The following is a 131,437-nucleotide window of genomic DNA, read 5'->3' as shown; positions in this document are numbered from 1 at the left end:
ATTCTGTCTCAAAAAACAAAACAAAAAACAACAGTTAAGAGAGGTCTTTCTGGCCCATTTAGATGTGCTAGCCCTACTTTTGAAGAGGAAACTTTAGAAGGAATGAACAAAAGAGGTAGGTAGGACTAAGCCTTTCTGCATTCCAGGACAGGTGATCAGTGACTCAAATATCTCTTTGAAAACACTGCTTCTTTGAATCCTTCGGTTCCAAGATAATTATTAATGGGAACTGGGGCCGGGGGCGGTGGCTCACACCTGTGATCCCAGCACTTTGGGAGGCTGAGGCTGGTGAATCGCTTGAGGTCAGGAGTTTGAGACCAGCCGGGCAATATAGTGAAACCCCATCTCTACCAAAAACTTAGCCGGGTGTGGTGGCACACGCCTGTAGTCCCAGCTCCTCAGGAGGTTGAGGCAAGAGAATCACTTGAGCCTGGGAGATGGAGGTTGCAGTGAGCCGAGATTGCACCACTGTACTCCAGCCTGAGCTGCAAAGCAGGACTCTGTCTCAAAACAAAAACAGAAACAAAAACTGGGAACTGGGTGTTATCTTGACTTCACCACATAGCCTCTCCTGAATGGGCAGACCTGGATTCCTGGCATGGCTCAGTCCCCACTAGCTGTATGGCCTTTAGCATCACCTAGATTCTACAAATAACATTTTTCTCTATTTGTTTTACACATGTCAATCTGCCTATCCATCCCTCTATCCATTCATTTATCCATTTTATTAATGTATTTCACAGTAAGCTGCAGATATCATTACATTTCACTTCTAAACACTTCAGCATACAGCTAAGTTTTATGCAAGAAACTTCAGCTCTCAGCTGGGTGCGGTGGCTCATACCAGTAATCCCAGTACTTTGGGAGGCTGAGGCAGGAGGATTGCATAAGCTTGGGAGTTTGAGACAAGCCTGGAAAACAGCAAGACCTCATTTCTACTAAAATTTTTAAAAATTAGCCAAGGCCGGGCGTGGTGGCTCAAGCCTGTAATCCCAGCACTTTGGGAGGCCAAGACGGGTGGATCACGAAGTCAGGAGATCGAGACCATCCTGGCTAACACTGTGAAACCCCGTCTCTACTAAAAAATACAAAAAACTAGCTGGGCGAGGTGGTGGGCGCCTGTAGTCCCAGCTACTAGGGAGGCTGAGGCAGGAGAATGGCGTAAACCTGGGAGGCGGAGCTTGCAGTGAGCTGAGATCCGGCCACTGCACTCCAGCCCGGGCGACAGAGCGAGACCCCGTCTCAAAAAAAAAAAATTAGCCAAGCATGGTGGGGAAGGCTGAAGAAGGAGGATAGCTTGAGCCCAGGAGTTTGAGGCTGCAGTGAGCTATGATGGTGCCACTTCAGTGTGAGTAACACAGCAAGACTCTATTCAAAAAAAAAAAAAAAAAAAAAAAAAAAAAAAGCCAGGCACGGTGGCTCACACCTGTAATCCCAGCACTTTGGGAGGCTGAGGATGGTGGATCATTTGAAGCCAGGAGTTTGAGACCAGCCTGGCCAACATGGCAAAACCCCATCTCTACTAAAAATACAAAAATTAGTAGGTTGTGGTGTTCCCAGCTACTTGGGAGACTGAGGCATGAGAATTGCTTGAACTCAGGAGGCAGAGATTGCAGTGAGCCAAGATTGTACCAGTGCACTCCAGCACTGGCCACAGAGTAAGACTGTCTAAAAACAAACAAACAAACAGGCCAGGCGTGGTGGCTCACGCCTATAATCCCAGCACTTTGGGAGACCGAGGCAGGTGGATCACGAGGTCAGGAGATCAAGAGCATCCTGGCCAACATGGTGAAACCCTGTCTCTGCTAAAAATACAAAAACTAGCTGGGTGTGGTGGCATGTTCCTGTAATCCCAGCTACTCAGGAGGCTGAGGCAAGAGAATTGCTTGAACCAGGGAAATGGAGGTTGCAGTGAGCCGAGATTGCGCTACTGCACTCCAGCCCGGAGACAGAGCGAGACTCAATCTCAAAAAAAAAAAAAAAGTTTCTTTCAATCTGTTTAGTTAACATTTTTATTGTTCAGCTTCATCTTCTGAAGTCTTCTGCATACGTAGTTCAAAGAGAAGCGATTTACAACATAGGATCTGAAGAAACAAAAGTATTTTTGGTTCAAGTTGCTGCTCTATTTAAAAGAAGAATCCAAATAGCCACTCACCTGTAGTCTTAGTTACTTAGGAGGTGGAGGTGGGAGTATAGATCACTTGAGCCCAAGAGTTCCAGGCTGCAGTGAGCTTTGATCGTGCCACTGCACCCCAACCTGGGTGACAGAGTGAGACTCTGTTTCAAAATAACAATAATAGGCTGGGCATGGTGGCCCACACCTGTAATCCTAGCACTTTGGGAGGCTGAGGTGGGAGGCTCACTTGAGCCCAGGAGTTCCAGACCAGCCTGGGCATCATGGAGAGACCCCATCTCTACAAAAACGAAAATTAGTCAGGCATGGTGTTGCACACTTCTAGTTCCAATGACTTGAAAGGCTGAGGTGGGAGGATCACCTAAACCCAGGGAGGTTGAGGCTGCAGTAAGCTGTGATCATACCACTGCACTCCAGCCTGTGTGACAGAGTGAGAACCTGTCTCAATAATAATGATAATTAATAATAATAATAATAATATAAGGAGACTCAAAAGAAAACATGCAAATGCTTAACAGGTACATGAAAAACTGCTCAACACCACTAATCATCAGGGAAATGCAAATCAGAACTACAAGGAAGCTGGCGTGGTGGCTCACGCCTGTAATCCCAGCAGTTTAGGAGGCTGAGGTGGGCAGATCACCTGAGGTCAGGAGTTTGAGACCAGCCTTCTCAACATGGCAAAACTCCATCTCTACTAAAAATACAAAAATTAGCTGGGCATGGTGGTGCACGCATGTAATCCCAGCTACTCGGGAAGCTGAGGCAGTAGAATCGCTTGAACCCAGGAGGGGGAGGTTGCAGTGAGCTGAGGTTGTGCCACTGTACTCTAGCCTAGGCTGCAGAGCAAGACTCTGACTCAAAAACAAAAAACCACACAATGAGATATTATCTTACCTTAGTTAGAATGGCTGTTATTAAGAAGACAAAACATGACAGTTATTGGCAAAGATGCTAAGAGAAGGCAACTCTTGGTGCAGTGGCTCACGCCTATAATCCCAGCACTTTGGAAGGCTGAGGTGGGTGGATCACCTGAGGTCAGGAGTTCGAGACCAGCCTGACCAACATGGAGAAACCCCATCTCTACTAAAAATACAAAATTAGCCGGGAGTGGTGGCGCATGACTGTAATCCCAGCTACTCGGGAGGCTAAGGCAGAAGAATCGCTTGAACCCTAGCAGCGGAGTCTGTGGTGAGTCAAGATTGTGCCATTGCAACCTGGGCAACAAGAGTGAAACTCCTTCTCAAAAAAAAAAAGAAAGAGAGAGAGAAGGGAACTCCTACACACTGTTGGTGGGAATGTAAGTTAGTACAGCCACTATTGAAAACAATATGGAGATGTCTCAAAAAACCAAAAATAGAACTACCATGTGGGCCAGGAGGTGGCTCACACCTGTAATCCCAGCACTTTGGGAGGCCGAGGCTGGTGGATCACCAGAGGTCAGAAGTTCACGATCAGCTTGGCCAACATGGTAAAACCCCGTCTCTACTAAAAATACAAAAGTTAGCCGGGCGCGGTGGCTCAAGCCTGTAAGCCCAGCACTTTGGGAGGCCGAGACAGGTGGATCACGAGGTCAGGAGATCAAGACCATCCTAGCTAAAACAGTGAAACCCCGTCTCTACTAAAAAATACAAAAAACTAGCCGGGCGAGCTACTCGGGAGGCTGAGGCAGGAGAATGGCGTGAACCTGGGAGGCAGAGCTTGCAGTGAGCTGAGATCTGGCCACTGCACTCCAGCCTGGGCCACAGAGCGAGACTCCATCTCAAAAAAAAAAAAAAAAAATAGAAAATTTAGCTGGCCCTGATGGAGGATGCCTGTAATCTCAGCTACTCAAGAGGCTGAGGCAGGAGAATCACTTGAACCTGGGAGGCAGAGGTTGCAGTGAGCTGAGACCGGGGCATTGCACTCCAACCTGGATAACATAAGCAAAACTCAGCCTCAAAAAAAAAAAAATGGCCGGGCGCAGTGGCTCAAGCCTGTAATCCCAGCACTTTGGGAGGCCGAGACGGGCGGATCACGAGGTCAGGAGATCGAGACCATCCTGGCTAACATGGTGAAACCCCGTCTCTACTAAAAAAATACAAAAAAAAAAACTAGCTGGGCGAGGTGGCGGGAGCCTGTAGTCCCAGCTACTTGGGAGGCTGAGGCAGGAGAATGGTGTAAAAAACCTGGGAGGCGGAGTTTGCAGTGAGCTGAGATCCGGCCACTGCACTCCAGCCTGGGCGACAGAGCGAGACTCCGTCTCAAAAAAAAAAAAACAAAAAAACAAAGAACTACGATGTGATCCAGCAATCCCACTACCTGGAGTGTATCCAAAGGAAAAGAAATCAGTATATAAAAAAGATAACCTGCATCTCCGTGTTTACTGTAGAGCCATGTTTGCAATAGCAAATATATGGAATCAACCTAAGTGTTGATCAGTAGACAAATGAATAAAGAAAACATGATACATATACACAGTGGAATTCAGCCATAAAAAAATGAAATCATGTTTACAGCATGGATGGAACTGGAGGTCATTATATTAAGTGAATAAGCCAGACACAGAAAGGCAGATATCACATATCGTCACTTACATGTGGGAGCTAGAAAAGCTGATCTCACGGATGTGGAGAGTAGAATGATATCAGAGATTGGAAGGGTGTATGTGGGTGGGAGAGGTGGATGAAGAGTAGTTGGGTAATGGGTACAAACATACACTTAGGAAGAAGGGATAACTTGTAATGTTCAATAGCAGAGTAGGGTGACTGTAGTTAACACAGCACTGTAAATTTCCATAGCTAGAAGAGAGGACTTGAAATTTTCCCAACACATAGAAATGTTAAATACTCAAGGTGATTGATACCTTAAATATCCTGACTTGATTACTGTACATTCTATATACGAAGCAAAGCAAAACATCACATGAACTCCATAAATATGTAAAAATTTTGTGTATCAATACATTAATTTTTTTTGTTTTCCTTTTCTTTTTTTTTTTTTTTTTTTTGAGACGGAGTCTTGCTCTGTTGCCCAGGCTGGAGTGCAATGGCGCCATCTCGGCTCACTGCAACCTCTGCCTCCCAGGTTCAAGCCATTCTTGTGCCTCAGCCTCCTGAGTAGCTGGGACTATAGGCTTCCGACTCCACACCCAGCTAATTTTTGTATTTTTAGTACAGACGGGGTTTTGCCACGTTGGCTAGGCTGGTCTCAAACTCCTGACCTCAAGTGATCCTCCCACCTTGACCTCCCAAAGTGTTGGGATTACAGGCGTGAGCCATTGTGCCTGGCCCAGTTTTTTTTTTTCTTTTTGGGACAGGGTCTCGCTCTGTCACCCAGGTTGGAGTGCAGTGGCATGATCTTGCTCACTGCAACCTTTGCTTCCTGGGTTCAAGAAATTATTATGCCTCAGTCTCCTGAGTAGCTGGGACTACAGGTGTGCACCACCAGACCTGGCCAATGTTTGTATTTTTAGTAGAGATTGGGTTTCACCATGTTGCCACACTGGTTTCTAACTTCTGGCCTCAAGCAATCTGCCCACCTCAGCCTCCAAAAATGCTGGATTACAGGTGTGAGCAACTGGGCCGGGCCTAAATTAAATATTTTCAAAATTTAAAAAATACTAATTTCTAAGGATATATTTTTCCTTATTCAATTTCTACACTATTCACCACGTGGAGTGCAGTGAGGCAGTTCCAGAATTCAAAGTAATAATATAAGTATATTAATATTTAATTATTAACAATAATTTATTTATATATGCATATGAGATCAGCAGGATCTCAAAAAAAGTATTTCAGGTGAAAAACAGCAAGGATAGGCCAGAAAATACAAAGAAATCTTGACTGAAAAGTCAGCAATAAAGAACACCGTTGAATAAAAAGGAAGGCTTAATATACTAGGGCCGGCAGGGGAGCCAAGCAAGAAGATCCAGGGCCAGAATGACAGCAGGCACCTGGTAGGCCTTGCTTGTTATCTCCAGCAAGCAGCCCCATGCTTAGCAAACAGTATTCTGCATGCTGTGTGATTGCAGGTATATTCCAAATGTGGGGATGAAGGCAACTAATACTTATAGTCCAACGCCACTAGCCATGACGATGACCCATCTTGGCTGAAAAATAAAGACCTTAAATCTAGGAAGTAGAGGATACAACCCAGGACAGCAGGAAGGGGAGACCTCGTATGAGAAGAACTGAGGCCCAATCCAGTTTAGAGAGGAGACTGAAGGCTAAAGAAGGAAGGTTTCCCAGGAAAAAAAAATTAGGATTCGAAAGTTGATGCTATCTTTGGTAATCTGGAACAACGTAAAGAAGTAGAAATGGCGGGGCCGGGCGCGGTGGGTCACGCCTGTAATCCCACCACTTTGGGAGGCTCAGGTGGGAGGATCACCTGAGGTCGGGAGTTCGAGACCAGCCTGACCAACATGGAGAAACCCCGTCTCTACTAAAAATACAAAATTAGACAGGCATGGTGGCTCATCCCTGTAATCCCAGCTACTTGGGAGGCTGAGGCGGGAGAATCGCTTGAACCTGGGAGGCAGAGGTTGCGGTGAGCCGAGATTGCGCCATTGCACTCCTGGGCAACAAGAGTAAAACTCCTTCTCAAAAAAAAAAAGAGAGAGAGAGAGAAAAGTAGAAATGGCCGAGAACGGTGGCTCATGCCGGTAATCACAGCACTTTGGGAGGCCGAGGCAGAAGTATTGCTTGAGGCCAGGAATTCCAGAGCAGCCTGGGCAACATAGCAAGACCCTGTCTCTGTTTTAAAAATTTAAAAATTAGCCAAGCATGGAGTGTGCGCCTGTGGTCCCAGCTACTCGGGAGGCTGAGGTGAGAAGATCGCTTCAGCCCGGGAGGTCGAGTCTGCAGTGAGCTAGGATCGCACTGCTGCATTCCACCCCGGGCCACAGAACAAGACCCTGTCTCAAAACAAACAAAAAATAAATTCATGTATGTTAGCAACAATTACAATGTAATTTAAAACTTCCCCATTCCAATTCCATCCTCACCAAGTACGTTCTTTCACCTGCAGCTTCGGTCTAGAGCCTGAGCGAGCCGAGCTGCGGATGCCAGGGGCTGGGTGGACTCCGCAGCTAAACTCCTATTGTAAAACACGCACCTGCTTCTACCGCGGGTGTACACATGGTTTGCCAGGGTGTGCGCGTCTTCCCAAGGGATCTGGGGACCAGATTCCAGCTCCTGCCATCGGGAGGCATGGTAAGAGCCCGTAGGGGACACAATCCTGAGCACCGCAGATACCGAGGTCCCCGATGCGCTCCAGTCTGTCAACAGAGGCTTCAGGACCGCGGGGTCCTTTCAAACGCCCGCCAGTCCCAGGCCAATCACCGCGCAGCTTCTTCCGGGATCGTCGCCAATCATCGGCCGTTCCGTCTTGCGGGTAAAGAGGGGTAAGTGAAGCTTTGTACCCGTCCATCTTTCTTGAAGGCAAGAAGCCTCTCTTCTACTTCCCAGACACCCCGCCTTGCCCACCAGAGAAAGCTTCCGAAGCGGCTTTATTTAAGGGCAAGTGGTACGATGAGGCCAGAGAAGTCAGAAAGGCTCCATATTTGATATGGTCAAAGAATGGCGCCCTTAAGAGCAGCCGGTGACAATTGAAGCTAGGTGGTCGCCATGTTTTCTGAAGGCACCTTCCGGGTCCCTTAACCCGGGTGTCTATGTCCAAGGGGCCATGAAGTGAATAAACACTGAGGAATTATATTTGTCCCTATCAGAATCCTCGAATCCCTAGCAGCCAGTCCCTGCTAATTCGGTTGCCTCGGCTGCGTTTGAACGCCACGGCTGGGCGGGGCCGCCCTTCCTGTGGACGACAACAGCTGAGGCCAGAAGCGGGGAGACGGCGGCCCCAGGGACCTGGCGGCCGCCGATCGGGGCTGCAAGGCCCCATGGCGCCGCCCCCAGCCCCGCTCCTGGCGCGGAAGGCCGGGGAGACCCGGCCTGGTTGCAGGAAGCCCGGGGCTGTGAGCTTCGCGGACGTAGCCGTGTACTTCTCCCCGGAGGAGTGGGGCTGTCTGCGGCCCGCGCAGAGGGCCCTGTACCGGGACGTGATGCGGGAGACCTACGGCCACCTGGGCGCGCTCGGTGAGAGCCCCGGGTCCGAGCCCCCTCCTCCTTTACCGGGTTCACAGGGGAGATGATGTGGAAGGGCCAGAGAACTGTAAGCCCTAACCCCGCACTCTTGCGCCAACACCAGCAGCCACCTCCCGTTCCCAGGGCTTCAGGTACCCCCTCGGGAGTGTTTTCACCCGCATCCACTTCATTCAGGCAGCAGCACTGCACCCCGGTCCAGGTTGAGTATAAGTTCCGAGTGGGTGCCCTCAGCCTGGAGGGGAATGCCAACTCCCCACGATGGCCTCTCAGGCCCGCGCTGTGATCCCTGTTCTCTCCCAGGATTCCCAGGCCCCAAACCAGCCCTCATCTCTTGGATGGAACAGGAGAGTGAGGCTTGGAGCCCCGCCGCCCAGGATCCTGAGAAGGGGGAAAGACTGGGAGGAGCTCGGAGAGGTGAGGGATAGTCCCGGGTCCCCCCTACTTGATTTTCCAAGGCTTCCTGTCTAGCAGAGTTTCCTTTCAGGCCCCCACTTCCAGCATCCCTAAAGAAATTTAACTGTGTTGGGTACTAGAGGAGTAAAGAAGGCAGACCTGGTACAAAGTTTTCAGAACATAGGACAGCGGTCCTGTGGGGACTGGGAGCCCAGTCCAACATGTTTGTGCTTCCAGATTTCTCTCATTCTCTCTCTCTCTCTTGTTTTTTTTTTTTTTTTTAAAGGGAGTCTCATTCTGTAGCCCAGGCTGAAGTGCAGTGGTGCGATCTCGGCTCATGGCAACCTCCGTCTCCTGGGTTCAAACGATTCTCCCACCTCAGCCTCCAGAGTAGCTGGAATTACAGGCACACGCCACCACGAGCGACTAATTTTTGTATTTTTAGTACAGACGGGGTTTCACCATGTTGGCCAGGCTGGTCTCGAACTCCTGATCTCATGTGACCTGCTCGCCTCAGCCTCCCAAAGTGCTGGGATTAAAGGCCTGAGCCACTGTGCCAGGCCAGCTCATTCTCCCTCTTTCAGGAATAACTAAAACTCCCCAAGATTGGAAGTGCCTTCAGGTCTACCATTCACATTCCTCAAGTGAGGCAAAGTGGCACGAGAAAAAATACCCAGTCATTGACAAGTTGACTTTTCTCCCTTCACCATCACCCAGTGGAGTGACCTTGAGCAAATGTTTCCTCATCTGTAAAAGAGTCTTACCTTACAAAAAATGGAGAAACCACACTAATAATAGCCTCTGCTTGGCCAGGTGCGGTGGGTCATGCCTGTAATCCCAGCACTTTGGGAGGCTGAGGTAGGTGAATCACCTGAGGTCAGGAGTTCAAGTGCAGCTTGGCTAACATGGTGAAACCCTGTCTTTACTAAAAATACAAAAATTAGCTGGGCGTGGTGGTGAGCTCCTGTAATCCCAGCTACTTGGGAGGCTGAGACAGGAGAATCACTTGAACTTGGAAGGTGGAGGTTGCAGTGAGCTGAGATCTTTCCACTTCACTCCAGCCTGGGTGACAGAGTGAGACTCTGTCTCAAAAATAAATAAATAAATAAATGCCCCTGCTTCCTGAGCACTTACTAAGTGCTTAACATGCATCTACTCAGCTAATCCAGCAATGCTGTGAAGTGAAAAGCCGTTATTATTCCAATTTGATGCATACGGAACCAAGGCTCAGATAAGTCACTTTCAGGAGATCTGAATCCTGTTTACCTTGTTCTAAAGCCTGTGTGTTAATCACTGGACAGAACTTCTCTGGCACTACCTTAAGTGAAAAGCATTCTATAACCTGAGATAGTCTGTGCAGAAGTGTTTGTAAGTGTAACTTAATTCCGGTTTCCCAGGAGATGCCCCAAACAGGAAGGAAGAGGAACCCGAGGAAGTTCCAAGAGCCAAAGGGCCTAGAAAGGCTCCTGTGAAAGAGAGTCCTGAAGTGCTGGTGGAATGCAACCCTGACCCAGCTATTAGCGTGGCCCCTGCACGGGCACAGCCACCCAAAAATGCTGCCTGGGACCCGACCACAGGAGCACAGCCCCCGGCACCCATGCCCAGCGTGGATGCTCAGGCCGGCCAGCGGCGCCATGTGTGCACGGACTGCGGCCGCCGCTTCACCTATCCCTCGCTGCTGGTCAGCCACAGGCGCATGCACTCCGGGGAGCGACCCTTCCCCTGCCCCGAGTGTGGCATGCGCTTCAAGAGGAAGTTCGCAGTGGAAGCGCACCAGTGGATCCACCGCTCCTGCTCTGGGGGGCGGCGGGGCCGGAGGCCTGGGATCCGGGCTGTGCCTCGGGCCCCAGTCCGAGGTGACCGGGACCCGCCTGTGCTCTTCCGGCACTACCCAGACATCTTCGAGGAGTGCAGCTGAGCAGCACCGACCTGACCTTGGCACGAAGGACTGACAGAGCCCTGAGGTGGGCCACTGAGTCGGGGACTCCGAAACTGAAATTCATGCCCTGGACTTTCCTCAAGGATCCCTCAAGTTTCCAACTTGTAAAAAGAAAAGTGCCTGTAAAGATTCGAATAGATTAGACTTGCCACCCCTATCCCCAGTCTTTTGTAAAAAAAAAAAAAAAAAAAAGAAGAGAGTGAGATCCTGGACTCATTTCAAAGTGTTATCTGAAGATCAGGTGCAACAGAGACCTTTCCCTCATCTCAGGAACTAGCCACTCCTTGTCTACTTCAAATGCAGATGCTGAGGGGGGACCAAGACCTGGGGAGGGGACCTACATGGAGGGCGTTGTCAAGCCCTGGCTAATTGTCATCAGCAGGGGACCCAGATACTGGAGTGGATGGGAATAGAATAAATGCAGGTGGCACAAGTCCAGCCTCTGTTGGGAGGCCAAGGTGTGAGGGTCGCTTAAGGCCAGGAGTTCAGACCAGCCTGAGCAACATAGTGAAATCCCATCTCTAGGAAAAAAAAAAAAAAATGAACCGGGCATAGTGGCACATCGTGCCTGTGGTCCTAGCCACTTGGGAGGCTGAGGCAGGAAGACTGCTTGAGTCCAGGAGTTCAAGGCTATAGTGAGCTATGATTGTGCCACTGTACTACAGCCTGGGCAACAGAGTAAGACTTCATTTCTTTTTTTTTTTTTTTGAGACAGGGTCTCACTTTGTCACCCAGAGTGGAGTACAGTGGTGCCATCTCGGCTCACTGCAACCTCTGCCTCCTGGGTTCAAGCAATTCTCCTGCCTCAGCCTTCTGAGTAGCTGGAATTACAGGTGGGTGCCACCATGCCCGACTAATTCTTGTATTTTCAGTAGAGACGGGGTTTCACATGTTAGCCAGGCTGGTCTCAAACTCCTGACCTCAGGGGATCCACCCGCCTTGGCCTTCCAAAGTGCTGGGATTACAGGCATATGCCACTGCGCCTGGCCAAGACTCCATTTCTTAAAAGAAAAAAAAAAAAGCTGGTGTGGTGGCTCACGCCTGTAATCCTAGCACTTTGGGAGGCCAAGGTGGGCAGATCACCTGAGGTCAGGAGTTCAAGACCAGCCTGGCCAACATGGTGAAACCCCATCTCTACTAAAATACAAAAATTAGCTGGGAATGATGGTGGGTGCCTGTAATCCTAGCTACTCAGGAGGCTGAGATGGGAGAATGGCTTGAACCTGGGAGTTGATGGTTGCAGTGAGCCAAGATTGCGCCACTGCACTCCAGCCTGGGCAGCTGAGTGAGACTCCGTCTCAAAAAAACAAAACAAAACAAAACAAAAAACTAGTCTCTGCAACTTCCCCCAGGCACAGCTGGTAAGACACGTGACCTCCCTGAGTCTCAGTGCCTCCTCTGTAAAATGAGGATGAATAATATCTACCTCAAAGGGTTACCGTGGAGTCTGACATTTTAACAAGACGTATGATATAGTAATTGTGCAATATACATTTGTTGAAAAAGTGAATTACTGTGGATGGTCTACACTTTAGAAAGTGTAAAGGGGCCTGCCAAGGAGCCAGGGCATGGATGTCAATAACCATATTTGCAGATAAGTAAACTGAGACTCCGAGAGATGACGTGGTACTCTCAAGGTTTCACGGCCATATGGCAGCATGGCTGGAAATGAAAACAGAGCCCAGATGTCTCTACCACTTTCTCTGAGAAGTCAGATCTCGAGAGAAAACGGGCTGGGAACTTAGAATGCGGGTCCCAGCCCAGCCTGGTCGGGGGAGTGTGAGCAGAAAACTGAGAGTCCCAGCAAGTGCCCCTTTTCTTGTCCTTTCCTTTTCTCTGTCCTTTTCTTTTCTTGAGATAGAGTATCACTCTGTCACCCAGGCTGGAGTGCAGTGGTGTTAACATGGCTCTCTATAGCCTTGACCTCCTGGGCTCAAGCGATCCTCCCACCTTGGCCTCCCAAAGTGCTGGGATTACAGGTGTGAGGCACCTCGCCTGGCCAGTTTTTACTTAGAAGGCACAGTCAGGCTGGGTGTGGTGGCTCACGCCTGTAATCCCAACATTTTGGGAGGCCGAGATGGGAGGATCTCGAGCTCAGGCATTTGAGACCAGTTTGGGCAACATAGTGAGGCCCCCATCTCTACAAAAACAAAAATCAGCCAGGTGTAGTGGCATGTGCCTGTAGTCTCAGCTACTTGAGAGGCTATGGCGGGAGGATCACTTGAACCAGGGAGACTGAGGCTGCAGTGACCCATGATTGCGCCACTGTACTCCAACGTGGGCGACAGAGTGAGACTCTGTCTCAAAACAAACAGAAAGGCCGGGCGCGGTGGCTCAAGCCTGTAATCCCAGCACTTTGGGAAGCCGAGACGGGCGGATCACAAGGTCAGGAGATCGAGACCATCCTGGCTAACACGGTGAAACCCCGTCTCTACTAAAAAATACAAAAAACTAGCCGGGCGAGGTGGCGGGCATCTGTAGTCCCAGCTACTCGGGAGGCTGAGGCAGGAGAATGGCGTAAACCCGGGAGGCGGAGCTTGCAGTGAGCTGAGATCTGGCCACTGCACTCCAGCCCGGGCGACAGAGCGAGACTCTGTCTCAAAAAAAAAAAAACAACAACAAACAGAAAAAAAAGAAGGACAATTGGCAGTTAGTGACTGTGTGTTGACTGCCTTCTGTTGAAGGGACTGTGCTAGGTAATAAGATAATTCCAAGATGAGGAAAGCTGACCCCATTCATTCATTTATTCAGTAAACACCCTCTTCAGGCTTCTGTGGGTTTTTGTGCTGGGCTCCAGTAATACAGCTGTGTCAGGGCCCACGTTCAACGTGGGAAGAGAGTAACTGGAGCTATGACAGAGGAAGCCCAGAGGCACCATCTCACCCAGGCTGGTTGATGCTATGCCAGGAAATACTCCTAGGAGGAGATGGCTGTGCTTTCCATAGCCTACGAATTGGTGTTAGGGGAGATTTTCAGGCAGAGGAAACAGCAAAGAAATCTTGCTTCATAGAATAAAAGACACTTTGGGAGGTTGAGGTGGGCGGATCACTTGAGGTCAGGAGTTCAAGACCAGCCCAGCCAACATGGTGAAGCCTTGTCTCTACTAAAAATACAAAAATTATCTGGGCATGGTGGTGGGCATCTGTAATCCCACCTACTCGGGAGGCTGAGGCAGGAGAACCGCTTGAAACCGGGAGGCGGAGGTTGCAGTGAGCTGAGATCGGGCCACTGCACTGCAGCCTGGGCAACAGAGTGAGACACAAAACAAAGCAAAACAAAAAAACAAAGAATGGGAGACAGATGCAGCCGAGAAGTGAGGCCAAATATGGGAGGGCCACAGATTCCAGCAGAGGAGCTTGAGATCCATTCTGTAGCACTGAGGAGCCAAAGAAAGTTCTTGAGCAAGTGCAGTGCTGTTTGCCAGGTGCCATCAGAAAATATCTTTGCAAAGCAGTGTGGGTGTGACCTGGTTGGGGGACAGAGCTAAACACTAGAGATCTGTTGGGCATTTTTTCCTAAGTGAGGGTCATCAGGAGCTGGGACCAAGGTGGTGACCTCGGAATTAGGAAGAAAGACACTCATGAGAACCTTCTGACATAGAATCTGCAGCTCAGTGACTGACAATATGAGCCAGTAAGACCCAGAGGTTCCAGTATGGAGAGCCGGAGCCAGGGGGCTCCGGTGCCCACCAAGGGGCTATCAGGAGTAGGAGGGTGTGAAGGCCAAGGGTGATCCGTTCTGGGGAGCAGTGAGGCCAAGGAGAAGGTACAGCTGGAGAGAGGAGGCCCTGCCAGTGAGGGGCGAGCAGAACCAGGCGAAGTGTGTCAAGCATAGAGATGCACCAGACAGCCCCAGTGCTGGTGCTGGGCACAGGGCAAGTGCTGTCTGCTATTTCTCTTTCTCATTGGCGCATTTAACAAATAGCTGCTAAGCATTTACCATGCACTAGCTGTTATTCTCCATGCCAGAACACAGCAGGGGACAGACACAGGAACCCTCTTGGAGCTTACTTTCTGGGAGGGAGAGACAGGTGATAAACCAGAACACGAAGGAAACAAGGGACTGCAAATGCAAATACTAAGGTGTATGAAGGAACTCGAACAGCGATGTGCAGAAAGAGCCTGCTATGGATGGATGCTGAGGCTGCGCCATGTTGAGAAAGAGCCACAGGGAACAGAGTTAGGGGACAGGGAGTGGGGAAAGGCAGGGTTCAGAGGCTTGGGGCTGGGGTTGGGGACAGTAGGGGGTAGAGACGTTTCCAAAGAGCGGAAACAGCAAGTGGGATGCTCCAAGCTAGGGATGAGTTCCCTCAAGGTGCAGAAAGGACATCTGTGGCTGTGCAGAGACACCAAGTGGAGAAGATTGACAGATGGGCTTAGGGAGAGGGAGGAGCTTCCACAAGGCTCAAGCTTCCCATGATGCTAAGTTTCTTTACTTTCTTCTCTTTCTAACCCCTGACCCCACACCACATCTTCTTTCTTTCTGACAGGGTCTCGCTCTGTTTTCTGGGCTGGAGTGCAATGGTGCAATCATGGCTCACTGCAGGCTTGATCTCCCAGGCTCAAGTCATCCTCCCACTTCAGCCTCCCAAGTAGCTGGGACCACAGGTGCACACCACCACACTCAGCTAATTTTTTTTTCCAGACAGGGTCTCACTGTGTTGCCCAGGCTGGTCTCAAACTCCTGGGCTCAAGAAGTCCTCCTGCCTTGGCCTCCCAAAGTGCTGGGATTACAGGTGTGAGCCACCGCACCCGGCTCCATGATTCTCAGTATGTTGGGTTGTGTTTGTTTTTGTTTTGTGGTCAAATATACATAATATAAAATTATTGGCCAGGCGCAGTGGCTTATACCTGTAATCCCAGCACTTTGGGAGGCCAAGGTGGGTGGATCACGAGGTCAGGAGATCGAGACTACCCTGGCAAACACACGGTGAAATCCCATCTCTACTAAAAATACAAAAAAAATAGCCGAGTGTGGTGGCCGGTGCCTGTAGTCTCAGCTACTTGGGAAGCTGAGGCAGGAGAATCGCTTGAACCCAGGAGGCGGAGCTTGCAGTGAGCTAAGATCGCGCCACTGCACTCCAGCCTGGGCGACAGAGTGAGACTCCATCTCAAAAAAAAAAAATTTATCTTTTAGACTATTTTTGAGTGTATACAGTACAGTTCAGTGGCAAAATGTGTAATAGTACTGTTGTAGAACCATCACAGCCCTTCATCTCCAATTTTTTTTTCTTTCTGAGACAGAGGAGTCTCACTCTGTCACCTAGGCTTGAATACAGTGTTGGCATCTGAGGTCACTGCAACCTCTGCCTCCTGGGTTCAAGCAATTCTCCTGCCTCAGCCTCCTGAGTAGCTGGGATTACAGGCGCTCGCCACCATGCCTGGCTAATTTTTTGCATTTTTAGTAGAGACAAGGTTTCACCATGTAGGCCAGGCTGGTCTCGATCTCCTGACTTTGTGATCCACCTGCCTCGGCCTCCCAAAGTGCTGGGATTATAGGCATGAGACACTGTCTGGCCCGGAAAGATTTTTTAAATGTGAAAAAATTTTTTTAGAGATGGGGTCTCAGTGTCGCCCACGCTGGAGTGCAATGGCATGATCGTAGCTCACTGCAGCCTCAAACACCTGGGCTCAGGCAATCCTCCTGCCTCAGTCTCCCAAAGCACTAGGACTACAGACATGTGGTACAGACATGTGCTACCACGCCAGACGGACTACATTTCTTTATTGAAGGCTGCCCTGAACCTTAAATTTGCCAAAGGGGACCGTCAAGGGGAATGGAGAATGCTGCTTTCTTTTTTTCCCCATAGAGCATTTCATGGGAATACTGTTCTGCAGAATACACTCTGAGAATGCTGAAGCCAGAGAGATGAGGGGACATAATTTTTTTTTTTTTCTAAGACAGTCTTGCTCTGTCACCCAGGCTGGAGTGCAGTGGCGTGATCTTGGCTCACTGCAACCTCTGCTTCCCAGATTTAATCAATTATCCTGCCTCAGCCTTCAGAGTAGCTGGGATTACAAACGCACACTACCACGCCCAGCTAATTTTTGTATTTTTAGTAGAGACGGGGTTTCTATTAAACCCCATCACTGCACTCATGGCTAACACACGGTGAAACACACAGCCAGAGTGCAGTGTTGGCCAGGCTGGTCTTGAACTCCTGACCTTGATCCACCCGCCTCAGCCTCCCAAAGTGCTGGGATTACAGGCATGAGCCACAGCACCTGACCCAAGGAGGGACATAATTAAGATCATGAAGCTGAGTCAGTGGCAGAAGTAGACCTGGAACCCAAATCTCCTATTTCCCAGGCACTGCCCTTCCTGTTTACACTACACCAGGCTGCAATGACAGATGGACAGCAAAGGCAAAAGGCTGGAGGCCCACAGGGCAGCTAGGAGGCCCCCGGCCTAACTCAGCAAGGGCCTGAGCAAGAGGGGACAGCGGTGAGAGATGCTACAGGGAACCATTTGTGAAATGCCTGTCACCCATCCTGGGCAATTTCACACACTTCCTAGATACCTGAACGACCTCCCATTACATGACCTCTAAACAACTTTCTTACTTATGTTTAGTACTTACCATCGTCTGTCATTTATATTTTTCTTCTTTACATTTATTTATTTATTTATTTAGAGACTGAGTTTCACTCTTGTTGCCCAGGCTGAAGTGCAATGGCACGATCTCGGCTCACGGCAACCTCCGCCTCCCAGGTTCAAGCAATTCTCCTGTCTCAGCCTCCTGAGTGGCTGGGATAACAGGTGCATGCCACAGTGTCCAAAAAACATTTTTCGTATTTTTCGTATAGACGGGGTTTCATCATATTCCTCAGGCTGGTCTCAAACTCCCAACCTCAGGTGATCCACTGGCCTCGGCCTCCCAAAGTGCTGGGATTACAGGCGTGACCCACCGTGCCTGGCCTTATTTATTATTATTGTTTTTTGAGATGGAGTCTCACTCTGTAGCCCAGGCTGGAGTGCAGTGTGCAATCTCTGCTCACTGCAACCTCTGCCTCCCAGGGTCAAGCGATTCTCTTGCCTCAGTGTCCTGAGTAGCTGGTACTACAGACACATGCCACCATGCCCATCTAATTTTTGTATTTTTAGTAGAGACAGGGTTTCATCATGTTGGTCAGGCTGGTCTCGAACTCCTGACCTCAAGTTATCTGCCTGCCTCAGCCTCTCAAAGTGTACATTTATCCTCTTTACATTTATATGGCAGTGTAGTAACCTAGCCTAAAATCCCACCTCTCTAGTTGATGAGGTTTTGCCTTCAATAATTTGAGGCATTCCAACCTGGCTTCTGGGGTCAGTGAGCTGAGATCGTGCCATTGCACTCTGGCCTGGGGGACAACAGCGAGACTCCCTCTCAAGAGTAGAGAGTAAAGGCCAGGTGCAGTGGCTTATGCCTGTAATCCCAGCACTCTGGGAGGCCCAAGCAGGTGGATCTCCTGAGGTCAAGAGCTCGAGACCAGCTTCGCCAACATGGTGAAACCCTGTCTCTACTAAACATAGAAAAAAATAGCCGGGCATGGCAGCAGGCGCCATATTCCCAGCTACTCAAGAGGCTGAGGCAGGAGAATCGCTTGAACCCAGGAGGCGGAGGTTGCAGTGAGTCAAGATCGCGCCATTGCACTCCAGCCTGGACAACAAGAGCTAAACTCTGTCTCAAAAAAAAGAAAAAAAGAGAGCGAGAGAGTGTAGAGTGGAATAGAATAGAATAGAAAAAATTAAAAATATAATAAAACACAATAATAAAATAAAGACTGGGTCACTGAGTGGGCCTCCTCGAAGGGCCTCCTCTAAGGGACTGGGAAGGGGACGTCAGGCCCTTGGTTGGGAATCTTGGACCGGTTTCCCCTCCCCTGCAGCCCTTGCTGACAACTGCCTGAGCCCAGGTCGAAGTGGTTGCACCCATGTTAACTAGGGCAAGAGGCGCTGCCAAGGCTTCCTGAGAGGAACAGCAAGAGACGTTTCCAGCAGGAACAAACCAGGTCAGCAACACCAGATCGATATTCAAGCTGTTCAATGCCTTTCTCTAAAATGAAGAGACGGCTGGACTATCGCCAGCCGTCTCTTCTAAGAGGGCCTTCATTTTTCTGGACTCTGGAACCACGGAGTTGCTCGCCGTCCTCTCTAGGCCCCACCCGAAGCTACTTCCGGTGGTCGAGGCGTCCGTGGAGCCCCCTGCACCCCACTCCCAGGGCAAATCCCCAGTGTCCCTCCAGGAGCCGCCGAGCCACTGGCCGCGCTCATGGCTCCCAGCCAATGAACCTGGGAAGGCGGAAGGGACGGAGACTGGGGAAGAGTCCACTGGTCGAGAGCTCTGCGGAAATGGCCGACTGCCTCTTCCCGGCGCAGTGGCGGTGTCTGCGGTATAGGGATGTTTGCGTCCTGATCCAGGACGCGATGTTGCGACCTGCGGCCACCTAGATGCGCTCAGCGGCGCCCGCCCCACCCGGATCCCCGAAAAGGGAAAGAAGTAGCTCTCCTCACTTATGCGGCAGGTTAATCCGTTTCTTGAGATCCCCGCCAGATCACCATCCCTCCAGGCTCCTCCACAGGGCCTACCCCGGACCTCCTGTAAAACGTTCACAGCCTGGTATACTGATATATTCTGAGTTAAAAACAGAGAAATTGTAGTTTCAGAAGGAGCAATCCGACCTGTTTCTTCTGCATGCAGCATGCCAGAAACCTTACTCTGGGGGAGTATCCTTCTGTACCAGGGCAAGAAAACAGCCCTCAGAGGCCACAAGGGACCAGAATAAACATACGTAACAAAGTAATCTGTACGTTGCACCAACTTGACACCCCCCCATACATATTCTAGCTACTCACTGCCCTAACCAAATATTCTTTGTCCTGTCATTTATTTTTTCCTTTTATTCCTTCTTTCTTTTGAGACGGAGTCTCGCTCTGTAGCCCAGGCCGGAGTGCAGTGGCAGGATCTCAGTTCACTACAACCTCTGCCTGCCGGGTTCAGGCTATTCTCCTACCTCAGCGTCCTAAGTAGGTGGGACTACAGGCACGTGCCACCACGCCTGGCTAATTTTTGTATTTTCAGTAGAGATGGGGTTTCACCATGTTGGCCAGGATGGTCTCGATCTCTTGACCACTCGTGATCTGGCCACCTCGGCCTCCCAAAGTGCTGGGATTACAGGTGTGAGCCACCGGGCTGGCCCTCTTTTCTTTTCTTTCAAACGAAGTCTCTCTCCCACCTAGGCTGGAGTGTAGTGGCGTGATCTCCGCTCACTGACACCTCTGCCTCCCAGGTTCAAGTGAGTCTCCTGCCTCAGCCTCCTGAGTAGCTGGGATTACAGGCACCCACCACCACCCCCACCACCCCCAGCTAACCTTTTTAAAATTATTATTAGTAAGCACGGGGTTTTCTGACCTCAAGTGATCCACCCACCTCAGCCTCCCAAAGTGATGGGATTACAGGCATGAGCCACCACATCTGCCCACTTAAATTTTATTGTTCTTTGTCTAAGAAATATAAAAGCACCTGGCTTTGGGCACTTTTTCTGACTTCCCTCTCTTGTGAAGATCCCCATGTACATGTAAAACTAATACAATTTGTATAATTTTCTCATTTGTCCACTGTCAATTCATTTTTTTCTTATTTTACTTTATTTATTTATTTATTTATTTATTTATTTTTGAAGATAGGGTTTCACTAACTTGCCCAGGCTGATCTCATACTCCTGGGCTCAAGGGATCCTCCTGCCTTTGCCTCCCAGTAGCTAGGATTACAAGGGATTCTCAATCTGGGCCTAGATTCAACTAAAGAGCCCACTAAGAGCTAAAAGGCGGGTGGAGGCGACTCTTACTGCCATACACAGTAAGGGAGGAGACCACCCCTCATACTGTCTTATGCCCAATTTCTGCCTCCAAAGAAAGAAGAAGTAAAAACTAAAAGGCAGAAATGAAATCCACAAGCAGACAGCCCAGCGCCACACCCTGGGCTTGGTAGTTAAAGATTGACCCCTGACCTAATCAGTTATGTTATCTATAGATTACAGACATTGTATAGAAAAGCACTGTGAAAATCCCTGTCCTGTTCTGTTCCATTCTAATTACCGGTGCATGCAGCCCCCAATCACGTACCCACTGCTTGCTCAATTGATCATGACCTTCTCACGGGGACCCCCTTAGAGTTGTTGGCCCTTAAAAGGGACAGGAATTGCTCACTCAGGGAGCTTGATTTTTGATACTTGAGTCTTGCTGATGCTCCCGTGTCCGGAGCTGTGAGGTTTGGAAATTGCTGCAGCCTCTGTTGCTTAAACTCCACATTGTAAAGACAAGATGGCGCACTTCCTGGTTCTTCATCATCAACCCTTCCCCCGCACGCGAACTTTTCCCGCCCGCGGGTAGATTACCTCCGGCGCCGGATATGACTAAGTCTACCGAGCATGCGTCCGGTGACGTCTCTCATTCCCCTCCCCTCCTGCTCTGAGCCCTTCCTCTTACCTGGCAGCTTATATAAGGCATTACACCGCCGCCATTAAATGAGACTTGATCAGAATACTGTCTTTTCTCCATTTCTTGTGTCTCTTGTCTCTCACAATTCCCACCCCCTCCTTCAAGGTCTGTGTTAATGATCCCGCTGGACGGGACACTCCCGGCCAAATAAAGCCCTTCCTTCTTTAACTTAGTGTCTGAGGGGTTTTGTCTGCAGCTCATCCTGCTACATTTCTTGGTTCCCTGATCCCCCTTTGAGTTGTGAGCCCTTAAAAGGGACAGGAATTGCTCACTCGGGGAACTTGGTTTTTGAGATGTGAGTCTTGCTGATGCTCCCGGCCGAATAAAGCCCTTGCTTCTTTAACTTAATGTCTGAGGGGTTTTGTCTGCAGCTACTCCTGCTACAACAGGACATGTATGAAGTCAAATGGAGCACAGAATAGGTCATCAGGAAGTGAGAGGGAGGTCTGGGGGAGAGTTGGCAACATTTACTGAGATTAAAGACCCCAGGGGAAGCAGTTTGGGGCAAGAAAGGGATGAGTTGGGTTCCAGCAGAGGAGCCTTGGGCCAACCGCCCAGGGGCAGGATGTGAGGGGAACTGCTGAGAGCCCTGCTGCAGCTAGAGGGAGACGGGCGATTGGGAGACGTCCTGCACAGTACATGGGAGAAGCTCCTAGAAGAGAGGACCCTCTGATTTTTCTCAACCTTACCCTACTCTCCCCACTGCCTCTGCCATCAGGAAGATTCCAGAATTTCAGGCTCCAAGAAGCCTACAAGAGAGGAGGTTCACCTGTATCCAGTCCTTTTTCTTTGTTTCTTTCTTTTTTATTTTTGAGTCGGAGTTTCGCTCTGTCGCCCAGGCTGGAGTGCCGTGGCGCAATCTTGGCCCACTGCAAACTCTGCCTTCCACGTTCAAGAGATTCTTCTGCCTCAGCTTCCCCAGTAACTTGGATTATTTAGTGGAGATGGGGTTTCACCATATTGGTGAGGCTGGTCTCGAACTCCTGACCTCAGTTCCTCTGGCCTCGGCCTCCCAAACTGCTGATTACAAACGTGAGCCACTGCGCCACGCCCACTCCATTGGTTTTTACACTCAGCATTAGGAAGAGACTGCTGTCGCCCTGTTTCTGAGATAACAAGGACAAAACGAGAGAGTGATGAGCTAGAGACCGATTATAAAACGGTCCAGAGACGAAAACTAATGCCTGAGTTCAGTAAGGCCGAGAGGCCAGCTCCCTCCCACGAGGCGCTTTCTTGTTCTTGCAGACCGGGGCGGAGCTCTCTGCTGCACCGCCTCGCTGGGCCAGGGACTAAACAAACGCGGCTAGTTTTCAAGGCCGGCCCCTGTAGTCACCGCGGCCATTTTGGATGAGGGTAGGGAGAGAACGCGGCCTGGAGATACCGGGGGCGTTGTCTTGGGCACGACTGCGTAGGGGCAAAGGTCGGGTACTTGCACCGCCGCCATTTTTTATGAGGGCATATTCCATTTCTGATTATACACCCGCTGCCATCGGCACCGTTAGTTTCCATGCTCTCTAGTGCGCCCTCGGGGGCCCTAGTGACCTTCCTCCTTCCCTTGGGCCTGGCCGGGTAGGCTTTCTCGGACGCAGGAGGTTCCGCAGGCCCAGGCCAGGCCAAGGGGAGGCAGCCGATCCGTAGTCGGGGTTGACAGTCACCATGGCGCTGCCTCTGGCCCCGCTCCCTCCCCCGGACCCAAACGGGGCCGGACCCGAGTGGAGGGAGCCCGGGATTGTGAGCTTCGCGGACGTGGCCGTGTACTTCTGCCGAGAGGAGTGGAGCTGCTTGCGACCCGCGCAGAGGACCCTGTACCGGGACGTGATGCGGGAGACCTACGGCCACCTGAGCGCGCTCGGTGAGAGCCCCACCTGCTCACCTGGGCCCTGCGCCCCCACAGGCCCTGCCGCGCCTCTGGGAGCTGCGCGTGGAGTTGGGGGCCCTGGGGCCGGGCAGGCGGCCTCCCCGCAGTGTGGGGTTTGCATTCTTCTTCCCTAGGAATCGGAGGCAACAAGCCAGCTCTCATCTCCTGGGTGGAGGAGGAGGCCGAACTGTGGGGCCCGGCTGCCCGGGATCCAGAGGTGATGAAGTGTCCGACAGAAACGGACCCAGGTGGAGTATCGGGTGCTAGGTCCCATGGGGACTTCTCTGTTCATGTCCCATCCCGGTATCCTCTGCCACCTCCAGCTACCTGCTTAGCAGTTTCCTCTGACTGCGTTCTCAACTGCGACCACGAGGCTGAGCCCCTGCCTGGCTCCCGGATGCAGCCTAGAAAGGAGCAGTGATGGGGTTCTGGCCCTGCCATAACCCGCCTCTGAGTCCTCACCTCTGCGTGGTGACTACCCTCTTGGGGCTTTTTTTGGTGTTTTTATTTTAGAGACAGGGTCTTGCTCTGTTGCCTAGGCTGAGTGTAATGGCAGCATCATAGCTCACTGTAGCCTGGAACTCCCAGGCTCAAGCAGTCCTCCCGCCTGGGCCTCCAGAGCAGCTAAGACTGTACAGGTGCTTGCCACGAACCTGGGTAACTTTTTTTTTTTTTTTTAAAGACAAAGTTTTGTTCCGTTGCCCAGGCTGGAGTGCAGTAGCGCCATCTGAGCTCACTGCAACCTCCCTCTCCCAGTTTCAAGTAATTCTTCTGCCTCAGCCTCCTAAGTAGCTGGGATTACAGGCGCCCACCACCATGCCTCGGTAATTTTTTATTTTTATTTTTATTTTATTTATTTATTTATTTTTATTTATTTTGAGACGGAGTCTTGCTCTGTCGCCCAGACTGGAGTGCTGTGGCGCGATGTAGGCTCACTGCAAGCTCCGCCTCCTGGGTTCACGCCATTCTCCAGCCTCAGCCTCCCCAGTAGCTGGGACTATAGGCACCCGCCACCACGCCCGGCTAATTTTGTTTTTGTATTTTTAGTAGAGACGGGGTTTCACCATGTTAGCCAGGCTGGTTTCGATCTCCTGACCTTGTGATCCATCTATCTCGGCCTCCTAAAGTGCTGGGATTACAGGCATGAGCCATGGCGCCCGACCAATTTTTTGTATTTTTAGTAGAGACAGGGTTTCACTATGTCACCTAGGCTGGTCTAGAACTACTGGGGTCAAGCGGTCCACCTGCCTCGGACTCCCAAAGTGACCCACTGTGCCTGGCCTAATTTTTTAAAATTGTTACCTAATATATTTTAGAGAGGGGGTCTTGGGTCTTGGTATGTTGCCCAGGCTGGTCCTGAAATCCTAGACTGATGCTCCTTCTCTGCCTCCGAAAGCGCTGGGATTACCGCCTTGAGCCCCCACGCCCAGTCTTTTAAGCTCTGTTGACTCTACCTCCACCTCAGGACCCATCCCTGCGGTTCACCTGCAGGCTGGTTCCTCTCTCCCCTCCCGCCCCCCTTTTTTTCCTTCATTTCTTGCCCTCAGCCTTTGCCGAGTGTCCAGCCCCACTGAAATTGGCCATGCCCGCCTGGTTCTGCCTTTCTTGGTGCTGTTCCTGATGCCTGGAACATCCTCAAGTGGCCGCTCCTCCTTCTGGATCAGGCCCAGATGTTCATGTCATCTCTGCCCTTCCCCCGCAGTGACATTTCCCCAGCCCCGAGACGGAGTGGACTGTTCCTTCCCTCCCTCCCGGCTCTGTCTGGCTCAGCAGCCGAGGAACAGGTGTCACTCCTCCATCTCCCAGGGGCAGCCGGGGGTCCAGCAGGCCTGTCCCTGCCCATGCGGGCTGTGGGATTCAAGGACCAGGATGAGCCGAGCCTGAACTGTCCCGTCTTTATCTCCCAGCAGATTCCAGAAACAAGGAAGAGGAAAGACAAAGGGAAGGGACGGGAGCCCTGGAGAAGCCTGTTCCTGTGGCCAGCAGGTCTCCTGGGCTGAAGGCTCCCCAAGCCCCCTCTGCCGGGGCCCCTTATGGTTGGGAGCAGCCGTCCAAGGCACCGCACCGAGGACGCCCCTCGCTCTGTGCCCACCCCCCTGTCCCCCGAGCGGACCAGCGTCACGGCTGCTACGTGTGCGGGAAGAGCTTCGCTTGGCGCTCCACACTGGTGGAGCACGTCTACAGCCACACTGGCGAGAAGCCCTTCCACTGCACTGACTGCGGCAAGGGTTTCGGCCACGCTTCCTCCCTGAGCAAACACCGGGCCATCCATCGCGGGGAGCGGCCCCACCGCTGTCCCGAGTGTGGCCGGGCCTTCACGCAGCGCTCGGCACTGACTTCGCATCTGCGCGTCCACACCGGTGAGAAGCCCTATGGCTGCGCCGACTGTGGTCGCTGCTTCAGCCAGAGCTCTGCCCTCTACCAGCACCGGCGTGTGCACAGCGGCGAGACCCCCTTCCCCTGCCCGGACTGCGGCCGCGCCTTTGCCTACCCCTCGGACCTACGGCGCCACGTGCGCACCCACACCGGCGAGAAGCCTTACCCGTGCCCGGACTGCGGGCGCTGCTTCCGCCAGAGCTCAGAGATGGCAGCCCACAGGCGCACCCACAGCGGCGAGAAGCCCTACCCCTGCCCGCAGTGTGGCCGCCGCTTCGGCCAGAAATCAGCCGTGGCCAAGCACCAGTGGGTTCATAGGCCCGGGGCCAGGGGCCACAGGGGCCGGGTCACCGGGGGTCTGTCTGTGACCCTGACCCCTGGCCGTGGAGATCTGGAACCGCCCGTGGGCTTCCAGCTGTACCCGGAGATATTCCAGGAATGTGGGTGACGGCCTTCAAAGTGTCTATCTAGACATTACAGAGGCCCGAGATGGGCTCGGGGGCCCGAACCTCTGCGGCTGCCTGCAGGGAGGTCCCAGAATCTACGACAAGACCTGGCCCTGGGGTGCGGACAGTCTGATCTTGGACCCTCAGCAGCCTCCTCTGCCAGCACCTTGCTCTCAACTGCCCAGGGGTCTCGAAGGCCCCCTTTACTGAGGCAGGGCTGAGGTGAGAACCCCCAGACCTACATAAGGGGAACCAAAAGGTGTTTCTCAGCCCAGAGGTGCTAAAAGCACTGAGGTGGAGGAGAATCTTGTTTTACCCATTGTTTTAAAAAAATTTTTTTAAATTATTTTTTATTCTTGTGACCCAGAACGCAATACTCATTGTCTATTTATTTATTTATTTATTTATTTATTTATTTATTTATTTTTGAGACAGTTTCCTGGCCTGTCACCCAGGCTGGAGTACAGTGGTGTGAACAGGGCTAACTGTAGCCTCAACCTGCTGTGCTCAAGGAATCCTCTCCCCTTAGCTTTCCAAATATCAGAGACTACAGGCGGGCAACACTACGCCCAGCTAAGTTTTAAATTTTAGGTAGAGATGAGGTTCTCACTGTTGTCCAGGCTGGTCTCAAACTCCTTGGCTGAAGCGATCCTGCCATCTCGGGCTCCCGAACTGCTGGGATTACAGGCGTGAGCCACCACCATGCCTGGCTTCCATTGTCTTTTTGTGTGTGTGTGTGTGATGGGGTTTCGTTCTTGTTGCCCAGGCTGGAGTGCAGTAGCGCGATCTCAGCTCACTGAAACCTCCACCTCCAGAGTTCAAGCAATTCTCCTGCCTCAGCCTCCCAAGTAGCTGGGACTATAGGCACTCACCACCTCCACTGTCTTTTTACTGCCCAAGTTAAAATCCTGTGACTCTACTGGATCTGGCCTACAGTTGTCATATTTATTGATCTGAGCCCAGGCAGTGTTTTTAAGTGATATGAGTTAGTGGTGAAGATTGAAAAGGATATTTTGCACCCAAATACAGGTTTTCTGGCGTCTTTTGAAAAATCCAAAGATTTGGCAACTCCACCTAGGCTCCCACAAAACCACAGTTGTTGGGAGCTGAGCCAGAACTCACCATTCACCGTGGCCTGGCCACCCATCCCCACCACTCCCATGGGCTCCTGACCAAGCACCACGTGCCATTCATCATGGCTTGCTTTTAGTGTTTTTGGTGTTTATCTTAAAGTACAACGAAGAAGAAAGGAAAGTATTTCTTAGACCCATGTCTCTGTCCAAACAGTCCTTTCCATCTGGCATTTCCCGCTCATTTATATGACTTGCTGAGCTCCTAAGGTCATTTGAGTTTGCAAACAGTGGTCTGTAGCACTCAGGTTTTCTGGAGTTGGAGAGAAAGGATGGCCGGAGAGAAATCAAAGTCGGCTTTATTTTAGATCTTTGCTTGTATTGCATTTTATGGTTTACAAAGTACTGTCTCCTCCATTGACTCATTGCACCTTCATAAGTGCTGAGAGAAGCCCCTTGGTTGAAGAGGACAGCCTGGTCAGGAAGAGGCAGTCAGGACTGCCTTTCATCCCAAACCAAGGGGTGTGACTGCCATCAGCCAAAAGGCAGTTCCTGTTTTTGAATGGGAAGGTTTTGAGAGCTCCCTCCAGTCTTCCTTGGGCCTCCCTGAGAAGGCCATATGCCTCAGGCCTTCTTAGCCCTCCTAGACCCTGCCAGGAGGGCCTCATCACAGTTTTGAACTGGAAGAGATCTTCACTTTCCCAGGCTTTTGCAGTTGGGGACACTGAGGCCAAGGAGGGCTAAGCAGCCTGTCCAGGATCACACAGAGACCCCAGGGTTCTTAGTTGACTGCTGACTTTTCCCATCACTGTTGAGACCTTCACTGGTGTCTCAGCCAGGGTTCTGCAGGCATCTGCCCCTCCCTGTGATAACACCCAGCCCTGACCTGAACGAGGTCAGACTAGCCCAGCATCAGTGAAGCCCACGTACCAGATGAGTTCTGACAAAGCGGCCATGTGACAGACCAGGTCAACTCAGAATCCAGGTAATGAGGAGAGTCCCAAGGCACACAGACCTTGCATTTTTCCTCTGTACCATCATGGGCAGGGGTGGGTAGACCAGGAACACCTGGTGTTAGGTTTGTAACCAGGGGCGACTACCCATTTGTATCCCCAAGCTCTGCAGAGAATCCATCTACCACTAATTCCTTTGTGGGCAGAGTCTAGCCATGGGCAGCCGCTGCCCTGCTCCTGGTCAGGACATCTCCCCGAGGAGAGCAAGAGCCTGTGATCTCTGCTGGCCTGTGTCCCCTTGCCTGTCACCCAGCTCAGCCCCGTGTCTGGCCTACCCAGGGAGGAAGAAACCAGATTTATCAACCTGGAAGGAGGTAGAAGTTTTGGAGAAAAGACATTGTTCAGGTGTCAAGTGAAATAATGAACTGACTTTATTCCAACCTCATCTCCAACCCGACCCCACCAAAATCTCTCTCTCCTTCAGCTTTTCTGGGGCGGGTTGACTCATGTGCCACCTTATCACAGGGGCATATTGGGGTCAGAAGAGGCACCTTGGCAGTAGGAGATACCTTTGTACCAGGTTTTTTTTTGTTGTTGTTTTTGAGATGGAGTCTCTCTCTGATGCCCAGGCTGGAGTGCAGTGGCACAATCTCGGCTCACTGCAACTTCTGCCTCCTGGGTTCAAGTGATTCTCCTGTCTTGGCCTCCCGAGTAGCTGGGATTACAGGCATGCGCCACCGCACCTGACTAATTTTTGTATTTTTAGTAGAGACAGGGTTTCACCATGTTGACCAGGCTGGTCTTGAACTACTGACCCCAAGTGATCTGCCTGCCTTGACCTCCCAAAGTGCTGGGATTACAGGCATGGGCCACTGCGCCCTGCTATTTTTTGTATTTTTGGTAGAGATGGGGTTTCACTATGTTGGTCAGGCTGGTCTCCATTTCCTGACCTCACGTGATCCACCCGCCTCAGCCTTCCAAAGTACTGGCATTACAGGTGTGAGCCACTGCGCCCGGCTTTTGTACCAGGTTTTAATTCCCCCGTGTGCAACCCAGTTCCCTCCCCTAACCCTCAGCACAGCCTCGGGGAGGCCCAGCTTGCAACACCAGTTCTCAGCCCAGACTGACAGCCAGATCTGGGCCCTCAGCTTGCCAATTAAAGGTGCCATGATTATTAGCTAGAGGTCTCTGAGTGCTTTGAAGTTTGTAAAGCTTATTTAGGGCCTAGAAACCAGACCTGACTCCTCTGCTTCCTGCCTTCATGACCAACTTTCCAGCATCTCATCAATTTTTTTTTTTTAGTGTCCTGAAACCCTTCAGCCTCAGCCCCACCCCATTCTCAGCTCCTCATTTCTTTCTCTTTTTTTCTTTTCTTTTTCTTTCTGTCTGTCTTTTTTTTTTTTTTGAGACAGAGTTTCACTCTTGTTGCCCAGGCTGGAGTACAATGGCATGATCTCGGCTCACTGCATCCTCTGCCTCCCGGGTTCAAGCAATTCTCCTGCCTCAGCTTCCCAAGTAACTGGGATGTGCCACCACGCCTGGCTAATTTTGTATTTTTTGTTGGGAACAAACCTCCCAAAATCTGGCCATAAACTGGCCCCAAGACTGGACATAAACAAAATCTCTGCAGCACTGTAACATGTTCATAACGGCCGGCCCTAACGCCTGTGCTGGAAGGTTGTGGGTTTATGGGAATGAGGGAAAGGAACACCCGGCCCACCCAGGTCAGAAAACCACTTAAAGTCATTCATAAGCCACAAACAATTACATGAGCGATCTGTGCCTTAAGGCCGTGTTCCTGCTGCAGTTAACTAGCCTAACCTATTCCTTTAATTTGGCCCATCCCTTCATTTCCCATAAGGGATACTTTCAGTTAATTTAATATTTATAGAAACAATGCTAATGACTGGTTTGCTGTTAATAAATACGTGGGTAAATCTCTGTTTGGGGCTCTCAGCTCTGAAGGTTGTGAGACCCCTGATTTCCCACTTCACACTTCTATATTTCTGTGTGTGTGTCTTTAATTCCTCTAGTGCTGCTGGGTTAGGGTCTCTCCAACCGAGCTGGTCTCGGCAAGTGGCGTCCATCGTGGGGGCTCGAATCCAGGTCGAAGGGTCGCCGGAGCAACGGTTGGAACAGAAAACCAGCTGGAGGACACCCGAGTACTGTTAAAGCAATCCCTCTGGTGAGTAAGGAGGGGATCTCAGAAGCATCAGGGTAACAATGGGACAGGTATGGGGTCTGGTTCATTTCACCTTGGAGCTTTTTCACACTGATAATGAGGAGAAACAAGTATAGCGAAGTAACACAAGAGGTTACAGAGCATGTTTATTTACCAGCTAAAGCTAAAGTGGCAAAGGAAGGAGAGGTTCATCCCTACCCTTCTGCACCCCTTCCTTATTATTTTGAAGAAAATGACCCTCCAGATCTGTCTTTTCTGGAGTACACTGGGCGAAAAGTAGTCCCCAGTGACTGTTCGAGCAGTGCCTCAAGAGACTGCTCTTAGTTCTATTCAGGCAGGAATTCAGCAAGCTAGACTAGAGGGTGATTTGGAGGCTTGGCAGTTCCCTGTTAGAATATACCCCCCAGGTCAACAGGGAAATATTATAGCTACATTTGAGCCTTTTCCTTTTAAATTCAGGAAAGCACATTTAGTTGATTATATCAAGGCCTGTGATGGTATTGGAGGTAATCTGCATAAAGCTACTTTGTTGGCACAAGTAATGGCAGGACTGAGAATGGATAAAGGAAATACTCCATTTCCAGGAGCTTGTTTTAACTGTGGGAAGCATGGTCATACTAAAAAAGAATGTAGAAAAAATCAGCGAGTCAGGCTGCCAGATAGGGGAGAAAAGAAAACTGTTGAGCCTGAAATATGTCCAAAATGTAAAAAAGGAAAACATTGGGCTAGTCAGCGTCACTCTAAGTTTAATAAAGAAGGGAACCCGATTTCGGGAAACGCTGTGAGGGGCCTGTCCCGGGCCCCATTCTAAACCGGGGCATTTCCAGCTCAGGCCATTCCCTTACCCCTGTACAATGTCTGTCCCCCACCACAGCCAGTAGTGCCGCAGTAGATTTATGCTGCACAAAAGCTGTGAACTTTCTTCCTGGGGAACCCCTGCAAAAGGTCCCAACAGAAGTCTGTGGACCCTTGCCAGCAGAGAAAATAGGATTACTTTTAGGAAGGTCTAGTGTAAATTTAAAAGGGGTACAAATACATACAGGAGTCATTGGTTCAGATTACAGTGGGGAAATTCAAATTGTTACATCTACTTCTGTTCCCTGGAAAGCAGAGCCAGGAGAGTGCACAGCACAGCTCCTGATTGTGCCGTATGTGGGAATCGGGAAAAGTGAAATTAAATGAACAGGAGGATTTGGAAGCACAAATAAACAAGGCAAAGCAGCTTATTGGGTGAATCAAATTATTGATAAACGTCTTACCTGTGAAATAACTATTCAAGGAAAGAAATTTAAAAGTTTGGTAGATACAGGAATAGACATTTCAGTCATTTCTCTATAGCACTGGCCGTCCACATGGCCAATTCAACCTGCTCAATTTAACATAGTTGGAGTTGGTAAAGCCACTGAAGTATATCGAAATAGTTATATTTTGCATTGTGAAGGGCCTGATAGACAACCTGGGACTATTCAACCAATTATAACTTCTGTACCTATAAATTTATGGGGAAGACATTTATTATAACAATCGGGAGCACAAGTTCTAATTCCAGGGCAATTATATAGCCCTCAAAGTCAACATACAATGCATGAAAAGGAGTATGTCCCTGGTATGGGACTAGAAAAAAATTTGCAAGGTTTGAAAGAACAAATTCAAGCAGAAAAACAAAGTTCCCGCCAAAGATTAGGAAATAGTTTTTGATGGCGGTCATTGTTAAGCCTCCAGAACCTATACCTTTAAAATGGTTAACAGATAAGCCAATTTGGATAGAACAATGGCCACTAAGTAAAGAAAAACTGGAGGCTTTAGATAAATTAGTTGCTGAACAATTAGAAAATGGGCACATAGCTCCAACATTTTGTCCTTGGAATTCTCCAGTTTTTGTAATTAAGAAAAAATCAGGTAAATGGAGAATGTTTATTTTTTTTTATTTTTTTATTTTTATTTATTTATTTATTTTGAGATGGAGTCTCGCTCTGTGGCCCGGGCTGGAGTGCAGTGGCCGGATCTCAGCTCACTGCAAGCTCCGCCTCCCGGGTTTACACCATTCTCCTGCCTCAGCCTCCCGAGTAGCTGGGACTACAGGCGCCCGCCACCTCCCCGGCTAGTTTTTTTGTATTTTTAGTAGAGACGGGGTTTCACCGTGTTAGCCAGGATGGTCTTGATCTCCTGACCTCGTGATCCGCCCGCTTCGGCCTCCCAAAGTGCTGGGATTACAGGCTTGAGCCACCGCGCCCGGCCGTAAATGGAGAATGTTAACTGACTTAAGAGCCATCAATTCAGTTACACAACCTATGGGAGCATTACAGCCAGGATTGCCTTCTCCTGCTGTAATTCCAAAAAATTGGCCTTTAATAGTCATATATTTAAAAGATTGTTTCTTTGCTCTCCTTTTAGCTGAGCAAGACTGTGAACGGTTTGCATTTACAATTCCTGCAGTAAACAACCTGCAGCCTGCTAAGCGTTTTCATTGTTTTACAGATGGGTCTAGTAATGGTAAAGCTTCTTATTTTGGCTCAAAAAGTTTTTCCAGATGTCCTATACTTCAGCTCAAAAAACGGAGCTTGTAACTGTAATTGAGGTATTGACTGCTTTTGATATACCTATTAATGTGATTTCTGATTCTTCATACATGATTCACTCCACACAGTTAATTGAAAATACTCAGTTATGATTTCATACAGGTGAACAACTGATGACCTTATTTACCCAATTGCAAACAGCAGTTAGGAGTAGAATGCACCCTTTTTACATCACTCACATTAGAGCTCATACACCTCTTCCAGGACCTTTGACTAAAGGGAATCAATAGGCTGATCACCTAGTTGTTAATGCAATATCTAATGCTAAACACTTTCACAATTTAACCCATGTTAATGCCTCTGGTCTCAAACGCAGATACAGCATTACCTGGAAAGAAGCTGAAGCTATTATCGAGCGATGCCCAACTTGCCAAATGGTACATTCCTCATCTTTTACAGGAGTTCATCCTCCAGGACTGGAACCTAACTGTATTTGGCAAATGGATGTCACACATGTTCCCTCGTTTGGGAGACTAGCTTATGTACATGTATGTGTGGCCACCTTTTCTCACTTTGTGTGGGCTACAAGCCAAACAGGAGAGTCTTCTGCCTGTGTTAAATGTCATCTTTTGCAGTGTTTTGCGGTGATGGGCATTCCAACTTCTATTAAAACAGACAATGCCCCAGGCTATACTAGCCAAGCTCTAGCTACATTTTTCTCTATGTGGAATATTTAATGGTAGCTATGATAGTGGTTATCACCACTGCCATGAGTATTCCTTCAATAAGGGCTGGTAATAATGCCTGGATGCAATCACTCTATGACACAGTTACACACGCTTTCTGATCTCAGTATTTACCATAATAAATCTGCTCCTATAATTGAGGAATACCGCCCTCAAAAACCTATTTGTAAACAGGATTGGACCCAGTTAGAAAAGATGAACGTACTTGTTTAGGAAGATTGCTTTGCAGAACAGGCAGAGGTGCTGCACAATGATTCCTATGGAATCATTATTAATTGGTCCCCTAAGGGGATGTTTAGCTTGAATTGCACTTTCAGCCTGTGTGCCACGGTCACACTATGTTCAGATGATCTGAACAAAACTGTCAGATGGTAGAAATGATAAGAAGTACGGCAACAGTTCCTATTATCTGGAACCATGGCGGTAGAGTGGCACCTCAACCTCAAATGATATGGCCTGCCCTACGAGCTAAACATAAGGATTTGTGGAAGCTATTAAATGCTCTTAATAAGATCAAGATTTGGAAAAGAATAAAAAAGCGTCTAGAAGGATACTCTACAAACTTGTTTTTGGATATAGCAAAATTAAAAGAACAAATATTTAAAGCATCCCAGGCACACCTGACATTAATGCCAGGAACTGGAGTGCTTAAAGGAGCTGCAGACAGATTAGCAGCTAGTAACCCATTAAAATGGATAAAAACACTTGAAAGCTCTGTGATTTCAATGATGACTGTGCTTTTAATCTATGTTGTTTGTCTTTGTATAGTCTGCAGATGTGGATCCCGACTCCTGCTAGAAGTAGCTCACCGTGACAAAGCTGCCCTTGCTTTTATCATTTGCAAATCAGAGAAGGGGGACATGTTGAGAACAAGCCCCCCAAAATCTGGCTGTGAACTGGCCCCAAGACTGGCCATAAACAGACTCTCTGCAGCACTGTAACATGTTCATAATGGCCCTAACCCCTGTGCTGGAAGGTTGTGGGTACCGGAATGAGGGCAAGGAACACCTGGCCTGCCCAGGGCAGAAACCACTTAAAGGCATTCTGAAACCACAAACAATAGCGTGAGCAATCTGTGCCTTAAGGCCATGTTCCTACTGCAGTTAACTAGCCCAACCTATTCCTTTAATTCAGCCCTTCCCTTCGTTTCCCATAGGGATATTTTTAGTTAATTTAATATCTATAGAAACAATGCTAATGACTGGTTTGCTGTTAATAAATATGTGGATACATCTCTGTTTGGGGCTCTCAGCTCTGAAGGCTGTGAGACCCCTGATTTCCCACTTCTCACCTCTATATTTCTGTGTATGCATCTTTAATTCCTCTAGCGCTGCTGGGCTAGGGTCTCCCCGACTGAGCTGGTCTGGGCAATTTTTTAGTAGAGGTGGGATTTCTCCATGTTGGTCAGGCTAGTCTCAAACTCCCGACCTCAGGTGATCCGCCCTGAGCCTCAGCCTCCCAAAGTGCTGGGATTACAGGTGTGAGCCACCATGCCCAGCCAGCTCCTTGTTTCTTGGCACAGATATTTCCTCCAGAGGTAGGACCTCCTTTTCTCTCTGCTACTGCAGGTGTTTGAGGGTCAGCCCTAGAGGCAATTGAAGCCAGGAAGGGGCTTTCCCAGACTTCACGGTGCATTGGGGATATGCTTGTCTGCATCAACAGAATAAGCCACATCCAAGTGGCCAGCCAGAGTGAGAAGTAAAGGCCATGGCCACATGCCCATCCCTCTTCTGTCCAGGCCATTTAAGGGTAGGAGACCGGGCACAGTTGCTCACGCCTGTAATCCCAGCACTTTGGGAGGTCAAGGCAGGTGGATCACCTGAGGTCAGGAGTTCAAGACCAGCCTGGCCAACATGGTGAAATCCTGTCTCTACTAAAAATACAAAAGTTAGCCGGCGTGGTGGTGGGTACCTGTAATCCCAGCTACTCAGGAGGCTGAGGCATGAGAATCGCTTGAACCAGGGAGGTAGAGGTTGCAGTGAGCCAAGATTGCACCACTGCACTCCAGCCTTGGTGACCAGAGTGAAACTCCATCTTGGACCAGGTGCAGTGGTTCACGCCTGTAATCCCAGCACTTTGGAAGGTCAAAGCAGGCAGATCATGAGGTCAGGAGATTGAGATCATCCTGGCTAACATGGTGAAACCCCGTCTCTATTAAAAATACAAAAAAATTAGCTGGGCAAGGTGGCAGGTACCTGTAGTCCCAGCTCCTTGGGAGGCTGAGGCAGGAGAATGGCATGAACCCGGAAGGCAGAGGTTGCAGTGAGCCGAGATTGCACCACTGCACTCCAGCCTGGACCATAGAGCAAGACTCTGTCTCAAAAAAAAAGAAAAAACTCCATCTCAAATAATAATAATAATAATAAAATAAGGGTAGGTGTTGATCTGAGCTCCAAGACCCCTAAAACTCTTTGGAATGTTTGTGTATGTGTGTGTCTCTAGGAATAGGACATGCAAAGATGTGTATGACCCAAAGAAGCGAATACTCGGCTAGTTTTTCAAACGAGGCCTCCCTGATGCAGAGTCACTAGGTTATCTTTTATTGTCATTATTATTACTTAGAGGCAGGGTCTCTGTGCCACCCAGGCTGGAATGCAGAGGTGTGATTTTAGCTCACTGTGACCTTGAATTCCTGGGCTTGAGCTATCCTCCCGCCTCGGTCCTGCATAGCTGGGACTACAAGTGTGCACCACTACACCTGGCTAATTAAAAAAATTTTTTTTAGAGAAAGGGTCTCACTATGTCACCCGGGCTAGTCTTTCTTTTGTTGTTGTGGGTTCTTATTTTTGGAAGCTGTCTCAGGAGCCCAGGCTGGTCTCAAACTCCTGACCTTGAGTGATCCTCCCATCTCAGCCTCCCAAAGTGCTGGGATTACAGGTGTGAACCACTGTGCCTGGCTGAGTGTCTTTTAAAAATGTAGGTTGTACGCCGGGCCTGGTGGCTCATGCCTGTAATCCCAGCACTTTGGGAGGCCAGTGGTGGTGCGTGCCTGTAGTCCCAGCTACTCGGAGACTGAGGCAGGAGAATGGTGTGAACCCGGGAGGCGGAGCTTGCAGTGAGCCAAGATCGCGCCACTGCACTCCAGCCTGGGTGACAGAGCGAGACTCCATCTCAAAAAAAAAAAAAAAAAAAAAATAGGTTGCCAGGCGCAGTGGCTCACACCTGTAATCCCAGCACTTTGGGAGCCCAACGGGAGATCAGTTGAGCCCCAGAAGTTTAAGAGCACTCTGGCCAACATGGTGAAAACCCATCTCTACAACCATTAGCTGGGCATGGTGGCTCACACTTGTAATCTCAGCCTTTGGGAGGCTGAGATGGGTGGATCATGAGGTCAAGAGATCGAGACCAGCCTGGCCAACATGGTGAAACCCCATTTCTACTAAAAACACAAAAATTAGCTGTGTGTGATTGTAGGCGCCTGTAGTCTCAGCTACTCGGGAGGCTGAGGCAGGAGAATCACTTGAACCCAGGAGGCAGAGGTTGCAGTGAGCCGAAATCATGCCACTGGACTCCAGCCTGGGTGACAGAGCGAGACTCCATCTCAAAAAAAAAAAAAAGGTAGAGGCATGTCAGGCCAGGCAGTGACTCATGCCTATAATCTCAGCACTTTCCTGACTGACAGAAGACTGACCCTGTCTCCAGAAAAAAACAGGCATCTGTTTGAGAACAGATTCCATCTGTTTAGCTGGAGCTAAGTGGGATCGTTTTCCTGTAGGAAAAGCTGGGGTGTTTGACTTTGAGAAGGTTGGTTTGTCACGGGCCTGGAAGGCCATGGGTGTACTAGCTATGCATGCTTTTTTGAGACAAGGTCTCGCTCTGTCCCCTGGAGTGCAGTGGCATGATCTGGGCTCACTGCAGCCTCAATCTCCTGGACTCAAGTGATCCTCCCACCTCAGCCTCCCAAGTAGCTGGGACCACAGGCACTTGCCACCATGCCCAGCTAATAGAGCCCATGCCTCGATCTTAATGAGTCTTTGTTCTAGCTATTCTGTTCTGTATAGGCTACACTTCCAAACTGAATTCATCTGTCAGTGCCCTTCAGCACTATCTCCAAGAAATTCCTCCAGGAGCCTGTCTGTCCCATGCTAGAAGCCTCAGAATGGTGCCTCTGTGTTTTTGTCCTGGACACAATCTGCCTTGAAGGTCTTCCCCAGACTTGTGTCAGCTGAATTCATACCCGGTATCTCTCTCCCCCAGCCTAGTGTAAACTTAGTGCAGGGACTTTATCTTGCCTCAACAATGTCTTCACCACCCAGAACATCTAGAATAATGCTTGGCACACAAGAGGGGGCCAATACATTTTCATGAAATGAATGTAGTCTTAGGATATGTGTCTTTTTTTTATATGTTTCCTGAGTGGTCAGTATTCTTCCCCAGGATTCCCTGACTCCAAACCAGCCCTTTGTTAGGGACAAACTGCCCAAGAAAGCTTCTTGGTGCTGCCCACCCTTCCCCCAAGCCTCTTTATATTTCTAAGCCCTTGTCTAGGTGCTACAGTGAAGCCAGCAGACTTCACTTGTCAGACCTTGCTGCAATAAGCAAACCCCAATTACAAACCACCCACACCTGACGGGGGAGGTAGTGGGAAACATAAACAAACTTTACCTTCACCCTCCTGTAATAGATGTCACAAGGTAATACGTAGCCAAATTAACCAGCAAACAACCCAGGATGTGGCCATACCAAAGAACTCCCTCAAACTCCCCTCCCCAATATAAACCCCTCACTCTGTAAGCTTGGGGCTGCTGCTTCTCTATTAGGGGAGCAGCTGGCAGGTTAATAAAAACTTGCCTGCTTAACTTTAGGTCTATTTTTCCTTTCTCTCAGCTGACCTTACATCCTCACCTCCTGAGAGTAGGAGGAGGCCCAGCTGTGAGGTCAAAATGCCCAGGATCCCCAGGAAGGAGGAAGCCTGAGAGAAAGGCAGAAAGGGGAGAAAAGCAGATGATGTCTCAGTCCCAGCTGGAAGAGGAATATTTTGTTCAGGAAGAAATGCTACTTATATGTTCCTTGCTCCTGGTGTGACTCATTTTTGCTGACCTGAATTTATTACATTTCCTGGAGCCTGGGATCTTGACCTTTTCTTTCTCACTTTAAGGGATGAGACCACCCCTCACATTGTCTTATGCCTAATATCTGCCTGCAAAGAAAGAAGAAGTAAAAACTAAAAGGCAGAAATGGAATCCACAGGCAGATAGCCCAGCACCGCACCCTGGGCCTGGTAGTTAAAAATCAACCCCTAGACCAGGCGCGGTGGCTCACGCCTGTAATCCCAGCACTTTGGGAGGCCGAGGCGGGTGGATCACAAGGTCAGGAGATCGAGACCATCCTGGCTAACACAGTGAAACCCCGTCTCCAACTAAAAATACAAAAAATTAGCCAGGCGTGGTAGCGGGCGCTTGTAGTCCCAGCTACTCAGGAGGCTGAGGCAGGAGAATTGCTTGAACCTGGGAGGCAGAGGTTGCAGTGAGCTGAGATCGCACCACTGCACTCCAGCCTGGGTGATAGAGCAAGACTCCAACTCAAAAAAAAAAATCAACCCCTGACCTGACTGCTTGTGTTATCTGTAGATTCCAGACATTGTATGGAAAAGCACTGTAAAAAAATCCCAGTCCTGTTCTGTTCCGTTCTGATTACTGGTGCATGCAGCCCCCAGTCACTACCCACTGTTTGCTCAGTCGATCACGACCCCCTCATGCAGACCCCCTTATAGTTGTGAACCCTTAAAAGGAACAGGAATTGCTTACTTGGGGAGCTCGGTGTTTGGAGACATGAGTCCGCTGATGCTCCCAGCTGAATAAAGCCCTTTCTTTCACAACTCGGTGTCTGAGGGGTTCTTGTCTGAGGCTCGTCCTGCTACAATTTTTTTTTTTTTTTTTTTTTGAGACAGAGTCTCGCTCTGCTGACCAGGCTGGAGGGCAGTGGAGCGATCTCTGCTCACTGCAGCCTCCGCCTCCCAGGTTCAAGTGATTCTCCTGCCTCAGCCTCCTGAGTAGCTGGGATTACAGGCACCTGCCACCACACCTGGCTAATTTTTATTTTTATTTTTAGTAGAGACGCGGTTTCACCATGTTGGCCAGGCTGGTCATGAACTCCTGACCTCAGGTGATCTGCCCCAGCTCAGCCTCACAAAGTGCTGGGATTACACGTGTGAGGCACCACACCTGGCCCAGACTGGGCTTCTTTTCCATTTCCTTCTTTCTTTCTTTCTTTTCTTTTTTTTGATGGTGTTTCACTCTTGTTGCCCAGGCTAGAGTGCAATGGCGCAATCTTAGCTCGCCACAACCTCCGCCTCCCAGGTTCAAGTGATTCTCCTGCCTCAGCCTCCTGAGTAGCTGGGATTACAGGCATGCACCATCATGACTGGCTAATTTTGTATTTTTAGTAGAGATGGGGTTTCTCCATATTGGTCAGACTGGTCTCAAACTCCCAACCTCAGTTGATTGGCCTGCCTCAGCCTCCCAAAGTGCTGAGATTACAGGTGTGAGTCACAGTGCTCGGCCTTTTTTTTTTTTTTTTTTAAGATAGGGTCTCACTCTGTCACCAAGGCTCGGGTGCAGTGGTGTGATCTCGGCTCACTGCAATCTCTGCCTCCCGGGTTCACGCCATTCTCCTGACTCAGCCTCTGGTGTAGTTGGGATTACAGGCATGTGTCACCACACCCAGCTAATTTTTGTACTTTTAGTAGAGATAGGGTTTCACCATGTTTGCCAGGCTGCTCTTGAACTCCTAATCTCAGGTGATCTGCCCTCCTTGGCCTCCCAAAGTGCTGGGATTACAGGCAGGAGGCACCACGCCCGGCACTTAATTTGACCGGTGACATCCCATGGGACTACAGTCAGGCTGTGCTATGAATCGGCCCATTCAGTGGCAGTGCGTGAATTCAAGTTTAGGATGAAGAAAGTTCATCTTTCTCTCTCCAGGTCCCTGGGCCCTGGAACAGCTGCCTGTGTGGTTGATGGCGGCTCCTCTTGTTGGCCTTGAGGCATGTGGGAATGTCACTGCCTGGTGAGCTCCTCAGTTGGCCAGCACTGTCTGGGAGTGGGGGGATGAGGGTGGCTCCCAGCGGTACCCATCTGAATGCTGCTGTTGTGAAAGTTGATTCTGTCACCTGAATATGAGTAGGCCTTGGGGAGTTGACAAGGCAAGAGTTAAGTTTTGAATCAGCAGTTTCCCAATGGCCACTCAGAAAAATAACACATTTGGAAGGGACCAGCAGGAGTCTATTTGGGAGCTGTCATAAGCCCTTGGCGTCAGAAACACTGACCTGGTCTCTGAGCTTTTGGCCAAGGCTCCCTGCAGCCAGACCTTCCCCAAACCTGCAGTCTCTGCCCTGCATCAACATCTGGCATTCACCCAGTACCTCATTCCTGTCCCCAGTGCAGCCACACTTTGCCAGTACCTTCAGCCAGGCCCCAGGTACTCCGGGGAGTGAACTTTTTCCCGCAGCTGGTACAGCACCCACTTCTCCCACAGCGAGGTCCACCCCTGCTTCCTGCTGCCCAGTGGGCCTGTGCTCCTTTGCCTGTCCCCACTGCTGGCAATGCTTGAGCCAGGGGCCCTTCAGTGGATCCACTGGCCTGGTGACATGGGCCTCAGAGGCTGACCTCCAGGATTGTGAACGCTGCCCCTGGTTCTTTCCCAGGAGGGTCCAGACCCCCACGGGAGCTTCCAGCACCTCCCAGAGCTCTTCCAGACAGTGGGTGATAGGCACCACGCTGAGGGGTCGGCACTGCAAGAAAAGAAATGTCATTGCTCTTAAGGGAAGTTTTCAGTTTTCTCTTGTGTCCTTCAGAGGCCTGAGAGCCTGGGAGACGTGGGGCTGGGACCACTCCCCCTGGGCAACACTGAATCCTTATGCCTCTCCCAAACTTTTTGCCTCTGCTCCCCAGGGTGAGAAAATAGCCCTTAGAGTCCACCGGGGACCAGAATAAACACACTTAACAAAGTAATCCATATCTTCCACCTGTTTGACACCCTCCCCCACACATAGATCTCCCCTTGAAAATTTTACTGCCCTAGCCAGATTTTCTTTGTCCTGTCATTTCTTTTAAAATTTATTGTTCTTGACCCAGCACAGTGGCTCACACCTGTAATCCCAGCACTCTGGGAGGCCAAGGTGGGTGGATTGGCTGAGGTCAGGAGTTCAAGACCAGCCTGACCAACATGGTGAAACTCCATCTCTACTAAAAATACAAAATTAGCTGGGTGTGGTGGTGCATGCCTGTAGTCCCAACTATCCAGGGTGCTGAGGCAGGAGAATTGCTTGAACCCAGGAGGCAGAGGTTGCAGTGAGCTGAGATCGCGCCAGTGCACTCCAGCCCGGGCAACAAGAGTGAAACTCCATCTCAAAAAAAAATAAATAAATAAAAATTATAGTTTGTTAAGAAATATAGGCCGGGCGCGGTGGCGTGGGTGACAAAGCGAGACTTCGTCAAAAAAAAAGAGAAGAAAGGAAGAAAGAAAGAAAGAGAGAAAGAAGAAAGAAAAGAAAAGAAAGAAAGTGATCAGTAGCTGCACCACTAGAAAGATGGTGGAGCAAGAGCAATGAAAAATCCTTTTGGTTCCAGAAAAATCTCCCGAAAAATAGGAGGGCTTATCAAGCCCTCAAAGCCACCTAGGCAAAGCAGGCACTTTTGGCAAAGAAGGAGCAGAGGAAAGGAAAAGTGCTCAGGTTTAAGCAACTGGAATCATTCCTACATGATTCCTGGCAGGAGAAACGTGACAAGGTGCATCTCAGACGACTAGAAGTGAAACCTCATGCCTTGGAATTGCCATATAAACATTCCTTGGTCTTTGTTGTATGCATCAAAAGGATTGATGGTGTGAGTTTACTGGTGCAGAGAACCGTTGCAAGACTTCGCCTAAAGAAAATTTTTAGTGGTGTCTTTGTAAAAAGTCACCCCCCAGAACCTAAAAACACTATGTATAGTGGAACCTTATGTGGCCTGAGGATTTCTAAATCTGAAGTCTGTCTGGGAACTCATTTTGAAACATGGACCAGCCAAGGTCAAGAATAAGACCATTGGCCAGGTGTGGTGGCACACATCTGTAATCCCAGCACTTTGGGAGGCCGAGGCGGGTGAATCACGAGGTCAGGAGATTGAGACCATCCTAGCTAACACGGTGAAACCTCATCTCTACTAAAAATATAAAAAATTAGCCAGGCATGTTGGCAGGCACCTGCAGTCCCAGCTACTTGGGAGGCTGAGGCAGGAGAATGGCGTGAACCCGGGAGGTGGAGCTTGCAGTGAGCCGAGATCACGCCACTGCACTCCAGCCTGGGCGACAGAGTGAAACTCTGTCTCAAAAAAAGAAAAAAAGAAGAGGAAGACCCTCCCTCTGACAGACAACACAGTGATTGAGGAGCACCTGGGGAAGTTTGGTGTCATTTGCCTGGAAGACCTCGTTCACTAAATTGCCTTCCCAGGGAAGCATTTCCAGGAGCTCTCATGGTTCTTGCGTCCTTTCCACCTCTCAGTGGCCCATCATGCTACCAAAAATGGAGTGGGCTTCCTCAAGGAGATTGGCACACCTCAACGAGATTGGTTATCAGGGTGAATGCATCAATCAGCTCATCTGCCAGCTGAACTAGACTCAGGTGCCAAACTGCGATAAATTTTTATCAATGAAGTGGAAGCATGTGTTTTTATTGTTTTGGGAATTTTTATCAAGTACTTCAGAGATTATTTCCTGCTTTATCTTCAAAAACTGAAAAGAAAAGACAGTAGCTGGCCAAGCGCGATGGCTCAAGCCTATAATACCAACACTTTGGGAGGCTGAGGCGGGCGTATCACCTGAGGTCAGGAGTTTGAGACCAGCCTGACCAACATGGAGAAACGCCATCTTTACTAAAAATATAAAAATTAGCTGGGCGTGGTGGCACATGCCTGTAATCCCAGCTACTCGGGAGGCTAAGGTAGGAGAATCGCTGGAACCTGGGAGGCGGAGGTTGTGGTGAGCAGAGATCACACCATCGCACTCCAGCCTGGGCAACGAGAGCGAAACTCCGTCTCAAAAAAAGAAAAGAAAAGACAGTAGCTTATGTTCATGGCAAGCACTTCTCATCACAGTCCAGTTCCAAGGAAAAATTCCAGCATTTTTTACATTGGGTGCCACGTCATCTGAAATCAGCACATTCCTTGGAGGAAGGAGTCTTGCTCTGTTGCATCTATCCTAGGGGATTTTTTTTTTTTTTTTTTTTTGAGACGGAGTCTCGCTCTGCCGCCCAGGCTGGAGTGCAGTGGCCGGATCTCGGCTCACTGCAAGCTCCGCCTCCCGGGTTCACGTCATTCTCCTGCCTCAGCCTCCCGAGTAGCTGGGACTACAGGCGCCCGCCACGTCGCCCGGCTAGTTTTTTGTATTTTTAGTAGAGACGGGGTTTCACCATGTTAGCCAGGATGGTCTCGATCTCCTGACCTCGTGATCCGCCCGTCTCGGCCTCCCAAAGTGCTGGGATTACAGGCTTGAGCCACCGCGCCCGGCCTATCCTAGGGTTTAATGTTGGTAAATGAGTAACTCTAGCATTTGTACAAGGCTCCTTAAGACTCCTGCAGCAGCCGACCAAGCCCAAGGACATTGATTTGTTTTTCTAAGGCCACCAGAACGGGCACAAAACAACCAGCGAGTAGGCAAGTGTAGGAGCAAAACTGCAAGTTTATTTTGGTCACCTAAGATGTGGGGAAGAGGTCTGTCGGCCTCCGGCAAAGAAGGCCGACAGAGTCCCCCGGTGGGGTTCTCGGACGGAGGTCCTGCAGTCCTGACATCCCGACAGGAGTGGAGGACTGAGGAAGGCCGCCCGTGGCGTCCCTCCGGAGCGGCTTTTCTAGGAGTGGGAGGGCAATAGGCGGGGCACAGGCGTGTCAGAGGGCGTTCCGCAGGTGCGACCAGGTAAATCTTGGTCTCTTCGGATTGACATCACCTGGCGCATGCCTAGTTGGTCTGCACCTTCCCGGGCGCCGGCTGCATTTTCGCACGCGCGGGAAAAGTTGGGGGGGGGATGAAGAACCCGGAAGTGCACCATCTTGCCTCCGTTCGTCCAAACAGTCCAGCCTTTTATTGATAATAGTGATAAAGGGGCGCCGTGGTCTGTCTGGCTACTTCCTGCTGTTAAGGGGCGCTGTTAAGGTCGAGGCCTATAGTTGGTATTTGGACGTACGGATGAGGAATAAAATAAGGCACAGTGTTAGCACAGGAACAAGGTATGGAAACATTTGTTGGAATATGGGCAAAACCCAGAAGGAAGGTCCCGGCAAGGTTGGGGTATTAAGGTTCTGTATCTCAGTTTTTTTATTTTATTGAGGGTTTGAATGTTAGTGTCTACTAGGCCTGACTTGCTAACATAATAGCAGCACTCTTCTCCCAGGAAGAGACAAGTGCCTCCTTTTTCAGCTGTAAGCAAGTCTAGGGCTCGCCTGTCTTGGGCAGCTACTTGGGCTATTGAGGTAGTTCGGTGCTGCAGGGAGGCCAGGCTTTCAGCTGATTCCAATAACTAGAGGGAGGAAAACAGCCCGTTTTTGATGGAAGTGGCGTAGTGGCATAGAAAGTTGCTGGAAAAGCTCTGCTACTTCTGCCTGGCTGTATAAAGTTAGACTGGGGACCAAGGACACGGGGACATAGAGGGATCAGTTAATGGCTGTATGTTTAAGAGTTTTAGAGAGAGACCAGTTGCACCAGAAATAGCCTCCAATGGGGGCTGTTTGGCCTCCATTGGGTGCCTGAGTATGATTACCTCAGGATGAATTTCGAGTTGAATAACGGAAAGGAAGGATTGGGCTATTTGGATTTTGGTATAGTGGCGCCTGGAGTGTGAGTGAATTGTGGGATGTTTGACCAGTTGTGTTGAAGGCCATGGGCGGGGGGCTGCCACTAGGCGGGGCCTTCTAAAGCCTCACAGAGGAAGCAGTGGGAGAGATTGGTTATATTCACAGTGTAGGTTAAGTTTAGCCTTTGGCAGATAAGTGTGAGCTATGAGAAGGGGGTCTCTATTGTGCGGAGAGAAGTTTGATAGCCTTAAGGAAGACAACTGGCAGAACTATGTACTACTGAGTGTGTTCGGCTGTCCTGTGGCCAAGTTTCAGTGATGAAAAGAAAAAAAATTGCCATACAGTAGGCGGACTAGGAAAGGTCTGAGTGTATGAGTGAAACAGCAATATAAGTATAAAATGAGGCTTCATTTTCAGTGTAGTCACAGAGTGTCCCTTGCCACTGGAGATGTTCGATAAGGTTAGGAGATGGGAGAACCACTGCTCTGGACTATTGTCTGGAGGTAGATATGGGTCTGGGGTTATGTATTGAAAGTCTGATAGGTTTATGTAGAGGATGGTGAGAAAGTGAGCTAAGCGCCAGGGGTCAGGGAGCATGAACTAGTTAAGAAAGTTTTGTAAGTTTGAGGCGAGTGGGGGAAAGTTGAACTGATGTCCACTGATTGTTCTCGGTGGGGGCCCTTTTTAGCTGGGAAATGTGAATCCAATGCGTGTGTCCCAGGAGTTTTGCTGCTGTATGTGTAGACAGAAGGACAATGTATGGGCCTTTCCACCTGGGCTGTAAGTCTTTGGCTTGGATATCTTTTATGTATACTTGGTCTCCGGGACTGAGGGAGAGATGTGGGTTGTAGGCGTCTGTTGGAGGAGGGTGTGCTAACTCAGCATGTTGTCTTAGGAGTTGTCTGAGAAGAGTGAGATATGGGAGGTAGTTCGCCAAAGGGGCTGGCAGGGAAGGTATTTGTTGGAGGGTTAGGGGCCGCCCGTAGACTAATTCGAACGGACTGAGGCCTGTTGGGCTTCGAGGTGCTGCCCACAGCCGGGTCAGGGCTAAGGGAAGGAGAGTTACCCACGACTGCCAGGTTTCGATTGAGAGTTGGGTGAGCTGCTGTTTGATGAGTCCGTTAGCCTTTTCTACCTTACCAGAAGACTGAGGCCTATAAGGGATGTGGAGTTTCCAGGTGATGTGTAGGAGGGCTGCCACCTGTTGGACTACCTTAGAGATGAATGCTGGACCATTGTCGGATTGAAGAGTGACCGGGAGGCCAAACCTAGGAATAATATGTTCAGTGAGTATGGAGGCAACAATGTTAGCGGTTTCTCCTGTGGTAGGATAGGCCTCGATCCACCCTGAAAAGGTGTCCACAAGGGTTAAGAGGTATTTGAATTTTTTATGTCTTGGCATATGTGTGAAATCAATTTGCCAATCTTCACCTGGTTGGTGTCCTCTGAGTTGATGGCTGGGATGGGGATTACGCAATGCGCCTTGAGGATTTGCCTTTAGGCAGGTAGAGCACTGCTGGTTGATTGTAAGTAAGTGTTTTTGTAGTGTTGGACAGTGGAGGAGGGGATTTAGGAAATCATATAAGGCTTTGGGTCCTATATGTAAAGAATTATGTATGTCTGTTAGAATGGTATGGAGTTGTGTTTCAGGAATAACTACTTTGTTATCAATATATATCCAGTCACCTATAGTTAGTTTGGCTGTTGTATTTTGTAATAGCTTAGCCTTTTCTTCCTGAGTGTAATTAGGGGCATACTGGGGGAAGAGAAAACAGGCAGAAGGAGGCTTAGGGGTGGAAAATCCGGTGGCTGACTTGGCAGTGACATCAGCAAAATTGTTGCCAGCTGCTACTGGGTTAGATGAAGTTTGGTGCCCTTTACAATGTATAATGGCTACCTTGGAAGGTGCTGACAGTGCATCTAGTAGTTTGAGTATTTGGTTTTTGTTAATAATAGGGGTACCGCCGGTGGTTAAAAACCCTCTCTCTTTCCAGATGACTGAATGGGTGTGTGCGATTAGAAAAGCATATTTAGAATCTGTGTATATGTTTACTGTTTTTCCTTTTGATAGTAGGAGTGCCTTGGTTAGTGCAGTGAGTTCTGCCTGCTGTGATGTGGTCCCTTGTGGTAGGGCTTTTGCCTCTAGAACTGTGGAAGAGGTAACTACTGCATATCCTGCCTGTCTGTTTCCTTGAGGGTTGATAAAGGAGCTGCCATCCACAAATAGGGTTAGTTGTGCATTATGAAGGGGCTGGTCATGCAAGTGTAGGTGGCTGGGGGGTTGAGCCTCCAGAACCTCAGGACAAGAATGTTTAGTATGGGGTGGTTTAAGAGAGTCTGGGCCGGGCACGGTGGCTCAAGCCTGTAATCCCAGCACTTTGGGAGGCCGAGACGGGCGGATCACGAGGTCAGGAGATCGAGACCATCCTGGCTAATACGGGGAAACCCTGTCTCTACTTAAAAATACAAAAAACTAGCCGGGCGACGAGGCGGGCGCCTGTAGTCCCAGCTACTCGGGAGGCTGAGGCAGGAGAATGGCATAAACCCGGGAGGCGGAGCTTGCAGTGAGCTGAGATCCGGCCACTGCACTCCAGCCTGGGTGGCAGAGCAAGACTCCGTCTCAAAAAAAAAAGAGAGTCTGGCAGTAAAGTGGCTGGATTTAGAGAGGAGCAAACTTCTAAAGTAACAGTGGGGTCTTCTATGAATAAGAGATGGAAAAGTTGGAGCCGGGATGGAGTTAAGTGGCTAATACTTTTATGAGAGATGAGATCCTGAAGACGGTGTGTGGAGAGGACTGTTAGATTACTGCCTCTAATGAGCTTTTTTGCTTCCTGGGTCAGGCAGGCTGCCGCTGCTAACGCACGCAGACAGGGTTGCCAGCCTTGTACAGTTGGGTCTAGCTGTTTGGATAGATAGGCCACAGGACGGTGGGTGTTACCGACAGGCTGGGCTAAGAGACCAACTGCCACTTTCTGCCTTTCATCTGTAAAGAGTTGGAAGGGACGCTGGAAATCAGGCAGTGAGAGAGTGGGTTGTGAGAGAAGGCAAGCTTTTAAGCGGGTGAAATGAGTCGAGATTAACTTGGGGTTGGACAAAGGCCCATGTGGGGTTTCTTTAACTGCAGCGTATAAAGGTTTGGCTAGGATTCCAAAATTGGGGATCCAATGTCTGAAGAAACCTATTAGACCTAGGAAGGATTGAATTTCTTTTGCATCTTGAGGGGGAAGAAGGTTACATATTAGGGCCATGTGGTCGGTAGTTAGTGACCGGGTTGTTGGGGTGATTTCAATTCCTAAGTATATGATGGTTTAGCAAGAAATTTGGGCCTTGTGTTTAGATACTCTATAACCTAATGAGCCTAAATGGTTGAGGAGAGTTGCAGTGTCTAGAAGAGAGTCTTGTTTGGTAGGGCTACAGATTAGGAGATCATCTACATACTGTAGAACTTTTCTATTAGTGAGAGGGCAGGAGGCAAGGTCTTTTGCTAAGGCCTGACCAAAGAAATGGGGGCTGTCCCGGAACCCTTGTGGGAGGCCTGTCCACGTCAGTTGAGTGGAGGTATGTGTGTCTGGGTCCTCCCATGTGAAAGCAAAAAGGAACTGGCAGTCTGTGTGTAGGGGTATGGTAAAGAAAGCATCCTTAAGGTCTAGCACAGTAAAATAAGTAGAATTGGTGGGGATATGGGACAGAAGGTGTAAGGGTTGGGAACTACAGGGTGCGTGGGACGGGTGGCTTCATTGACTAGCCGAAGATCCTGTACTAACCTATACGTTCCATCTGCCTTTTTAACTGGAAGTATTGGCGTGTTACAGGGGGAATGTGTGCGGACAAGAATATGTTGGCTAAGTAGTCGCGTGATAATTGGCTTTAAACCTTGTAGATGTGTCGGAGAGAGAGAGAGAATTGGGGGCGGTTTGGGAAACGAGTAGGATCTTTGAGCTTGACGAGAACTGGTGGGTGGTGGGCAGCTATGACCGGGGTGGAAGTGTCCCACACCTGAGGGTGTACAAAAATAGGGAAGATGGGGGGTGGGGGTGACATAGGAGGAGCGTGTGCGCTTGCACAAAGCATGAGCAACAGGTCATGAGGGGGTTGAAGGGGAGTGGATGGGTTGGTGGGAATGTATATGGAGGCCTTTAAGGTGCTCAGGATGTCTCAGCCTAGTAAGGGGGTAGGGCATGAGGGTATAATGAGGAACGAGTGCGCAAAGTAGTTGTTGGCCAGGCAGCAATTAAGGAGTGGAGTTTTTCGTGGGGTGGATGGCTTTCCGTCTACTCCTACTACAGAGATATTGGATGGAAGGCTAGGTCCAGAGAAGGACGGCAAAACAGAATAGGTAGCCCCGCTATCTATTAAAAAATTAATTGTCTTACCCGCTACCAGGAGAGTTACCCGCGGCTCAGCGAGGGTGATGGGGGTCCCCGAGTCTCGGCACCTTCAGTTGTACTTGTCGTCCAGATGTAGGAGCTCCCAGGATCCTGGGAAAGGGGGTCACATGGAGACGTGGCACCTGTTCTCAGGGTGGGGCAATCAGACTTCCAGTGTCCTCCCTGCTGGCAAGCAGGGCAGGGGGCTGCTGGTGGACGAGGGTTAGGACATTCACTGGCCCAATGTCCTGACGCCTTGCACTTATAGCAAGGCTGCATTGGGACTCGGGGACCCTGTGGACACCTGTTGGCATAGTGTCCTGCCTTGCCACACTTATAGCAGGCTCCTTTCGTGGCCTTGGAGTCTGTGGGGTGTGTGCTCTCTGGTCTGGGGTTACAACTGGGCTGTAAAGCCGCTGCTAGGAGCTGGGCCTTCTGTTTGAGGCGTGCCTGTCGCACTGCCTCAGCCGTCTCCTCTCTGGTATTATAGACCTTAAAGGCTAATTTAACCAGGTCTTGTATTGGTGCCTGAGGACCATCCTCTACCTTTTGAAGTTTCTTACGAATGTCAGGAGCTGATTGAGAAATGAAATAAGACGCCAAAATGGTGGCCCCTGTGGGGGAGGCCGGATCTAACTGGGTATATTGGGTTAGAACCTCAGTCAGTCTATTTAAGAATGCGGCTGGATTTTCTTCTAGATTTTGAATAATTTCTTTTAATTTGTTAAAATTTACAGTTTTGTTTGAGGCTGCTTGCATACCAGCCAACAAACACTGAACCATTATGCCTTGCCTACGGCGCCCAGGCTGGTTTGCTTGGTAGTTCCAGTCTGGGTCTGCCGAGGGGACTGCTTGCTCCCCTAGTGGGATGGCGGCATCAGTTAAATGTAGTTGGTTGGCGTGCTGCCTGGCGGCTGCTAGGATACGCTCTTGCTCCTCAGGGTTTAGGGTGGAGGTTAGGATAACCTGGAGGTCATGCCAAGTTAAGTCATAGGCCTGACAAAGGTATCTAAATCCCTTTATGTAGATGGTGGGATTAGCTGAGAAATCCCCTAAACGCTTCTCAATTTTGGAAAGATCGGCCAATGAAAAAGGGACATGTACTCTGACTACCCCCTCCGCCCCAGCCACCTCTCGCAAAGGCGCTAACACTGTAGGAGGGTGTGGGGCAGGAGTGGAGGCATCAGCAGGGCACTTAGAGCGGGTGTGTGCAGAGACAGGAGACTCAAGACAGCCAATTGGGGGCCCCGAAGGAGGCACGGGACTGAGTGAATTACTAGTAGGTAAGGAAGAGGAAGGAGGAGTCTGGACGGAGGGAGGAGAAGTATAGGGCGGAAGTGAGGGAAATCCTAGATCCTCAGGCTGAACAGAAAGGAATGAAGACTCCTCTTTTTCGGGTTCCTGTGAGCCGGCGTCCTTGGCTAGCATAACTTGGGTCGAAGAGTACCGGCTACACAGGTCGGGACGAGAGCGTAAGGCCCAAAAGCCTTGTACGTACGTAATTTCGGACCACTTGCCTAGCCGCTGGCAGAAATTGCTGAGGTCGATCACGCCACAGTGGAAAGGAAAATTAACCGCTTCCTCCTAAGGTCTTGTTCAAGCTGTAAGGTTTTTAAGTTGGCTAGGAGGCACCCTAAGGGGGTGCTCTTTGGAAATTTGGACTGGGGGGTTTCCAGTTTGTTTCCTCTTTACCGACACAATGGACACAATGGAAATGGAAGTGGATCTCTGCCTGGCTTCAAAGCGTCCTTTGGAACCAGCAGTGACAGACTGGAGGCTCATGGAGCCAAAGTGGAGATTACCTTCAGGCGGACGTCTCCATCCTGAACGGGTCTCCCGAGCCACTTGGTGGCTCAAAATGGACCTCGGACCTGCGCAGGATTTTGGCCGAGGGAGGTAAAGAGGAGACAAGGGCACTTACCCCAGAGAGGCCGTGAGAGTGAGGGAAGCAGGTCTCAGGTCCTGGTCTGTCTGCCGTGTGGGAGCAGGAGGAGGTTCCTCAACCCTTAGAGGCCTGAGGCGGGGTCTCCTCCCGGGTTTCGGCACCAACTGATTTGTTTTTCTAAGGCCACCAGAACGGGCACAAAACAACCAGCGAGTAGGCAAGTGTAGGAGCAAAACTGCAAGTTTATTTTGGTCACCTAAGGTGTGGGGAAGAGGTCTGTCGGCCTCCGGCAAAGAAGGCCGACAGAGTCCCCCGGTGGGGCTCTGGGACAGAGTTCCTGCAGTCCTGACATCCCGACAGGAGTGGAGGACTGAGGAAGGCCGCCCGTGGCGTCCCTCCGGAGCGGCTTTTCTAGGAGTGGGAGGGCAATAGGCGGGGCACGGGCGTGTGGGGGGGCGTTCCGCAGGTGCGACCAGGTAAATCTTGGTCTCTTCAGATTGACATCACCTGGCGCATGCCTAGTTGGTCTGCACCTTCCCGGGTTGCTGGCTGCATTTTCGCGCGTGCGGGCAAAGTTGGGGGGGGATGAAGAACCCGGAAGTGCACCATCTTGCCTCCGTTCGTCCAAACAGACATAATTGAATCTGGAGAGTCCTGGGGCCTTGTTTTGAAAAAGACTTGAAATACACATAGGAAGAAAGCCATAAAAATAAATGTTCACTTGTCTCTGAAAAAAAAAAAAAAGAAATATAAAAGCCAAACTTGGCTTCAGCCATTTTTTCTGACTGCTCTCTCTTGTGAAGATCCCTGAGTACATGTAAAACAGATACAATTTGTATTCTTTCATTTTTTCTTATTTATTTTTGAGACAGGGTCTCCTAAGTTGAGCAGGCTGATCTCATTCTATTGGACTCAAGAGATGCTCGTGCCTCGACCTCCCAGTAGATAGGATCACAGACGATTCTCAATCTAGGCCTACATTCAACTAAAGAGCCCATAAGAGCTAAAAGGCACCTTGGAGATGACTCTGACTGCAGTACACAGGACATGTATGAAGTCACGTGGAGGACAGAGTAGGCCATCAGGAAGTGTGAGATGGAGGTCTGGTGGGAGAGGTGGTGACATTTACTAAGCTAAAGATCCCAGGGGAAGCAGGTTGGGGTAAGAAAGGGATGAGCTGGTTTCGGGGGGAGGAGTCTTGGGCCATCAGCGTAGGGGCAGGACCTGAGGGGAGCTGAGAGCCTGGCTGCAGCTAGAGGGAGTCAGGCGGTCGGGAGGCGTTCTGCACAGCACATGGGAGAAGCTCCTACAATAGAGGCCCCTCTGACCTTCTCAAACTTACCCTACTCTCCTGGCTGCTTCCGCCATCTAGAAGCTCCAAGGATTTCAAGCTCCAACAAGCCTACAATAGAGGAGGGTCTCCTGTATCCACTCCATGGCTTTTGTGAAAGGAAAATAAATCTTGGGGCCCCCAAATCACTACCCTAAAGGTAAAAGTCAAGCTGGGAACTGCTTAGGGCCAATCTGCCTCCTATTCTATTCAAAGTCACCCCTTTGCTGGCTGACATAGATGCATATCTGATTGCATCCTTTGGAAACGCTAATCAGAAGCTCCAAAGAATGCAACCGTTTGTGCCTCACCTTCAGTTTCCTGGAAGCCCCTCCCTGCTTCAAGTCTTCCTGCCTTTGCTTCAAGTTGCCCCTACTTCTTACATACACTGATTGATGTCTCATGTCTCCATAAAACGTATAAAACTAAGCTGTGTCCCGACCACCTTGGGCACAGGTCGTAAGGACTTCCTGAGGCTGTCACGCGCGTGTCGTCAACCTTGGCAAGTAATTGAGATCTATCTCGGAATTTCTGGGTTCACACTTTTTGCTCTCAACATTGGGAATAGACTGCTGCCACCGTTCCTGAGGACAAAACGAGAGGGTGATGGGCTGGAGCCCGATTCTAAAAAGGTCCAGGGACGAAAACTAACTTCTGAGTTCACCACGGTTCTTTTCCGCCGGAGGCTCCTTTGTTTCTGCAAACCCGGGCTGGGCTCTGAGCTGTGCCGCCTCACTGGGTGGGGCCAGAGCATGAGCGGCTGGTTTTCAAGGCCGGCGCCTGTAGCCGCAACGGCCATTTTGGATTAGGGCACGGAGGGAACGCTTCCTGGGGGTGGGGACGGGGGCGTCGTCCTGGGTACAATTTTTCAGGGGCAAAGGTCGAGAGGTCGCGCAGCCGCAGTTTTTTTTGAAGAAATAGTCCAGTTCTGACTATGGACTCGCAGCCATCAGCCCTTAAGTTTCCATCCCCTCTAGTGGGCCCTCGGGGGTTCTAGTGACCTCCCTCCTTCCCTTGGGACTGGGCCGGGGAGGCGTTCTCGGGCGCGGGAGGTTCCGTATGCCCAGGCCCGGCCAGGGGAGGTGACCGATTCGTCGCTGGGGCTGACAGTCCCCATGGCGCCGCCTCTGGCCCCTCTCCCTTCTCGAGATCCAAACGGGGCAGTACCCGAGTGGAGAAAGCCCGGGACCGTGAGCTTCGCCGACGTGGCCGTGTACTTCTCTCGGGAGGAGTGGGGCTGCCTGCAACCCGCGCAGAGGGCCCTGTACCGGGACGTGATGCGGGAGACCTACTGCCACCTGGGCGCGCTCGGTGAGAGCCCCACCTGCTCGCCTGGGCCTTGCGCCCCCACACGCCCTGCCGCGCCTCTGGGAGCTGCGCGTGGAGTTGGGGGTCCCGGGGCAGAGCAGGCGGCCTCCCCGCAGCGTGGGGTTTGCGTTCTTCTCCCCCAGGAGTCGGAGGCAGCAAGCCGGGGCTCATCTCTTGGGTGGAGGAGGAGGCCGAACTATGGGATCCAGCTGCCCGGGATCCGGAGGTGACGAAGTGTCTGACAGAAACGGACCCAGGTGGAGTATCGGGTGCTAAGTCCCATGGGGACTTCTCTGTTCATGTCCCATCCCGGTTTCCTCTACCACCTCCAGCTACCTGCTTAGCAGTTTCCTCCCTGTTTCCACCAGCAGGGTAAGTCCCTGCCTTGGCCCCGGATGCAGCCTAGAAGGGGGCTGTGATGGGGACTCTGGCCCTGCCATACCCGCCTCTGAGTCCTCACCTCTGCGTGGTCACTACACTCTGGGGGCTTTTTTGTTTTGTTTTAGAGATAGGGTCTCTGTTGCCCAGACTGAGGTGCAGTGGTGCCATCATAGCTCACTGCAGCCTCGAACTCCGGGGCTCAAGCAATCGGATCAAGCAATCCTCCCGCTTGGGCCTCCAGAGTACCTAAGACTGTAAAGGCACTCGCCACCACGCCTGGTGGGTTTTTTTGTTTTTTTTTAATTAAAAAAATTTTTTTAAAGAGGTGGAGGTCCTGGTGTGTTGCCCAGGCTGGTCTCGAACTCTAGCCATCCTCTATCTCGGCCTCCCAAAGCACTGGGATCACAGTCACGAGCCACCGCGCCCGGCCTCTAAGTTCCGTTGGCTCTACCTCCACATCATGACCCGCCTCAGTCGTTTTCCTGCAGGATGGTTCCTATTCCCCTATGAGCCCCCCACCCCGCCCTCTCATTTCCTTCCTTCAGTTCTTACCTCAGCCTTTGCATTGTATCCAGCCCCACTGAACTTGGCCATGCCCGCCTGGTTCTGCCTTTCTTGGTGCTGTTCCTTCTGCCTAGAATATCGCCAGGTGTCCACTCCTCCTTCCGGATCAGGCCCAGATGTTCATGTCATCTCTGCCCTTCCCTGCGGTGACATTTCCCCAGCCCCGAGGCGGAATGGACTGTTTCTCCCTCCTGGCTCTGTCTGGCTCAGCAGCCGAGGAACAGGTGTCACTCCTCCATCTCCCAGGGGCAGCCGGGGGTCCAGCAGGCCTGTCCCTGTCCATGCGGGCTGTGGGATTCAAGGACCAGGATGAGCCGAGCCTGAACTCTCCCATCTTTATCTCCCAGCAGATTCCAGAAATGAGGAAGAGGAAAGACAATGGGAAGGGACGGGAGCCCTGGAGAAGCCTGTTCCTGTGACCGCCGGGTCTCCTGGGCTGAAGGTTCCCCAAGCCCCCTTTACCAGGCTGGAGCAGCCGTCCAAGGCACGGCGCCGGAGTCGCCCCCGCTTTTTTGTCCACCCCCCTGTCCCTCGAGCGGACCAGCGTCACGGCTGCTATGTGTGCGGGAAGAGCTTCGCCTGGCGCTCCACGCTGGTGGAGCACATCTACAGCCACAGGGGCGAGAAGCCCTTCCACTGCGCAGACTGCGGCAAGGGCTTTGGCCACGCTTCCTCCCTGAGCAAACACCGGGCCATCCATCGCGGGGAGCGGCCCCACCGCTGTTCCGAGTGTGGCAGGGCCTTCATGCGCCGCACGGCTCTGACTTCGCACCTGCGCGTCCACACCGGCGAGAAGCCCTACTGCTGCCCACAGTGTGGCCGCTGCTTTGGCCTGAAGACGGGCATGGCCAAGCACCAGTGGGTCCATCGGCCAGGGGGTGAGGGGCGCAGGGGTCGGCGCCCTGGGGGGCTCTCTGTGACCCTGACCCCTGGCCGCGGGGACCTGGACCCACCCGTGGGCTTCCAGCTGTACCCAGAGATATTCCAGGAATGTGGATGAAGGCCTCAAAAGTGACTATCTAGACATTGCGGGAGGCCCGAGATGGGCTCAGGGGCCCGAACCTCTGCAGCGCCCTGCAGGGAGGTCCCAGAATCCACGGCAAGAGCTGGCCTGGGGTGTGGACATTCTGAACGTGGGCCCTCAGCAGCCTCTTCTGCCAGCACCTTGCTCCCCGCTGCCCTGGGCTCTCCAAGGCCCCCTTTCCTGAGGCAGGGCTGAGGTGAGAACCCCCTAGACCTCCATACCGGGAAGCAAAAGTTGTTTCTCCTTCCAAAGATGCTAAGAGGATTGAGGTAGAGGAGAACCTTGTTTTTCTCTGTTGTCTTTTTCTTTTTACTTTTTTAATTTTTTGAGATGGAGTTTTGCTCTTGTTGCCCAGGCTGGAAGTGCAATGGTGCAATCTTCGCTCACTGCAATGTCCGCCTCCTGGGTTCAATCGATTCTCCTGCCTCAGCCACCTGAGTAGCTGGAATTACAGGCACACTATGCCTGGCTAATTTTTGTATTTTTAGTAGAGATGGGGTTTCACCATGTTGGCTAGGCTGGTCTCGAACTCCTGCCCTCAGGTGATCCACCCACCTCTGCCTCCCAAAGTGCTGGGATTACAGGCGTGAGCCACCTCACCCGGCCTTTTCTTTTTTATTCTTTGACCCTCCCACAACACAATACCCATTGTCTGTTTATTTATTTACATATTTTTAAGACAGCATCTTGCTCATCACCCAGGCTGGAATACAGTGGTGTGAACTGGGCTCATTGCAGCCTAGACCTGCAGGGCTCAAGGAATCCTCCTGCCCCAGCCTCCCAGATGGCTGAGACTACAGGTGGGCTACACTACGCCTGGCTAATTTTTAGGTTTTATGCAGAGATGGGGTTCCCACTATGTTGATCAGGCTGGTCTCAAACTCCTGGGTTCAAGCAATTTGCCCACCTTGGCCTCCCAAAGTGCTGGGATTACAGGGGAGCCACCGCACTGGCCTTCATTGGCTTTTTGCTGCACAACTTAAAAACCAGTGGCCCTGTACTGGATCTGGCCTGCAGTTGCTGTATTGATTTGGGCCCAGGCAGTGTTTTTAAGTGATAAGAATTAGTGGTGAAGATTTAAAAGGATATTTTGCACCAAAATCCAGGTTTCTGGCATCTCTAGAAAAATCCAAAGATTTTGCAAGTCCACCTAGGCTCTCAGAAAGTCGCAGTTGTTGGGAGCTGGGCTGGAGCCAGAACTCCCAACTTACCATGGCCACTCATCCTATCAGCCAAGCACGCGTTGCCATTCATCATTGCTTGCTTCTAGTGTTTTTGGTGTTTAAAGTACAGCAAAGAAGAAAGGAAAGTATTTCTTGAACCCATGTCTGTGTCAAAACAGTCCTTGCATCTTTCCTGTCTTTAGGTACGCACCATCTTTGCTGTCTTTAAGTATGTGCCATCATAGGCAGAAGGGAGTAGGCCAGGAACACCTGATGTTAGATTTGTAGCTAGTGGCAACTGTACCATCTGTATCCCCAAGCTCTACACAGAATCCCCCCAGCACTTCACAACTCCATTATCCATCTACCACTAATTCCTTTGTGGGCAGAGTCCAGCCATGAGCAGCACCTGCCCAAAGACAGCAAGGGCCTATGACCTCTGCTGGCCTGTGTGCCCTCGCCTGTCACCCAGCTCAGCCCTGTGTCTGGCCTACCCAGGGAGGAAGAAACCAGATTTGTCAAACTGGAAGGAGGTAGAAGTTTTGGAGACAAGACACTGTGTCAAGTGAAGTAATGAACTGACTTTATTCCAACCTCATCTCCAATCCAACCCCACCAAGGTCTCTCTCCCTTAGCTTTTCTGGGGTGGGTTGACTCGTGTGTCACCTTATCACAGGGACACATGGGGTGAGAAGAGGCACCTTGGCAGTAGGAGATACCTTTGTACCAGATTTTAATTCCCAGTGTACATCCCAGTCCGCTCCCCTAACCCTCAACACAGCCTGGGGAAAGCCCAGCTTGCAACACCAGTTCTCAGCCCAGACTGACAGCCAGATCTTGGCCCTGAGTATGCCAATTAAAGGTGCCATGATTATTACCTAGAGATCTCTGAGTGCTTTGAAGTTTGTAAAGCTTATTTAGGGCCCAGAAGCCAGACTCCAACTCCTCTGCTTCCTGCCCTCATGACCCAACTTTCCAGCATTTCATCAACTTTTTTAGTGTCATGAAACCCTTAAGCCTTAGCCCCACCCCATTCTCAGCTCTTTAGTTCGTGGTGTAGATATTTCCACCTAGAGGTAGGGTCGGGCTGAGTATCTTTTAAAAATGTAGCTGCTACTCTGCGGGAGTAGTGGCTCACACCTGTAATCCCAGCTCTTTGGGAGGCTGAGGCGGGTGGGTCACGAGGTCAGGAGACGGAGACCATCCAGGCTAACATGGTGAAACCCCGTCTCCACTAAAGGTACATTTTAGGCCGGGGTGGTGGCTCACGCCTGTAATCCCAGCACTTTAGGAGGCTGAGACGGGCGGATCACGAGGTCAGGATATCGAGACTATCCTGGCTAACACGGTGAAACCCCGTCTCTTCTAAAATACAAAAAAAAAATTAGCTGGGCGTGGTGGCGGGCGCCTGTAGTCCCAGCTACTCAGGAGGCTGAGGCAGGAGAATGGCATGAACCCGGGAGGCGGAGCTTGCAGTGAGCCGAGATGGCGCCACTGCACTCCAACCTGGGCAACAGAGCAAGACTCCATCTCAAAAAAAAAAAAGATATATTAAAAAAAAAATGCCAGGCACGGTGGCACGTGCCTATAGTCCTAGCTACTCAGGAGGCTGAGGCAGGAGAACCGCTTGAACTCAGAGGCGGAGGTTGCACTGAGCAGAGATAGCGCCACTGCACTCCAGCCTGGGCAACAGTGAGATTCCATTTCAAAAAAAAAAAAAAGTAGCTACTCCCTGGGCCCAGTTCCTCATCTATTGAATGAGAATCTCCAGGGGTAGAATTTGATGCCTGTGAAAGTTTGAGAGAACCACTGCTGGGAACAAAACATTATTTTCAAACTGCTCTTAGTTTTGCAAGAGTAGTGGTTGGTCCCGGGGCCTGTCCCCAATGTCAGGCATACGAAAGGACTTCTATTTCTTTGTTCTTTCCAAAGGGCCCTGTACTGTGGCTGCTGTCTTCCTGGGTACCTAGGATCATGTTCAGTACACTGGGGCATTCTCCTGTAGGATCAGATGGAAGGCCTTTAAGAGGGCTTGTCCTTTGCATGAGGGGAGGGAGCAATGCACAGGGAAGCTCCTCTCACTGAGAACGTCTGTGAGGGCTCTCTATCCTGCAGCACTGGCCACGCTGGCTGGACCATAAACCTTGGCTGCACACTGAATGGCTCTGCCCTAGTGCTGCGCATGCCAGGAGATAATGCTGTGAACAAAGTGACCACCCAACTCAGGACATGCGCAGGGTTCATCCTCATGGATGCATCCTCATGGGTGCAGAGGTAGGACAACGCCAGTGGACTCCCAAGTTTCTCCTGCCTTAGATTAGCTGGTGTTGGGTCACTGGGCTTGGAGCCTTTCACTGCTGTGGCTGTGTGTCAGGTGGAGGCTGGCTTCCTTGTGAAGTCCCTATGCATAGATGGCACCCTGGTCCTGGAGGAGGCTGGCTGGAACTGAGCCACTCTTACTCCAGGTGCCAGTGAGGCTGAATTTGCATATGGAAATGCGGGTGCCTGGACAGCGTGAAGTCTTGGCCCAGCTTCTGCTACACCTGGGACTTGTGGCTCATAAGAGTGCAGGCAGTGGACAGTGTCAGAGCTGTGGTTGGAGGTCTCACCACCCATTTTTAGGGTGTGGCTGCTCTCCTGTGTGAATTTTCGTGGATCAGCAAGTTGGAGGTCAGAGAATAATATCTTGTGAAGGAGACTTGTTTCCCACCTGAGTGCTTTGGGGATGACCAGAGAGTACCCCATGTCCAGCTCTTCCCAAAACTGGCTCTCTTGTAGGCTGTCCTGACTGTGGACTCTAGTGCTGGACCATGTAAGCCATTCTTAGCAAAGGTTTCAGGACAAACAGACATTGGGATGGGAGGGCACTGTGGAGCTGGAAGTTGTTCCTCTGGAGGGCAGAAAGTTTTCCCCGCTTCATTTGTGGGATGAGCTCTTCTGATTATATTTGTAAGCCTTTATTATTACTATTATTATTAGAGACAGAGTCCTGCTCTGTCACTCAGACAAGAGTGCAGTAGCGAGATCTCGGCTCACTGCAACCTCTGCCTCCCCGTTTCAAGGGATTCTCCTGCCTCAGCCTCCTAAGTAGCTGGATTGCAGGTGCCCGCCATCGCGCCTGGCTAATTTTTGTATTTTTTAGTATAGACGGGATTTCACCAATTTGGCCAGGCTGGTCTCGAACTCCTGACCTCATGATCCACCTGCCTTGGCCTCCCAAAGTGCTGGGATTACAGACATGAGCCACCGCGCCGCGCCTGTAAGCCTTTAGATAGTTTCTCTCCACTTTTTATCACTTGGCATTCTCCAAGTTCTTGTTCTCATCCCTTTTCATGAAGAAGAGGCCATCCTTCCTCCCAAACATTCTCTTCCCTTCATTTGTCTGGGTAGGCGACAAGAAAACACGATCCATGACTCCTGCATCACACAGGGGCATCGGGCTCATTAACTGTCAAGAACGCTGCCAAACTTGTTTCAACACGAAGCGTAGAAAAAAAGACAATAATTGGATGATATTAAGTTGTCTGTCCAGGCTCACTTCCTCAATTCAAAGCTGCACCCGAGGCAGTGTTTCTCAGGTTCCCTTCCTCTGCAAGCCTCCATTCGAGTCAGACAAGACTGGAGAATTGTTAGATGATGCCTCGAAGGCCAGATGGTTCTCTCAGTCCAATTCTCCTCTGTATCACCCTCACCTGGAAGGAATCCTGCCTCCCTGTGAGGAAATCCAGCAACCAGGGACTAAGGCTGCCAGGGATTGAGTTAAACTCAGGCGCTGGGGAAGGTGGAGGGGAGAGGCAAGGGGTGTGAGGCTGACGAGGAGGAAGGGTGTCTGTTCTCAGATCTTCTGACTTTCATAAAACATAATGGAGGTTAAGTAGGGGCGGGAAAAGTTTTGAAGGCACGGGCCCGGCTGGAGGGGAGACGCCTGACACCTCCCTCCCACTACCTCCTGCAGGGGTTTCTGGCCGACAGGGGAGGCGGACCCGACCAGAGCGCCCCCGGCCAATCAGAAAGGCGTCTGGCGTTCCCTGGCGACCATTAACGCCCAGCCCTCCGCGGGGTTGGAGGAGGCGGGGCGGCTAGAGCACTAGCCCCATCGGCCAACCGCCAGGCTTCCTGGCGCGGAGAAGCGGTGCCTCTGGGAGCCGGGGCGGGGCTGTCTCCTTGGCAACTATCTAGCCCTCCAGGAGGGAGGAGGGGGATCAGGAGAGCCGAGCGGGGTGGGGACCGGAGGAACGGGAGCGGGCGCGCAGGTGCGGGGGAGCGGAGTTCCAGGAGGGAGTCCCAGGCTCAAGGACCTCGGCGAGGCCAAGGGTAGTCCGTCCCGGTTCCCGACGCGCTGCTGGAGCTGACCCGGAGGCCTGGGAGGGGAGGGAGAGAGACACCGCCCCCGCTGGCGCCGGGAAGCGTCGCTCCTTCTCGCTGACCTTGGTCTCGCTTGTCGCCTCGCCCTTGGCCACACGCACTGACAACGCTGGGCCAGGGAGATGGACAGACGGGCCTTTGGAGGGACGGAGACCTAGAACATAGGCACACATACTGCCCCGGTAGCCCGGTGGGCTCCGGGGTGTCAGGTCCTCGCCCACCCCGAGGCCGGGCCCCTCCAGCCCAGGGTTAATGCCAACGAGTTTCCACCTCCAGCGGCTCCTAGAGAGGCCGCGGCGCGAGCCGGCGGGGGGACCTGGCCGCGGACGGACACTTCCTGTGCGGGGGAGGGGGCCGGGCGGCCGTTGGACAGCGCAGCCCAGCCCGGGGCCGGGGGCCAGACGGTGGGGGCTTGGGCGGGAGCGGGGCCGGGGGCCGCCGGGGTAGTCGCAAGGCCCCTCATCCCCGAGGCCGCGACGCGCGGGGGCCCGTGAGGGACACGGGGAGGCCGAGACCTTGGGAGGGGGCGGGGCCGCGGGCAGGGGAGGGGCCCGGCGCGCTGGAGAGGCGCGGGGTCAAGACGTCCGGCCTCGGGGGCTCGGGCTGGGCCGCCGCGTCCCTTGGGCGGCGCTGAGGGGGCGGGCGGGCGGCGGGGCCCCGGGGCTCAGGGCAACCCAGGCCGGGTCGCAGGATCGGCCGCCATCGCCGCCGCCGCTGCACGGGGAGCCCGCGGGGATGGAGCGGGAGGCGTCGCCGTGGGGCGTCGAGCCCCAGGATGTGCAGAGTTCTGACGAAATGAGGAGCCCCGAAGGGTCCCTCAGAGGTGAGGAGGGAGCGCCCGTCCGAGGAGTGGATCTGCGCGCAGGAGAAGGGACTGTGGCTCCAGGGAGGGAGCGAGGGCCCGGGGCTGGGACACCTGGAACTCGGAGGAGGGGCAGGCGGGGTCTGGGGTGTCCTGGGCCAGCTGAGGGGGGCGTGGGAATTTCAGCACTTGTCTAGGGGCTAGCAACCCTGCTTGTGAGGTGGGAGGTGTGTGGTTGCTAATAGACCAAATGACCTTCCAGGTCTCACACGATCTGGATTTTCTGTAATTCTCTGATTCTGCAGGCAACATGAGTGAGAATGAGGAAGAGGAAATTTCTCAGCAAGAAGGCACTGGGGACTATGAAGTCGAAGAGATACCATTTGGGCTTGAACCCCAGAGCCCTGGGTTTGAGCCACAAAGCCCCGAGTTTGAACCCCAGAGCCCCAGATTTGAGCCTGAAAGCCCTGGATTTGAGTCCCGAAGCCCTGGGCTTGTGCCCCCAAGCCCTGAGTTTGCACCCAGAAGCCCTGAATCAGATTCTCAGAGCCCTGAATTTGAATCCCAGAGCCCTAGGTATGAACCCCAAAGCCCTGGCTATGAACCCCGGAGCCCTGGGTATGAATCTGAGAGCTCTAGATACGAATCCCAGAACCCTGAGCTCAAAACCCAAAGCCCAGAATTTGAAGCTCAAAGTTCCAAATTCCAGGAGGGTGCAGAGATGCTTCTGAACCCCGAGGAAAAGAGTCCCTTGAATATCTCTGTAGGAGTTCACCCCCTGGACTCCTTCACTCAGGGTTTTGGGGAGCAGCCCACAGGTGACCTGCCCATAGGGCCACCTTTTGAGATGCCCACAGGGGCCCTGCTGTCTACACCACAGTTTGAGATGCTTCAGAATCCCCTGGGTCTCACAGGAGCCCTTCGAGGTCCAAGCCGGCGGGGTGGCCGGGCCAGGGGTGGGCAGGGCCCTCGGCCTAACATCTGCGGCATCTGCGGGAAGAGCTTCGGGCGGGGTTCCACCCTGATCCAGCACCAGCGCATTCACACCGGTGAGAAGCCCTACAAATGTGAGGTCTGCAGCAAGGCCTTTTCCCAGAGCTCTGACCTCATCAAACACCAGCGTACCCACACTGGCGAGCGACCCTACAAATGTCCCCGTTGCGGCAAGGCCTTCGCTGACAGCTCTTACCTGCTTCGCCACCAGCGCACTCACTCTGGCCAGAAGCCCTACAAGTGCCCACATTGTGGCAAGGCCTTTGGCGACAGCTCCTACCTCCTGCGACACCAGCGCACCCACAGCCACGAGAGGCCCTACAGCTGCACGGAGTGCGGCAAGTGCTATAGCCAGAACTCGTCCCTGCGCAGCCATCAGAGGGTGCACACCGGTCAGAGGCCCTTCAGCTGTGGCATCTGCGGCAAGAGCTTCTCTCAGCGGTCGGCCCTTATCCCCCATGCCCGCAGCCACGCCCGGGAGAAGCCCTTCAAGTGCCCTGAGTGCGGCAAGCGCTTTGGCCAGAGCTCGGTGCTGGCCATCCACGCCCGCACCCACCTGCCAGGCCGCACCTATAGCTGCCCCGACTGCGGCAAGACCTTCAATCGCTCCTCCACGCTCATCCAGCACCAGCGCTCCCACACGGGCGAGCGGCCCTACAGGTGCGCCGTGTGCGGCAAGGGCTTCTGCCGCTCCTCCACGCTGCTGCAGCATCACCGGGTGCATAGCGGCGAGCGGCCCTACAAGTGCGATGACTGCGGAAAGGCCTTCTCCCAGAGCTCCGACCTCATCCGCCACCAGCGGACCCATGCGGCGGGCCGGCGCTGACCGGGGCCCCAGCAAGGGTGGGAGATTTGGGCAGAAGATAAGGGGCCAGGGAACTAGAAGAACCTTTAGGGAGGATAGTGGAGAAGCCGCAGCAGGATGGAGGAGCTGAGGATGCTGGAAGAAGAGGGCCAGGGTGGAGGAAGTGACATGCCCTGGAGACTTGTGGGAAGTGGGTTGGAGGGAGGCCAGGCCGGCAGCGGGAGGCCCTGGGAGAAATGGAGAGAGGTCAGCGGAGGGCTGGCCTCGCAGCCGCGGCTCCTGGGTAGGTGCCTGGCTTGGCAACGTGCTAGAGCAGGGAGGGGGGAGGGCGGGGGATTACCTAATTAGAGTGGGTTAGCTTAGATTGGTAGCTGCTGAAACCCTCGTTGAGTCAGGAGCGGGTAAAAGGGTAGGTGGGGTGGGGAGTGGGGCCTCGGGGTGGGGCCTGGGCCTCTGCGTGCAAACCCCAGCCTCCCTCTTTTTCCTCAGGCTTTGGAGCCCCTGAGTTTGAGTTCAATAAAAACCTTTATGTGGTAAACGAGACTTGTCCTTAAAACATGTGCGTGGACAGCGCCCTGGGAAGTGGGAGACACCAGTAGTAGCTGGGGGCCTTATCCAGGTAGTGTGTTGCTGCTGCTGCTGCTGCTGTTAGAAAACAGGTCTCGCTGTGTTGCAGCGGGCCACCGCGCCTGGTTGGAAGTGCTATTTTTTTCTTTTTTTTTTTTTTTTTTGAGATAGCGTCTTACTCTGTCACCCAGGCTGGAGTGCAATGGTGTGGTCTCAACTCACCGCAATCTCCACCTCCTGGGTTCAAGTGATTCTCCTGCCTCAGCCTCCCGAGTAGCTGGGATTACAGGTGCCCGCCACCACGCCTGGCTAAATTTTTTTGTATTTTTAGTAGAGATGGGGTTTTCACCATGTTGGCCAGGCTGGTCTTGAACTCCTGACCTCATGTGATCTGCTCACCTCAGCCTCCCAGAGTGCTGGGATTACAGATGTGAGCCACTGCGCCTGGCTTTTTTTTTTTTTTTGGAGGCAGTATCTTGCTCTGTGGCCCAGGCTGGATTGCAGTGATGCGACCATTGCTCACTGCAGCCTTGACCTCCTGTGCTCACGTGATCCTTCTGTCTCAGCCTCCTGAGTAGCTGGGACTACAGGTATGTGCAACCGGGCTCAAATAAGTTTTTATATTTTAATTTTTTATAGAGACAAGGTTTTGCTATGTTGCCCAGGTTGGTCTCAAACGCCTGGCCTAAAGGATCCTCCCGCCTTGGGTTCCCAAAGTGCTGGGAATACAGTTGTGAGCCACAGAACACAGCCAGAAATGTTCACTTCATTGAGTAGGGCTGCAATATTGCACCAGCACAAAAACACCGCAAAACTGGACAGAATTTCACATTTATTGGATAAATACACGCAGGTACTGTGCTTGGCACTGGGGCTCCAAGTAAGCAGACGTGGTTGCCACTTTGAGCTCAGTCTTTCTGTGGGGGCCATTGCACAGGCGCGATGGGTCCTGGGAGAGGGTGTGGAGCCAGGGCAGGGGCAGAGCCTGGGAAGACGGCCCCCAAGGACGGGGATGTCGCAGGCCCATGCCCGCTTTTTATTTTTATTTTTTCCTCCAGACGGAGTCTCGCTCTGTGGCTGCCCAGGCTGGAATATAATGGCGCAATCTTGGCTCACCACAACCTTCACCTCCCAGGTTCAAGCGATTCTCCTACCTCAGCCTCGAGTAGGTGGAACGACAGGCGTGTGCCACCATCCCTGGCTTTTGTATTTTTAGTAGAAACGGGAGTTTGCCAGGCTGGTCTTTACCTGACCTCAGGTGATCCACCCTCCTTGGCCTCCCAAAGTGCTGGGATTAGAGGCATGAACCACCGCGCCCAGTCCATCCCCTCTTTTTCTGTATCTTCCCACGGGCTTTGTCATTAATTCAATGAAATTGTGTCAAGCACCTACTAGATGTCCCACGCCCTGACATAGCACGAGGCATCCCAAGGTGAACAAGACAAGTATGACCTTTACCCTCAGAGTTCACTGAAAGATAGCTGCTAAGTATGTCAATCATTAAACAGAGAAAAAACATCCAGGCTGCTGGATGAAGAAACATGACGTATGCTTTGAAGGAGTAGTGCAGGCTGGAGGAAGTGTGAAAGACGTGGGGACCCAGCCGAGTCTGACATGTGAGCTAGGATCTGCCAGCCAAGGAAGGAGGGGTGGCCAGGTGGAAGGTTCAGACAGAGGGAGCCGTCTGGGTGCATGCAGGAAGACAGGAAGGAGCCTGGCCTGGGAGAAAGGCTGGTGTCACTGGAGCTTCGACAGGGAGGCAGCATGGCTCTAGAATAGGTTGGGGAAGGCCACAAAGGTCTCATTTTGCAGGGTGCTGAAAGGCATGCCAAGGAATTTGGTCTTTGGCCAAGAGCAAGGCATGTGCCGCAGTCATGTAGTGACACAGGTCACATTTGCTCTCTGCCAGCAGAAGAGACTGGACTCCAGTGCAGGGGAGTGGGCAGGGACAGGTTCTGCGGGGGGAGGCATCTGTGGACATCCCAGGGAAGGTGTGAGGGCCAGAACATCCCTAGGTCCTGAGACTACAGTTTCTCCACATTTAGATCAGACATTCTCTTCCAAGGAAGGAAACCAAGAAAGGCTGGTGGACCATCTGGTAATGACAAACCCTCACTTTTGCAGCCCTCCTGGCTGGTCCCTCAGCAGGTCCTCCCTATGAGCCTGCAAAGGAGACAGGCAGGCATGAGCTCCATGTTCAAGATAGGGAAACTGAGGGCCAGGGAGGGGCAGTGACTCGCCCGAGGGCACACAGCGGAATGCGGGCAGAGGCAGAGTGGCCCTGGGCGTCCTGAGTTCAGTTCTGGACCCTCTGCACATCACAGGCCTGCACTCAGTCCTTACCACCGCCACTCTCAGAGTCCTCCTCGTGGAGGGGTTTCAGGCAGCCCGGATCCCCAGCCTCTTCCCCAGACGCTGGCTGCCCAGGGTCTTCTGCAGGGATTCCATTTGGGACACCTCCGCCAGCCTCCATCTTCTCCTTCAGGTTCCGTTTGAAGAAACCAACCTGTACAAAGACAAAATTTGAATGAGCAAAAAATTCACTGAGCACTGGCCCCAAGAAAATGTGAGAACACTTTTTTCTTTCTCTCTCTCTCTCTTTTTTTTTTTTTTTTTTGAGATGGAGTCACACTCTGTTGCTTAGGCTGGAGTGCAGTGGTGTGATCTCGGCTCACTGCAACCTCTGCCTCCCAGACTTAAGCAATTCTCCTGCCTCAGCCTCCTGAGTAGCTGGGATTACAGGCATCAGCCACCATGCCTGGCTAATTTTTGTATTTTTAGTAGAGACAGGGTTTCACCCTGTTGGCAAGGCTGGTCTCGAACTCCTGACCTCAAGTGATCTGCCCTCTTTGACCTCCTGAAGTTCTGGGATTACAGGCATGAGTCCCCGAGCTGAACGAGAACACTTTATTTTATTTTTGAGAGGAAGTTTTGTTCTTGTTGCTCAAGCTGGAGTACAATGGCACCATCTTGGCTCACTGCAAGCTCCGCCTCCTAGGTTCAAGCAATTCTCCTGCCTCAGCCTTCTAAGCTGCTGGGATTACAGGCATGAGCCACCATGCCCGGCTAATTTTCTATTTTTGGTAGAGACAGGGTTTCTCCATGTTGGTCAGGCTGGTCTCGAACTTGTGACCTCAGGTGATCCACCTGCCTCTGCCTCCCAAAGTGCTGGGATTACAGGTGTGAGTCACCGTACCTGGCCTTCATCTGTAACTTCTACTTAGCCTTCAAATCCCACCTCAAATGCCACCTTTCCTGGGAGGCCTGCCAGGCCTTCACAGCCTAAGTTCTCCTGGGTTCTAGGCCCCAGGCCACACAGACCCTTTGCAACCCTCATTCTGCTTGCTCCTGCCTGTGTCCCCTCTTAGACTGTGAGCGCCACAATGGCAGGGAGCATGTTTGTGGCATGTGCCTCCTGGGACAGTGCCCAGCAGCCAGAAGGACCTCCATATTTGGGGTACTTCCTTTTCCTCTCCCAGGGTGCCTTGTCTTGGCTCTGCCAGGGATGGGCTGAATGACAGTGGAAAAGTCTCTCTTGCTCTTTGTGTGTGTGTGAGACAAGGTCTCGCTCTGTCACCCAGGCTGGAGCGCAGTGGCATCATCATGGCTCACTGCAGCCTTGACCTCCTGAGCTCAAGGGATCCTCCCACCTCAACCTCCCGAGTAGCTGGGACTATAGGTGGGTGGCATCACGTCCCCCTAATTTTAAAATTTTTTTGTAGAGGCTGATGCTTGCCATGTTGCCCAGGCTGGTCTTGAACTCCTGGGCTCACGTGATCCACCTGCCTCGGCCTCCAGAGTGCTGGGATTACAGGTATGAGCCACTCCACCTGTTCTTTGGACCTCAGTAGACTTCTCTGTCGAAGGAGAGAGTAGGCTGAGGCTCCTTGGCTCTAATGCCCTCTGGCTTGGTATTCTCCTCCCTGGCTCCCACCAGATACCCTTCCCCAGCCTGGCTGTCTCAGCAATCCCCGTGGCCCCCGGAGGCACCCACCTTGTACAGCGCTATGAAAATTAGCAGCAGCAGCAGAAGCCCCCCGATGCCGCTCAGCACATAGAGGTAGAGCATCTGCTTCTCATACACAATGTCAACCTTCATGACAACCTGGGGGCAGGGGGAGGAGAGTGTCGGAAAATGCCTTTTCCAGCCCTGAAAGTCCCTGTGAACCTGGTGGCATTCTCCATCTCCTCCTATCCGGACTGCATCACCCGCCTGGAGTCTCCTGCTGCAGACCCTCTCCCTTCAACGCGTCACCTATTGCAGTCGCTGCCGTGACTTGGCCAATACACACCTTAGGCAGCCCTAGGCCTTCAATGGCTTCCCTGGAATCACATGCAGCTCAGCATTCAAAGCTGTCCAGAATCCGGCTTCTGCTTACCTGTTAGATGCATCTTCCCTCCTCCCCTCTGCCTGCCAGCCACACTGAACTTTCTGCTCTTCAAACCTGCCCTGCCCCCCCTCACCACAGAGGCCCCTGAACTTGCCGCTGCCGCTGCTTAGAGCACCCTTTCTTCACTGTCTGACTCTTGGCTTGGTAGCTCCTTTGCTAAGTTGCCATCAGATTTTTTTTTTTTTAAGGTAGGTCTCACTGTGTTGCCCAGGCTGGAGTGCAGTGGCATAATCATAGCTCACTGCAGCCTTGAACTCCTGTGCTCAAATGATCCTCCCATTTCAGCCTCCCAGAGCGCTGAGTACAGGCATGAACCACCATGCCTGCCTCTGACAGATCATTTTGAGATGACGTCTCACTCTGTCACCCAGGCTGGAGTGCAATGGCAGGATCTCAGCTCACTGCAGCCTCTGCCTCCCAGGTTCAAGTGATTCTCTCACCTCAGCCTCCCAAACAGCTGGGGTTACAGGCAGCCACCATCATGCCCGGCTAATTTTTGTATTTTTGTAGAGAAGGGGTTTCACCATGTTGGCCAAGCTGGTCTTGAACTCCTGACTTCACATGATCTGCCTACCTGACCTACCAAAGTGCTAGGATAACAGGTGTGAGCTACCACACCCGGCCTCGATTGATCTTTACTTGGCACATAAGTCTACTACATCTCAGGTGACTTTGGGGTTGTGAGCCCACCAGGGAAGAGGAAGCTTATCCCAGGCTGATGGCTCTGGCAGTGGGGAAGTTCTGACTGGCACAGAGCCCAGGAGCTCTCCTACATCTCGGTCTACCCTGGGGCTCCTGGACTCCCTCTGTTGCCTGTTCCTGGGGCTTCCAAGGAGGTAGAGATACCTGGGCCAGGGAGGCGTTGCTGCCATAGAGGTGAAAATGCCTGCTGCTGTTGAAGGAGATGGAGAGGGAGCTGCAGAGGCTGAACATGGAGGAGGCCTGCGGGAGTGGGGAAAGGCGTCAGAACCCGGGAGAAGGAGGACAGAACCCACTGGGTTCTGCCCCCATCACAACACAGTGGGGAAGGGCAGAGAAGGGGTTCCAGTGGGGTGCACCCATCTCTACTCAACTCTCTAGTGTGGCATTCTTTCCTTTCAATTTTATTTTTGAGATGGAATCTTGCTCTGTCACCCAGGCTGGAGTGCAGTGATGCGATCTTGGCTCACTGCAACCTCTGCCTCCTGGGTTTAAGGGTTTCTCATGCCTCAGCCTCTTGAGTAGCTGGGATTACAGGCATATGCCACCACGCCCGGCTAAAGTTTTGTATTTTTAGTACAGACCGGGTTTCACCATGTTGGCCAGGCTGGTCTTGAACTCCTGACCTCAAGTGATCCACCCACCTTAGCCTCCCGAAGTGCTAGGATTACAGGCATGAGCCCTGCCTCAGCCTCTACTGTGGCACCCTAATATGTCACTCCCCATTGTTGTAAGGAAAGCTTTTCTATAAAGAACACATAGGAACTATCCATAGGCCCATGGAAACAGCATTGCATATTTTACAGAAATCATGGTTCTCTTTCACCTGCACCTGTGTAAACAGGGGATATTTCATCAAGATGGAAAAGAAAAATGGAGGCAGACTGTCTGGTGGGAGCCCACCCACAACGGCCCCAGGCATTGGGGCCCCCACGGTGGTTCCACATCTGTTAGGAGCGGGGACTACCTCAATCTCTCCCACCAGCTCCAGGGTCCCGATCACTTGGACGAGGATCTCCTGCCTGAAGACAACAGGGCAGCGGAACAGGGCTCCGGGGAGACAAGGCTGATGAGGATGAGGAAAGAGGGGTCAGGGCAGCCTCGTTCCGAACTGTGTCCTGCCCAGCCCCACCGTCTCTCAGCTCACACGCCCATACCTCAGCCGTATCCAGCAGCCTCTCCAGAGCCTCATAGCGGCACGGCACAGGAGGTTCCTAGGAATGAGCGGCAGGTCTTCAGTTAGAGCCTCCACAACCCAGGTAAGACCCTGGCATCCCAGCTTTCCCCTACACTGGCCCTAGTCCTGGGTGAGTTCAGACATCTCTGAGTCCAGCAGGATCTGAATGAATACATCCTCACTCCCCACACACCCAGCCTTGCCCCCTTGAATTTCTCTCTTTCTTTGTTAGAGACAGGGTCTTGTTCTGTCGCCGAGGCTGGAGTGCAGTGGTATGATCATAGTTCACTGCAACCTCAAACTCCTGGGCTCAAGTGATCCTCTGGCCTCTGCCTCCCGAGTAGCTGGGACCACAGGCACGGGCCACCATGCATGCCTGGCTAATTTTAAAATTTGTTCGTAGAGACTGGGGTCTTGCTGTGTTGCCCAGGCTGGTCTCAAAATCCTGGCCTCAATTGATTCTCCCACTTCGGCCTCCCAAAGTGCTGGGATTTGGGAGGCAGAGCCACCGCACCTGGCCAAGCCCTGCCCTCTGTACCCTCAAATGCACTCACCCCCAAGACCTGGGGAGGGCAGCCCCTCCCTCTCCAGGCAGCACTCACCATCTGCACGCTCCACTGTTGTGTGATGGGCCCCTTGCTGGGAGGCTGTGGCACCCCAACCACGGCCTCCAGGGTGGGGATGTTGTGGTCATGGATGGAAGGCTGGATCCTCACCTGGCACAGAGGACAAGGGATGCAAAGCCCTAAATGCCAGCCACCCCAGCTGCTACCCAGACCCTGTGTGCCCTTGCACACCTCTTCCAGTCCTCATCAGCTGAGTCCCCAGGGCCCTTGTTGGTTAGGCAGTGTCCAGTGACTGGGCGTGGCCAGCTTCCATCCTCAGGGCCTTGCAGTATGGCTTCCATGCTCTTCCAGCTTTCTCCACCCAGTACACTTTCACACACCCGGCAACATTCTGCTGTAATATTATCTCTGAAGGATTCACTGACTCCCCAAGGACAGGGCAGCTCCCCTTACTGGGCTCCCACAGAGTGCTCTGCGTCCCCAGCAGGACAGCGAAGGATCTGCTTGGATGTCTGCATCTCCACTAGACCATGAGCTCCCTGAGGACAGGAGCCATTCTTACTCCACTTCCAATCCCCTACTGCTTGACCCAGTGCCTAGTGTGGTGACTCACACCTGTAATCTCAGCACTTTGAGAGGCCAAGGTGGGCGGATCACTTGAGGTCAGGAGTTTGAGACCAGCCTGACCAAGATGGTGAAAAACCCTGTCTCTACTAAAAATATAAAAATTAGCCAGACATGGTGGCACAATCATATAGTGCTGGGTACTTCAGAGGCTGAGGCAGGAGAATTGCTTAAACCTAGGAGGCAGAGGTTGCAGTGAGCCGAAATCACGCTACTGCACTCCAACCTGGGTGACAAAAAAAAAAAAAAAAAAAATTCTGAGCACCTTTTGTTAAAAAAAGAGCTACCTGTGTTAAGGCTGGGAGACCCAGATATGTATAAGAAAGTGACACAGAAGTGGCACTAACAATGTCTCAGGAAGCAGGAAAATGTGTGTCAAATTAGAAGGATTCTATCATTTATTCATTCAACAAACATTTGTGGACACTTGAAATACCAGTTAAATTAAAAAGGCCAAATGTCAGGGGCAGGATTTGAATTTGACTGTGAAAGATGGACAGGATTTTTATTTTTATTTTTTTTTTGACAGAGTCTCACTCTGTCACCCAGGTTGGAGTGCGGTGACGCGATCACAGCTCACTGCAACATCCACCTCCCAGTTTCAAGCAATTCTCCTGCCTCAGCCTCCCCAGTAGCTGGGACTACAGGCACACAACACCACACCTAGCTAATTTTTGTATTTTTAGTAGAGACAGGGTTTCACCATGTTGGCCAGGCTGGTCTTGAACTCCTGACCTCAGGTGATCTGCCCACCTGGGCCTCCCAAAGTGCTGGAGTTACAGGTGTGAACCACCACACCCGACCAGATGGACAGGATTTTAACAGATGAAGGTGGGAGAGGGCATCCAGGAAGAGACATGCAGGGAGCCAGGATGACTCCAGATGAGAGTGATGTGGCTGGAAGGAGGGTGCCTGGGAAGGAGAACAGGAGCTGAGGCTGGAAAGGAAGCCCAAGATCAGACTATGGGGGCCTGGAAGGCTTGAGAGTGAGGAGTTGGAGCAGCATCAAGGAGGCAGTGGGAACTCACAGAAGATGGCAGAGGAAGAGAGTGGCTCCAGGGAGGTCCATCCCTTGCAGGCATGAGCTGGAAAGAGGCTGGGAGAGGCGGGTCATGGCCCACATTGGGAGCCTCTCTCAATAGTCCAGTTGCAAGAAGGTGAGGAACTGGGTCTGGGCAGTAGCAGAAAAAGGACACAGACAACCAGACTCTGGGAAGCAGTGGGACAAGGCAGAAGGGAGGAGAAATTCACCCAGACACGTAGGTTTCCTTGAGGAAGAGAGGGTGCTTTCAAAAGATTCCACGCAAGCCAGAGGAGATGCTGGTTTAGGGGAAGACAGCAAATTTGGTTTAGAATATGTTGAGACCAGGCCAGGCACAGTGGCTCATGCCTGTAATCCCAGCACTTTGGGAGGCTGAGGTGGGTGGATTACTTGAGGTCAGGAGTTTGAGACCAGCCTGGCCAACACGGTGAAACCCTGTCTCTACCAAAAATACAAACGTTAGCCGGGTGTGGTGTTGTGCACCTGTAATCCCAGCTACTCAGGACACTGAGGCAGGAGAATCGCTTGAATCCAGGAGGCAGAGGTTGCAGTGAGCTGAGATTATGCCACTGCACTCCAGCCTGGGTGACAGAGCAAGACTCTGTCTGAAAAAAAAAAAAAGGTAAAAAGGTAAAAATAAAAATAAAGCACAGGCACAGAACCTGGGTTTAGAGACTTGGCAGGGTGCCAGCACCTAGCTAAATACCTAACTTAGAATAGGCTGGGCGCCGTGGCTCATGCCTGTAGTCCCAGTACTTTGGGAGGCCGAGGTGGGTGGATCACTTGAAGTTAGGAGTTCCAGACCAGCCTGGCCAACATGGCGAAACTCTGTCTTTATAGAAAATGCAAAAATTAGCTGGGCATGGTGGTGGATGCCTGTAACCTCAACTACTTGGGAGGCTGAGACAGCAGAATTGCTTGAACTTGGGAGGCAGAGTTTGCAGTGAGCCGAGATCCCACCACTGCACTCAAGCCTGGGTAACAGAGCAAAGAGTAGCAGCTCATTCAATGTGAGTATGAAAAAGTACGCTCTCTCTCAGCATCCTCCTTGCTCTCAAGCCCTGTGATTCTTGAAATAATGTATCCAGTGGCAGAAAGGAGTTAGCATATGCTGCTGCTGGAAGCCTATAAGTGGAGGCTGTGACGCTCTAGAGAAAGGATCATTGAACAGGTGGACGGCTAGGATGAGGACTGTGTCTACTTGGTGCCTGCATCCTCAGTCCCCAGGATAAGGAATGAATGTGTGACCTCTAAGGACCTTCCACATTGGGGTTCATACCTGGTAGATGTGCTTGACTTGGTGGATCTTGGGGCCTTTGGGGGTGAAACTGACATAGAGTGTGGAGTTTTCCTGGCTGTGGAGAGAGAAGGACAGTGATGCAAGAACGAAGTGACAGCAACCTGGGCTCCAGGAAGCTTCTGAGCACTCAGCCACTGCGCTAGGAACTGCACAGATACCATCTCATTCAACCCCTACCACAACCTGTTCTTTCCCAGAAACTAAGGCTCCTGGACAGGGCCAGCCTCTTGTCCAAAGCCCCACAGTAGAGAGACAGGACTGGAGCCCAGGGAGGTGTGTCCAGTGGAGGCTATGTCCTTCCCACTGCGCGCCACCTCATTGGTGTCCCCACTGTCCTCTGGGCCCTGCTCATCTCCGGAATAATCATATCCACTGCTGATGCCCCTCACACCCATCCTTCCAACACACACTGCTGGGTGACCTTCCCAACATCACTCTCTAGTCCTGCAACTCACCTGCTCAGCATCTGCCAATCGCCTCCTACTGCGAGGGAGAGTCAGGTCCAAAGCCTCCCATGTCCAGGCTGTCTCCCCACCGCTCCCCTGCACATACCTGCCCTTGGGTAATCCTGCCCACTCCCCGTCCCCCATGTCTGCCCCACTGCTTCCTCCCTCCTTGCCTTTGTCTGGGCCATGGTTTCTGATGAGGACACCTAGGTTCCTTTTTAGCTCTTCCCCTAATGGCCTCATCCTCCAGACCCCAATCCAAGCTGCACTTTCTCCACAAACCCTTCCATTTGTCCCCCAACCCACACTCATCTTTCCTGGTTCTAATTTCATGTCAGTATCATACTGTGTGGCATTGATGTTCAAAAGTACTGCAGGCCAGGTGCGGTGGCTCACACCTGTAATCCCAGCACTTTGGGAGGCTGAGGCAGATGGATCACCTGAGATCAGGAGTTCAAGACCAGCCTGGCCAACATGGTGAAACCCCATCTCTACTAAAAATACAAAAATTAGCAGGGCGTGGTGGTGGGCACCTATAGTCCCAGCTACTCGGGAGGCTGAGGCAGGAGAATTGCTTGAACCCGGGAGGTGGAGGTTGCAGTGAGCCGAGATTGTGCGATTGCACTCCATCCTGGGCAACAGAGCGAGACTCTATCTCTTAAAAAATGAAAAAATTTGGCCAGGCGCGGTGGCTCATGCCTGTAATCCCAGCACTTTGAGAGGCTGAGGCAGGCGGATCATGAGGTCAGGAGATCAAGACCATCCTGACTAACTCGGTGAAACCCCGTCTCTACTAAAAATACAAAAAATTAGGCGGGCATGGTGGCAGGCACCTGTAGTCCCAGCTACTTGGGAGGCTGAGGCAGGAGAATGGCGTGAACCCAGGAGGTGGAGCTTGCAGTGAGCCGAGATCGCACCACTGCACTCCCGCTTGGGCGACAGAGTGAGACTCTGTCTCAAAAAAAATAAATAAATAAAATTAAATAAATAAATAAGTAAATAAAAATAAAAAAATAAGAAAAATTTAAAAAGCACTGGAGACCTGGGCTCAGACACTGTCCTCATCCTTCTTTTTCCTTCTGTAACTGAGCCAACTGGAAAAAGCCACTCGACTTTGTGAGTTTCCTTTTTTTTTCAGAGTCTCACTCTGTCACCCAGGCTGGAGTGCAGTGGTACGATCTCAGCTCACTGCAACCTCCTCCACCCGAGTTCAAGTGATTCTCCTGCCTCAGCCTCCCAAGTAGCTGGGATTATAGGTGCCTGTCATAACACCCAGCTAATGTTTGTACTTTTAATAGAGACAGGGTTTCCCCATGTTGGCCAGGCTGGTCTTGAACTCCTGACCTCAAGTGATCCACCCACCTTGGCCTACCAAAGTGCTGGGATTACAGGTGTGAGCCACCGCAACTGGCCAAGTTTCCTTTTCTATAAGCAAGAAGACCTGTAACAGGTTTTTTTGAAATAGCAAAAAACTGACATAACTCCCTCTATTTTTGTTGAAGAGGCCCTTACCCATTCCTGCCCATAGGTTAGGATCATTTTAGAGCACTGAGATAACATGCAAAAACAGCAATCATGTAGTTTTTAAAACTAAGTCTGGCATTAAAGGGGACGTATGTAAACAACTAACTATGTTTTGTTAAAGATTTATAGAAGCACAGCTGGGCGCAGTGGCTCAAGCTTGTAATCCCAGCACTTTGGGAGGCCGAGGCGGGCAGATCACGAAGTCAGGAGATCAAGACCATCCTGGCTAACACGGTGAAATCCCGTCTCTACTAAAAACACACACACACACACACAAAAAGAAATTAGCCGGGCGTGGTGGCGGGCGCCTGTAGTCCCAGCTACTCCAGAGGCTAAAGCGGGAGAATGGCATGAACCCGGGAAGCGGAGCTTGCAGTGAGCCAAGATCGTGCCACTGCACTCCAGCCTGGGCAACAGAGTGAGACTCCATCTCAAAAAAAAAAAAAGATTTATAGAAGCACTGTGACCTGACCAAGGACCAAGAAGTTCCCAGCCTCCTTATATCATCTCTGGTGCCCGGATGTCTGTGCTGCTAAGTTACCTCTTGATCTCAACCCCTTTCTCTTCCCCCTACCCTTAACATTAAAGATGGTCCTTTAGAACACTAGTTCACTATCTTCTCAATTGCCTGGCTTTCCAGATAAACCTGCCTTTCCTCCCACCAACTCTTGCCTCTTAAGTCTGGCTTTCAAGTAACAAGCAGCCAGACCACGGTTCACTTACAAACCCAACTAGTGATCCCCATGGTTCCTTCCTGCTACTGCGTTCTGAGAGTCACTGACTATGTGTGTGCATGAGTTTGGTCTCTCCAACTTAACTGTAAGCTCCCTGAGGGCAAGAGGTACTGTGATAACTTTTCTCCTGTCTCTCCTGACATTATCGGCCCCCAGGAGGGGAGGGAATCTAGGGTGACTGAAACAGTCAGGAGTTTGTCTGGGTGTTTGGAGTCAGACAGGCTGAAGCTCAGACCCTGGCTTTAGTACTTCCAGCTATTGGACCTCGGGTAAGTGCTGGCCTTCTCTGTGCCTCAGCTTGGTCAGTGGTAAAACGGAGAGAGGCACAGCTGCCTCACAGAGGTGCTGAGGGCTCCAGGCAATGTCAGCAACCGCGCAGTGCAGCCGGCCCTCAGTCTGATATAAGATCAGTGTTCAATGAGCCTTTTCTTCCATCAGTAAATGCTGATCCTTCCCCGAACTCTTCCAGGGCCCTCACATTTTGGAACGTGGAAAACTGTTGGGGTTGTGGCTGGAATCAGTTCTAATTACCCCAGGGGGCTCTAGGAAAGGAAGGAGGTTCAGAAGGGGAGCCCCAGGGGGCAAAGTCGAGGCCCTGGGTTGGGAGGCTGTGGTGGGAGGAGAGGGTTGGCTGTCTGCTGGGAAGGACTTACTCCTGGATGAGGACGTTGATGGGGTACAGGATGGGGATGCTGGTAGCGGCCGAGTTGTCCTTCAGGAGGCCTGAGTCCTCATTGTTACTGCATTGAGGCAAAGAAGAGGCCAATGTTAGGAGAAGGGCTTGGCCAAGTCTGAGACCAGGGCAGGGATGTGGGCAGGGCCTGCTCACCAGGTCACATTGGTGCGCAACTCGACCAAGTCCCCCCAGGAGCTGTTTACCAGCGTATTAAACATCATCTGCAGAGCAACCTGGCGGGGAAGGAGAGGGGAATGGAAATGGAAGGGGGGTGAGGAGCAGCCCCACAGCCCCCACATCCAATCACCATCATCTCAGGGACCCCTTATCAAGTACTCACTGTACCCCAAGCACTGAGCTAGGATTCTACCCAATGTGAAGATGAGGCAACCAAGGCTCCAAACGGTTAAGTCATGTCTATAAGGTCACAAAATGAATAACCCAATCCCAGCTTTGCCTGATTCCAAAGTCCAGGCTCTCAAACACGACACAAAACAGATTCATATATATTTCTCTTGGGTAGGGGCAAGGTATACCCTTCCTGACAATCACCTGCTCCCTCCTCCTGAGCCAAGAGCTCCCTGCCCTCTGCCAGCTCAGGGTCCCTAGGCTGCTTGGTCCCTGGAGACTTGAAACACTCACCGAGTGGCCTGCCTTGAAGATGGGAGAGCTCACGTTACAAGATAACGCCCTGGACAAAAGCTTGGACTCTTCAGGAAGCTCCTCACAGCTCATAGGCATCTGGCTATGGGGCTGGGAGTGAAAGGAGGGAACAGGTTTGTTAATGAGCAAGGCCAAGGTTCCCCCAGAGGCCACCAGCCCTTCTGGCCTACGTCCCCCAGGGGCTCTGTCCCTGTCATGGCACCTTCTCAGAGGGAAATCAAACAGAATCAGGGCTGCAGACAGAGGCTTAGTACAAAATTGTCACTGCAAGGCCAGGTAAGGTAGCTCACACTTGAAATCCCAGCACTTTGGGAGGCTGAGGTGGGAGGTTTACTTGAGGAGTTCGAGATCAACCTGAGCAACAGTGAGACTCCATCTCTACAAAATAATTTTTTTTTTTTTTAAATATAGGATCTTACTCTGTTGCCCAAGCTAGAGTGCAGTGGTGCGATCTCGGCTCACTACAACCTCTGACTCCCAGGCTCAAGCAGTCCTCCTGCCTCAGCCTTCCAAGTAGCTGGGACTACAGGGATGTGCCATCATGTCCGGCTAATTTTTGTGTTTTTAGTAGAGATGGAGTCTCTCTATGTCACTCAGGCTACTCTTGAACTCCTGGGCTCAAGGAATCTGTCTGCCTCGGCCTACCAACGTGCTGGGATTACAAGCGTAAGCCACCGTACCTGGCCTACAAAAGATTTTTAAAAATTAGCTGGGCATAGTGGGGTATGCCTGTCGTCCCAGCTATTAAACAGGAGAGTCATTTGAGCCCAGGAGTTTGAGGCTGCAGTGGGCCATGCTTACGCCACTACACGTTAGCCTGGGCAACAGAGTGAGACCTTATCTCAAAAATAAAAGTTGGGTGTAGGGGGGTAATTGCAACACTATTTATAATGCCGAAAAACCGGAAGTGCTCAAACAGGTCAAAGAGATAATAACGGCTCAGGAAAGTGTGGCATAATCAAAGAGGAGACTATTGTGAAGTTTTAAAAATGCCACTACCTCTATGCATTCAGTGACCATTTACAAAATAAGCCTTATCGTGGGCTAAGCATTATTAAACCATTCATCCCAATTTTGTAAAGGACAGATTTCAGTCTCAGACTGGGAAGGAAACAGATAAGGAAATAGAGGTTCAGGGAGGTTCAGGGACTTTCCCAAGGTGTCATAACTGGGTAACAGTAGGGATCCGTAAGAACTTGAACACAGAACTGTTTGATTGCAGTTATTTTTTTCTCTCTCTTTTTTTTTGTTGTTGAGATGGAGTCTTGCTGTTGTCACCCAGGCTAGAGTGCAGTGGAGTGATCTCGGCTCATTGAACCTCCACCTCCTGGGTTCAAGTGTTTCTCCTGCCTCAGCCTCTCAAGCAGCTGGGATTACAGGACAGGCCACCATGCCCAGCTAATTTTTGTATTTTTAGTAGAGATGCAGTTTCAACATGTTGCCCTGTCTGGTTTTGAACTCCTGACCTCAGGTGATCTGCCCACCTCAGCCTCCCAAAGTGCTGGGATTACAGACGTAAGCCACCGCACCCAGCCCAGTTTTTTTTTGTTTTTGTTTTTTTGTTTGTTTGTTTTTTTCTGAAACAAGGTCTCGCTCTGTCGCCCAAGCTGGAGGGCAATGGTGTAATCATAGCTCACTGCAGCCTCAAACATGACTCCATCGATCCACCCACCTTAGCCTCCTGAGTAGCAGGACTACAGGCACACCCCACCACACCTGGCTAATTATTTAATTTTGTGTAGAGACAGAATCTTGCTCTGTTGCCCAGGCTAGAGTGCATTGGCATGATCATAGCTCCCTGTGGCCTCAAACCCTTTAGCTTAAGCACTTCTCTACCTCAGCCCCCCAGGTAGCTGGAATTGTGCCACCACATCCAGCAAAGAAGCATTTAATGTTGTTGTATAAGAATAATTCGGCCAGGCATGGTGGCTCATGCCTGTAATCCCAGCACTTTGGGAGGCCGAGGTGGGCGTATCACCTGAGGTCAGGAGTTTGAGACCAGCCTGGCCAACATGGTGAAACTTTGTCTTTACTAAAAATACAAAAATTAGCGAGGCATGGTGGCGGGCGCCTGTAATCCCAGCTACTCAGGAGGCTGAGTCAGGAGAATCACTTGAACCCCGTAGGCGGAGTTTGCAGTGAGCCGAGATCGCGCCATTACACTCCAGCCTGGGGGACAAGAGCGAGACTTCGTCTCAAAAAAAAAAAAAGTCAAGTGTTCATCAACAGATAAATAGATAAAATATGGTCTATACATAAAATGGAATATTATTCAATCTTAAAAAGAAAGGAAATTTGGCGGGGCACAGTGGTTCACACCTTTAATCCTAGCACTTTGGGAGGCTGAGGTGGGCAGATTGCTTGAGCTCAGGAGTTTGAAACTAGCCTGGGGAACATAGTGAGAGCCTCTCTCTACTTAAATTTGTTTTTTTTTTGAGATGGAGTCTTGCTCTGTCACCAGGCTGAAGTGCAGTGGCACAATCTCGGCTCACAGTAGCCTCTGCCTCACAGGTTCAAACAATTCTCCGGCCTCAGCCTCCCTAGTAGCTAGGATTACAGGTGCACACCACCACACCTGGCTAATTTTTGTATTTTTTAGTACAGACAGGGTTTCACCATGTTGGCCAGGCTGGTCTTGAACTCCTGGCCTCAGGTGATCCGCCCGCCTTGGCCTCCCAAAGTGTTGGGATTACAGGCGTGAACCACGGCACCCAGCCTGAGAGGGTAGACCTCGTATCTCAGATCATACAGCTCGAGGCTGGGAACCCAGATATGACCCTAAGACCCCTGTCCACCTGCGGCTGCCCACGTGTTCAGGCTGTCCTGGCTGCCTGGGGCTCAGAGAAGGGAGTAGCAGCTGTGGAACGCACGCCTGTAGGCAGGCATGTACTCTCACCCACCTTCAGCATCTCCACCTTGCGGAAGGAGAGTCCCCGTGGGAAGTGCAGTTCCAGCTGGACCCAGTAAGCATCTTCTCCCAAGTTACTCAGGCTCAGCTCCACAGAGAGGCTGGCAAAAGCAGTCAGACGCAGGGCTCTGGATCTGTGGGGGATGATCAGGGAAAAGTTAGGGGCCGAGATGGAGGAGGGAGGATCAGGGTGGGGAATATCAGAACTGAAGGATCTGATGGGCCAGAAAGAAATAAATCAAAACCAATCATCTTTTATGCTCAGTCTTTCTTTTTTTTTTTGAGACAGAATCTCACTCTGTAGTCCAGGCTGGAGTACAATGGCACAGTCTCGGCTTACTGCAACCTCCACCTCCAGAGTTCAAGCAATTAAACTGCTTCAGAATCCCAAGTAGCTGGGATTACAGGCATGAGCTACCACGCCCGGCTAAGCTTTGTATTTTCTTTTCTTTTTTTTTTTTTTTTTTGAGACGGAGTCTCGCTCTGTCACCCAGGCTGGAGTGCAGTGGCGCGATCTTGGCTCACTGCAAGCTCCGCCTCCCGGGTTTACGCCATTCTCCTGCCTCAGCCTCCAAGTAGCTGGGACTACAGGCGCCCGCCATCTCGCCCGGCTAATTTTTGTATTTTTTAGTAGAGACGGGGTTTCACCGTGTTAGCCAGGATGGTCTCGATCTCCTGACCTCGTGATCCACCCGTCTCGGCCTCCCAAAGTGCTGGGATTACAGGCTTGAGCCACCGCGCCCGGCCGCTTTGTATTTTCAGTAGAGACAGGGTTTCACCATGTTGGCCAGGCTGGTCTTGAACTCCTGAACTCAGGTGACCCGTCTACCTTGGCCTCCCAAAGTGCTGGGATTATAGGTGTGAGCCACCCCGCCCAGCTATGCTCAGACTTTCAGTTTTGCAATTCTTGCAATCTTATTTACTGCTGACTGATGGGAGTTCCGTGAGGTATTTGCTTTCTATTTTATTTACTTTTTATTTTTCAGAGATAGGGCCTTGCTCTGTCGCCCAAGCTGGAGTGCAGTGGTACTTACTGCAGCCTCGAACTCCCAGGCTCAAGCAATCCTCTTGCCTCAATCTCCCAAGTAGCTGGGAATACAGGCATGAGCCACCATGCCCAGTTAATTTTTAAATTTGTTGTAGTGACAGGGTCTTGCTATGTTGCCCAGGCTGGTCTTGAACTCTTGGCTTTAACCAATCTTCCCACCTTGGTTGGCCTCCTGAAGTGCTGGGATTACAAGCATGAGCCACTGAGTTCAGCCTCGAATTTCTCAGAAAAGGAAACTAAGGCCCAAGAGAGGGAAGTGGCATCTCCAAATGACATATCTGGTGAGTGGAGCAGGGGGTCTTAAAAGAGAGTAGATGGAGGCTGGAGGGCGGGAGGCCTTACTGACCTTGCAGGAGAGAAGGACACTCTCAGGTTTGCCTCACACTTCTTGTCCTCCCCACAGTTCTTCTCAAAAGGGATCTGAAAGGCCAAGAAGAAAGGAGTAAGAGGCTCAGACCAGGAGGGATCTGACCCCAGGCCTCTCTGCCTGCCCCTCCTCCCCTCTTACCTCCCAGGTTTCTGAGTGCAGGGAGGGCCTCAGGATGGGCGGTATGTCCTTGCTCTGCCGAGCGAGGGGTAGTGGGCAGGATGGAGAGAAGAGAGATTAGCTGAGGCAGCAGACCTCATGAATGAATGAGAGCTGGTTGGAGTGGCTGTGGTTGGCCCTGCCCAGGAGCCAGCTGCCTTCCCAGGGCTGCCCCACTCTGCTGCCTCAGCCCACTGCCACTTGTGCAGTCATACTCTGCTGGCGGCTCCTTTTTTTTTTTTTTCTTTTTTAGACAGAGTCTTACTCTGTTGCCCAGGCTGGAGTGCAGTGGCACGATCTCTGCTCACTGCAACCTCTGCCTCCTCGGTTCAAGCGATTCTCATGCCTCAGCCTCCTGAGTCGCTGGGATTATAGGCATCCATCAGGCATCCACCACCATGCCTGGCTGATTTTTAAAAAATATTTTTAGTAGAGACGGGTTTTCGCCATGTTGGCCACGCTGGTCTTGAACCCCTGGTCTCAAGCAATCCACCCCGCTCAGCTTCCCAAAGTGCTGGGATTATAGGTGTGAGCCACCAAATCCGGCTGGCTCTTTTTTTGTTTTTTTGTTTTTTCTTCTTTAGAGACACAGTCTCACATTGTTGCCCAGGCTGGAGTGCAGTGGTGCAATCATAGCTCAATAGCTCACTGCAGCCTCAACCCTCTGGGCTTAAGTGATCCTCCCTGCTCAGCCTCCCAAGTAGCTGGGACTATAGGGGCGCACCATCACACCAATTAGTTTTTTATGTTTTGTAGAAAGGGAGTCCCACTATGTTGCCCAGGCTGGTCTCAAACTCCTGGCCTCAAGTGCACCATCACACCTGACTAATCTTTGTATTTTTTTAGTAGAGACGGGGTTTCACCATGTTGGCCAGGCTGGTCTCGAACCCCTGACCTCAAGTGATCCACCCATTTCAGCCTCTCAAAGTGCTGGGATTACAGGAGTGAGCCACCTGGCCATGGGCGGCTCTTCTTGCCGAATGGATTTCTCTGATAAACTCCCCACCGTCCCTAGCCATCTCTTCTTACCACCCTTTGGTCCCTCGGTGTCCCTTCCTCCTCCCAAAGAGAGAAATTCAGGGAAACATTGATGGGGGAGATGAGGTCTTGAACACATACCTGAGGGTGATAAGAATACAGCCTATGTCATGAATCTAACCTTTACCACACTTCCGATGAGATGTATACCCTGTCAGCATTTTACAAGTGATGAAATTCTGGTATTTCGCTGTCTAAGACTCTACCAGTAGTGAAAATCCATTGACTATGTAGCAGGTGTGTATAGCACACCCAGGGAGTTCTCAGCACAGTTATCATCCCTGAGCCCCAGTTCCCCAGCAGACATCACTAATCGATCCCAGCACTTTTTCCTACTGCATCATAACTGAAGCCCCTGAATTTTGACCTAGGCAGCCATTATCAAAGTTTGCATAAGAAAATTTCAGAATAACTAGAATATCCTAGTTCTAGAATTTTGTTCCTTGAGAACAGGGCTGGGTCTTAGTCACTTGTTATTACCAATGCCTGACACTGGCATTCTGTAGGTACTCAAATAATTTTTCACCTGAAGGTTCTACTAACCCTAAGAGGTAGGTATTATTACCCCAACATTTAAAATAAGGAATATGAGCTCTCCCTTCCCTCCTTTTCTTTTTTCTCTTTTCCTTCCTTCCCTTCTTTCTTTCTTCTTTTTTCTTTCTTCTTTTCCCTCACTCCCTCCCCGCTTCCTTCCCCCCTCCCTCCCTCCCTTCCTTCCTTCCTTCCTTCCTTCCTTCCTTCCTTCCTCCCTTGTCCTTCCTTCCTCCCCTCCTTTCTCTTTCTCTTTCATCCTCCCTCCTTTCACCCCACTCTAAAAAAGAAAAAGAAGAAAATGAAAACTAAAAAGGTGGCACAATTGTCCTAAGAACTTGGAGTGACAGAGTCAAGATTTGAACCCAAATCTGTCCAAATCCAAAGTCCAGGATCTTTCCACCATGTCACACTGCTTTCTTTTCTGGCAAATTTATGTTTAAAATGTCTAAATCTTTTTTTTTTTTTTTTTTTTTTTGAGATGGAGTCTCGCTCTGTCACCCAGGCTGGAGTGCAGTGGCGCAACCTTGGCTCACTGCAAGCTCCACTCCCGGGTTCACGCCATTCTCCTGCCTCAGCCTCCAGAGTAGCTGGGACTACAGGCACCCACCACCGTGCCCAGCTAATTTTTTTGTATTTTATTAGTAGAGACGGGGTTTCACTGTGTTAGCCAGGATAGTCTCGATCTCCTGACCTCGTGATCCACCCACCTCGGCCTCCCAAAGTGCTGGGATTAAAAATGTCTAAATCTTATAAGAGGTGGAATGGGAGGAGGCAGAGGGACACTGAGTAGAGGTTTGAATGAAATAGAGGGTGAGTGGTAATTGTTGCAACTGGGTGATGAGGACCTGGGGATTCATTAAACTACTTTTTTTCTAGTTTTGTATGATTCACATTCCCCATAATAAAAAGTTAAAAACAGGCCGGGTGTGGTGGCTCACACCTGTAATCCCAGCACTTTGGGAGGCCGAGGTGGGTGGATCACCCGAGGTCAGGAGTTTGAGACCAGCCTGGGCAACATGGTGAAACCCCGTCTTTATTAAAAATACCATAATTAGCCGGGTGTGGTGGTGCACACCTGTAGTCCCAACTACTCGGTAGGATGAGGTAGGAGAATTACTTGAATCCAGGAGGCAGAGGTTGCAGTGAGCCCAGATCATACCAATGCACTCCAGCCTGGGCAAAAGAGTAAGACTCCATCTCAAAAAAAAAAAAAAAAAAGTTTAAAACAAACTTCAAATTCTTATGTCCCAATCCTATACTGTCTTATATGATTTTTTTTGTTTTTGTTTTGTTTTGTTTTTGAGACGGAATTTCACTATCGTTGCCCAGGCTGGAATGCAATGGCACGATCTTGGCTCACTGCAACCTCTGCCTCCCGAGTTCAAATAATTCTCCTCCCTCAGCCTCCTGAGTAGCTGGGATTACAGGCACCTGCCACCCATACCTGGTTAATTTTTTGTATTTTTAGTAGAGATGGGTTTTCACCATGTTGACCAGGCTGGTCTCAAACTCTTGACCTCAAGTGATCCGCCCACCTCAGCCTCCCAAAGTGCTGGGATTATAGGCGTGAGCCACCACGTCTGGCCTTTTATCAAGTATTTAAGAGAACAAAACAATTTTATATCAATCTCTCTTTTTTTTTTTTTTTTGAGATGGAGTCTAGCTCTGTCACCCAGGCTGGAGTGCAATGGCGCAATCTTGGCTCACTGCTAGCTCCACCTCCCGGGTTCACGCCATTCTCCTGCCTCAGCCTCTCAAGTAGCTGGGACTACAGGTGCCCGCCACCATGCTCGGCTAATTTTTTTGTATTTTTAGTAGAGACGGGGTTTCACCGTGTAAGCCAGGATGGTCTCAATCTTCTGACCTCGTGATCCACCCGCCTTGGCCTCCCAAAGTGCTAGGATTAGAGGTGTGAGCCACTGCGCCCGGCCATATCAATCCCATCTTTATACAGGATTGCTTATAAGCAACTGAATCTGGGTATTTCAACAGTTGTTTAAACTTTATTTTTTTGGAGACAGAGTCTCATTCTGTTGCCCAGGCTGGAGTGCAGTGGCACAATCACAGCTCACTGCAACCTCCACCTCCTGGGTTCAAGCAATCCTCCTTCTTCAGCCTCCAAGGTAGTTGGGACTACAGGTGTATTCCACCAAGCCTGGCTAATTTTTTTGTGTTTTTTGTAGAGAAGGGGTCTCTCTATGTTGCCTAGGCTGGTGATCCTAAGCTCAAGTGATCCACCTACTTCAGCCTCTCAAAGTGCTGGCATGAGCCACCATGCCTGGCCTGTTTAAACTTTTTTAGAAACTTTTTTTTTTCCCCATGTACCATACATGAGACTTAATTTAAAAACTTAAAAAAATACCTCAACTTTTTTCTGGGATGCATGATATGTACCTGGCAAATAATGACATGCCATGATGATTGAATATTCTGTAAAAATTAAATATTTTAATATTTCTTTCTTTTTTTTTGAGATGGAGTTTCACTCTTGTTGCCCAGGCTGGAGTGCAATGGCACGATCTCAGCTCACTGCAACCTCAACCTCCTGGGTTCAGGTGATTTTCCTGCCTCAGTCTCCCAAGTAGCTGGGATTACAGGCATGGGCCACCACTCCCGGCTAATTTTGTACTTTTTTTAGTAGAGATGGGGTTTCTCCATGTTGGCCAGGCTGGTCTTGAACTGCCAATCTCATGTGATCCACCTGCCTCGGCCTCCCAAAGTGCTGGGATTACAGGTATGAGCCACTGTACCCAGCCAAATGTTTTTGGGTTCATGCCATTCTCCTGCCTCAGCCTCCCAAGTAGCTGGGACTACAGGTGTCCGCCACCACACCCGGCTAATTTTTTTTTTTTGTTATTTTCAGTAGAGACGGGGTTTCACCATGTTAGCCAGGATGGTCTCGATCTTCTGACCTCATGATCCACCCGCCTTAGCCTCCCAAAGTTCTGGGATTACAGACATGAGCCACCATGCCCAGCCCAAATATTTTAATATTTCATAATTTAAAATTATGAAAGCTGTGTAGCAGCATTAATATATAATGTATGAAAAGAGTAGGGAAAAATAGTAACTACATTGCCATTGTAATCATGTTAAAAATGCCCATAAATATATTAAAAAGTAGAAGCTGCTGGTCACGGTGGCTCGAGCCTGTAATCCCAGCACTTTTGGAGGCCAAGGTAAGAGGATTACTTGACACCAGGGGTTTTAGATCAGCCTGGGCAATACAGCAAGATCCTGTCTCTACAAAAACTTTTTTTTTTTTTTTTGAGATGGAGTTTCACTCTTGTTGCCCAGGCTGGAGTGAAATGACGCGATCTTGGCACACTGCAACCTTTGCCTCCTGGGTTCAAGCAATTCTCCTGCCTCAGCTTCCCAAGTAGCTGGGATTACAGGCATGTGCCACCACGTGCGGCTAATTTTGTATTTTTAGTAGAGATGGGGTTTCACCATGTTGGCCAGGCTGGTCTCAAACTCCTGACCTCAGGTGACCCGCCCACCTCAGCCTCCCAAAGTGCTGAGCCACCGTGCTCAGCCTACAAAAACATTTTAAAAAATTATCCAGATACGGTGGTGCATGCCTGTAGTCCTATCTACTCGGGAGGCTGAGGTGGGAGGATCGTTTGAGCCCAGAAGTTGGACGCTGCAGTGAGCCATGACTGCATCACTCCACTCCAGCCTGGACAATAGAGTGAGGTCCTGTCTTTAGAAAAAGAATTTTAAGGGCCGGGCGCGGTGGCTCAAGCCTGTAATCCCAGCACTTTGGGAGGCCGAGACGGGCGGATCACGAGGTCAGGAGATCGAGACCATCCTGGCTAACACGGTGAAACCCCATCTCTACTAAAAATACAAAAACTAGCCGGGCGAAGTGGCGGGCGCCTGTAGTCCCAGCTACTCGGGAGGCTGAGGCAGGAGAATGGCGTGAACCCGGGAGGCGGAGCTTGCAGTGAGCTGAGATCTGGCCACTGCACTCCAGTCCAGGCGACAGAGCGAGACTCCGCCTCAAAAAAAAAAAAAAAAAAAAAAAAAAAAAAAGAAAAAGAATTTTAATACAAAATTTAAAAAATTAAAAAACTAGAAGGAGCCAGGCACAGTGGTGTGCACCTGTAGTCCCCGCTACTCAGGAAGCTGAGGCAGGAGAACTTGTTGAGGCCAGAAGTTAGAGTCCAGTCTAGGCAACACAGTAAGACCTCCATCTCTAAAAATATAAAATATGGCCAGGCGCAGTGGCTCATGCCTGTAATCCCAGCACTTTGGAAGGCTGAGTTAGGAGATCACTTGAGGTCAGGAGCCCGAGACCAACCTGGCCAACATGGTGAAACCCCAACTCTACTAAATATACAAAAATTAGCTGGGCATGGTGGCACATATCTGTAATCCCAGCTACTCAGGAGGCTGAGGCAGGAGAATCACTTGAACCCAGGAGGTGGAGGCTGTAGTGAGCCAAGTTCATGCCACTGCACTCCAGCCTGGGTGACAGAGCGAGACTCTGTCTCAAATAAATAAATAAATAAATAAACAAATAATATAAAATAGGCCAGGCGCGATGGCTCATGCCTGTAATCCCAGCACTTTGGGAGCCAATGTGGGTGGATCACCTGAGGTCAGGAGTTCGAGACCAGCCTGACTAACATGGTGAAACCCTGTCTCTACTAAAAATACAAAAATTAGCTGGGCGTAGTGGCAGGTGCCTGTAATCCCAGGTACTCGGGAGACTGAGGTAGGAGAATTGCTTGAACCCAGGAGGCAGAGGTTGCTGTGAGCAGAGATCATGCTGTAGTGAGTGAGACCATGCCACTGCACTACAGCCTGGGTGACAGAGCGAGACTCTGTGTCAAAAAAATATATGTAGCTGGGTGTGGTGGCTCACACCTGTAATCCCAGCACTTTGGGAGGCTGAGGCAGGCAGATCACCTAAGGTCGGGAGTTCGAGACCAGCCTGACCAACTTGGTGAAACCCTTTCTGTACTAAAAATACAAAAATTGTCGGGCATGGTGGTGCATGCCTGTAATCCCAGCTAATGAGGAGGCTGAGGCAAGAGAATCAATTGAACCCAGGCGGCGGAGGTTGCAGTGAGCCAAGATCGCGCCACTGCACTCCAGCCTGGGCAACAAGAGCGAGACTCCATCTCAAAAACATATATATGTATAATTTTATATATATAAATATATATTTATTTAAAATTTATATAAAATATGTTTTAATATATATTTAATATATACTTAAAATTTAAAATTTAATATATATTTAATTTTTATATAAAATTAAATTTTATATAAATTTTATATAATTTTATATACAATTTTATATATTTTATATACAATTTAAAAATTAATATATATTTACAATTAAAATATATATTTAAAATTTATACAAAAATATATTTTATATATATATATATTTTTTTTTTTTTTTTTGAGATGGAGTCTCGCTCTGTTGCCCAGGCTGGAGTGCAATGGCACGATCTCGGCTCACTGCAACCTCTGCCTCCCGGGTTCACGCCATTCTCCTGCCTCAGCTTCCCGAATAGCTGGGACTACAGATGCCCGCCACCTTGCCCGGCTAATTTTTTGTATTTTTAGTAGAGACGGGGTTTCACCATGTTAGCCAGGCTGGTCTCGATCTCCTGACCTTGTGATCCGTCTGTCTTGGCCTCCCAAGGTGCTGGGATTACACGTGTGAGCCACCGTGCCTGGCCATATATATAATTTTTAAAGAACACTAGAAGAAAATATGCTAAAGGTGTTATTACTACCATTGCACAGGAGAGGAAGTGACAGCACAGAGGGATGGAAGTGATGTGTCACCCACTGTACAGTGACGGAGCTGAGCCTGCCCCTGCATGTAGCTCATCCCAGAGCACTGGCGCTGGCTCCCTTACCGGGAAATGAAATGAGAAGTCAGTGCAGGACATGGTGGTGGTGACAGCTATGTTCCTTCTGAGTTCATGTCTCCCTCCTGGGAACAACCCCCGCCTTCTGGTCCGGTGGCCATCCAGCTGCAGAGTGTAAGTGAGATTGGCAACCAGGCGGCCTGGGCAGGGCAGAAAAGGCAAGAGTTGAATGGTGGGGGATCCCAGGGCCATAAGCCTGGATTTGGGGCAGCAGCTACCCTGGGGAGCAGGAGGAGAGCTCTGACCTTGGAACTGGGGGATGAGAGACTTGATCTGGAAACAAATTGTGATATTAACACCTTCTTTCATCTTGTTACTTGTTGAATGGGAGCACTCCACTTCATGCACTGGGATCTCGGCTGGAGAGAAGGACATCAGGCTGACCACATCCACCACGGGCCGGGAACTGCAGGGCAGAAAGCAACCAACTCTCTCCCTCCAACCCAACTGCACGTCCCCCCTCAGATGTGGGGCTCCTGCCAGCAGAGCCCAGATAACTCTCCTTCCCTAAAGCAGACCTCAACATGTCACTGCCTCCTCTTAAGGAAAATAATAATGATACTTTTTATTTATTTATTTTGAGACAGGGTCTCACTGTGTTGCCCAGGCTGGAGTGCAGTGGCATGATCACAGCTCACTACAGCCTTGGCCTCCCAGACTCTAGTGATCCTCCCACCTCAGCCTCCCAAGGGTCTGGGACCACAGGCATGTGCCACCACACGTGGCTAACTTTAAATACATTTTTGTAGAGAAGGGATCTTCCTGTGTTGTCCAGGCTGGTCTTGAACTCCTGAGCTCAAGCAATCCTCCTGTCTTGGGATCCCAAAGTGCTAGGATTATAGGTGTGAGCCACCATGCCTGGCCAATAATGATGATAACTAATTAGGATGCCCAGTTCATTCTAGCAGCCTCTGACCCATTTTCCATGAAGAAGAGTAAGCTCTTAGGAAGAGAAATCATGAGTTACTTTCTTGCTTATGTTTAAGCCTTCAATGATGCTTGCATGAATTTTATTATGCTTCATAATAAAGTTGCATCTTTTGTTGTTGTTAGAGCCTCCCTTTGTTGCCCAGGCTGGAGTGCAGTGGTGCAGTCATAGCTCACTGGATCCTCACACTCCTGGCCTCCAGTGATCCTCCTGTCTCAGACTCCTGCATAGCTGAGATTACAGGAGTGAGCCCGAGCGCCTGGCTCCTTTTTTTTGAGATCCGCCTCCTGGGCTCAAGCAATTCTCCCGCTTCAGCCTCCCGAGTAGCTGGGATTACAGGCGCACACCACCACGCCCAGCTAATTTTTGTATTTTTAGTAGAGACGGGGTTTTAACAGGTTGGCCAGGCTGGTCTTGAACTCCTGACCTCAAATGATCCACCCGCCTCAGCCTCCAAAAGTGCTGGGATTACAGGCATGAGTCATCGCACCCTGCCTATTTATTATTATTATTTTTGCGTGATAGAATCTCACTCTGTCGCTCAGGCTGGAGTGCAGTGGCATGATCACAGCTCACTGCAACCTCGACCTCCCAGGCTCAAGTCATCCTCCTGCCTCAGCATCCCAAGTAGCTGGGCCTACAGTCACGCACCACCATACCTGGCTAAAAAAAAAAAAAAAAAAAAAAAAGGCTGGGCACGGTGGCTCACTCTGTAATCCTAGCACTTTGGGAGGCCAAGACAGGCGGATCACTTGAGGTCAGGAGTTCAAAACCAGCCTGGCCAACATGGTGAAACCCCATCTCTGCTAAAAATACAAAAGAATTAGCAGGGCATGGTGGTGCACGCCTGTAATCCCAGCTACTCGGGAGGCTGAGGCAGGAGAATCGCTTGAACCCAGGAGGTGGAGGTTGCAGTGAGCCAAGATCACACTACTGCACTCTGGCCTGAGCAACAGTAGACTCTCTCAAAAAAAAAAAAAAAAAAAGTAGAGATGGTGTCCCACCGTGTTGCCCAGGCTTGCCTCAAACTCTTGAGCTCAAGTAATCCTCTTGCCACAGCCTCTCAAAGTGCTGGGTGGGATTACCCACAGGAGCCATCACACCCTGCTACTTTTTAATTATATATTTTCCAACATATAAGCTCTCTCCCAAGTGCCTGATTCAGTGTTTAAGACATAGCAGGTGATCAATAAATATCCATTCACCATCAGATATTACATGACTCTTCCAACAATTCTAAGACATGGGTAAGGTAAACAATGTCACTACCATTTCAAAGATGAGGAAACTTGGGTCCCAAGAAGCTAAGTGGGCAGGGCATAGTGGCTCACGCCTGTAATCCCAGCACTTTGGGAGGCTGAGGCAGGCAGATCACCTGAGGTCAGGAGTTTGAGAGCAGCCTGGCCAACACGGTGAAACCCCATCTCTACTAAAATTACAAACATTAGCTGGGCGTGGTAGCGCGCGCCTATAATCCCAGCTACTCGGGAGACTGAGGCAGGAGAATCGCTTGAACCCAGGAGGCAGAGGTTGCAGTGAGCCAAATTCGCACCACTGCACTCCAGCCTGGGTGATAAGAGCGAGACTCTGTCTCAAAAAAAAAAAAGAAAGAAAAAAGCTAAGTGACTGGGATAACAGCATCCCAGAAGTAAATGGCCGAGCTTTAACTTGAATCCAGATCACCATGTTCTAAAGCTATGCTTTTCTCGATCCCACGATATTGCTTCTTTTTGAGTTTTAGTGTCAGGTAGGCCTGGGTGCACATCCCAGTTCCATCACTGATGGCAGCTGTTCAACCTGGAGTAAAACGTGAAGACTCTATAAAAAGCAAACCTATTTAACAGGGCTGGGTGAAGACCCAATGAGCTCATGCCCACGAAACATCTGCATGGGGCCTGGCACATAGTAACTGCACAGAGGATGTGGCCAGGTGCGGTCCTCATGCCTGTAATCCCAGTTACTTGGGAGGTTGAGGCAGGAGGATCCCATGAACCCAGGAGTTTGAGATCAGCTTGGGCAAAGTAGCAAGACTGTATCTTTTTTCTTTTCTTTTCTTTCTTTTTTTTTTTTTTTGAGATGGAATCTCACTCTGTCGCCCAGGCTGGAGTGCAATGGCGCAATGTCGGCTCACTGCAACCTCTGCCTCCCGGGTTCAAGCAATTCTCCTGCCTCAGCCTCCCGAATAGCTGGGATTATATGTGCCTGCCACCACGCCTGGCAAATTTTGTATTTTTAGTAAAGACAGGGTTTCACTATGTTGATCAGGCTGGTCTTGAACTCCTGACCCCACGTAATCCACCCGCCCTGGCCTCCCAAAGTGCTGGGATTACAAGTGTGAGCCACTGTGCCTGGCCTGGAAGACCATATATTAAAAAAATAAAAATTAGGCCATGCATAGTGGCTCCTGCCTGTAACCCCAGCACTCTGGGAGGCTGAGGAGAAAGCATAGTTTGAGACCAGGAGTTTGAGACCAGCTGGGGCAACATAGCAAGTCCCCATTGCTACGAAAAAAAAAAAAAAAAAATTAGCCAGCTGTGGTGGCGAGCATTTGTAGTCCCAGCTACCCGGGAGGCTGAGGTGGGAGGATCACTTAAGCCCAGCAATTTGAAGCTGCAGTGAGTTGTGATCATGCCACTGCACTCTAGCCTGAGCAACAAAGAGAGACCTGTCTCTAAAAAAACCCAACATAAATAAATAAATAAAATATAAACAAAACATAGGATAAGAGCTGGGGTCATCAGGTATGACCCAGGAGCCCCATCTCACCTCAGCACGATCATCTGGCTCTCAGCCCCCACAGCCACGTCTGCCAAGCCGTCCCCTTCAAGGTCCTTCACCCCATGGATGGAGCGTCCAAACCACTGAACTCCTGAGAGCACCTGGGTCCCTTCTATCCGCTGAGAGCAAGAAAGGAATTATCACTAAGTTGAGGAGAGGTAGGTTGGAGGGAGGGAAGCGTCGGGCTGGGGAGTAGGCTTGGGGGCTTAGGGCACCCGAGAATGGAGTGTGATTGGCAGGCAGGATACCTCACCTGACTTGACTGGGGGCTAAGCCCCCCATGCCTCCCATTGAAGATGTACACAGCCCCCTGCTCCTCCAGAGGGGCCCCCACAGCCACGTCCACCAGCCCATCGCCGTTGATGTCTGTCAGAGCAGTGATGGCTTCTCCAAAACGCCCAAGGGGGTAGCCGGGGTCCCCCTGCAGCTCTGAGACCTCTTCAAACCCCAACTAGGAAGTAGCAAGAGACAGGTCACACCCAAGTCACTCAGCAAGCTGTCACAGAGCAACTGAGTGAAGAACGCTAAAAAAAGTAAGATGGGGTCCCTCCAAGAATTGGAATGGAGCTGTCAGACTAACCAGGGTTCAAGCACCAGCCCAGCCTCTTTCTGTCCTCTTACTGTGACCTTGTGGTTTCAGACATCCCCCTGCTGAGCCTTGGGGTTTCCCTTTATATATATACATTTTTTGGATAATTTTCTTTGAGACGGAGTCTTGCTCTGTCATTGGCTGGAGTACAGTGGTGTAATCACAGCTCACTACAACCTCGAACTCCTGAGCTCAAGCAATCCTCCCACCTCAGCCCCCCAAGTAGCTGGGACTACAGGCATGTACCACCACATCTGGCTAACTTAAAATTTTTAATTTATTTATTTTTATTTTTGTAGAAACAGGGTATTGTCATGTTGCCCAGGCTGGTCTGGAACTCCCGGCTTCAAGCAATCGTCTTGTCTCAGCCTCTCAAACTGCTGGGATTACACGCATGAGCCACTGCACCCCAGGGATTTCCATTTATAAACTAAAGCTTGTAGTATCTCAGCAGGTGGTCATGAGGAAAGTGAGGTCGTGTCTATAAAAAGTTTGGCGCTGCCTGCCAGGTGCAGCGGCTCATGCCTATAATCCCAGCAGTTTGGAAGGCCAAGGCAGTGGATCACGTGAGGTCAGGATTAGAGACCAGCCTGGCCAACATGTCGAAATGCTGTCTCTACTAAAAATACAAAAATTAGCTGGGTGTGGTGGCGGGCACCTGTAATCCCAGCACTTTGGGAGGCCGAGGCGGGTGGATCACCTGAGGTCAGGAGTTCAAGACTAGCCTGACCAACATGGTGAAACCCTGTCTCTACTAAAAATACAAAAATTAGCTGGGCATGGAGACACACACCTGTAATCCCAGCTACTCGGGAGGCTGAGGTAGGAGAATCCCTTGAACCCAGGAGGCAGAGGTTGTGGTGAGCCCTGATTGCACCACTGCACTCCAGCCTGGGCCACAAGAGCGAGACTCTGTCTCAAAAGAAAAAAGAAATATTGGCACTGGACCCTGCACACAGTCTTTCCGCAGTGAAGATTCGCTATTGCCTCTCTGTCGTTCTAAAAGTTTGATCACCACATGACCAGACAGAGAAAGCCTTCAGAATAACTGGGAGCTGCAAATCTCTGCTGCTCTACCTCCTCCCTCTCAGCCCCAGGTCCTGGCCCCACCTGTTTTCTCTGGTAGATAAACACCCGGCCTCCTCTCTGCTCCCCATAGAACAGTGGGGCGCCAATCAGCAGCAGCTCTGTCTCCCCATCTTGGTCCACGTCGACACCGCACAGCTCCCCACCAAAATAAGAGCCAATCTGTGGGGAGAGGCAGGTGTTTGGGGAAACGCCTGTGGGAACAGCAGAGGCTGGCAGGGAGATACCTGTACCGAGTTCATCTTATGCCACTCCCTCAAATGCAGGTTCTGATCCTGGATCCACCCCTAGTCTATGTGCATTAAGACAAAGTGGGCTGTTTGTCTTACTGCACCTTAAACAACCTCAAGGTTGTTTCTTAAACTAGAGAGGGAGATGACAGGGCTTACCTCCGTGTGTTATGAGGGACAAATGTGATGGTGTTTAGCACAGGGCCTGCCACACGTAAGTGGATGAGCGTTCAAAGGACAGAAGGGAGTGTGATGTGTGTCCCTCCAGTCCCTGGTCTGCAGATGCCCTCGGACTGTGCGCACCTGGGTCCCATGGATTGTCTGGATCTGGCTCCAGTGTCCTCCGCCCTGTGGCTCTTGGAACAGCAGCACTCGGCCCACGTGCTGGTATCGAGGGGCTCCTGAGGCCAACAATGAAGTCTTTTCCCTGGAGGGCAGCCAGGTCACGGTGTAACCTGAGGAAAGTGTGCAAGGCGTGGAGTTAGAAACAGAGGATGCTGGAAGAACACCCAGCAGGAGAGGGGCAGGGGCCCCAGGGAATTGGGTTAGTAGCAGAGATGCATCAAAACAGCTGAAGACCTTCTTCTGAGAAAAGCAGCCATGTGCTCCCAGCCGACCAAATCCTGCCATCTTGGGGATGGCATTTCTTCAACTGTGGGTGACATGCACACCCAGGGAAAAGCAGCTATGCACCACAAGTGGAGTGTGGAGCCTCTTCTGAGCCTCAGTTTACCTGAGGATTAGTAAGGAAGACTCCATTCTTTCTTCTTTTTTAGAGACAGAGTCTTGCTTTCTTGCCCAGGCTGGAATGCAATGGCGTGTTCTCGGCTCACTGCAACCTCCGCCTCCCGGGTTCAAGCAATTCTTCTGCCTCAACCTCCCAAGTAGCTGGGATTACAGGTGCCCAGCCACCACACCCAGATACTTTTTTGTATTTTTAGTAGAAACAGGGTTTTGCCATGTTGGCCAGGGTGGTCTCGAACTCTTGGCCTCAGATGATCCACCTACCTCAGCCTCCCAAAGTGCTGGGGTTACAGGTGTAAGCCACCATGCCTGGCCTCTTTTTTCTTAAATAATAAAATAAAATAAAATAAAACGGGAGGCTGGGTGCGGTGGCTCACATCTGTAATCTCAGCACTTTGGGAGGCTGAGGCAGGCGGATCATGACTTCAGGAGATTGAGAGCATCCTGGCTAACACGATAAAACCACATCTCTACTAAAAATATGAAAAATTAGCTGGACGTGGTGGCAGGCGCCTGTAGTCCCAGCTACTTGGGAAGCTAAGGCAGGAGAATGACATGAACCTGGGAGGTGGAGCTTGCAGTGAGCCAAGATCGCGCCACTGCACTCCAGCCTGGGCAACAGAGCGAGACTCTATCTCAAAATAAATAAAATAAAATAAAATAAAATAAAATAAAATGGAATATATTAGAAGAATGCAGAGTTGGCATGGATATTAAAAATAAAGCATGTCGGCCAGGTGCAGTGGCTCCCTCCTGTAATCCTAACATTTTGGGAAGCCGAGGTAGGAGGATCACTTGAGGCCAGAAGTTTGAGACCAGTCTGGGCAACATAGTGAGACCCCGTCTCTACAAAAAATTACAAAAACTAGCCAGGTGTGGTGGTGCACACCTGTGGTCCCAGGTACTAGAGAGGCTGAGAGACAAAAGGATTGCTTGAACCCAGGAGTTCAAGGTTGCAGTGAACTACGATGGTGCCATTACACTCTAGCCTGGGTGACAGAGTGAGACACTGTCTCTAACAAAATAAAATAAAGCAGGACATTTGAAAAATTTTCATGCTTAAAGATATCATGCTGGCCAGGCGCGGTGGCACACGCCTGTAATCCCAGCACTTTGGGAGGCTGAGGTGGGTGGATCACCTGAGGTCAGGAGTTCGAGACCAGCCTGGTCAACATGGTGAAACCCCATCTCTACTAAAAATACAAAAAATTGACTGGGCATGGTGGCATGCACCTGTAGTCCTGGCTACATGGGAGGCTGAGGCAAGAGAATCACTTGAACCCAGGAGGCGAAGGTTGCAGTGAGCTGAGATTGCACCACTTCACTCTAGCCTAGGCAACAGAGAGACTTAGTCTCGAAAAAAAAAAAGATATCATGTTGGTGTCAGGCTGTCTTCATCTTCAACTTCCGGTAACAAGGTTCTTTCCTCTAAGATACCAGGACAATCTCTATTGAATGTTCTAGGAAACACTGCAGGAAATTGGACCCAGGCTTGGGCTAGAGACAGGAGCCACCAGCAGGAATCCTCTGGGATGAGTCACTGACCCCATCTGATGGTCTCTGTGCAGAGAAGTTGAAAGTGAGTGAAGAAAACAGAGCTGTCCAGGGCTCTACAGCACATGGAAGGAAGAGTGAAGAGACGGAACCACTTCCCTATTGTCGTATGGAGTCTGGAAGCACAAGGGTTAAGAACTTCAGATCCTTGAACTCAGTGAGACAAGGTTTAAATCCTAGTGCTACTGTTTCCTAGCTGTGTAGTCTTAAGTACATTGCTTCATGCCTCTGCACTGCCTCAGTTTTCTCATCCACAAACAGGGAAGAGGCTGGACATTGTGGCTCACGGCTGTAACCTCAGCACTTTGGGAGGCTGAGGCAGGAGGCTTTCTCAAAGTCAGGAGGTCAAGGCAGCAGTGAGCCAAGATGGCGCCACTGCACTCCAGCCTGGGTGACAGAGCGAGACCCTATGTCTAAAGAAGAAAAAAGGAACAGTACCAATCTCATGGGGTGTGTTTTGAGAGTTAAATAAGACGTGTATATAAAATGCTTAGTGCTATGCTAGTGATAGCTAAACTGAGATCTGAAGGATAGTAGCATAGTAGACACTCAGGATTCTGTTTATTTATCTATCCACATATATGTATATATTTACGTGTGTGGATAGTGAGGTGGGTGTCTAACTAGAGATTAAACTTTTTTTCTTTTTTTTTTTTTTTTTGTTTGAAACAGCGTTTTGCTCTGTTACCCAGGCTGGACTGCAGTGGTACAATCACAGCTCACTGCAACCTCCGCCTCCTGTGTTCAAGTTATTCTCCTGCCTCAGCCTCCCGAGTAGCTGGGATTACAGGTGCACGCCACCATGCCTGGCTAATTTTTTGCATTTTTACTAGAGACGGACTTTCACCATGTTTGCCAGGTTGGTCTTGAACTCCTGACCTCAAATGATCTGCCAGCCTCAGCCTTCCAAAGTGCGGGGATTACAGTGTGAGCCACCATGCCCAGCTAGAGATTAAATTTTAGAGTTATTTCTTCTTTTTTTTTCTTCACCACAGCCTTAACCTCCCAGGCTCAAGTGATCCTCCCATCTCAGCCTCCCAAGTAGCTGGGACCACAGGCATGCACAACCATGCCCAACTAATTTTTTTTTTTTTTTTTTTGAGACAAAGTCTGTCTCTGTAGCCCAGGCTGGAGTGCAGTAGTGCAATCTCGGCTCACTGGGCTCACTGCAACTTTCGCCTCCCAGGTTCAAGTGATTCTCCTGCCTCAGCCTCCCAAGTAGCTGGGAGTAGAGGTGCGTGTCACCACGTCCAGCTAATTTTTTTGTATTTTTAGTAGAGACAGGGCTTCACCATGTTGGCCAGGTTGGTCTCGAACTCTTGACCTCAGGTAATCTTGGATAATTCAAGAGGAGGAAGCCTCAAAAAGGAGTAGCCAGTCCTCTTACTAATAAGGCAGGTTGTTTAAAAATGTGCCTGGGATTTAATATAAAGGTGTGACTGATGGTATAGAGAGTCACTGTCACTGAAAGAAGTTTACTAGTCACAGTTCCAAGAGGCAGGAGGCACTGGATGCCACTCAGGACCAGACAAACACCAGATTAGTGGAGAGGCAGGAGGAGCCAGGGAAGAGCATGACCCAGAGCTCTTCTTGTGGCTTCCACAAGGAAGGGTGGTAAGTTAGGTTGGCAAGTTCAAGCAAGTTTAGGATTGCACAGTTTGAATAATTTTGGCTGACTCTGGGCTATAGTGGTGGCCTCTGGTTTATTGATGCCTGGCCCTGAGCTGATTTAGGGCAGAGGAACTATTGGCTTGGTGTGTATGGATTAGACAAAGGAAGTGCCTGGGGATATGGGCTTGGAATTGGTTGGTTTGCATATAAAAGGCCTTTTTTTTTTTTTTTTTTGAGACGGAATCTTGCTCTGTCATCTAGGCTGGAGTGCAGTGGCGTGATCCTCAGCTCACTGCAACCTCTGCTTCCTGGGTTCAAGAGATTCTCTTGCCTCAGCCCTCTGAATAGCTGGAATTAAAAACACCTGCCATCATGCCCGACTAATTTTTGTATTTTTAATAGAGATGGGGTTTCGCCATGTTGACCAGACTAGTCTCAAACTCCTGACCTCAGGTGATTCACCCACCTCAGCCTTCCAAAGTGCTGGGATTACTGGCGTCAACCACTGTGTCCGGCCCTGTTTTTTGAGACACAGTCTTGCTCTTTTGCCCAGGCTAGTGTGCAGCAGCGTGATCTCCGCTTGCTGCAACCTCCACCTCTCGGGTTCTAACAATTCTCCTGCCTCAGCCTCCAGAATAGCTGGGACTACAGGCATGCACCACCACGCCTGGCTAACTTTTGTATTTTTAGTAGAGACAGGGTTTCACCATGTTGGCCAGGCTGGTCTTGAACTCCTGACCTCAGGTGATCTGCATGCCTCAGTCTTCCAAAGTGCTGGGATTAAAGGCATGAGCCACCATGACCAGCTACAAGGTATATTCACAGGCAAGTTATTTACTATCTCTAGGAATTCGTAGTCTCTTCAGGATGAGCACAGCCCCAGGATGTTAAAGCATCAGAAAATACAAACAATAAATTATGAATGTTATAGCCATATTTAAACTCTGACTTTGTTCATGCTGCTTGCTTAACTGCTTTCATTATTGTTTTGGAAGCCAGGCTGAGCGACCATCTGACCGTACAACCAGAAGAACCCAGCAGAAAAGAGAAGTACTCACCCAAATAGCCCGCTCTTACTTCTGGTATCAATGGTTCATTCCCAATAAATGTGTCATCCTGCATGTCTGCCTTCAGGTCGAGAAGGCCTCCAGCCCAGTCCTTGGCTCCTACTGCCCCCACGACTGCATGGCCCTGCCCAGGGAAGGAGATGAGCGGGTCAGCTACCCACCGATCCACCCCCCAGAGTCAGGTGCACTCCCTGCAGCCCATTGCTCCAGACCAGCACGCACCCTGCTGAGGTCGGCACTGATGCCGCTGGAGGACAGCTCCATGTTGAAGGAAGTCAGGTCCTGTTTGCTTGTGCCTGGGGAACAAAGCAGAGAACAGGTGAGACCCAACAGCTGTAAATGCAGTGAAAAAAAATTCATGGCAGGACGGGGAAGAAGTGAGGTATTTACCTCTGGGTTAAGGTAGAAGGCATGCATGTGAGGGTCAGGCAGACCCAGGAAGTGACTTAATGCTGAGTTGACTTTCTCATGTGATACCCTAGGAGTCCCAGGTTTGTTTGTTTTTTGTTTTTGAGACAAGGTCTTGCTCTGTTGCCCAGGTTGGAGTGCAGTGGTGCAATCACAGCCTACTGCAGCCTCAACCTCCCAAGCTCAAGCAATCCTCCCGGCTTAGCCTCCTGGATAGCTGGGACTACAGGCACACACCATCACGCCTGGCTAATTTTTTTTTTTTTTGAGATGGCATCTCTCTCCGTGGCCAAGGCTGTAGTACAGCAGCGCAATCTCAGCTCACTAAAGCTTCTGCCTCCTGGGTTCAAGCGATTCTCCTGCATCAGCCTCCCAAAGTAGCTGGAATTACTTGTGCACCACCATGCCCAGCTAATTTTTGTATTTTTAGTAGAGATGGGGTTTCACCATGTTGGCCAGGCTGGTCTCGAACTCCTGACCTCAGGTGATCCACCCGCCTCAGCCTCCCAATGTGTTGGGACAATGACAGGTGTGAACCACCGTGCCCAGCCTCCAGATTGGAATATCCAATTACTCATCTCCGTGTGTCCAAGACTCAGCTCTTGGTTTCTGCTCTGACTCAGGCTTCTCACGTCTATGAATGGCACTCCCACTCATCTAATGAACCATCCTAAGAAACCAAATCCACCTGGAGTCTTCTCTTTCCTCCATCTCGTCTCCAACACATCACCAAATCATGATATTCCTGCCTTTGAAATACACCCTCTTTCTGTTTTTTGAGACAGGGACTCGCTGTGTTGCTCAGGCTGGAGTGCAGTGGTGTCATCATAGCTCACTGCAGTCTCAAACTCCTAGGCTCAAGAGATACTCCTGTCTCAGCATCCCAAGTAGCTGAGACTACTGGTATGCACCACCGTGCCTGGCTTATATAGCTTCTCCTTAAGAACTCTTCACTGGCTGGGCGTGGTGGCTTAGACCTGTAATCCCAGCACTTTGGGAGGCCAAGGCAGGCAGGTTACCTGAGGTCAGGAGTTCGAGACCAGCCTGGCCAGCATGGTGAAACCCTGTCTCTACTAAAAATACAAAAATTAGCCAGGCATGGTGGGACACGCCTGTAATCCCAGCTACTTGGGAGGCTGAGGTAGGAGAATCACTTGAGCTTGGGAGGCTCAAAAACAACTGGAGGTTGCAGTGAGCCAAGATCACGCCACTGCTCTCCAGCCTGGCCAACAGAGTGAAACTCTGTCTTGAAAAAAAAAAAGGTCAGGCACAGTGGCTCACACCTGTAATCCTAGCACTTTGGGAGGCTGAGGCAGGCGGATTACCTGAGGTCAGGAGTTCGAGACCAGCCTGGCCAATATGGTGAAACCCTATCTCTACTAAAAATACAAAAAAATTATCTGGGTGTGGTGGCAGGCGCCTGTACTCCCAGCTACTCGGGAGGCTGAGGCAGGAGAATTGCTTGAACCCAGGAGGCTGAGGTTGCAGTGAGCCAAGATCACACCACTGCACTCCATCTTGGGTGACAGAGCAAGACTCTGTCTCAGAAAAAAAAAAAAGAACTCTTCATGGGCTGGGCGCAGTGGCTCATGCCTGTAATCCCAACGCTTTGTGAGGCTGAGGCAGAAGAATTGCTTGAGCTCAGGAGTTAAAGACCAGCCTGGGAAATATAGTAGAAACTCTGTCTCGGCCGGGCACAGTGGCTCATGCCTGTAATCCCAGCATATGTGAGGCTGAGGCAGGAGGATTGCTTGAACCTAGGAGTTCAAGACCTGCTTGGGCAATAGAGTAGAAACTCTTGTCTCTACAAAAAATTTAAAAATTAGCCAGGTGTGGTGGTGTATATCTGTAGTCCTAGCTACTCAGGAGGTCGATGTGGGAGGACTGCTTGAGCCCAGGAGTTTGAGGCTGCAGTGAGCTGTGATCGCGCCACTGCACTCCAGTCTGGGCAACAGAGTGAGTCCCTGTCTCAAAACAACAACAACAAAAAACTCCTCATGCTTTCTCATCAATCTTCACACTGAAATCCACACTCTTTCTGAGGGCCTGGAAGACCCTTACCTCCTTGCCAACCTTCTCTCTCTCCCTTCCTCACCACGCTCCGGTCACACTGAACTTTTTCCATTTTCCTAGCATGCTGAGCCCTTTCCCTGCCCCCAGTCTTGCTTCTCTCTGCCCTCATTCCACCTTCCTCACGTTGCTGTTTGAATCTCATCTTTCATATCTCAGCTTAAAAGCCAGTCGAGAGTGAATTTTTTTTGTTTTTAGATGAAGTCTCTGTCACTCAGGCTGGAGTACAGTGGCTGCAACCTCCACCTCCCGGGTTCAAGCGATTATCCTGCCTCAGCCTCCCGAGTGGCTGGGACCGCAAGCACTCACCACCACGCCTGGCTATTTTTTTTAGTAGAGACGGGGTTTGGGGTTTCACTGTGTTAGCCAGGATGATCTTGATCTCCTGACCTCTTGATCCGCCCACCTTGGCCTCCCAAAGTGCTGGGATTACATGTGTAAGCCACCGTGCCCGGCCAGAGAGTGAATTTTTAAAAAAAATTTTTTTTTAAATTCACTTTTCATTTTTATTATTTATTTAGACATGGGGTCTTGCTATGCTGCCCAGACTGGACCATTGCTCTTTTTTTTTTTTTTTTTTTTTTTTTTTTTGAGATAGAATTTTGCTTTCGTTGCCCAGGCTGGAGTGCAGTGTCACAATCTCAGCTCACTGTGACCTCTCTGCCTCCTGGGTTCAAGTGATTCTCCTGCCTTAGCCTCCCAAGTGGCTGGGATTACAGGCACCCGCCACCACACCCAGCTAATTTTTGTACTTTTGGTAGAGACTGGGTTTCACCATGTTGGTCAGGCTGGTCTCAAACTCCTGACCTCAAGTGATCTGCTTACCTCAGCCTCCCAGAGTGTTGGGATGACAGGCATGAGCCCCCACTCTCAGCCCATTGTTTTGTTTTGTTTTGTTTTCTGAGACGGAGTCTCGCTCTGTCACCCAGGCTGGAGTGCAGTGGCACAATCTCGGCTAACTGCAAGCTCCACCTCCCAGGTTCACGCCATTCTCCTGCCTCAGCCTCCCGAGTAACTGGGACCACAGGCGTCCGCCACCACATCCGGCTAATTTTTTGTATTTTCAGTAGAGACGGGGTTTCACTGTGTTAGCCAGGATGGTCTCGATCTCCTGACTGCGTGATCCACCCGCATAGGCCTCCCAAAGTGCTGCGATTACAGGCGTGAGCTACCGCACCCGGCTAGCCCATTGCTTCTTTAACTGAACTGAACACCAAGGCTGTGTCCTAGCAAAGGAGACTTTCCTGTAGGAATATATCTTTCAGCCAAGTAAGCTTCCTGGGGAAATGCCCTCCATAACCAGTCCTCCATCTGGTGACCACAATACAAATCTTTTCTTATTCTAGGCCGGGAAAGAAGACTTGTAGGTTCTTCACACTGGCCCCTGCCAGTCTGCCCTTCTGAAGTAATATGGAGCCTCAGATAAGCGACAGCAAGACATTGAGCAAGAAGGGGGAGGAATTACATTCACTCTGCAGGGCTCAGATCACACCAGCAAGACATAGGTCAGTCCTGGATCAACCTGAGCTCCAAGAGAAGATGGGATTTCAGAAAGAAATATCACAGAGGGCCAGGTGTGGTGGCTCATGCCTATAATCCTAACACTTTAGGAGGCCGAGGCGGGCATATTGCTTGGGGCCAGGAATTCGAGACCAGCCTGGGCAACATAGCGAGACCCCTGCCTCTACAAAAAATACCAAAGGAAAAAAAAATTAGTCAGGTGTGGTATCATATACCTATAGTCCCAGCTACTTGGGAGGCTGAGGTAGGAGGATCACCTGATCCTGGAAGGCCAAGGCTGCAGTGAACTGTGATCATGCCACTGTACCCCAGCCTGGATGACAGAGTGAGACCCTGTGAAAGAAAAGCAGAAAAGAAAAGAGGCCGGGTGCGGAGGCTCACGCCTGTAATCCCAGCACTTTGGGAGGACAAGGCGGGTGGATCATGAGGTCAGGAGATCGAGACCATCCTGGCTAACACGGTGAAACCCCATCTCTACTAAAAAATACAAAAAAATAGCCGGGTGTGGTGGCAGGTGCCTGTGGACCCAGCTACTCGGGAGGCTGAGGCAGGAAAATGGCGTGAACCTGGGAAGTGGAGCTTGCAGTGAGCTAAGATCGTGTGACTACACTCCAGCCTGGGCAACAGAGCGAGACTCTGTCTCAAAAAAAAAAAAACAAAAAAAAAAAAAAAGAAAGAGAAGAGAAAAGAAGAGAAGAGGAGGGGAGGGGAGGGACAGGGAAGGAAGGGAGGAAGGAAGGAAGGAGAGAAAGAAGGAAGAGAAAGAAAGATCACAGAAGCTGCTCCCAAATGACCCTCTCCTAAATTCCTTCTAAAGGTCTGTTTTATTTAGGTAAGCCCTTAGCACAAGATCAGATACTCAGTAAGTGCTTATTATTCTTTGTGTTTCTAATATGATGTCCTAGGGGAGTTCTTTTTTTTTTTTTTTTTTTTTTGAGACTGACTCCTCGCTCTGTTGCCCACCAGGCTGGAGTGCAATGGCGTGATCTCAGCTCACTGCAACCTCCACCTCCTGGGTTCAAGCAATTCTCCTGCCTCAGCCCCCTGAGTAGCTGGGATTACAGGCATGTGCCACCATGCCCAGCTAATTTCTGTATTTTTAGTAGAGACGGGGTTTTGCCACGTTGGCCAGGCTGGTCTCGATCTCCTGACTTCAGGTGATCTGCCCGCCTCGGCCTCCCAAAGTGCTGAGATTACAGGTGTGAGCCACCACACCCAGCCATTTTTGTTTTCTGTTTTTTGTTTCTTGAAATGGAGTCTTCCTCTGCCACCCAGACTGGAGTGCAGTGGTGCGATCTTGGCTCACTGCGTCCTCTGCCTCCTGAGTTCAAGAGATTCTTATGCCTCAGCCTCCGGAGTAGCTGGGATTACAGGCACTCACCACCACACCTAGCTATTTTTTGTATTTTTGGTATAGATGGGGTTTCTCCATGTTGCCCAGGCTGGTCTCAAACTCCTGGGCTCCATTGATCCACCTGCCTCAGCCTCCCAAAGTGCTGGGATTACAGGCATGTGATCTGCTGAGCCTGGCCTGATGTCCCAGGGGAATTTCTATATTCAGCCTCCCAAGCCCTCTCCCAGGGCCTGTCACTCACCCTCAATGACATAGATCTTCTTCTGCAGCTCAGTGAATAGATCTTTCAGCTTCTCAAATGTGTCCAGAATTTTTACAAACTCGCTCGCAGGTTTTGAGGCAAATTTGTGAAGTGTCTCCTGACTCTCCTTGGTCTGAAAATGCTTTCCAATCTGTGAGGGAGTGGAGAATGAGGAGCTGAAATCCCCCAAACCTCAGTCCAGTTTGCTATTATTTTCACAAGAGTTTGGCCCCAGGAAGAAAGGGGCCTGGGGTTCAGAAAGAGGAGAGGGAAGGCGAGATGTAGAAAGCAGCCGGGACCCTACCCCAATGATGTAGCGGATGATGTCTTTGGCCGCATCGATGTTGCCACTGTCAGTGGCCTCCCCATCCGTGATGATGATGAGCACTTTGGTGGCATCTGGCCGGGCCCCCAGCTCCTCCCGGAATACCTCTGTCCTGTGTCCAGGAAAGGAGAAGGTGAGAGACTCCCCCAAACCAGGGCCTGAGGTCTCCTTCCCCACCTGCTCATCAAGTCACCGCCATACTGATTATGCAAAAGCCCTTCCTGGATCTCCCAGGCCGGGATTCCAAGCCTGCAGCTTGGAATCCTGCAGTCACCTCTAAACCTCCTTGCTGCCACTCCTTTCCTTCTGGACCAGTGGTCCTCACATTGCATCCTGGGCAGTCCAGAGGGTGTCCCAGAGCCCATGGGCAGGAGGAGGAGGTTTTGTGAGGAATGACTCTGGGCTTCCCACCCTCCATTGCAACCACATGGCCACCACTCTTTAATCAGTTACAGATGTTGATCCAAGTGAGATTTCAATGTGGAAAAGAGGGTCCCACAGCTTAAGAAAATTGGGGAGTCACTCTTCCAGAGCACACTCTTCCAGCACCTCCTCTGCCTTCCCATAGTCCCCAGCCCGCCTCCTGATCTCTACTATAGCAGTGAACCCAGTGAATTACCATGACTTCTCTGTCAATTTTCCCCCTAAACCATGAGTTCCTCAAGGAAAGGACCATGTTGGATTTGTTGCTGTATCTCTGGCTCCCAGCACAGAGGAGGTGCTTGTGCATGTGAGATGAAGGAGGGAGAACTAGTGTTACAGCTTTTTTAGAATTTGTCTAGCAGGCTTGCTGTTTTTTGCTAAAATCCTCCACCCTCAAAAAAATTTAAAAAATAAATAAAGAAGGGAGAACTGAACATGAGATGGGCCAAGGCTAAAGATTTCTGCCCTGGGAGTTCCAGACCAGACTGGGCAACATGGCGAGACCCCAACTCTACAAAGATGAAAACAATTAGCCAGGCATGGTGGTGTGTGATTGTAGTCCCTACTCAGGAGGCTGAGGCAGGAGGTTCGCTTGAGACTAGGAGTTTAAGGCTACAGTGAGCTAGGATCACGTCACTGCACTCCAGCCTGGGCAACAGAGTGAGACCTAACTCTAAAAAAATGAAAAAGAAAATTCCTGCCTTGCCCACAACCTCCCTCTGAGCAAGTTGGGTTGGCCGTAGCTCTTGCTGGAACAGCAGGGAGATGTGAACCGTTTTACCCATGAACACCTGCTATCAAGACCTCTGGTTCTATCTGGATGCAAAATGCTTCTCCAATCTCCATCCACACAGACATGTGCCTATTGCGGGTCCTGTTCATGAATTTCCACCCTGGCTTAGACAACCATTGTCTCTATCTGGATTTTTCAATAGCGTCCTAACTGGCCCTATCGCTTCTACCCGCCTTTGCCCCCTCCACAGTCTAATATCAACCCCGCAGCCAGAGGGATCTTTTAAAAAACATAAATCAGATCATCACTCTTCTACTCAAAACCTCTAATGACGTCTCATCTTACTCAGAGGAAAGCCAAAGTCCTCACTATGGCCTCCAAGTCACTAACCCATCCAGACCCTCATGATCTCTCTGACATTATCACCTACTATTTTCCCCCTCTCACTTATTTCTCTCCAGCCACATTGGTGTCCTGGCTCTTCATTTTTTAATGATTTTTTATTTTTTAGAGATATGATCTTGCTCTGTTGCCCAGGCTGGAGTGCAATGATGTGATCATAGCTCACTGCAGCTTCAAACTCCTGGCTCATAGGCCGGGTGTGGTGACTCACATCTGTAATCCCAGCACTTTGGGAGGGCAAGGCAGGTGGATCACCTGAGGTCAGGAGTTTGAGACCAGCCTGGCCAATATGGTAAAAGCCCATCTCTACTAAAAATACAAAAAAAATTAGCCGGGTATGGTGGCACAGGTCTGTAATCCCAGCTACTTGGGAGGCTGAGGCAGGAGAATGGCTTGAACCTGGGAGGCGGAGGTTACAGTGAGCCAAGATCGCGCCAATGCACTACAGCCTGGGCAACAAGAACAAAACTCCATCTCAAAAAACAAAAACAAAAATCAACCAACCAAACAAAAACTTCTGGGCTCAAGAGATCCTCCCACCTCAGCTTCCCAAAGCACTGGGATTACAGATTGTGCACCTGGCTTAGACTTTCTCTTTTGGATTTAATTAGTACGGAGTAGATTTCTGTTATGTACAGCCAAAAGAACCTGCAGTAAAATTGTTCCACTTTAATTCAGACAATAAACTGCCCCTTACTGTACCTACCTACTGAGTTCCCATGCCCTGCAACTGGAAGAGGGTAGATCACCCAGAACAAATGACTGGACACGCGCTGTCTTGCAAAAGGGAACTCACGCGACATAGTTGATGGCACCAAAGGTGTTGGTCAACAGCAACATGTGCTTTACATGCCCCAGCAGAATATCAGGGTCCTTCTGTTTAACATAATCTGAGAAATTAAATTCCGTTTTGTAGCTTGTGGAAAACTGAACAGCAGCAAACTAGAAAAGGAAGGAAGAAATGATATTCAATTATATATCTCTTACAATTTGTCTGTTCCAAACTCTTCTTTTTTTTTTTTTTTTTTTTTGAGATGGAGTTTCGCTCTTGTTGCCCAGGCTGGAGTGCAGTGGCATGATCTTGGCTCACTGCAACCTCTGCTTCCCCGGTTCCAGCGATTTTCGTGCCTCAGCCTCCCAAGTAGCTGTGATTACAGGCACGTGCCACCACACCTGACTATTTTGTGTGTGTGTGTGTATTCTTAGTAGAGACGGTGTTTCACCATATTGGTCAGGCTGGTCTCGAACTTCTGACCTCAGGTGATCCACCTGCCTCGGCCTCCCAAAGTGCTGGGATTACAGGCATGAGCCACAGTGCCCAGCCCCAAACTCTACTTCTTCTTTTTCAAGACAGGGTCTTGTTCTGTCTCTCAGGCTGGAGTGCAGGGCACAACCACAGCTCACTACAGCCTCAGCCTCCCAGGCTCTAGCCATCCTCCCTCATCAGCCTCCGAAGTAGCTGGGACTATAGGCACGTGCCACCACACTGGGCTAGCTTTTATTTTTTGTAGAAATGGGGTCCTGCTATGTTGCCCAGGCTGGTCTCGAACTCCTGGCTTCAAGTGATCCTCCCAGCTAAGCCTCCCAATGTACTGGGATTACAGGTGTGAGCCACTGTGCCTGGCTCAATCTCTTCTTGTGCAGGACCTAGGCAACTCAGCTCCACATCCTTGCCTCAGATAATTCTTTTGAAAATGAGGCAATATACAAATAAGCACAGAAATAAAACAAAATAAACCTTGCTCCCTCATGTAATACTGTGTGTTGAGCTCCTATTCTCTGGGTCCACATATGTCACTGACAGGGATGGGTTCCAGTAGCCATATTTCTTCTGAGTGACCCTGCTTAACTAGACACCGTTGGCTGGGCCAGGGATCAACACCTGACTGAAGCTAGGCCAGCCAGAGCTTCTTCTCTGAGAACTGGGAATTTGCAAAGGGAGGCGTTGGCTGAGGGAAAGGTAAAAAGCCCTCTTGGAACTTTAACATGTGAACTTAGGAGCTTTCCATAGGTCCATGTGGTCTAAAGGTGCTAAGGGAGCCAGTCTACAGAGACTGAGAAAAGAGAATAAGGAAGCAAAGACTCAAAAAGAAACAAATAAGAACTAGCTGGGCACAGTGGCTCATGCCTGTAACCCCAGCACTTTGGGAGGCCGAGGCAGGAGGATCTCTTGAGACGTCCAGGAGTCTGAGATCAGTCTGGGCAACACAATGATAAACCATCTTTACAGAAAATTTAAAACTTAGCCACGCATGGGCCAGGCGCAGTAGTTCGTGCCTGTAATCCCAGCACTTTGAGAGGCCGAGGCGGGCGGATCACGACGTCAGGAGATCGAGACCATCCTGGCTAACACGGTGAAACTCCGTCTCTACTAAAAATACAAAAAATTAGACGGGCATGGTGGCAGGCGCCTGTAGTCCCAGCTACTCCAGAGGCTGAGGCAGGAAAATGGTGTGAACCCGGGAGACGGAGCTTGCAGTGAGCCAAGATCACGCCACTGCACTCCAGCCTGGGCAACAGAGCGAGACTCCGTCTCTAAAAAATAAAAATAAATAAAAAATAAAAATTAGTCACGCACAGTGGTGCACGCAGGTAGTCCCAGCTACTTGGGAGGATCATTTGAGCACAGGAGTTTGAGGCTACAGTGAGCTATGATCGTGCCACTGCATTCCAGCCTTGGGGACAGAGTGAGACCCTGTCTCAAAAAGAAAAAAAGGCCGTGCACAGTGACTCACGCCTGTAATCCCACACTTTGGGAGGTCGAGGTGGGTGGATCACAAGGTCAGGAGTTTGAGACCAGCCTGGCCAACATGATGAAACCCCGTCTCTACTAAAAATACAAAAATCAGTTGGGTATACTGGCAGGTGCCTGTAATCCCAGCTACTTGGGAGGCTGAGGCAGGAGACTCGTTTGAACCCGGGAGGCGGAGGTTTCAGTGAGTTGAGATCGTGCCATTGCACTCCAGTCTGGGTAACAAGAGTGAAACTCCATCTCAAAAAAAAAAAAAAAAGGAAATGAGAACTAGAGAGACTCCTAGAAGCCTTCAACCCCCTTGCTCTTATCCCTTCCAGAGACCCAGTTATAGCCATGCCATAGGCTCTGAGGATACCACATACTAAAATTTCCTTTCATGGTTTAAGCAACCAAGAATCCTAACTAGCATTTTTACCTGGTAGGAAGTGTTGCTGAGTTTCTTCATCACATCCTTCATGAAGTCCAGAATTTTCTGAAATTCATCTGGCTGCAAGCTCATCGAACCATCAAACAGAAATACCAGGTCTACGTTGCCTTTGATACATTCTGCAGAGGCCAGACGCAAGGGACCCAATGAAGCATCTCTGGTGTTTGACAGCCCATGCTGGTTCTCCCTAGGGGCAGCCACTTGGAGGTATTTTTACCCACTGAGTCCCCAGTTCCTTACCCTGAAAACCAGGGCGCCCCTGCAGAATGGCACCCTGCAGATTCTGGTGGAAGAGGTAACACAGGCCACTCAGATAGGTGTTCTGGTCACACGTTCGAGACAGCCCAGGGTCACAGGCCTAAAGGAAGCAAAGGCCAAAGATTTGGGTCTCCTATTTGCTATGTGTCTTCTGGGCACCATCAACCAGAATAAGAACGTTCAGAGTCCTTTCTCACTTCCTGTATCCAACTGGTTACCAAGGCAAGGAATGTCTGCCTCCAGAGTCTCTAGTGTCCGTCCCTCCCATCCTACCAATGCTCTATGCCAATGGATGCTCACCGCCTGTAGGATAAAGTCTGGACTCCTTAGCTAGGCTTACACTGGGCACGACCCCAGGCCTGGAGAAGACCAGGCCTGTCTTCTCCTGGTCCCAATCTCTCTTTCTGTGTTCCAGCCAAATCAAATTATCAAGATTCCCAGAATAAAAGGTGCCTCTTTCTTTCTTTTTCCCTTCCCTTGCCCCTCCCCTCATTTCTTTCTTTCTCCTTCTTTCTTTCTTTCTTTCTTTCTTTTTCTTTCTTTCTTTCTTTCTTTCTTCTTTCTTTCTCTTTCTTTTCTTCTTTCTCTTCCTCCTTCTTTTCTTTCTTTTTCTCTCTCTCTTTCTTTCTCCGTCTTTTTTTTTTTTTTGATGGAGTCTCGCTCTGTCACCCAGTCTGGAGTGCAGTGGCGTGATCTCAGCTCACTGTAACCTCTGCTTCCCAGGTTCAAGCGATTCTCCTGCCTCAGCTTCCTGAGTAGCTGGGACTACAGGCGCCCACCACCATGCCCAGTTAATTTTTGTAATTTTAGTAGAGACGGGGTTTCACCATGTTGGCCAGGATGGTCTCGAACTCCTGACCTTGTGTCTACTCACCTTGGCCTCCCAAAGTGCTGGGATTTACAGGAGTGAGCCTCTGCACCCGGCCTTTTCTTTCTTTCTTTCTTTCCTTCCTTCCTTCCCTCCTCTTTCTTTTTCGTCTTTCTTCCTTCCCTTTTCTTTCCTTCCTCTCTATCTCTCTCTCTCCTCCCCTCCCTCCCACCCTCCATCTCTCTCTCTCCTCCCCTCCCTCCCTCCCTCCCTTTTTCCCTCCCTCCCTCCCTCCCTCCTTCCTTCCTTCCTTCCCTCCCTCCCTCCTTTCTTTCTTTCCTTGCTTTCTTTCTTCTTGGATCTCACTCTCATCACCCAGGCTGGAGTGTAGTGGCACAATCATGGCTCACTGCAGCCTCAACTTCCTGGGCTCAGGTGATCCTCCCACCTCAGCCTCCCAAATAACTGGGACTACAGGCACAAGCCACCATGCCCGGCTAATTTTTTTGTAGAGATGGAGTTTTGCCATATTGCCCAGGCCAGTCTTAAACTCCCAGGCTCAAGCAATCCACCTGTCTTGGCCTCCCAAAGTCATTTCTTTCATTTACGGCCCTTTCCTGCCAGATTGCAGTTTCTTCAAAGTCTGGGCTCGTATCATGGTCATCTTTTTGTTTTGTTTTGCTTTTGTTTTTTTTAGACACAGGTCTCACTCTGTCTCCCTGGCTAGAGTGTTATGGTGTGATCATAGCTCACTGTAGCCTTGAACTCCTGGCCTCAACTGATCCTCCCGAGTAGCTGGGACTACATATGTGTGCCACCATGCCCAGCTAATGAAAAAAACATTTTTTTTTTTTTTTGTAGGGACAGGGTTGACCAGGCTGGTCTTGAACTCTTGGCCTCAATCAATCATCCAGTTTTGGCTTCCCAAAGTGCTGGGGTTATGGGTATGAGCCACCGGCCTGGCTTTATCAACTTTGTATTTCACTCCCCTTCCCCTGTCAGAACCTAGCCTGATGCCTGGCATATAATAGTAGCTAAATAAACAAGCTCTACTTAAATACTGGATTTCACTCAGTCTTCTATCTCTCACACAGAAGATGCTGGCTGGAAACAGCAATGAACTTGGGATCAAATGAGAATTTTATTCAAATCCTGACTCTACCACTTTGCAACCTTGGTCAAGTCTCTTAATCCTTCGGTCCTGTTTCCTCGTGTGTGAAATGTGTACACTGATCCCTATCTCACCTGAGTGTCTTGAGGGGTTAAAAGAAATAAAGTGGCCAGGTGTAGTAGCTCATGCCTATAATCCCAGTACTTTGGGAGGCCGAGGAGGGCAGATCACCTGAGGTCAGGAGTTCGAGACCAGCCTGACCAACATGGTGAAACTCCATCTCTACTAAAAATACAAAAATTAGCTGGGTATGGTGGCATATGCCTGTAATCCCAGCTACTCTGGAGGCTGAGGCAGGAGAATCATTTGAACTCGGGAGGCAGAGTTTGCAGTGAACTGAGATCATGCCACTGCAATCCAGGCTGGGTGACAAGAGTGAAACTCTGTCTCAAAAAAAAGAAAAAAAGCAGTGTTTCCTAAACTTTAGGCATTTGTGTAATACTTCACAATATCTGCCATATGAGCATACTCTTATTTTCTTAATAGTTTCCTTTAAATTTTTGTTTAACTTCAGCCTTCCTAAGCAATATGATGTAGGAAATTATAAATTTGATGTGCTTGTCATAGATTTTTTTCTAATAAGCCACTAAAGAAATTTATAACCATGAAAACATTAAAAGCTTGTATACCACTAAAAATCATATTGCATATCAATGATCACAGATATTTCATATCTGGAAGAAAAGTGAGGTAAGTTCTTGAAAACAGCTGGCTCTGCTGGGTGTGGTGGCTCGCACCTATAATCCCAGCACTTTGGGAAGCTGAGGCAGGAGGATTCTTGAGCTCAAGACTAGTCTGGGCAACATGGTGACACTCTCTGTCTACAAAAAACATAAAAATTAGCTGGGCGTGGTAGCATGCACCTATACTCCCAGCTAATTGGGAGGCTGAGGTGGGAGGATTACTTGAGCACAGGGAGGTTGAGGCTACAGTGAGCTGTGATCATGCCACGGCACTCCAGCCTGGGCAATAGAATAATAGAATGAGACCTTGTCTCAAAAACAAAAAAGCTGGCTCATCATTGGTTCTCAATAAACACTAATTGACTCTGATGCCTTTGACTATCTGTGGGAACTTTTGTCCACATTCTTCCTCTTTTCTTCTCTCATTACTTGGATGGAGCTTCACAGGCTCTGATAACACCACTGCACAAAATTCTTACCAAAACACTTCCATCTGTGGGGTCTGTTGCCAAGGTCATTCCCAAGTACTTGGAGGTATAGTTGGAACCTGTAGGCACCAGAAGGTTGGTCTGGAGGAGCTCAGGCAATCTAGGTGGGCTGGGGCCAGCCTCAGATTCCCCAAGACCCCATTCCTCCCAGCTCACCCCCCAGTTACTCACCTCTCAGGCTGACTGGCAGGCAGTGTCCTGTGCCCGACTGGCACTGATAGAGGCTTCCCGTGCTGTTCCCCTCCCCTGGAGCTCCCACGATGACCCTGGGGAGAAATCTCACCTGTGAGAGGGAGTGGCCTGGATCTGTACCCACCTTCTCCTGCCTGCTCAGGAGGTTCAGATCTCCTGCCTCATCTCTCCAAGCACTGCAACTATTCCCCTTCAAGAAGGTGCCTCTGGCCGGGCAGGGTGGCTCATGCGTGTAACTTTGGCATGAGGCCAAAGTACTTTGGGAGGCCGACATGGGCAGATCACCTGAGGTCAGGAATTTGAGACTAGCCTGGCCAATATGGTGAAACCCTGTCTCTACTAAAAATACAAAAATTAGCCCGGCATAGTGGCGCATGCCTGTAATCCCAGCTATTCAGGAGGCTGAGGCAGGCGAATGGCTTGAACCCGGGAGGCAGAGATTGCAGTGAGCCCAGATCTAACCGTTGCACTACAGCCTGGGTGACAAGAGCAAAACTCCGTGTCAAAAAAAAAAAAAAAAAAAGGAAGATGCCAAGATGCCTCCATCCTCACCTCTTCCCTACAAAATCCCAGAGAAATAATTCCAAATGCCAAAATCCTAGAAAATTAAGGTTCCTTTGCATTTACAGTCTTTGAGGCCCAGAGAATGATCTGCCAGAAAGTCTCATGACAGGTTCATTCATTCAGTCCTTGATTCAAAAGCCATTCATGGCTTACCTATTGTGTGCTGGGCGGTGGTATATCTAAGAAGGGTTAGTAAGAGAGAACAAACTCCTGGCTTCCAGGTGCTCGCAGGGAAGTAAGGGAGTGTCAGGAACCTACTGGGCAATGCGAAGTGTTTGGGGGCTGGGGTCCTTCCCTGTTCTGCACTTCCATGGCCTCCCTGATCGTCTGTATCCCGCTTTTTGATCCCTCACTCCTATCTCTGAGGATTCCCACCCACCACAGGCTCCTCCAGAAGGGAACCCCTGGAGAGCTGCCCCTTGGGGGCTGCCCCAGAGCGGGCATCAGAAGGAGGACTTGCGGGGCACAGCTCACCCGTTTCCGACCTGCAGGACGCGGTATCCAAAGTGCCTCCCGGCGCGCGGTGGGGAGAAGCTCCGCGCGCCCCGCACGTCCAAGTTGTAGCTCGAGGCAGGCGCTGAGGAAGGCAAGGGGCGTCAGCTGCTACCCAGGGACCCCCGCCCTGCACGTACCCGGCAGGTGGCCGATCCCAGGCGCACCTGGCTCTCGCTCCCCAGGCCGCCCGCACCCAGGCGGGCAGAGAGGACCCGCGCCCTGCGCTTCCCCTCCAGGGCGTTGACTTTGGGGAATATGGAAGGAGCAACTCCCGGCCCCTCTCGAGCTCTGAAAGCTCTGAAAGCTCTTCCCAGGGCCTGAGAACACAACTTCCCGCTTGGCCTCTCTGCAAAGAAGGAAGGATGAGAAGTTAGAGGCTCCAGAGAGAGGAGCAGACCCAAGGGGCCCCAAGGCAGAGGGTGGCCAAGTTCCCAGGCAGAGGCCAAGATGGGGATGCCCCAGGGCCGGGTGCGCCTCTGCCACCCACTTCTGCGGTCGTGGGGCCCAGGCGCCTCCTCCCACAGTCTCAGAATGTAGCTCCCCTGATCCCTGGGGGGCTGCCTTCCCACCCCACAGGGCCAGTCTTTTGGAGCGCGGGTAGATCCCAGCCCCCTTCCCCCTCGGTCAGCCTGCCCAGGCGCCCTGGCACACCCAGGCTGTCCTTTCCGCCCTGCTTTCTCTCCCGGCGTGGAGTTTAGTTCAGAGCATCCTAGAATGTCATGGAGGCCAGGCCTTCATTTGTTTAGATAAAGAGTGTGGGGCTGGAAAGGGGAAAGGACTTGCCTAAAACGCACAGAAGTGGTACCACGGGTGGCCCCAGAACCCAGCACCCTCCTCCCAGCTTTAGCTACTCATTAACTATCTGTCTTTTGTTTGTTTGTTGTTTAAGAGACAGGGTCTTGCTCTGTCACTTAGGCTGGAGTGCATTGGCACAAGCTTGGCTCACTGCAACCTCTGCCTCCTGGAATCAAATGATTCTCATGCCTCAGCCTCCCAAGTAGCTGGGATTACAGGCCTGTACCACCACACCCAGCTAATTTTACTGTATTTTTAGTAGAGATGAGGTTTTTGCCATGTTGGCCAGTCTGGTCTCAAATTCCTGGCCTCAAGTAATCTGCCCACCTTAGCCTCCTAAAGTGCTGGGATTACAGGCATGAGCCACAGCACCCGGCCCCATCTGCCTTTTTAAAGAACCCACTGCCCCTTCTTATGTTCCCTTCTCTGTCTTTGCCTCCACCCCTTGCCTATTTATTTCTTTTCTTTCCCCACTCCCCACTTTCTCCTTCCAAGATCCCTGGGCCCCATATCCCTAAGGCCAATTCCACTTTTAGGGGGCAGCTCCTTGTTTACTCCAGCTCCACCAAGCTCTGCAGTTTCTCTGGTCACAGACACATGTCCCTTCCCCTGCCTCCTCCCTTGCCTACCGCAGAAAAAGAACTCAGACAGCAGCGCCATGGCCATCACGGTGATGCAGGAATCCTTCATCCTTCCAGCACTCGAGGGACCTGTGGCCCCAGGGGCAGCGTCAGGAGGCCCGTGGGATTTGCTGGCAACCTAGACAGGGTGAAAGAGGAAAATGATCATGCCCTTTGGCCTCTTACAGTGGTACTTTCTCACAGAAGCACCAGGCTGGTGACACTGGCAGGCGGGGAGGGAGGCGTGCCTGCAGGAGCTGTGAAACCGCAAGGGTTCAGGGAGGAAGTGTGAGCAAGTTAGAGACATTTCCTGTGCCTGCTTGCATTTTCACATCATCCAAAAGCTGATAGCATGGCAGGGAGATGACTGTCTCCACTGCTGACATGGTTTCTCACTAACATCCCAACTAAGGGCTCTGTAAAGCTCAGCAGAGGACTGGTCCAATAAACGGTGGCAAAATTACAATGGAATGCTATGCAGCAGTGAAAAAGAATGAGGCAAGGAAAATAAAATAGGGGGAGAAAGTGACAGCTTTCTCTTGACCTTGAAAGATGTACATGAACCACTATTAAAGAAAAGAATGGATTACAGAACAGTGAATTTAGTGACCCATTTTGGTTCTAAAATGCAAAATCTAAAGAATTGGATTCTCTAGATTTTGCTAGGTTCAGTGGCTCACGGGCTGTAATCCCAGCACTGTGGGACTTCAGGAGGTGGAGGTAAGAGGATTGCCTGAAGCCAGGAATCAAGACCAGCCTGGGCAACAAAGTGAAACTTTGTCTTAAAAAAAAAAAATTGGAGAAAATATTTGCAAATCATATATCTAATAAGGGATTTGTCTCCAGAATATATTTTTTAAAACTCTTAAAATTCAACAATAAAAAGACAACCACTTTTTTTTGTTTTGTTTTAAATTTTTTGAGACAAGGTCTTGCTCTGTTACCCAAGTGAGAGTGCAGTGGCGCGATCACAGCTCACTGCAACTTTGAACTCCCAGAGTCAAGCAATCCTCCCACCTCTGTTCCTAAGTAGCTGGAACCACAGGTGCATGCCACCATGCCTGGCTAATTTTTCTTTTTTGAGATGGTTTCTCACTATGTTGCCCAGGCTGATCTTGAATTCCTATGCTCAAGTAATCCTCCTGCCTCAGCCTCTCAAAGTGCTGGAATTACAGGTGTGAGCCACTGTGCCCAGTTTATTTTTATTTATTTATTTTAGGCTAGTCAAGTGAAGCAGAGGGAGTGCAGAAGGAACAAAGATATTAGTAACTGGTTCTGCTCAATTAGTTTTAAATGGCCGGGTGCGGTGGCTCACACCTCTAATCCCAGCCCTGTGGGAGCCCGAGGCAGGTGGATCACCTGAGGTCAGGAGTTTGGGACCAGCCTGGCCAACATGGTGAAACCCTCGTCTCTACTAAAAATACAAAAATTAGCCAGGCGTGGTGGCACATGCCTGTAATTCCAGCTACTTGAGAGGCTGAAGCAGGAGACTTGCTTGAACCCAGGAGATGGAGGTTGTAGTGAGCCAAGATCTCACCATTGTATTCCAGCCTGGGCGACAGAGTAAGACTCTGTCTCAAAAAATAAAATAAAATAAAAATAATTTTAAACACGACTGCACTCAGACCAACCTACCTAAGTTTCTAAATGAGCAAAGGGGTTGAGTAGACATTTCTCCAATGACATATAAATGGCCAACATGCACATGAAATGATACTCAACATTATTAGTCATTAGAGAAATGCAAATCAAAACCACAATGAGATACCCTTTACACCTACTTGGATGGTTAGAGTTTAAAACAAAGGAAATAAGAGTTAGTGAAGATGTGAAGAAATTGGAGGCCTGGTACGCATTGCTGGAAGAAATGTAAAATGGTGTGGATGCTGTGCAAAACACTTTGATGGTTCTTTTTTTTTTTTTGAGAGAGAGGCTTGCCTAGGCTGGAGTGCAGTGGTGTGGTCTCGGCTCTCTGCAGCCTCAACCTCACTGGCTCGAGTCATTCTCCCACCTCAGCCTCTTGAGTAGCTGGAACTACAGATGCAGGCCACCACACCTGACTAATTTTTTATTTTTTGTAGACATGGGGGTCTCTCTACCTTGCCCAGGCTGGTCTTGAATTTCTGAGCTCAAATGATTTGCCCACCTCAGCCTCCCGAAGTGTTGGGATTGCAGACGTGAGCCACCGCACCTAGCCCGAGTTCTTTAAAAAAGTTAAACATAGGCCGGGCATGGTGGCTCATCCCTGTAATCCCAGCACTTTGGGAGGCTGAGGTGAGAACTCCTGAGTTCAGGAGTTCGAGACCAGCCTGGGCAACATGGAAAAACCCCGTCTCTACTAAAAGTACAAAAATTATCTGGGTGTGGTGGTGCGTCCTGTAGTCCCAGCTACTCGCGAAGCTGAGGCGAGAGAACTGCTTGAACCTGGGAGGCAGAGATTGCAGTGAGCTGAGATCACACCACTGTACTCCAGCCTGGGAAACAGAGTGAGACTCTGTCTCAGGAAACAAAAACAGAAAGTTAAACATAGAGTTACTATATGACCCAGAAGTTCTCCTCCTAGGTATATACCCAAAAGAATTGAAATCATATGTTCCTACAAAAACTTATACATGTATGCTCATAGCAGTATCAATAATGACTCATACTAGCCCCAAACTGGAAACAACCCACATGCCTATCAACTGACAAATGGATGAACAAAATAGGGCATAGCCATGCAATGTAAGATTATTTGTCTGTAAAAAAGAATCAGGCCGGGCACGGTGATTCATGCCTGTAGTCCCAGCACTTTGGGAAACCAAGGCAGGTAAATCAGCTGAGGTCAGGAGTTCGAGACCAGCCTGGCCGACATGGTGAAACCCTGTCTGTATTAAAAATACAAAAATTAGCCAGGGGTGGTGGAACGGCCTGTAGTCCCAGCTACTTGGGAGGCTGAGGCAGGAGAATCGCTTGAACCCGGAGGCAGAGGTTGCAGTGAGTGGCGATCACACCACTGCACTCCTGCCTGGGTGAGGGAGTGAGACTCCATCTCAAAAAAAAAAAAAAAATAGAGTGCTGGTACATACTACTATATGAGTAAGCCTTGAAAATATGCTTAGTGAAAGAAGGCAGCAAAGAAAAATCGCATATGATCTGACTCCAGTAAGTGAAATATCCAGAACAGGCAAATATAGAGAGATAGAAAGCAGGTTGGTGCTTGCCATGGAAATGGAGGCTAGGGAGTGAGTACTAATGGGCATAGGGTTTCATTTTAGGTGATTAAATGTTCTGGAAATAGACTGTGGCAACGATTGCACAATTTCGTGAATCTATTTAAAAACCACTGAATTCTATACTTTTTTTTTTTTTTTTAATTTTTGATACAGGATCTTGTTCTGTCACCCAGGCTGGAGTGCAGTGGTGCAATCATGGCTCACTGCAGCCTCGACTTCCCTGGCTCAAGCAATCCTCCCACCTCAGCCTCCCAAATAGCTGGAACTACAGGTGTGTGCCACCACACCCAACTAATTTTTGTATTTTTTGTAGAGACAGGATTTCACTACGTTGTCTAGGCTGGTCTCAAACTCCTGGGCTCAATTGATCCTCTCTCCTTAGTCTCCCAAAGTGCTGGGATTACAGCCACTGTGCCTGGTGAATTGTATTCTTTAGAATGGTGAGTTTTATGGTATGTGAATTGTATCTCAATAAAAAATAAACATGAAATTATATATGTATGTACATATTTGTTAAATTGGAAAGGATATACAACCATACTTTAAACAGTTGTTAGCTCTGCAGAATGAGGTTTATACATTTCTATATGGTCTGCATATTTTTTTACAATGAGGACGTATAACTTTACCATTTAATGCCGGGCGCGGTGGCTTAAGCCTGTAATCCCAGCACTTTGGGAGGCCGAGGCAGTTGAATCACGAGGTCAGGAGATCGAGACCATCCTGGCTAATACGGTGAAACCCCGTCTCTACTAAAAAATACAAAAAACTAGCCAGGCGAGGTGGCAGGCGCCTGTAGTCCCAGCTACTCGGGAGGCTGAGGCAGGAGAATGGCGTAAACCTCGGGGGGCGGAGCTTGCAGTGAGCCGAGATCCGGCCACTGCACTCCAGCCTGGGCGACAGAGCGAGACTCCGTCTCAAAAAAAAAAAACTTTACCATTTAAAAAATTAGCCAGTCATGGTGGCTCACACCTGTAATCCCAGCACTTTGGGAGACCGAGGCAGGCGGAACCCCTGAGGTCGGGAGTTTGAGACCAGTCTGGCCAACATGGTGAAACCCTGTCTCTATTAAAAATACAAAATTAGCTGGGCGTGGTGGCGCATGCCTGTAATCCCAGCTACTCGGGAGGCTGAGGCAGGAGAATCACTTGAACCCAGGAGGTGGAGGTTGCAGGGAGCCCAGAGCACACCATTGCACTCCAGTCTGGGCAACAGGAGCGAAACTCTGTCTCGGGAAAAAAAAAAATTAAACTACCTTTAAAAAGCACAACAATATTAGTCAGGCATGGTGGCTTACACCTGTAATTCCAGCCCTTTGGGAAGCCAAGGTGGGAGGATTGCTTGAGCTCAGGAGTTTGAGACCAGCCTGGGCAACTTAGCAAGACCTTGTATCTACTAAAAATAAAAATAAAAAATTAGCCAAGCGTGCTGGTATATGCCTGTAGTCCTAGCTACTCGGGAAACTGACGTGGGAGGATCACTTGAGCCCAGGAAGTAGAGGCTGCAGTGAGCTGTGATCAGCCCACTGCACTGCAGCCTGGGTGACAGAGCGATACCCTATCTTTATACACAAACAAGCAAACAAACCAAAACATAAAAATATTTAAAACACAACAGAGTAAAGAAACTGTATTCATTTGTAAGAAATTGGGAAGGATCTTCAGATTCTCCCTGTGCTGTGAAGAAATCCTGTTCAACCTGCAAAGATGTCATTGCCCTGAGGAAGCATTTTTCAGACAGATTATCTATTATCTGTACTGCCAGGCGGCTGGAATGGAACAAGCTGGCTTGTGGTAATTAGAAGGTATTAGATAGTCTTTTGAAAATTCAGTTAAGATCAGATAATTCAGGCTGATTTCTTTGATTCTCTGTAGAGCAGTTCCAACCAAATTCTTTTGTTTTGTTCTGAAATTACAAAAAGAATATACACTTTTAAATTCAAGCACTATGGAATGTGTAAAGACGGATAAGTATTGTCTTAATGTCCACTCTCCATCCCTAAATCCCAGGAAGAATCATTGTTAACAATTGAAGCCATATATTTTTCATGAATTAAGAAAAACTTAGGCCGGGCACTGGGGCTCAAGCCTGTAATCCCAACACTTTTGGACGTTGAGGTGGGCAGCTCACCTGGGGTCAGGAGTTCAAGACCAGCCTGGCCAACATGGTGAAACCTCGTCTCTACTAAAAATGCAAAAATTAGCCGGGCATTGTGGCGCACACCTATAATCCCAGCTACTCAGAAGGCTGAGACAGGAGAATCACATGAACCTTGGAGGCACAGATTGCAGTGAGCTGAGATCGAGCCACTACACTCTAGCCTGAGCAACAGAGCGAGATTCTGTCTCAAAAAAAAAAAAAAAAAGAAAAGAAAAGAAAAAAATTGAGTTGTTAGTAACCATACAGGTTTGACCTGTTTGGAAAAACTGTAATTATCTCACCACAGAACATCTAACTGAGAATTAATGGCTAAGTCAGCCGTCTCCTGTGTGAAGGTTTTCCTGCAGGCTATCTTCAAAATTTAGATACTTGAATTAGGGTTTAAGTTTCAGCAGGCAAGCTTATACATATTTATCATATTATGTTTTCAGATTTAAAATAAGCAAGGCTGGGCATGGTGGCTCATGCCTGTAATCCCAACATCCTGGGAGGCCGAGGCAGGTAGATAACTGGAGATCAGGAGTTCGAGACCGGCCTGGACAACATGGTAAAACCCTGTCTCTACTAAAAATACAAAAATTAGCTGGGCATGGTGGCACATGCTTGTAATCCCAGCTACTCGGGAGGCTGAGGCACGAGAATCGCTTGAACCCAGGAGGCAGAGGTTGTAGTGAGCCAAGATCGTGTCACTCCACTCCAGCCTGGATAACAGAGTGAGACTCTGTCCCAAGAAAGAAAGAAAGAAAGTGAGGGAGAGACAGGGGGAGAAAGAGAGAGAGAGAGAGAGGAAGAAAGAAAGAAAAAGAGAAAGGAAGGAAGGAAGGAAGGAAAAGGAAGAAAAAGAAGAATGGCAGTTGCTGGGGGCTGGGAGGATCAGGAAACAGTGAGTAGGGATGTGGGTGGGGAAAGCCAGGTCATGTCACTTTGTTGTTCAGAACCCTCCAGTGTAGCCAGGGGCAGTGGCTCATACCTGTAACCCCAGCACTTTGGGAGGCTGAGGTGGGAGGATCACCTGAGGCCAGGAGTTTGAGACCAGCCTGGGCAACACAGTGAGATCCCTATCTCTAAAACTGAAAGGAAAAATTATAAAAAAGAAAAAAAAAAAACCTCCGGTGGCTCCATATTTCACTCAAAATACAAGCTAAAGTTCTCACTGTGGCCTACAGAGCCTTAACCCGTCAGAGATCTCGTTCCCTCTCTGACTTCATGGCCCTCTGGCCCTCTCCTCGCCAGTCACACTGCTGCCGTAGACTATGATCATTCCAGAATGCCTGTTCTCTTGCTTGAATGCTCTTTGCCAAGCAAGCCTCATACATGGCCAGGCGCGGTGGCCGACGCCTGTAATCCCAGCACTTTGGGAGGCCGAGGTGGGCGGATCATGAAGTCAAGAGATTGAGACCATCCTGGCCAACATGACGAAACCCTGTCTCTACTAAAAGTACAAAAATTAGCTGGGCAGGGCGGCGCGTGCCTGTAGTCCCAACTGCTTGGGAGGCTGAGGCAGGAGAATCTCTTGAACCCAGGAGGCGGAGGTTGCAGAGAGCCAAGATCGCACCACTGCGCTCTAGCCTGGTGACAAAGCTAGACTCCATCTCAAAAAAAAAAGAAAGCCTCATACATGGCTTTACCCTTGTACCCGCTTGACCATCAGCTTCTCCTTTACATTTATAGCCTCCTCCTATACTATCTATTTTATTTTATTTTATTTTTTGATATGGAGTCTCTCTCTTCTGCCCAGGTTGGAGTGCAGTGGCATGATCTTGGCTCACTGCAACCTCCACCTCCGGAGTTCAAGCGATTCTCCTACCTCAGCCTCCTGAGTAGCTAGGATTACAGGTACGCACTGCCATGCCTGGCTAATTTTTGTATTTTTAGTAGAGACGGGGTTTCACCATGTTGGCCAGGCTGATCTCGAACTCCTGACCTCAGGTGATCCACTTGCCTTAGCCTCCCAAAGTGCTGTGACTATAGGCCTGAGCCACTGTGCCTGACCCCATACTATCTAATTTACTTAGTTGTGCAGTTTATTGTCCATTTTTCCTACTAGAATGTAAACTCCACAGAGGAAGTATTATTATTATTTGTTTTTCTTCACTGTTCTATCCCCAGGACCTAAAACAGTGCCTGGAGCATAGTAGATGCTCAGTAAATATCACTCAATGAGTAAATGTTTGGGGTTGCCCCTGCCTCTAAGGAGAGTTAAGAGGCTTTCTCTTTTGCTAGATGCAGTGGCTCACCCCTGTAATCCCAGCACTTTGGGAGGCTGAAGCAGGCAGATCACAAGGTCAGGAGTTCAAGACCAGCCTGGCCAACATGGTAAAACTCCGTCTCTACTAAAAATACAAAAATTAGCCTGGCATGGTGGCAGGCACCTGTAATCCCAGCTACTCGGGAGGCTGAGGCAGGAGAATCACTTGAACCCAGGAGTCAGAAGGTGCAGTGAGCCGAGATGGTGCCACTGCACTCCAGCCTGGGCAACAAAGCAAGACTCTGTCTCAAAAAAAAGAGACCCTTTTGCTTTTGAAGGTCTAGATTCTTAGAAGCAGAGCTGTATTGTCCAAAAGGGATGGGTTGAAGGGGTTGAATGAAGAGGGTTAGGCTGGGCCGTGGTGGCTCACGCCTGTAATCTCAGCACTTTGGGAGGCTGAGGTGGGCGGATTACCTGAGGTCAGGAGTTCAAGACCAGCCTGGCCTACATAGCAAAACCCCGTCTCTACTAAAAAAATACATAAAAATTAGCTGGGTATAGCCAGGCATGGTGGCTCACGCCTGTAATCCCAGTACTTTGGGAGGCTGAAGCGGGCAGATCACAAGGTCAGGAGATCGAGACCATCCTGGCTAACACAGTGAAACCCAGTCTCTACTAAAAATACAAAAAAAATTAGCCAGGCGTGGTAGCGGGTGCCTGTAGTCCCAGCTACTTGAGAGGCTGAGGCAGGAGAATGGAGTGAACTTGTGAGGCAGTGCTTGCAGTGAGCTGAGATGGCACCACTGCACTCCAGCCTGGGTGACAGAGTGAGACTCCGTCTCAAAAACAAAACAAAACAAAACAAAAAATTAGCTAGGTATGGTGATGCGTGACTGTACTTCCAGCTACTTGGGAAGGCTGGGGCAAGAGAATCGTTTGAACCAGGAAGCGGAGGTTGCAGTGAACAGAGTTTGCACCACTGCACTCCAGCCTGGGCAATGGAGTAAGACTCCATCTCAAAAAAAAAGAAAAACAAGAGGGCTAAATTCCCAGTGACTGGGCCTTGAAGAATGCTTCTGGTTCTGCAAGTGAGGGTGATCTGTGTCTGTGACTCTCTGTGCCGGAAGAGGCAGTCCTGGAGGGTGATGTATGGAGGTCTGGAGACAGAATCCCAGACCCCTGGATTTAGAGGCTGCAAGGCAGGTTCCAGTGTCCAATCTGGACATGAAGATACGAAATCCCTTGAGTAGAACCATTACTTTAGAATGAAACAGGCAGCTTGGACATGAGCATCCCCATAGCCACCAAGACAAGGAAGACCAAAAACCCTCCATCTAATTTTTGAAATACATAAACCTCTCAGGACTCTTTAAAGCCAGATTTAGGGTGGGTGTTGTGGTCCACACCTGTAATCCCAGCACTTTGGGAGGCTGAGGCGGGAGGATCACTTGAGCCCAGGAGTTCGACACCAGCCTGGGCAACATGGTGAGACCTCATCTCTATTTTAAAAAATTAAATTAAATTAAAAACTAAAAGCCAGATTTGTTTATGTATCATTTATACTCATTAACATTCACCCTTTAAAAGAGTATAGTTCATGAGTTTTGACAAATGTATACTGTTGATTAACCACTATGACAATCAAGATATAGAATATTTCCATCGCACTCAAATGCCCCTTTTTTGCTATTTAGTAGTAAATTTCTTCCATTTACCCCAACTCCCTGGCAACTATTGATCTGTTCTCTGTTCCTACAGATTTGCTTTTTCAGAATAGCCTAAAAAGGAATCATGTAGGGTCTTAGTCTGCTTTGTGCTGCTCTGACAGAATACCTGAGACTGGGTAATTTATAAAGAACAGAGATTTATTATTTGGCTTATGGTTCTGGAGGCTGGGAAGTCCAAGGCTAAAGGACCTGCATCTGGTGAGGGCCTTCTTGCTGTGTCATCCCACAGTAGAAGGTATCACATGACATCTTTTGAAGGAGACAGCATTCCAAAAAAGAACAGCAATAAAAAAAAAAAAAAACAAACAAGAGCTTGAACTCATAGCATCAAGTTCCTTTTTTTTTTTTTTTTGAGACGGAGTCTCGCTCTGTCGCCTGGGCTGGAGTGGCGGCCGGATCTCAGCTCACTGCAAGCTCCGCCTCCTGGGTTTACGCCATTCTCCTGCCTCAGCCTCCCGAGTAGCTGGGATTACAGGCGCCGCCACCTCGTCCGGCTAGATTTTTGTATTTTTTAGTAGAGACGGGGTTTCACCGTGTTAGCCAGGATGGTCTCGATCTCCTGACCTCGTGATCCGCTCATCTCGGCCTCCCAAGGTGCTGGGATTAGGGGGTTCATTTTTTTAACACATGCTTTTGGGTGACATATAGTCTGTAGCCTTTTGTGCCTGGCTTCATTTACTCAGCATAATGCTATTGAAATTCATCTATGTTGGTGCATTTTTTTTTTTCTTTGAGACAGAGTTTTGCTCTTGTTGCCCAGGCTGGAGTGGAATGGCATGGTCTTGGCTCACTGCAAGTTCCACCTCCTGGGTTCAAGTGATTCTCCTGCCTCAGCCTCCCAAGTAGCTGAGATTACAGGCACTCGCCACCATGCCCAGCTAATTTTTGTGTTTTTAGTAGAGACAGGGTTTCACTATGTTTGCCAGGCTTGTCTCAAACTCCTGACTTCAGGTGATCTGCCTGCCTTGGCCTCCCAGAGTGCTGGGATTATGGGCATGAGCCACTGTGCCTAGCTGTTGTTGCAGTTTTTTTTAAAAAAAGTTTTAAAAAAAATTTTGTGGGAATGTAGTAAGTGTATATATTTATGGGGTACATGAGATGTTTTGACACAGGTATGCAATGTGAAATAATCACACCATGGAGAATGGGGTCTCCATCCCTTCAAGCATTTATGCTTCATGTTTTAAACAATCCAGTTACACTCTTTTAGTTATATTGAAATGTACAGTTAAGTTATTGTGGACTATAGTCACCCTGTTGTGTTAGCAAATAGTGGGTCTGGTTCATTCTACTCTTTTTTGACAAGGTGACAGGGTCTTGCTCCATCACCCAGGCTGGAATACAGTGGCACAATCTTGGTTCACTGCAACCTCCACCTCCTGGGTTCAAGCAATGCTCCTGCCTCAGCCTCCCATATAGCTGGGATTACAGGCATCTGCCACCATGCCCGGCTAATTTTTGTATTTTTAGTAGGGACAGGGATTCACTATGTTGGCCAGACTGGTCTGAAACACCTGACCTCAAGTGATCCATCCACCTCGGCCTCCCAAAGTGCTGGGATTACAGGCGTGAGCCACGGTGCCCTGCCTGAACCACATTTTCTTTATCCATTCTTCTGCTGATAGACATTTAGGTTGCTTCCAAATCTTAGCTATTGGAAACAGTGCTACAGCAAACATGTGAGTACACATATCTCTTTGATAGGCTGATTGTCTTTTTTTTTTTTTTTTTTTTGAGATGGAGTCTCCCTCTGTCACCCAGGCTGGAGTGCAATGGCCCAATCTCAGCTTACTGCAACCTCTGCCTCCCAGATTCAAGTGATTCTCCTGCCTCAGCCTTAAGTGATCCGCCTGCCTCAGCCTCCCAACGTGCTGGGATTACAGGTGTGAGCCACTGCAACCGGCCCTGATTATCTTTCTTTTGGGCATATTCTCAGCATGGGATTGCTGAATTATATGGTAGCTCTAATTTTAGTTTTTGAGGAACCTCCAAACTGTTCTCCATAGTGGTTACACTAATTTACATTCCTGTCTCTACTAAAAATACAAAAAAAAATAAAAAATAAAAAAAAAATAAGCCAGACATGGTGGCTCAAGCCTGTAGTCCCAGCTACTTGGGAGGCTGAGGCACGGGTTCAAGTAGAGACAGGGTTTCATCATGTTGGTCAGGCTAGTCTCGAACTTCTGACCACAGGTGATCTGCCCGCCCTGGCCTCCCAAGTGCTGGGATTACAGGCATGAGCCATCATGCCAGGCCAAACAAGCTTATTATAGATTCTTTTTTTTTTTTGAAAGAACAAAATATCTACAGCTCTGCAAAGCTGGTGGGACCTAATGTTTATCTTAATTCTGACTTGAACTGGAAGCATTTTAAGAAAACTTCTCATTGCTTTTCTAACAAACTCCAGCTTATTTTGCCTTTGTTGCTACTTTTTCTAGCTAGATTTCAAACTTGCCTGTGGACTTGATAATGCAAATTGCAATTAATTATTTCTGGAGTCATGGGAATACACAGCATCGAGGGTAGGTGGGGCCCCCAGGTGCTGAATCTAGACATCTGTGGGGTCTCCTGGGCTCAGCAGCTGTTGCTTCAAGGTCAACACTGACCACTGCGGGAGCGGTTTAAGAGTACCAGGCAGGCCAGGCGCAGTGGCTCACGCCTGTAATCTCAGCACTTTGGGAGGCCAAGGCGGGCGGATCACAAGGTCAGGAGATTGAGACCATCCTGGTTAACATGGTGAAACCCCGTCTCTACTAAAAATACAAAAAAATTAGTTGGGCGTGGCAGCGTGCACCTGTAGTCCCAGCTACTCAGTAAGCTGAGGCAGGAGAATGGTGTGAACCTGGGAGGTGGAGCTTGCAGTGAGCTGAGATTGTGCCACTGCACTTCAAAATGGGCAACAGAGCAAGACTCCGTCTCAAAAAAAAAAACCAGGCAAAGGGCAAACTGTAGATCGATCTTTACACTGTTATTACAAGTGAAGTGACATACTTTATATATGTTTATATTAGCAAGGTCTGGTTTTAATACCATATACTTTATATTCTATGCATTTATATTTCTAATAATGTGGTTATCACTGATTCATGTGGAGACTTAGAATTATTAAATCCTTGACCTTGTGCATTATAGCATTCCATTAGCAACAGTTGCGCCCCCTCCCCTTCCCCTTGCTCCTTTTTTTTTTTTTTTGAGATGGAGTCTCGCTCTGTCACCCAGGCTGGAGTACAGTGGTGAAATCTTGTCCCACTGCAAGCTCCGCCTCCCAGGTTCAAGCGATTCCCCTGCCTCAGCCACCTGAATAGCTGGGATTACAGGTGCACACCACCACGCCCAGCCTAGCTAATTTTTGTATTTTTAGTAAAGACGGGGTTTCACCATGTTGGTCAGGCTGGTCTTGAACTCCTGACCTCGTGATCTACCTGCCTTGGCCTCCTAAAGTGCTGAGATTACAGGTGTGAGCCACCATGCCTGGCCTCTTGTGGCTTTTAAATGAATAAAATGAATAAAATCTAGGGTAAGCCTGGGCAACATGGCAAAACCCCTTCTCTACAAAAAAAAAATTAATTAGGTGGCTGTGGTGGCATGTGCCTGTGGTCCAGCTACCCAGGAGGCTGAAGTAGGAGGATCTCCTGAGCCTGGGGTGGTCGAGGCTGCGGTGAGCCGAGATAGCGTCACTGCACTCCCTGCTGAGTGACAGAATGAGACCTTGCCTCAAAAAAAGAAAAAAAGAAGTAGAGTAAGCTGGCGTGTGGCAGTAGGAGGCTGCTGGGCACACTTGGGACAAATGGGCCACGGATATGGAGCCAGCAGCAGGGCTCGGGCTGGAGAAGCAGGCTAGGGCTTCCCTGCCCCACACCAGTCCGCCAGGCCTGGCTGCCTCCAGTCCCTGGAGGGCTCAGGGCTAAAGGTCTGTCTGCAACTTCACAGAGGCCTTGCTGGGGCAGGCGCTGCCTCAGTGACAGCTGCCGCTCTCCCCCCAGCCTGGCTCCCCACCCACCACTTCCTCCTGGGTGCGTGACAAAGGCCACTTCGGTTAGGATGGCTCTGACAGATGTTTGTGGGTCACCACACTGCTCCTTCCCCTTCTTCCCACCTGCCAAGAAGTTAAGGGGAGGCTGCACCTCAGGGGAGTGGTTTCTAAGGTGGTGGTGGGACCTTACAATGGGTGGGGCTTGGAGGCCACCATCATATTCCAAGGCCCTTGTGATCTCGTGGTAGGTGGGTCTGGGCATTCCAAAGTTCTAAAAACTCAAGGCCAGGGACAGTGGCTCATGCCTGTAGTCCCAGAACTTTTGGAGGCTGAGGCGGGTGGATCATTTGAGGTCAAGAGTTCGAGACCAGCCTGACCAACATGGTGAAACCCTGTCTGTACTAAAAATACAAAAAAAAAAAAAATTAGCCAGGCGTGGTGGCAGGCACCTATAGTCCCACCTACTTGGGAGGCTGAGGCAGGAGAATTGCTTGTATCGGGGAAGCAGAGGTTGCAGTGAGCCGAGATCGCGTCACTGCACTCCAGCCTGGGTGACAGAGTGAAACT

At 50.1% G+C, this 131,437-nt stretch overlaps 6 protein-coding genes, 1 non-coding gene and 1 pseudogene across 25 annotated transcripts; 6 read left to right on the top strand and 2 right to left on the bottom strand.

Annotated features, from left to right (window-relative positions):
- Nucleotides 1-6,890: 6,890 nt before the first annotated feature.
- ZNF688 (zinc finger protein 688) lies at nucleotides 6,891-10,741 on the top strand. Of its 3 annotated transcripts, none has more exons than XM_033218135.1 (3): nucleotides 6,891-8,208; nucleotides 8,518-8,631; nucleotides 10,008-10,741. In XM_033218135.1, exons 1-3 carry the CDS (start codon nucleotides 8,013-8,015, stop codon nucleotides 10,526-10,528), a joined length of 831 nt encoding a protein of 276 aa, XP_033074026.1. In that variant the 5' UTR covers nucleotides 6,891-8,012; the 3' UTR covers nucleotides 10,529-10,741. The 3 variants fall into 3 exon arrangements, with proteins under 3 accessions (XP_033074026.1, XP_033074027.1, XP_033074028.1); XM_033218136.1 differs by having other exon boundaries at nucleotides 6,897-8,348; XM_033218137.1 differs by lacking the exon at nucleotides 8,518-8,631 and having other exon boundaries at nucleotides 6,897-8,208.
- Nucleotides 10,742-22,424: 11,683 nt separating this feature from the next.
- Nucleotides 22,425-34,226, top strand: ZNF764 (zinc finger protein 764). Of its 3 annotated transcripts, XR_004438875.1 has the most exons (5): nucleotides 22,425-22,880; nucleotides 23,021-23,134; nucleotides 24,794-25,930; nucleotides 29,765-29,916; nucleotides 33,947-34,226. XR_004438875.1 is itself a non-coding variant. In XM_033218130.1 (3 exons), the coding sequence occupies exons 1-3, from the start codon at nucleotides 22,685-22,687 to the stop codon at nucleotides 25,708-25,710; spliced, it is 1,227 nt and encodes a 408-aa protein (XP_033074021.1). In that variant the 5' UTR covers nucleotides 22,425-22,684; the 3' UTR covers nucleotides 25,711-27,145. The 3 variants fall into 3 exon arrangements, 2 of the variants coding, with proteins under 2 accessions (XP_033074021.1, XP_033074022.1); XM_033218130.1 differs by lacking the exons at nucleotides 29,765-29,916; nucleotides 33,947-34,226 and having other exon boundaries at nucleotides 24,794-27,145; XM_033218131.1 differs by lacking the exons at nucleotides 29,765-29,916; nucleotides 33,947-34,226 and having other exon boundaries at nucleotides 22,428-22,880; nucleotides 24,797-27,145.
- A 5,637-nt stretch (nucleotides 34,227-39,863) lies between these two features.
- LOC117087658 lies at nucleotides 39,864-54,866 on the bottom strand. Of its 9 annotated transcripts, none has more exons than XM_033218139.1 (3): nucleotides 54,767-54,860; nucleotides 52,538-52,597; nucleotides 39,864-40,910 (listed from the first exon to the last, which is right to left on the bottom strand). In XM_033218139.1, exons 1-3 carry the CDS (start codon nucleotides 54,806-54,808, stop codon nucleotides 40,416-40,418), a joined length of 597 nt encoding a protein of 198 aa, XP_033074030.1. In that variant the 5' UTR covers nucleotides 54,809-54,860; the 3' UTR covers nucleotides 39,864-40,415. The 9 variants fall into 9 exon arrangements, 2 of the variants coding, with proteins under 2 accessions (XP_033074030.1, XP_033074029.1); XM_033218138.1 differs by lacking the exon at nucleotides 54,767-54,860 and adding an exon at nucleotides 52,837-53,220; XR_004438879.1 differs by lacking the exon at nucleotides 39,864-40,910 and adding an exon at nucleotides 51,732-51,922 and having other exon boundaries at nucleotides 54,767-54,866.
- LOC117087659 lies at nucleotides 41,688-42,773 on the top strand (annotated as a pseudogene).
- ZNF747 (zinc finger protein 747) lies at nucleotides 53,213-57,848 on the top strand. 2 transcript variants are annotated; one of them, XM_033218134.1, is made up of 3 exons: nucleotides 53,213-53,836; nucleotides 53,977-54,090; nucleotides 55,129-57,848. In XM_033218134.1, the coding sequence occupies exons 1-3, from the start codon at nucleotides 53,641-53,643 to the stop codon at nucleotides 55,776-55,778; spliced, it is 960 nt and encodes a 319-aa protein (XP_033074025.1). In that variant the 5' UTR covers nucleotides 53,213-53,640; the 3' UTR covers nucleotides 55,779-57,848. The 2 variants fall into 2 exon arrangements, with proteins under 2 accessions (XP_033074025.1, XP_033074024.1); XM_033218133.1 differs by having other exon boundaries at nucleotides 55,126-57,848.
- Nucleotides 57,849-61,224: 3,376 nt separating this feature from the next.
- On the top strand, nucleotides 61,225-64,468 carry ZNF768 (zinc finger protein 768). Its single transcript, XM_033218128.1, has 2 exons — nucleotides 61,225-62,153; nucleotides 62,438-64,468. Exons 1-2 carry the CDS (start codon nucleotides 62,066-62,068, stop codon nucleotides 63,949-63,951), a joined length of 1,602 nt encoding a protein of 533 aa, XP_033074019.1. The 5' UTR covers nucleotides 61,225-62,065; the 3' UTR covers nucleotides 63,952-64,468.
- Nucleotides 64,469-65,312: 844 nt separating this feature from the next.
- ITGAL (integrin subunit alpha L) lies at nucleotides 65,313-117,852 on the bottom strand. Of its 6 annotated transcripts, XM_033218124.1 has the most exons (32): nucleotides 117,617-117,852; nucleotides 116,172-116,274; nucleotides 115,113-115,207; nucleotides 114,933-115,000; nucleotides 111,774-111,891; nucleotides 111,522-111,652; nucleotides 109,148-109,293; nucleotides 106,773-106,905; nucleotides 106,469-106,619; nucleotides 101,097-101,170; nucleotides 100,866-100,998; nucleotides 96,202-96,353; nucleotides 95,693-95,830; nucleotides 94,247-94,444; nucleotides 93,982-94,112; nucleotides 90,533-90,693; nucleotides 90,276-90,427; nucleotides 83,853-83,940; nucleotides 82,804-82,862; nucleotides 82,642-82,715; nucleotides 81,240-81,381; nucleotides 78,319-78,429; nucleotides 77,830-77,909; nucleotides 77,654-77,740; nucleotides 74,276-74,351; nucleotides 71,367-71,480; nucleotides 70,745-70,801; nucleotides 70,555-70,653; nucleotides 69,735-69,830; nucleotides 68,492-68,602; nucleotides 66,841-67,003; nucleotides 65,313-66,660 (listed from the first exon to the last, which is right to left on the bottom strand). In XM_033218124.1, the coding sequence occupies exons 1-32, from the start codon at nucleotides 117,675-117,677 to the stop codon at nucleotides 66,653-66,655; spliced, it is 3,510 nt and encodes a 1,169-aa protein (XP_033074015.1). In that variant the 5' UTR covers nucleotides 117,678-117,852; the 3' UTR covers nucleotides 65,313-66,652. The 6 variants fall into 6 exon arrangements, with proteins under 6 accessions (XP_033074015.1, XP_033074014.1, XP_033074013.1 ...); XM_033218123.1 differs by having other exon boundaries at nucleotides 65,313-67,003; nucleotides 82,804-82,857; nucleotides 83,851-83,940; XM_033218122.1 differs by having other exon boundaries at nucleotides 65,313-67,003.
- On the top strand, nucleotides 107,545-107,605 carry LOC117088866. Its single transcript, XR_004439383.1, has one exon. It is a non-coding gene; the product is annotated as a U7 small nuclear RNA (small nuclear RNA).
- Nucleotides 117,853-131,437: the final 13,585 nt, after the last annotated feature.

Source organism: Trachypithecus francoisi, unplaced genomic scaffold, assembly GCF_009764315.1.
Source record: "Trachypithecus francoisi isolate TF-2019V2 unplaced genomic scaffold, Tfra_2.0 Lachesis_group10, whole genome shotgun sequence".
In the NCBI taxonomy this organism is placed as follows: domain Eukaryota; kingdom Metazoa; phylum Chordata; class Mammalia; order Primates; family Cercopithecidae; genus Trachypithecus; species Trachypithecus francoisi.
Note: the sequence above shows the minus strand (reverse complement) of the source record. Positions and strands in the feature narration are given on the sequence as shown.

Excerpts from the sequence above, each read along its gene's own strand:
- ZNF688 (XM_033218135.1), top strand. The coding sequence starts at position 8,013 with ATGGCGCCGCCCCCAGCCCCGCTCCTGGCGCGGAAGGCCGGGGAGACC. Across the intron at positions 8,209-8,517 it reads CGGCCACCTGGGCGCGCTCG|GATTCCCAGGCCCCAAACCA; the intron begins GTGAGAGCCCCG and ends GTTCTCTCCCAG. Across the intron at positions 8,632-10,007 it reads ACTGGGAGGAGCTCGGAGAG|GAGATGCCCCAAACAGGAAG; the intron begins GTGAGGGATAGT and ends CCGGTTTCCCAG.
- LOC117087658 (XM_033218138.1), bottom strand. The coding sequence starts at position 52,929 with ATGAGACATCAATCAGTGTATGTAAGAAGTAGGGGCAACTTGAAGCAA. Across the intron at positions 52,598-52,836 it reads GGGCTTCCAGGAAACTGAAG|GCTTGTTGGAGCTTGAAATC; the intron begins GTGAGGCACAAA and ends CCTCTATTGTAG. Across the intron at positions 40,911-52,537 it reads GAAGCAGCCAGGAGAGTAGG|TGCCGACCCCTCAGCGTGGT; the intron begins GTAAGTTTGAGA and ends CTTTTCTTGCAG.
- ZNF764 (XM_033218130.1), top strand. The coding sequence starts at position 22,685 with ATGGCGCTGCCTCTGGCCCCGCTCCCTCCCCCGGACCCAAACGGGGCC. Across the intron at positions 22,881-23,020 it reads CGGCCACCTGAGCGCGCTCG|GAATCGGAGGCAACAAGCCA; the intron begins GTGAGAGCCCCA and ends CTTCTTCCCTAG. Across the intron at positions 23,135-24,793 it reads TCCGACAGAAACGGACCCAG|CAGATTCCAGAAACAAGGAA; the intron begins GTGGAGTATCGG and ends TTTATCTCCCAG.
- ZNF768 (XM_033218128.1), top strand. The coding sequence starts at position 62,066 with ATGGAGCGGGAGGCGTCGCCGTGGGGCGTCGAGCCCCAGGATGTGCAG. Across the intron at positions 62,154-62,437 it reads CCCCGAAGGGTCCCTCAGAG|GCAACATGAGTGAGAATGAG; the intron begins GTGAGGAGGGAG and ends CTGATTCTGCAG.
- ZNF747 (XM_033218133.1), top strand. The coding sequence starts at position 53,641 with ATGGCGCCGCCTCTGGCCCCTCTCCCTTCTCGAGATCCAAACGGGGCA. Across the intron at positions 53,837-53,976 it reads CTGCCACCTGGGCGCGCTCG|GAGTCGGAGGCAGCAAGCCG; the intron begins GTGAGAGCCCCA and ends CTTCTCCCCCAG. Across the intron at positions 54,091-55,125 it reads TCTGACAGAAACGGACCCAG|CAGATTCCAGAAATGAGGAA; the intron begins GTGGAGTATCGG and ends TTTATCTCCCAG.
- ITGAL (XM_033218122.1), bottom strand. The coding sequence starts at position 117,677 with ATGAAGGATTCCTGCATCACCGTGATGGCCATGGCGCTGCTGTCTGAG. Across the intron at positions 70,802-71,366 it reads AACAGTGGAGCGTGCAGATG|GAACCTCCTGTGCCGTGCCG; the intron begins GTGAGTGCTGCC and ends GCTCATTCCTAG. Across the intron at positions 69,831-70,554 it reads AGCTGGTGGGAGAGATTGAG|GCCTCCTCCATGTTCAGCCT; the intron begins GTAGTCCCCGCT and ends CCACTCCCGCAG.